The sequence below is a fragment of the Fundulus heteroclitus genome, chromosome 10, assembly GCF_011125445.2.
Source record: "Fundulus heteroclitus isolate FHET01 chromosome 10, MU-UCD_Fhet_4.1, whole genome shotgun sequence".
Classification (NCBI taxonomy): Eukaryota; Metazoa; Chordata; class Actinopteri; order Cyprinodontiformes; family Fundulidae; genus Fundulus; species Fundulus heteroclitus.
In genome coordinates, this window is record NC_046370.1 from 13820253 (window position 1) to 13946624 (window position 126372).

At 40.7% G+C, this 126372-nt stretch overlaps 10 protein-coding genes across 13 annotated transcripts in view; 3 read left to right on the forward strand and 7 right to left on the reverse strand.

The window, feature by feature from the left end:
• mapta (microtubule-associated protein tau a) overlaps positions 1-8164 on the reverse strand; it is a gene marked incomplete in the record, with an annotated part of 41909 nt that extends 33745 nt beyond the window's left edge. Inside the window, 1 exon segment of the mRNA XM_036142069.1 lies at positions 8057-8164.
• A 6915-nt stretch (positions 8165-15079) lies between these two features.
• lrrc59 (leucine rich repeat containing 59) lies at positions 15080-20419 on the forward strand. The gene is made up of 8 exons (XM_012862768.3): positions 15080-15254; positions 15417-15523; positions 16806-16865; positions 17736-17894; positions 18025-18129; positions 19215-19287; positions 19523-19714; positions 19818-20419. The coding sequence occupies exons 2-8, from the start codon at positions 15425-15427 to the stop codon at positions 20096-20098; spliced, it is 969 nt and encodes a 322-aa protein (XP_012718222.2). The 5' UTR covers positions 15080-15254; positions 15417-15424; the 3' UTR covers positions 20099-20419.
• A 4577-nt stretch (positions 20420-24996) lies between these two features.
• Positions 24997-29526, reverse strand: nat9 (N-acetyltransferase 9 (GCN5-related, putative)). Of its 2 annotated transcripts, none has more exons than XM_021316502.2 (6): positions 29375-29526; positions 27412-27521; positions 27177-27317; positions 26980-27060; positions 25580-25674; positions 24997-25474 (listed from the first exon to the last, which is right to left on the reverse strand). In XM_021316502.2, the coding sequence occupies exons 1-6, from the start codon at positions 29449-29451 to the stop codon at positions 25322-25324; spliced, it is 657 nt and encodes a 218-aa protein (XP_021172177.2). In that variant the 5' UTR covers positions 29452-29526; the 3' UTR covers positions 24997-25321. The 2 variants fall into 2 exon arrangements, with proteins under 2 accessions (XP_021172177.2, XP_012718170.2); XM_012862716.3 differs by having other exon boundaries at positions 26980-27039; positions 29375-29523.
• Positions 29527-30745: 1219 nt separating this feature from the next.
• Positions 30746-38366, reverse strand: syt15 (synaptotagmin XV). Its single transcript, XM_036141697.1, has 8 exons — positions 38217-38366; positions 37943-38135; positions 37644-37801; positions 35106-35398; positions 33356-33523; positions 33159-33267; positions 32875-33057; positions 30746-31257 (listed from the first exon to the last, which is right to left on the reverse strand). The coding sequence occupies exons 1-8, from the start codon at positions 38221-38223 to the stop codon at positions 31118-31120; spliced, it is 1251 nt and encodes a 416-aa protein (XP_035997590.1). The 5' UTR covers positions 38224-38366; the 3' UTR covers positions 30746-31117.
• A 5334-nt stretch (positions 38367-43700) lies between these two features.
• On the forward strand, positions 43701-49609 carry LOC105926413. The gene is made up of 2 exons (XM_012862723.3): positions 43701-44021; positions 46407-49609. The coding sequence occupies exon 2, from the start codon at positions 46426-46428 to the stop codon at positions 48391-48393; it is 1968 nt and encodes a 655-aa protein (XP_012718177.2). The 5' UTR covers positions 43701-44021; positions 46407-46425; the 3' UTR covers positions 48394-49609.
• A 2306-nt stretch (positions 49610-51915) lies between these two features.
• Positions 51916-59594, forward strand: zgc:112285 (serine protease). Its single transcript, XM_012862823.3, has 6 exons — positions 51916-52128; positions 52239-52348; positions 56129-56223; positions 56337-56617; positions 59006-59169; positions 59262-59594. Exons 1-6 carry the CDS (start codon positions 51990-51992, stop codon positions 59439-59441), a joined length of 969 nt encoding a protein of 322 aa, XP_012718277.2. The 5' UTR covers positions 51916-51989; the 3' UTR covers positions 59442-59594.
• An 11-nt stretch (positions 59595-59605) lies between these two features.
• On the reverse strand, positions 59606-65532 carry timm23a (translocase of inner mitochondrial membrane 23 homolog a (yeast)). The gene is made up of 7 exons (XM_012862824.3): positions 65080-65532; positions 64895-64953; positions 64706-64799; positions 63253-63337; positions 61781-61839; positions 61544-61654; positions 59606-60202 (listed from the first exon to the last, which is right to left on the reverse strand). Exons 1-7 carry the CDS (start codon positions 65183-65185, stop codon positions 60078-60080), a joined length of 639 nt encoding a protein of 212 aa, XP_012718278.1. The 5' UTR covers positions 65186-65532; the 3' UTR covers positions 59606-60077.
• A 5351-nt stretch (positions 65533-70883) lies between these two features.
• qki2 (QKI, KH domain containing, RNA binding 2) lies at positions 70884-97967 on the reverse strand. Of its 3 annotated transcripts, XM_012862779.3 has the most exons (9): positions 97379-97967; positions 91635-91783; positions 88526-88642; positions 84578-84721; positions 79915-80002; positions 79416-79700; positions 78411-78434; positions 77659-77736; positions 70884-74339 (listed from the first exon to the last, which is right to left on the reverse strand). In XM_012862779.3, the coding sequence occupies exons 1-9, from the start codon at positions 97518-97520 to the stop codon at positions 74317-74319; spliced, it is 1050 nt and encodes a 349-aa protein (XP_012718233.1). In that variant the 5' UTR covers positions 97521-97967; the 3' UTR covers positions 70884-74316. The 3 variants fall into 3 exon arrangements, with proteins under 3 accessions (XP_012718233.1, XP_012718234.1, XP_035997964.1); XM_012862780.3 differs by lacking the exon at positions 78411-78434 and having other exon boundaries at positions 97379-97966; XM_036142071.1 differs by lacking the exons at positions 70884-74339; positions 78411-78434 and having other exon boundaries at positions 76978-78410; positions 97379-97964.
• Positions 97968-106924: 8957 nt separating this feature from the next.
• Positions 106925-116045, reverse strand: prph2a (peripherin 2a (retinal degeneration, slow)). The gene is made up of 3 exons (XM_012862720.3): positions 115110-116045; positions 112432-112678; positions 106925-108362 (listed from the first exon to the last, which is right to left on the reverse strand). The coding sequence occupies exons 1-3, from the start codon at positions 115688-115690 to the stop codon at positions 108156-108158; spliced, it is 1035 nt and encodes a 344-aa protein (XP_012718174.2). The 5' UTR covers positions 115691-116045; the 3' UTR covers positions 106925-108155.
• A 6736-nt stretch (positions 116046-122781) lies between these two features.
• On the reverse strand, positions 122782-124086 carry tbcc (tubulin folding cofactor C). Its single transcript, XM_012862773.3, has one exon. The coding sequence runs from the start codon at positions 124034-124036 to the stop codon at positions 122996-122998; it is 1041 nt and encodes a 346-aa protein (XP_012718227.2). The 5' UTR covers positions 124037-124086; the 3' UTR covers positions 122782-122995.
• Positions 124087-126372: the final 2286 nt, after the last annotated feature.

Below are 126372 nucleotides of genomic sequence, written 5' to 3' on the forward strand. Positions count from 1 at the left end.
AGAATCCAATTCATCCATCCATCTATCTATCTATCTATCTATCTATCTATCTATCTATCTATCTATCTATCTATCTATCTATCTATCTATCTATCTATCTATCTATCTATCTATCTATCTATCTATCTATCTATCTATCTATCTATCCATCCATCCATCCATCCATCCATCCATCCATCCATCCATCCATCCATCCATCCATCCATCCATCCATCCATCATTCTTCAGGTCTCCAAAACATACATGGACTGGATAACCAAAGTGCCATGTAATGGGAAATGGTACTAATTGGGAAAACTCCTTTTTTTGAAGGTCCTATTAGATCAAAGTCATTGTCTAATGCAGAAGTGTACAAAGTTCGGCCTCGAACTTGATTTTTTTTGTCCCCCAACTGCGGTCCAACAATAAACAGGTAAACCAGTGGTTACTGCAGATGGAGACTTTTTATTTTTATGTAGTCAAAAACTATTACTGACTAATTAAATTCTTCTTACATTGCAAAATGTTAGGGACAAAACAAAGTATGTAATAACCATGCTTTTCTAAGTTCTCTTTAATTTTATAGGTATAATGACATTTGGAACACCCAAATCTTTTATTTTAATCAATTCATTAAACTTTGCTAAATACAGCAAGCGTATTGAAAGAAATATTGCCCAGAATCCTGTTCTTATTGATATAAATAAACCAGATTTCTTTCCATCTTTTTTAATCATGTCCAAAAGAATTTGCAGGCAAAACCCTTTTTAGATCCTTTTTTTTTTGACAAAGATATGAAACCTTTATTTGTTTAATTGATGAATTGCCTGCTTAGTTTATTGTTAAGCAGGTTAAAATTTTTCACAATATAATTTTATTTAGCAATTTCAATTTCTATGATTTTTCTTTTGTCGACAAGTAGTTATGACTTAACAATTTTAGCGACAGAGCGAAAGAGTTTTGACGCCACTGGGCTCACAGGTAAATTGAGTTATTATTTAATCTTTCTACTGAAATTTCACAATTAGTCAGAACACGCAAAGGCCTGGCGTTTTGTCAATCTGTGGTATGTCAACTATAATCTATAAAAGGAGAGCTTTAATGTTTTAGCTTGACGCGTAGCTGAAACCTGACAGGTGCTGTTATATAATTTCACTAATTGCTTCCCCGTGTAATTCCTTAGGGCTAGATCAGGTCAAACCTGAAAACAAAGGAGACTCTCTGATGCCTTGTGCTCGCCTGTCTCCTCACCAGTGCAGCTCGTGGCTCAGTCGAAAGACGATGGTGCTGCTCGGCTCTCATGCTTGATTGCTTCTGTATCTCTGACCTACTTTCCTCATCGTTTGCCTCTCAGCCGGCTCGCTCGGCCTCCCAGCCTCCCGCATCCGCAGGCTAGCCCTACCTTTCCAGTATGAGTGAAGCTTTTGCGATGGGGAGGCTGAAGGTGGCTCCATTTTCCAGCATTAATATCTTGCGAGATGCATTGTTTTCTGCTCATAAGTGATGAACACCCACACTCTCCAAAGCTGCGCTATTCTGCCCAGTGATGGCAACCACTAGCCTCGTGAGACCATCCTGATCTCGCGAGCTTTCAAGGTTTCACTCGCAGATCAGTCTGGATACTCTCCGTTGAAGAAAATTTGGAGCCGTTCACCAAACGAACGTCCAATCAGCGTTGGCTTTGAGGCGGGTTGAGGTGTGACGCAACGGGAAGCGCGTCAGTTCAGTCTTAACAGCATGGCGGCTTCAGCCGATGAAACTAGCGTTAGCGTGGCTATCGAGCAAGTTTTATCGGAATTACAGAGTATTTCTTTGCTGAGCTAACGAGCCTTTACCTGCAGCAGCAAGAGTAGCTTGGCTTGTGGTTGTGTTTTCGTCGTCGCTCGTAACAGAGCGACGACGAATCTGATTGGTTCATTTGGCCCGTCTATCACCAACATAGGCCAATCAGCTAACCAGTATTTTCGCCCCTTCCCAAAATTACTTCAATGGAAGGTTTCCAGATGGATATGCGGAGCAAATCTATCTGGCGGAGTCAGGTAAGGCAACCACGCCCTTGCTAAACAAGCCTCTTCTACCCCAAACGCGTAGCACCCATCTTCAGTAAAAACAAAAGCTGTGATTTCCAGCTTGCAGCCGGAGTTAAAGACGCCGCGTGGAACATTTTTTTTAAACCACAGTCTTTCAACGAGGAATTCAAAACACGAGGAACTGGAGTTTTAATTGTGCAAAGCATTTAGACGCTCAGCGTTCGCGCGACAAAAACACGTCCAAACACCCCGTTCTGCGAGTGCAATGAGCCAAAGTCTTCAATCAGCATGCTGCTAATTAACCGAGCAGAAGAGTGTAGTTTGAAACCCGCTGTGCCTCTCTGTCTTCTGTCTAACGAGGAGAAGCTTTTTACTGACAGACAGTGCAGCTCTGTCAGCTTTCGCTCTCCATGTTCTGCTTAGACTTAGGAGTCAATGCAAAAACATAGTAGGAAAAAAAACATTTTAACAGAAAATCTAATTGAGATCTAAACATTAAGAGTTATATAAAAAGTCTTGTGGGTTACAAGACAATTTGGTTATGGTAAATTAATTGGTTAAAGAGAAAAAAAGTGACCCAGCTGTGTAACACCACTTCCTAGGCATCAAATAAAACCGAAAGAGGCCGGAGGATGAAGCTAATCACTTTCTAAAAGCTGCTGGAACGTTCCGACTCTGAAGTGGACAGAAAAAAAAAATAAAAAATCAAAAACATAACAGATACGATGCCGAGAAGTCATTTCAAAGATGTTGTCGGTTTCACCAGCCTAAGCTCTCCATGGCAGGACGGGCCAAAGTGAGGCAGGCTGTTGGATGCGGTCACATTTGGACTCCAGCCTAAAAGGGCCTCTCAGTGTTTTGCTAAGTGAACTACTTCAGTGTGGATTCATGTCATAAAACTCAACAAACGAGCAAAGCCACTTGATTTCTAAAGATTAATCACGCAAGGCCAACGTTTTGTTTAGAACAAAATATGTTAGGCAGGTCGGACCTCAAAGGAACCCAGAAATCTCTTTTTGGCTTGATTACCGTAGAAGGTTCCCTTTGCTAATCTTCCTCCATCAAAAAATGTGAAGCCAAATGGTTAAAAATGTTTCTGCCAGAATGCAAAACACTAAGTCGTTTGACTGCAAGCTCCAATGTTAAGGTTTTATTATTACACCACAAAAAGTGTATTTATTTGCTTATATCAGAAAGTCTTTATCACTATTTTTGTGTCCAAATTGTTATTTGTAAGCGTTCATATATGTCTGTATTTGATTTGTTTCAGTTTAGATTATTTTTTTCTGTAATAGTGTATTATTGTAGTGCTCCAGAGAGGACAGAGACACACAGGACAGACAACCGTGCGTGCACACACTTATAGGGCTGGGTGATATGGACCAAAAATAATATCTTGATATTTTTAGGCTGAATGGTAATATTTGTCTTTAATTATAGATTTATCACAAAAAGGCGTCTTTGAATGAAAGTTTTATGCCAAGTGTCTCACAGGCATATTTTTCTAACAAACAGCTGTAGATAAATATGAGAAACAGCTGAAAAATAACCTACTGGAATACATAAAGTATAATTTAAAATGCAACGTAGACCAATACCAAATAAACAATATAGTCTCATCCTATATGTCTTTTTTTTATCTCGATATTTTTTAAACCTTGATATATTGCCAAGCCCTACACACCTAAAGGCAGTTTAGAGAGACCAATGAACCTAAATGTGATGTTTTTGGACAGTGGGACCCAGAAATAAACCACGCATGTACGAGGAGAATGTGCAAACTCCATGCAGAAAGACCCCAGGCTGGGATTTGAACCCACGACCTTCTTGCTGCAAGGCAATGCACCACTGTGCAGCCCAAAATACAATATGTATTACAATATATAGTGTTTACATGGTAATGCTGAAAATAATTTATCCACTGTGCACAGAGCGTACGTTTATTTTCTTTATTTAGTGATTTATGATAGATTTGTCAGTCACCTACCTTAAAAATCTGAGCCCAAAGAGTAAAAGCGCTCTGAATCCGAATAAAAAAAGTAAACTAGACCCTTATTTTATGAGGCTTTTTAACTGCCCACCCTGCTCCTTTAACGCTCTTAAATAAATAAACATGTTTGAAAGAATTACATAACAGCAAAGACTATCGTTGCATGACACACGTGCATGACGCATGACGCTCCTCCCAAAAGGATGAAGCGGGGAGCAAGAATGCGTTGGGTTATCAACGAGGAGGCGCATCTGGTAATGGCATCCTCATAATGTTCTTACTCCATAAGCAGCACACGGAGTGAAGCTGCAGAAGAAAAAAAAAAACTTTGCATGTGGCCAACAGATGTTTAACACGAGAGGGAATCAAAGAAAAGGCTTTATTAACTGTGGGCCAAACATGGAAATACCAGAAAATAATCTGTTAATGGGGAATATATTCCCTACGCTCTTGTGTTCTTTTCCTAACATTGATTACTCAAAATACTAAAATCCAGATGATGATGATAAATTTAGGGGTAACTCCTCCAGACCATAACTATACAAAATCTGTTTGGAGGGGTACCACATTACAATAAGACTGCCCTTATAAAACAGTTAGGAAGCACATTATTAATTTAGCTTTAAACAGTTAGTAAATCAATGACAAGCAGCTACGTTTCACACACTGATGCAGAATCAATATTTAGAAAGACACAGGTGGCTTTTAACTCCTCGTTCACGCTATTGCTAATGCTCTATATCTCCTTACTGGTTTAACAATGAATTATTATTCAATTTACAGCGGTGTTTTCTTGGGACACATCATGTGTTTGTTGGCACCATTGGTAAAAAATCAGAAACACCAAAATATTTCTAAAGTGAAAAAATACAACTAAGTCTAACATTTGTGATAAAACTTATCTTTTAACACACTTTTTACAGCCAACATTTTAATCCAAAACTAAATTTGTGTGGAAGTATTGCAAAATATGCGAATAGAATTATGAACTGAACTGTATTAAGATATAGTTCATGTGATCATGGAAGACAGTAAAACATGTAAATAAGGGAAAAGGACACATGCTAAATGAGACAAAACATACTCCTATATAATTAAAAAAAAAAAAAACTGGCAAAAGTTTCAAAGGTAGTCTCTAGTCTGTCGTATCAGTTAATGTTTCAGATCTGGTTAAAATTAAGGCTTTATTAAGATACACACCTTTCCTTTTTCTTATTTCCTATTCCTATTACAATTCATTTTTACTATATGTGTTCAAAATTTCTATTTGCTTATCTGTATGCTGTTTCTTCCTTTGTATAATATTGTAATCTATTGTTAACCACAAGTGGAGGCACTTGTTTTAATCATACTTGTATTTACATAAATAAAAAAATGGCAAAAGCATTAAAAACATGTTTATATTATGTTAAGATGAGCTTGGACTCTTGTCGTTCACAGTCAGTACAGGTAGCTCTTCGTATGACACAGTACCGATGAAGTAGCTCTCAGTTTCAAAAAGGTTGGTGACCCCTGCTATGGAGGCAACAGCTGTAAATAGAGGATAACTCATTTTATACTGTGAACTATTGTAAGGGCACGTATGGAAAATAAAATAATAATAAATTGGTATCTAAATAAATAATATTTACCTTCAAAACTTTCTCTATGCACCTTTTATCGTATGATTGCATTTAGGTAAATTACAGGGGAAGTAGCTCCGTAAACCCAGACACCACAGCCATTTAGGTAACAGCGACTGGACAGAAATAGACGGTTTGCTAAAACCTGATGGTAATTCTGGCACAAGGGAAAAAAGAAAAAGAAAAACCTAATCTGCTCTGGTGCTGGCTTCATAAAAAAAGCAGATCAGATATATTACTGAAGGGAAATTAATCTCTTCCGCTGAGGTCTGCCTGGTATTTATTTTGCAAAGATTTCTCAATTTAAATACATTGTCTTTAAAATATTGACACTTTTTACAACACAGAATCCAAACCTTATAATCGTGGGATTTTTCAACAGATTCTGCAGATGCGGACTTTAATAAATGACAGGTCATAAACGTTAGCTCCTTACAAAAGACATGATCCTACTCTGCGGTTTTGTTGTAGTTATGAATTATTCATGTAACTACACCTTATGATGAAGTCAACTTCATGTGATAAATGATGATGCTTCTTTTAATTTGAATCAATGCTTCTTAGCTTTCAAAAAATAATCAGTTTAACAGACGCTTCATTTAACTGTTACTTGTTGATTTAGAAACACCGTTTGATCTCGAGAGAGCAGCAGCAGCGAGCTGACACAAAATTTGTTGCAAGTTGCCCCTCTCTGCTGGACTTGGGGAGCATGTTTGTGTCTGCGTGTATTTAGTGCAATCTGCTTTGTGAATCTGATACAGAAATAAAGCACACAGAGGGTGCAGAGCAGAACGAAAATTAAGAATATTGAGCTTTGTGGCCAGAATATATAAGGACCAGTTTCTGACAAGAAGCCAAAACAAAGTGGAAGTCTCAGATTTTAAGAACAAATTCAGCTGATTTGTGTCTCTTTCACTAAAGTTTAGAGGGGAGGAGTCCCCTTTAGCCCTGCGTGTGAGCATTCCTGCGCGTCTCTCCAGTAACAGCCACAGCCAAAGTGTTGCAGATGCTTGCAGAAATGAAAGTCTATACCGGAGTTTTAACAAGATGGCTCCGAAGTGTCTCTTTCTTCTTTCAGCGGCTCACCTGGCAGGTTGGAGCGACTCCAAGCCGCGGTTACACTCTACAACATGTCCGCTCAATGCATACAAAAAAAAAAAAAAAAAAAAAAAAAAAAAAAAATCAATGAGCAAGTAAGAGACGGAGAGGATGGAGGAAAAGGTGTGTCCGAGCGAGGCCAAACCCGTGCGCTTCAATAAACCTGCAGGTGTCATTGCATTAAAAACAGCCAATTAAAGCGCACAAAGGGGTCATGTCTAATGGCTCTCTGGCTCGGATTGTGTCCACTGACCTCGGGTGGATTACCGTGGAGCCCATATGCGACAGATAAGCAAGCTGGCTCAGTGCGCCGTTGAGCAAATGAAAAATGGGCTTGGCACAGGCGCACGGGCTCCTGATTGCCCGCACTGTCTGCGCTTTTAAATGAATATAATAATAATATACAACGAGAAAACACACAAATAATCAATTGGGTCGAGCGTTTTGCATGTTGTGACTGAGATGCAGAATCTAATGCATGTTTATGGGGGAGCTAGAACAATGCGCGTTAGAACCAATTCGGGCCCTGAGATGCAAGAAAGAAGCGAAAGATCCAGAATATCAGAGAGCTGGGAGGCAAACGCGAACGACTTCGCTGCCTAAAAATCAAACTGACGCACTGAGCTCAAAGCAGACAGCGCAGACAGACAAAAGAACCGCGCGCACAGACCCCAAACTGGAGTAAATATCACCGGGAGAAGAAAAAAAAAAAACATGACATCATTGTCCTCCTGAGACCTCACAATAATAAGATTATAAATATTCCGGCGGATTAGTGTTGTTAGAGCGTTCAAGGACGGACAGCGAAGCAGGACCTGCGCTGACAAGGGTGGTGGAGACATTTTATATTATTTCTTCCCACCCCCTGCAGGGAATGAGGAGAAAACAAGCCAAATGGATATGAGGAGGCGGCTGCTGCTCCGGGGCTGGAGCGATGATGGCTGCAACAAGAACACGTTTCTGCCTTTATGGTGGGCAGGGACCGACGAGGATGGAGACCGCGCACTGTGCGTAAAAAAAAAAAAAAATACATAAAAACAAGTGAAAGCGTGCGGAGAGAGAAAAACAGCGGCTACAGGAGGAGATGCGCAGACAGATGGAGCGAGAAAAGCGTTTTTCAATCATGTTTCTGGACGTGGAAAATGCACGGAGGCCAAACCTCTCCCCCCCCACAGCTCGCGCAAAAAAAAAATATGAAGTAGAAAGAAAACGGATGCCGATGGAGAAAAGACGACGCTGCGTCCTGCTCGCGCGTGTCTTTCTGCCTTTGACTCCTAAGCGAAGACCCTCTGGTTTAATTCGGGCAAACGGAGGAAACGTTTCGGCGTTTTTCTTACCTGACAGCAGACAGCGGTGTTGTCTCTTCAGCGGCAGTCGCTCACCGGGCGCGCTCACACGCGCACGCACGCACACACAGCTCCTCCGCACGGTGCATAAGCCGACGGCCGGACGGGGGCGCTGCGGAGCGGATCGCTGTGCCGAAATGCAACCTGTCTGCTCACAGCAGCCATCTGCTGTCCTGTAAATAAACAGCAGCAAAGACACGACCTGTTTATAGAGTAAAATGAGCTATAACACATATTAAAAAAACGTCTTATCATAAAGTCTTATTATAGGATTGCGATGGTTTTTACCCACGTCTGCATATGTAAATTTATACAGGGGTTTTATGTGATAAAGCGACAAAAAGTAGCACATTAATGCGAACTGGAGGGGAATTTGTTGGCTTGTTTTAATTTTTTATGACTAAAAGCATGAAGAGTGGATTGTATTCATCCCCTTTTACTATCCTTACACTGCAAAAACAGATCTAAAAATAAGTAGAATGTTCTTAAAATGTGTGTTTTTGTCCTTGATTTGAGCAGGTAAATAATATTATCTGCCAATGGGATGAGTATTTTGACCCCTAAAATAAGATAATTAGACATCCTGCACTTGAAATAAGATGATGGAGATGAGTTGTTCCTATTTTAAATGTAAAAATATTATTCCATTGGCAGATCATCTTATCTACCTGCTCAGATCAAGGACAGATACACTTATTTTAAGAGAATATTGCTTATTTTAGTTCCGTTTTTGCAGTGTAAATAAAATTCTGTGCAACAACTTCCTTCAGATAACATATTTTGAAAATATTGTGTTCAGTAGTTGTGCAACACTAAGAAAGCCACTGCTGAAAGAATGCCAATTTCCTCATCATGCAGGGGACATGGTGAGCATGTTGAAATTTTTGGTCCACATGCACAAGGTTGTCCACTGTGGAAAACCAGCACTGCATATCAACTTTAGCACACCATGGCCACAGTGAAAGGCAGCAGTGGCAGCGTCGTGCTGAGGGACGCTTTTCTTGAGAAGGATCAGGGAAGCTGGTCGGAGTTTGATAAGGAGATGGGGGGAGCTGAAAAATAGGGCAATCATGAAAGACATTTTGTTAGAGGCCGCAGAAGACTTGAGACTGTGGTGCAGGTGCATCTTCCAATGACCTTAAAGCTTTAGCCAACTCTACACTGAAGTCATCAAAACATATTCATGTGTTAGGATGTCCCAGTCGAAGCCCAAAACTAAATCTGATTGAAATCTTTTGGGCAGGACATGAAAACTGATGTTCCCATGTATGAACTCAAGGCCCTGAACACAAATCTGCGCCACGGGTTTCAAATGTGTTTATTTCTCAAACATTTATAAAGCATTTGTCGTTTACATTTCACTTTGCAGCTGTGTTCCTTTGTGTTGCTCTATCACATACAACGCCAGTGAAATACATTAAAGTTTATGTTTGTAATTTGACAAAAACATTAAAAAGTTTGAGTTGTATGAATACTTTTGCAAGGCACTGTAAAGTCGCCCTTAAACTTTCCACAGGAAATGATGCATTTCAGCCCCAGACAGGTACTCCCAGCTGATCATGAGCGTAAATGAGCACCTCACAAAAGCAGCCGTTTTGTTACTTTGGGGGGTCTGGAGCACACAGGTGTGTAGTAGCACAATGCTAAGACAGACCGTCATCAGCAATGACCCTGAAGAGGCAACAGCTGCTGCACAGTAGGAGACTTGGTATCTAAATTAGAAACATAACAAATGGAAAGAAAAATGTCCTGCTCCTCTTTTTTTAGCAGTTTCAAAGAAATTCACCTTTTTGCATCAGACGATCGTATTTGTAACGTGTTTTTCTTGTATTATACGCACATCAGCATTTAGTTATTAAAAGTGACCGCATCACTCGAAACTACAAAAAGGGATTCCCGCATGGTCGTGAAAGTTCTTTTCAAAGTATGGAATTTGGTATTGTCCTTTTTCACATCTGGATAATTACGGTAAACAAAGTGTGTGATATAACAATAAATCATTTATTATATGTAGCGCATATGTAGCGCATACTCTACATAGTTACATTATGGGCTGGGTACCGTTACTCTGCTCTGTAGTCTTTGAAGCAGTGGAAACATTTGGATATTTACAGTTAATGTTTGTATTTTTAAGGTCGTAGCATATCCCCCAAAACCATATGACAAAATGTATTTGGGTCTGGAATACTGTGATATTTCTACACCAAAAATATCCAAGAAGCCTGTAAAACAATTCTAAGAAATATTTAACGAGAAACAGTTGAAAAAAATCTAAACCACATCCCGTATTTGTGGACACAACAGAGAGATGACGAGACATTAGAGGTGAACGAACCCTGCATGTGTTACAAATGAGCTTTTGCCATAAAGTCCTGTCCACCTTTCCGGTCTCTCAGTCAGCACGCTATTATTAACTGTATCAGGCACTGCTCTGTGAGATTTGGCAAGACAAAGATGGACGTTTCTGATTAACAACTGTTAAAGGCGGACGGTTTCTAAAACTTTCTGCCACCTCCGTTCTGTTGGAATATTGAATATGTAAGATTTTTGTTGTGCTAAATAAAATGGAGAACAGTAAGAGTCCGTCCAAACTGCTGTAGGTACAGACCGGCCTGGGTAAAGGTCATGGCACATAAAACAATGCGCCCCTGTGTCAGCCTTCTTTTACTGCGGTCTCACAGTCTCACAAAACTTTTACCACCGAGGCGAGAAGGCATGCAGCTCCTGGGAAACAGTGCTGGAATTACCGACAGTCACATCTATGATGTGTTGGCAGGATGCAACTCTTTGTGCCATCCTTCTCCTCCTCTTTTGGACATTTGCCTGGGGCAACAGCTGCCAGTGGCTGCGAGGCTGCAGATTACTCGGGTTTTATCCTACAGTAGGAGCTCACTGCGAGCCTGGCGCTGCAGTGGGATCCTTGGCTTGACTTTAAAACCCCTAGTTGGTCTGAAGCTGAACAGAGGAGCTGCTTCTTCTTCTTCTTCTTCACATCCTTCATGGAGTTTTATCGGGGTTAAAAAAAAAAAACCTTTTGCACAGAGTTTGGTTTCAAAAAAGTTTGCCTGCAGCTGTAACGTAACTGTGGAGCTGCAAGCTCTTTGATGTATTTATTTGAGTTTGCAATGTGCTTTCCACATGGAAAGCAGATGACAAATAACTGAAGTGAGGATTTTTACCCTGTGGTTCATGCTGTGTCATCTTTGGGCTTTTGGGGCAGCTCCAGACAACCTCTACCTCCACTCCTGTTCAGACATCCATAAAGTTGCTGCTGATTCATCTCCTAAACATCCATGATGCTAAAATGACAACAGTCAGCAGCAATACTCTGGCTTTTAAAAAATCAGAACTGGCACTATAGAAAAATCTAGAAAACCCTAGAAAATATCCTGAACAGCATTGTACAACCACCACTCCCCTGAACGGCTGATGCAAGAATGGCAGGATCCAAGTTTTCATGTTGTTAAAACCAAATCCTGACCCTGTATCTTAATATTGCAGTTATTGATTGGACTAGGCGACATTCTTTCAATATTTTAATGTCCAATTTCAGGGAATTGCAGCCTCTTTCCCAAAAGGAGTTGGACCCGCTGTGGTTTTCTGCAGCTGTAGCTCATCTTCTTCAAAGCTTAAGGTGATGTCAGTGTATATATTCTGCCTGCCTTTGTTTGAAAGAGTGGTTGCTATTGCCTTTATATCATTTAGAACCAGTCTGCTCACTCTGCTCTGATATGAAAATGGCATTTTCATCCACCCTCCAGCCACTCTGGACCGTTCTCTGTAAGGTGAGGAGATGGTTGTGAGTGAAAATCCCAGTAGCTCAGCATACTGTAAAATGCTCAGATCAGCCTGACTGGAGCCAACAACCATGACATGTTCAAAGACACTTAAATCCACTTTCTTCATTGTGACGGTCAGTTTGAATTGCAGCGTGTCGGCACATCTAGAGGCCTCAATGTGTTGAGCTAAAGCCATGGGGGGGCTGAGAATTTGCTGTTTTCATAACCTGTCAGACCAGGACATGTAAAACACTTTGGTTATATTAACAAAGAAGGCCAGGATGTGTCAAGTTTTAACCGTGAAAAATTCTTACTGTAATTCAACTTTCAGTTCTTTAATCTTCTTTAAATTACATTTTTCTGTTGACTTCATAACAGCCGGACTCATAAAGAAAAAGAATGTATTTCTTTTCATTCTTGTGGTTACTATCCAGAGATGTGGACTTTGACTTGATGACTTGACTCGAGTCACAAGTTTGATGACTTGAGATTTTTACTTAGAGTTGAGAAACTTAGAGTTGCTCAACTTTATAACTTGATGAAATGACTTGATGATCTCATTAAAGTAAAAAAATAAAATAAAAAATGTGCAAAGGAGCCCATCCTAGCTACCAAACATTTTTGGATGCTTTGTAACATTTAAACAAACCTTTTTTTAGTTTTATTTGTGTGTGTAGAGTGTTTTAGAAAAAGATCTTTATGACTTGATAATGACTTGAAATTCAAACCACAGGCCTTGGACTTGATTTGGGTCTTGTGTTAACCTTGACTTGTGACTCGACGTGGAAATTATTGACTTGGTTCCACTTCTGTAAAATATGTATTGAAAAAAATGAAAGTGGAAAATCTAACAGTTTTCTAAAGATTGCCAATCCACTGATGGCTACTGAACTGAACTGAACAAATTAAAACTCCTATAAATGATCAACTACAAAGCCAAAATGCAATTGCATTAGGACGTTTTTTTTTTAATATCTCCTCTCAACATTAAGAATGTCTTTTGACAGCTGCAGAAAACCTATGCCCCACTGCCAACGTTTCCTCCATAACAGTCGCGTTTGACTCTTATGAGATGTTGTTCTTAGAGGATAGAGACTTTGTATGCCTCTGTGAAAGAGTTGGTGATGTATTTAGTTTTCATTTCCATTTAAAAGAGTCAGGAATGTCTCCAGGCCAGTCTTGGACATTTGTAAAGTACGTATAAATTGACTGCGCATCTGCCCCTCTCAGTCTGAAGGAAGATGTTGCGCAACATCATTTATCTGGCTCACACAGATGACAAGTTGTGGTAAATCCTTTTGGATTACTTTGAAATAACTTTCAGTACCACAATCTGTTGGGTTTGGGTAAGCTAAAAACTTTACATTCTTGTTGATTACATTCTTTCTCTATCGCTTATCATTCATCAGCAGGTGCATCGGTTGTTCTGGATATTCACTGCTAGAGAAAATCCTAAAGCAAAAAACCTTCAACTCACTTTGACTTTATTTATTGGTTTCTGGGTTACAGAGTGTTTTGGAATTGTTTTGTTTGTCATGCATTTGCTGCCTTTCATTTCAGTGTATCTGATTAAATTAAGTTCTGGTTTTGTAGTAAGAAAGTTTTATGCAGTAACAAATTGTCTGTCTGTCTGTCTCTGTAGGTTTATTCATAGAAATCCTCCACTGATGTCAACATAGGGACTGCAAGCCAACAGTGCAGAACATATTTCATATTTAGCTTTAATCCAAATTAATTGAGGTTGTAGGCTGTTTTCCTCAAAATTTGGAAATCATTAAAATCCATTGAGCTAAGAAACTTTAGGGATTTTTTTTTAACCTCAGCCAGAGTCACAGCTGAATACGAAAAACATATCAGGATGTTTGGGTTGTTCAGTTTTAATCCCGAGACTGAAGCAAAGCCAGACTTGAAATGAACAGAAACAAGATAATTACTGCCAGAGGGCTTACGGAGCGAATAAATAAATCTACCCAAGAGGAGCTGTTGCAGCATCTTCATCTAAATCCAAGATGCTGTAGCTGTTCCTGGGCATATTTGACTCTTCTAAATGTCTGGCTCTCCAGGTGTAATGCCCCGGTCAAGCCATGTTTCTGAATGTTTACAGACCATCAACATTTTCATGACTTTCTATACGTGATATGCATTGATTACAACTGCTCAGTTCTTGTGTGAGACCTCAGCGTTCATATTAACAACCCTCAAGACAGAGATGCAAAAGAACGACGTGACACACTTCAGAAAAAACAGCGAGAAACTGTAGCTGGCAAATATGCTTTTACTGCACTGAAAGTAAAGACTGATTACTGATCGACTGACCAATTAATTGACAAGGTTTGTCCAACTAATCAATTTCTGAAATGAATATTGAAAAGATTAAGATTAATGGCATGTCTTCGGTAAAACTGTATCCAAAATAGTCCCACATATTTTTAAGACTGCATTCATGTAACCGATTTCCAGACTGAAATGTAAAATTTGTTTGATAAGACCTTGACAAATGGCGACACATTGCTATCACGTGGACATTATTTTTTTCTACAAAAGTAACCCAAACTTTTGTTTTAGTATACGAAAACGGGTTTAATTGTAAGTTATATAGCTATCCCGAAATATAAGTTAAGGAATGATGGCTGAAGAAGTGGGAAGAGGACAGAAATGGAAAGTGGCTTTACAATATTAAAAGAAACGTTGGTGCAATGAGGAGAACAGGAAGAAATAGATAAGAGGAAACCATCATATCCAGATTCTGTTTTACTCACACAGAGTTAAATAGTACTTTATTTAAAATGGGAAAAAATCCAACAGGAAATTGTGATTTTTGTTTTCAAGAAGAGACAGTAAAGCATGTTTTGTTATTATGTTCTGAATATTCTGTTGAGACAAGGGAATTAGTATGTAGATTACAAGAAAATAAATTACAGTTAAATATACAAGATTTTTTGGACAAAATTTCCACTTCTGAATATTTTTGTTATTTAATAAATTACCTTAAGAAAACGAAATTGATGTAAAGGATATAAGTTTTACTCATGTAATTATTATTATTATTATTATTATTTTTAGGGAGAATATACTGTATATATGTAGCATCCTGATCCACACTCCATTCCAGTAGATGGCGGTAATGCACATCAATAAGTTGCTTGCCAACCACCATAAAAAAAGAAGAAGAAGAAGACAATACTCTTTGGACGCTGTGTCCTCCGCTGCGGTAGAGGGCGCTGTCGCGGCGGCGTCGCCACGTTGCTGTTCAACCAATGACGTGGATTTTCATTGAGAGGGGCGGTCAGAGCTGCCAAATATACAACCTCAACACAGATTTCCCTGCAGCTGTCGTCAGATTTATGCCCCGAACCGCTTCATTTGGACCACCGTTGTTGAATTCAGCTGTGTCCCGGCTGCTGTAGCAGGTGAGCTGTCATGTAAAGCAGTGTTTCCGGTTGTCAGCTTATCAGAAGTATGTGCAGGGAAACAGCAAGTGTCGGACTTCGGTTGGGCTCGGTTCTGAATCGACTGAGCTGAACTCGGCTTTTCTATTATTGCTCTGTGTGTGTGTGTGTTTCCCCACTCAGACTCCAGGATGAGTAAACCCAAAGTGTTAAACCTGAAGGATAAAATCAGCGGGAACGAGGCGGACCTGAGTCTGTGCAACCTCAGCGAAGTGCCAGCCAGAGAGCTCGTAAGTCTCCCGGCAGCTTCTAACCATTTAACCAGCTGGAAAAATCTGACTTAATGCTTTACAAACTTCCGCCCAACACCTTCTTCCTGCAATCCCACGTTGTTATTTTCTCTCTCTCCGTGTATTCTTTATAACAAAATCATCAATCAGTGCAAAGTACGCACTATCAGGCACAACATTATGACCACCTGTCTGATCCTGTGATGCACATGGGTACTATTTGTGTTTGTGGAGCCCTCATCATGTTTTTTTTTTTTTTTTTTTTAATCACTATCGTTATGATTACCGCAGTTATTTACACAAAGTAACATTTTAAGTCCACTGAGCTCTGCAGACATCACGATTTGGGCCTCGGACATTTTTTTATTTTCTCCTTCCAATACGACACAAAGTTGACCTGCAGTTTTCCTTTGTTGCTTACATGGTGAAGCTCACAGGCAACGGGTAGAGTAGTCGCCTTGCAATCAGAAGGTTGTGGGTTCAATTCCAGAATCACATGTCGATTCTGTTCTGTGGATCTCAGGAGCCCCAAAACTTTAGGTGTGTTACCCCTTTAAGACCAGTAGGTGCCGGTGACTTTGTTTCTCATCCGTTTTTGAATTTCTTTAGATCTTTAGATTATGTTTTGCTCTCTGAGATCTGTCAGCCCACTTTGTTCTGATAGGCGCTTCTGTGTTGATTATAAAGGCTCATGAAGTTGACCCCCCCCCCCCCCCCCCCCCAGCACTGCACATCCCACCTACAAGCTGGCACAACGATAAAAATAACAACAACTTTGATGACTTCAAATATGAAATAGATGTGTTGGTGTCAAACAATCACAGCTCACAGGCCCTTAGTGGTCTATTACGGTTTCAAACACTGTGGACTTTTTTTTTTTAACTTTAATTGGCAATTTGCAATAACTGGGTCCTATAAGTCTGCAAGAGTAGTGTTGTAAGATTCAGACTTTATTTCTGTGATTGTGAATGGCGTCAACCTGCTGATGTGTCCCGTCATAAATGATGCTCGATTTACCGGTCATAATGTTTTGCCTGATTGATGTATAACCTTTAAACTTCATCTCTTTGTCAAGACCTTCACAAACGTCAAACTTGCTGTCGCATTTCCAGGAACTTTTAATCCTTATCTTGTATAATAATAATAATAATAATAATAAACTGATGAAGTCGGACTTTTAAATCATTTGACATTGTGGCGATATGTACACAGATAAATAGGTTAAAATGATTACGCATATAGTTGTTTTTATTAATCTAAATCTTTTTATTTTTCGCTACAGGCTTCATTCCCTAAAGCCACAGTTGTGGACCTGTCGTGTAACAACATCATCTCCCTTCCTGTGAGTATCAAACGCAGACGTTGCTAAATATTTAAACTGGGTCCTAAATGACCTTAATCACTGCAAATGGCCGACCCAGATGTTTCCACAGATGAAAAGTGGGACCTGCGTTGTTGGATAGCTGTAAATGTTCAATACAGTAAATTAATCCCAGCATAAATGCAGCCGTTCTGTGAAGGACTCCCAGGGTGCATTAGTGAACATGAAGGCCAAGGAACACAGCAGAGAGGTTCAGGGAGGTTTCGATGAAGTTTAAAGCGGGCTTTAGGTTAAAAGATGATATCACAGAGCGCTGTTCAAGAAGCCCCAAGTAACTCTGGAGGAGCTGCAGAGATTCACAGCTACAGTGAGAGATCTGTCAACAGGAAAACGACTGATCATCTAGATATGCCCTTTTATGGAAGGGTAAAAAGACGATCCATAGATGCTCTGACGAAGACTCTGGTCAGATGGAACGTAATGCAGAACGCTGTGGCTGGAGGAAGCCTAACGCCACCACACCGTTACTATGGTGAAACATGGTGGCATCATGCTGTGGGAAATACTTTTCTTGTCAGAGTTGAGGGAAAGATGCCCCCAAGGTTGACCTACTGGCAAGACAGAAGACCCTAAATAGACGATAAGAGCTGCAATACATACATATCCACGTATGAGGACGGTCCAGTCAAAGCCCCGACTCAAACCCAAAACATCAGAACACTCTCCATCCAGTCCGGCTGAGATACCCTGCAAATATTGTAGCCTCTAGAAGGTGCAGGCATTCACTGTAACACTTGCATCTGTCATCATAGAGAAGGGAAGTTCGTCTTTACACCCTGCGATGCTCATCTGTGTGATTTCTACCCGCTTTACTCCATTTCTCTTATGCAGCCAGAGTTCTGCAGCCTCATCCATTTGGTGAAGCTTGACCTGAGTAAAAACCAGCTGACCTGCTTGCCAGATGACCTGGGGAATCTGGTGAACCTTCAACACCTGGACCTTTACAACAACAAGCTGACGGTGCTGCCTGTCAGCTTCTCCCAGCTCAGGGTGGGTTATCGTGTTCTACTCGTGTAATAATTGGTCCTTCTGCATGTGTGATACTAGGAGTATTACTGTTTCCTGGCCAGACGCAGCTCAGGTTCTTTGTTTTCTCTCTCTCTCTCTCTCTTTTGCTTAGAGTCTAAAGTGGCTCGATCTGAAGGATAATCCTCTGGAGGCCAATTTGGCCAAAGCTGCAGGAGACTGTCTGGATGAGAAGCAGTGCAAACAGTGTGCCTCAAAGGTGGCTGCCACACATCCACACCATTACACCACCACCAGGTTTGGTGCTTAGTGTTACCGCAGACATAATGGGACGCACACCTTCCCCAAGGTGGATCTTTTCTCTCATCAGTTCCCAAAATAATGTGTTTTCAGCGTTTTTTGGGATCATCAATATGGTTTTTTTTGTTTTAGCAAATGTGGTATTCCTCTCTGTAGCCGCCTTTTGAAAAGCGTCACTTTTCACCTTGAGCTCTGCATGGATGTTGTTTTTTTTGCCTGGCCTTTTTTTGTTGTTCTTGTTGTTGCTCATGAAATCTGACCTTAACAGAGGCAGGTGAGGCCTGCGGAGCTTCAGATGTTGTCCTGCACTGCAAAAACGATTCTAAACATAAGTCAAATGTTCTTCAAGTTAGTGTATTTATCCTTGATTTGAGCAAGTAAATACGATTATCTGCCAATGGAATCAGTATTTTGACCCCTAAAATAAGATAATTAGATATCCTGCACTTGAAATAAGATGATGATGAATTGTTCCTATTTTAAGTGCAAAAATCTTATTTCATTGGCAAATCATCTTATTTACCTGCTCAAATCAAGGACAAATACTCAAATTTTAAGAACATTTTACTCATTTCTAGTTCTGTTTTTGCAGTGTGGGATCTTTTGTGACTACCTGGATGAGTTGGCTGTCTGCTTTTTGGGGTAATCTTTGCAAGTCAAGCCACTCCTGGGATGGTTCTCCACTTATTCTGTTTCCTCTGGTAGTGAATGACTGACTGGGGTCTTAGAAACTAATAGATGCCAGCCACTTGTTTTTCATCTGTTTTTGAGTTTCTTTACAAGTAAAATGTGTTGCTTTTTGAGATCTTTTGGCCTACTTGGTGTTATCAGACAGGCTCTATTGATCTCTTTGTACTGCAAAACAGACGGTAACCAAGCCTGGGCAAATCACGGTAAATTCCTGAGTTCATAATCCAACAAGGGGGGGATAATTTGTACTTTTTTCACAAAGGTTCAGATTGTTTTGGCTAGTCTCTTTTCATTTTTAATAAATGAAATAATCATTGGTTTTTACACTCTCTTGTATTTACGCTTGTGTTTCAGGTCCTGCAGCACATGAAAGCCATACAGGAGGAGTTCGATCGCGCCCGAGAGAAGCGTCTTCTGAAAGAAAAGGGTAGGTGATTGTAGGAGCTACTTAGAAATCCTTGGAGCTCCATGTTTAACATCAACTATTATGGGCCAAGAAAAATGCTTCAATCACAATTTGTCCCTTTATACATCAATCCCTCGTTTCTTTGCACTTGGTGGTGTTTGCTGGTTCCCTATTTAAGGCCTTAAACGGCAGAGTGATGCCACTATGGGGAGGGGGGGAAAAAAAGGAGATGAACTTCTGTTGTTTCTGCATTTAGAGCTGGAGAAGAAAAGGGAAGCGAAGCAGAAGGAGCGAGAGGCCCGAGAAAGGGAAGCTCGTAAACGGGAGAAGGCGGAGGAGAAGGAGAAGAGGAGGAAGGAGTACAACGCCCAGATGGCGGCTTTGGCCGTGCAGGAGCAACAGAAGAAGAAGAAGGAGGAGAAGAAGAAAAAGAACGGACAGGCAGCAGGTTTAAAGCTTTTATTCTGATTATTGGATCTTTCCACGAACATCTGTAGCTTCAGAAGAAGTTGCTCTAATATCTTTTTTTTTTTTTATTATTATCTTTGCAGATAAAAAGGTCGAGGGGAAACTAGCACCTAAACCACAACGTTCTCTCATTGGCCTGATCTTTAAGCTCCTCCTCCTGCTGCTGCTGGGATTGGCCGGCGTCGCCGCCGCCTGCCGGCTGACCGACTTACAGAGGGAAGACGTCTGCGCGCCGATCAACGCCGCCGTGGACGACTGTTTATCCTGGGCCAAAGTGCAGGAGGGCGTGGTCAGACAGCTCGTACACAACCTGTCGTCGGCTGCAAGGGACTTCCTCGAGTCCACGCAGACGTCCAAGAACTAGCTGCTCCGGTCAGGGATGAGCGGCGCGGGCTCCTCCACGCTCTCCTGGTGTCTCTGGGATGTCATCCTGTTTCTAATGCCAGGATGTTAGAAGACCCCCTCAGAGCCGTGCGTATAGGGAGAGATGTCTTATTCCTATGGAATTACTGTCACTCTAGCACCCTCTTAGTACGGCGGCCCATTTTCTTTCATCAGTTAAATATCTCCCTGCGCACAGCGTTCTGCATTTGGACCACCAGCAGGCGGCTGCATTGTCCGAAGAGCGGGCGGCTAAACGTGAAGCGGACCCGTCCGTGCTGCTCTGGGGGTGCGGGGGGGGGGGGGGGGTCCGAGGTGTGCAACCTGCCAAAGCTTGTCGTAGTCGGAGCATGTGCAGTGCCTTCTCCCTCCGTATCGTCGTTTTCTGTCGAATCTCACAGGTGAACGCTGCAAGTGCTGGCAGACGCGAGAGTCCAGCTGATGAGTCATTTTTACTACGTGACAAATGATGATTAAAAAATAAAAACGGGCACATTTTTGCCAAAGATGCAAATGGTGGATTTGTTTTCATGTCTTTTCTGAAGCTTTATCATTCTGACCACAGCTTAAGGTTCCTTGTCCTTATTTAACTGAGATTAAGATTAAATAGAGGTTTGAAACAAGTTTTCAGAAAGTTTGATTTTTTTTTTTTTTTTTTCCCCCTCAGGGAAGTTTATGCAGTCAATATGTTTTTAGAGCAAAATTATTAATTAAAACTCAAATATTTCTGACGTAGGGTTTCCTCTAGGTTTTGTTAAGTGCCATGCACTGCAAAAAGAGAACAAGAAGTACAATTTTCTTGAAATGAGTGTATTTGCCCTCAATTTGAGTAGGTAAATAATCTTATCTGCCAGTGAAATAAGTATTTTACCCCTAAATTAAGATAATTAGGTTGAAATAAGATGATAGAGATGAGTTGTTCCTATTATAAGTGTAAAAATCTTATTCCACTGGCAGATAACGTTATTTACCTGCTCAAATACAGGATTTATGCACTCATTTCACGAAAATTTTACTTGGTTTCCTTTTTGCAGTGTGGTGGTGGTTTTTTTTTTTCTTCTTCTTTGTGGGTGAGGGGTGATGAAGACGAAGCCATAATTTTATTGCCATTTTTATACTTTTGTGACCCTTGGCTTTTGGCAAAACAAAAAGTGATTAAAACAGTGATTAAATGTATTCAGATCTACAATTAACCATTATACAATGATTTATTCGTTTTTAATTTCATTTTAATATATTGTCTGAATCCACGTAAAACTACCAGAAAGACAGTTATCAGAGGCACACAAAGTGACCGAGGCGAATGAGTGATTAAAGCTGTGTGACTCAAACTCGGTAAATTATTTTAGTGCAACAGTTTCAGAGACAAAATAACTACATTAAAAACATTTACATCATATTTATTACCAGCTTCTTTGTGCATGCATGATTCATTTCAGGACGAAGCGGCAGGAGCTCTGGTGTGCCTGTGAGACGGCGGGATTTAAATTTGTACTATTTGCAGACCGCATTTTCTTTACTGGAGACAATTTAAATACGCTGTTGGACAATGTAGTGAAAGCAATGATCAAATACATTTTCTACTTTTAAAATAAATGATCCTTAAGCCACCCCGCCTCTCGCCCAGTGAACGCTGGAGATAGGCACCAGCACCCCCCGCGACCCCATGAGGGATAAAGCGGTTCGGAAAATGGATGGATGGATGGATCCTTAAGCCTAACTAAAGTTTAAGAAATCTAAAATTTAAATGTAAAAATTCCAATTTTACAAAAAAACAAAAGTAGGACTGGTACACTGTTTATAGTAAGAATAATGTGGACTGTGCTTCATTATATTTCCAAATATTTTTACTTCATTATGACAAAAACTGTCCGAGACGCCAAGTCAGTAAAAACGGCACTGCTGATAGATGTCTGTGGTTAACAAAGGGTTTACAAAATGCATTATTTTAAATTTCTTAGATTAAAGACTGAAGAATCTGAGCATAGATATAAACTTTATTAAAAAAATTAACTGACATAATTAGGACTATCAAGAAATGATATTATACCAACTTATTAAATCATAAAAATAATATTAAGAGTTTGGGGAATTCTTAATACCTAATTAAAAATAATGCTAAGAGTAACCCATATCCAGATTATTTTACTCATATGAACAATGACACCTATAATATAGTTAATGATTTTGATAATTTTCTTTGTAAATGTGGGATCTGCAAAAGTAATACTATATAAAAATGGAAACAAACATCTTCACATACAGACCGGTCTCTACAGTCTCTCTAAAGTCTGTTAATGATTTATAGATGGATGCCATATTTTCCTCATTCGAGCATCTTTTTTCAGGTTAGAGATTTAGTTAAATTATTTCCTCATTTTCTGAATCGTTCCAACAGAAACTAAACTAAACACACCCCGTAGCTAAAGGATGCATCTCAGGTTTGTATATTTCTATTTGGTCAGCATTCTCAACCTCTCTTACTGCAACTAGAAGTGTTTGGGAGGAAAGCCTAAAAGTTAAATTTACTGAACAACAATGGAATTATGCTTTGTCCCTTGTGCATGCGTCATCCATTTGTGGCCGACACAAACTTATTCAATGCAAGGTGTTTTTTAGGGCTCACTTTACTAATGGTAGACTGGCTGGAGTTTTCCACTCGGCTAGTCACACTTGAAGCAGATGTAATCTATCACCGGAAAATCATGCACAAATCTTCTGGTCAGGCTCCAAACTAGATCCTTTTTTTGGACTTTCATTTTCAAGAGGTACTACATAATCGCAAACAAAAAAAATTACGGTTCTCATTTTGTACCTCGATTAAGTTATTTCATGACACTTGGGATCCCTTATTGCAGCAAATTGATTCTTTGAACATTCAGTATGACCTGGAGGACGACTAGACCATACTAACTTTTTTCTTTTTAATTTTGACCATTAGGTTCAATGGTTTGTAACTAACTGTGCCATTAATAAAATACAGGACTGGGCCGTGTCGACTCTCGGCACTCTCCTATGACCGGCCTTGCTTGTTTCGTCCAGCTTTTGTCCGCTTTGGCGCTTCATAGAAGTGAAGCTGCTGGGCCCGAAACTTTTAGTTTCTTTAAGCTTATTCCCAGTTCCTGGTTCAAGTTTTTTTCAGTTTGTTAGTTCAAGCTCCAACTGTGAAACCGTTACCTCAGTAATGCTCAGGTTCAGTTCTATAAATCTGTTTTCAGACATGTGCAGGTTCTGTTTTTGAAAATAAAACTAGAAGAGAAAGTGAAACTGAGAAACCAACCAATATGCTGAAATGTCATTGCAGCAACTCAAAATGGTCCTCAGTAGTTTGCATGGCTCTCATGTGCTTGTGTGTATATCTGACAGCACCAGTGACCTGAAGGAGACCTTTCTGGCTCTGGCAGTACTCATCCTACTTGGACAAAGGAGCAGATACCTGTCCTGCTATATTGATGCGCCATACTGGTGGAGTTGGACTGCCACTGAAAAAGAGGTTAAAAATGTCTGTGGTAAGGCTGTGCATACAAATCGATACAAAGATTAATATTCATGTTTTTAAAAATATCGATTTAATATCGATATTCTGGCTTTCAATATTGATATACCTCCCAACCCCTAGGGGGCGTTATAACAACAAGCCATTACTGTTCACAGCGAGAAAGTGCAAGTGAGACTAATTTGCGGAATGGCCGGCGGGATTTTAGAAGCACATCGTCCCTAAAATCAGACATTTGGGCACATTTTTGGGTTCTGTGACACGTTAAATGCATTGAATCAAATGCACTTTATTTTCCTGTTAATATATCAGTGTTCAATAAATTGAACATAAATGCATGATTTGGCTGGTTTTGTTGATTGAATGACTTTGAGCATTAATTTGAAAGCAATAAATATCAACATTGGAGTCAAATCAAATCAAGCTGAGCTATACCGAGAATCGTATCGAATCGTGAGCTATGTATGGAATCGTATCGAATCGGCTCATCCTAGATGATACCCAGCCTTAGTCTGTGGCCTCCTCCTGCAAAACCAGTCTTGTTATCGGGGTCGTCTTATTGAGGCCCCTTTAGTGCCCTTGTTGTTAATTTCATTAACACCAGAACAGCCGATACTACTACTACTACTAATAATAATAATAATACATTTTATTTAAAAGACGCCTTTCTGGTCACTCAAGGTCACTATACAAAAAGATAAAAACACAATGTCAGAAACAAAGTCAAACACAGAATAAAAACATTTAAAAAATACAAACTGACAACTCCCATCAACCACTTAACGGACCAGGGGCCTCACTTATAAAGCTGTCGTACGCACAAAATGGGGCCTGAAACGTACATACGTCACTTTCCACGCAGAAGCTGGGATCTTTTTCTCTTTACTTGACAGTAAAATGTGCGGTCGCCAAGTCAAGTGTGACCTCTTATTTTCATTTAATTGACGCACGTACACTTTTACTATGGATTCTACGCAGTGTTTCATACATGAGACCCCAGATCAATAATCAGGAAGTTTAGCTGACTTGATATTATCCTCTACTTGAAGCGTGCTCCGTTTTTTTATGAGCAGTTTATAATCTCGATATGAATCCAGGTGTTCGGCGAAGGCTCCAAATGTTTGTTGGAGAGGAAACAGCATCATGGGGGCCAAGAAACAACAGCAGACAGATCAGGGATGACGTTGTGGAGAAGTTTAAGCAGAGTTAGACCTAAGAACATCTGAAGATCTAAAGGGTCACCTGCCAATGATGGAGAATATAAGTCCGAGGTCCAACGTCTATTCTTCATTCAACATCGTGGAGCTTTATCCGTCGGTCAGTCCACGCATTTGCTGCGCCATCTGCCTCTCCATCCACCGATCTACCTTAACCTTCTGGGGTTTTCCTGTGTTTAGCGGACTTAGAGAAGAGCTTGAGATTTCACCAGAGACGCTCTTTAAGAGCCATCGGGTCGTTGAAAACCCAAACCAAACCTCTGCCTCAACTGAAGGAGATAAGACTTTCTCAGTCCCTTGTTCACAAATGATGTCAAGATGATGGAGCGGTAGATGTGTCTGTTGCCTTTCCTGAAAAGGTTTAATTTTCTCAATGTCGGCAGTTTTCTTTCGCTCGTCCTATTTGCCGTGGGTGAGACAGCATGTTCACTTATCTGTCCACGTTTAGCTCGAGGCCAGCTTTCATCCTGGCGTCCCAGATTTCCTTCAAAGCTCAGTGCAGAACCAGTTGATGTCCTCTGCTGCTGCGTGTTTCTCTGTAGTCTCTTTCCGTCACGTTAGCCGCCTCGTCCAGCAGCTTGGTCCGGACGGACTCGTCAACCGTCAGCTCGAGGGTCACCTCTTTGAACACGTTACACACGGACACCTGCACACACACACACACACACACACACACACACACAGCGATTTCCCGACTTTCCTCTTTAAAGGTCTAAACGTCTTGTTCTGTGAGGTCACATCACCTTCTTACCTCCTGAAACCGCAGCTTCTTGAACATGGAGATGCTGACCTGGTTGTCCAGACCAATTTTTGCTTGAAACCTTCCGACTCCGAGTTTGGTGATGCCTGATGGAAAGCACAGCATTTGCAACTCAATGTGAATGTAACTTTTTAAAAATGGGTAATGTTGTTTCTTGGATGAAGCATTAAGAGCAACTTTTTCCTCATTTTGTCACATTACAAGTCCAGGCTTTGGTGTTTTTGTCGGGATTTTATGTGACAGTAACACAGAGTGGTACGGGAATAATTGTGAAACACTTTGCAGAATCACCTCTCACAGCATTTAGAGCAAAAAGCCACTTGGGGCGTTTCTCTACCAGGTATGCACATCTACACTGCAAAAACAGAACTAAAAATAAGTAAAATGTTCTTAAAGTTAGTGTATTTGTCCTTGATTTGAGCAGGTAAATAAGATGATTTGCCAATGGAATAAGATTTTTGCACTTAAAATAGGAACAATTCATCTCCATCATCTTATTTCAAGTGCAGGATATCTAATTATCTTATTTTAGGGGTCAAAATACTCATTCCATTGGCAGACAATCTTATTTACCTGTACAAATCAAGGTCAAATACACTAACTTTAAGAACATTTTACTTATTTTTAGATCGGTTTTTGCAGTGTACTGACTGACATTTTTCTTATTCTTTGACGGAGAGCATCTGTGAACGTCAGTTTTCACGTTTTCCCCAAACATTTTCCGTTGGATTTAGGTCTGGGCTTTGGTCCATCCTGAGACGTGAATATAATTTGTTTTAAATTAGCACCATATCAGCAGAGTATGTAACTGCTGAAAACTGCGAATATGATCAGCATCATCACTGTGAACCCTTTTCTTTCCTTCCATTAGAAAAAGTCCCCTCAACTCCATGAGAGTTTTAGCATCTCAGCCATTTTATCTGTGCGTGATTTCACGTTTTAATGCGAGCTTTCGGTCAGAAAGACCTTTATCCTTTACTAAGACATATCCAGGCTCAGTAGACCTGCTACAGCATCTGAGCCACTGAAAATACACATCAGACTTTGGAAATCCCTCCGTCAGATCAACTATGTTATTGATATGCAGAGAATGCACGCATAACACTTAAAATATTTATTTTTATTTTATTTGACAGGGACAGTGTACATTAATTAGCATTCCTGCAAATGCACCAGAATTAGCCAAAAGGCTATTTTTTCTATCTGTTGTCCCTGGACAGATCTTAAAATTGTCTACACACACACACGACAGTAAAAATTTTACAGTGAACTTAAAACATAATATCCTACAAAATATTGCATCCAAGTAGATGATCGTGATTCGATGTATTGTGCAGCTCAAGCTCAAATCTCAAAAATAAAATTCAATGAAGATGTGGTTGTAATCTCACCGTAGCCCATCATCATGCGAGTCACCTCCTTCCCGATGCCTCTCCCTCTGTAGCTCGGCTCTGTCCAAACGAGACATTTCATTACGTGAGGGAAGGTCAGAAACCGTCTATTTAAATAATTCTCAGAGTTTAGCATGAGATCAGCAGGCCGGCTGGGTGAGAAACCCGACGATAAACAAACAAACAATGTGCGTCACCTGCTATCATGACCTCCAGCTCTGCCAAGGACGGATCTAAGGGGTCGGTCAGGAAGATGTTGACATCTCCCACCATGCACTGCTCCTCCTCGACGCCGGGGTCCGCCCAGCGCTGCTTGTCCAAGATGATGAACGTGCATTCTGCAAAGTGGCAGCTTGAAAATTAAAAGACTGTTGAAATATCGCTCCGATGTCGGCTGACCTGTGGTTATATGATGCGTTTATGGTCCCGTACTGTCTTCGTCTTCCCTCCAGCTCTTCTGCATGTCATACTCCTGCTGCAGGCTCAGCGGCTCTGAAGCGGTCAGCTGCTGCAGCTCGGGAGACTTCATCCACTCGTGATATCTGGAGAAAGCAGGAGGATGTACCGGCACAACTTCAAGATGCTGTCCTTCGCACACTCTTTGTTTTTCACCCTCAAATGTTTAGTGACCATCAAACACAGCGGGGTAATGACTCGGTGATGAATTTCCACTACAGGATTTTACTCAACACAAAATCTTTAAACTTACTGACGAAAAAGAAACAGCTATAATTCTGATTTGGGCACATTTGAGTCGATGACACTGAAAGCGGCTCAAGAATCAATTTGATTGGCTGGCATTATCGATAACAATATGGCGGACAAGCGATGGAACAGGTCTGAAATGGATTTAAGTGGCATTTAACTTTCAAGGTCTGGCATTTGTAAACCACTGTTGAACTCTGATATAGTAACTGAAATGAACATCCACGCATTAGATGCACGCCGTTTCGTCCGGCTAAAGCACAGACTTGCTGCGGGTTGTGAATTCAAATCCTCATTCTGACGTCTGACTCAACACATGAGCATTTATCCATTTTAACCTGTTAAGAAGTTGTGAAAAATCTCTGAATTTATTGGAAACGCTAATAAGGAACGACAAAATGCAGGGCATTATTTTAGCAAAAAAAAAAAAAATTAATCAGGAGACCATGGTTGAAAACTGCAATAATGACACGGATTGAAATTAACAGTGTTGTTTCCAGTCAGTTTTTTTCTTCACCATTACATAAAGTCCCCACAAACTTCAAAATCACAGCCACTAAGGAAAAACACTTGGCGTTGGCATTAAGGCTAGTTAGACTCCCTTGAACTGCACATTTAAATCCATGACATGCAGGCTGTACTGTAGATGCTTGACGTTGGACAGCGACTACGTATGTTTTACCGATTATAGCATGCAAACAGTCCTAGTGATGGTGAAATGGTACACACTGATATTCTGTGGACGCTTGCTTTACAATATATTGTGTAGCTCTACTAACATTTTAAATATAAGTGCCAGCAAAACCAGATTGAGTAGCACTTGTTCAAGTCAAATTTGGGAATGATCTTTTTATTTTTAAACAGTTACTTTGTATTGACTTGGTTGACCAAACAAAAACACTAGTGGAGGGGACTAAAGTGTGGGGTAATAAAGATTCACTGGTAAGTTTTTTTTTTCAAAGCTAATACTCCAGTTTTCTTGCAGGGGTGAACATCTGATCTAGCGTTGACTAATGTTTGTTATTTATTTAAGGAGCCATCACATAAAAGTAAAAAAAAAATATATATATATAAGAAATGCCTTTATTGTACGGAAAATTCGGGCAAAACTATGTTGGTAGTAGCAACAAATAAGTCTTTCTCTATTCATAGAGGCTGCCAGTCACCCTAAACTTAGCCGTGTATTCTTTAACTTACAAAAACTGTATAAAAGTATAACTTACTGCTGGCCGGTGCGTTTACAAAGACCCAAAATTGTGGGAGATCTTAGTTTTGATGCAGTTAATGAATGGAAAATAAATTTTGACAGTCTTTGGCCGTTGGACTTGTACATCTCTTTAATCATTTAGGTGTACATTATTTAAATTATTACTTTTGTTGTTAAATTTCCTGACCTCTGAAAACCCTTACATTTTATTTTTGGACAGAAAAGCCAAATTAAAAAAACAGCTAAATTATTACAAGCAAACACTGAATCAAAGGAAGCGTTTTGATCTCAAAGCTGAATTAAAATAAGTTTGTTTTAACTTCATTTTTATGTTGTGTGCATCTTAGTCTCAGTGATCACCATCAGTGGCTGCGAACTGAACTTATATTTGATTCATTTTAGTTGAACGCATCGCTCCTACGGGGTAACCAGAGCAGTCTTGCACGGACCAAAACAACAGGCCGGACAGCCGCCATAACTGACCTGGGTACATGCTCTTCGTTGTAAGGAACCAGTAAGACTCTGGGCCCTTCCAGTATAGTGTTTTCATTTATCTTCATGACACACAAGCAGCCACAACGCGCACGTCTACTCGTTGCTGACTTCCGTATTCTCGCTCTGCTGCTCCTGCTGCGGCTGTGCCCAGTGCGCCAAACATGTGAGGCGCCACCTGCTGGACAGTCAGTGGTGCTGCAAGGGTCTCTTAGGGGAACCCAAGCAAAAATTCCAAGGGAACCTCAGACCAGATTATATCAACAAATGGAATCCAGCACTGATAAAAAATTTAACTTTTAATTTTAATTAACACAGTGCACATCAGAATTTTTAAAATTCTATAATTTAAAAGGTATAGTTGATGATTTTTCTGTAAATGTAGCTAAGAAACGACCAAGTCAATTGTCCCATGCGCAAGACCATCCTGCTCTTCTGCTCCTTAAGGGAGGTCAGGTGAAAGAATCTTTCAAATCTACTCTGGTCTCACTTCTGTCTTCTGAGGCCCTCCTCTTCTCCTCACAAACTTGTAAGACAGTTTGATTCTTTTCTAAGTATACGGCGAGAGCAGCAGAGCCACAATGAACAGCTAAAACAGAAGCTCACCCAAAGCATCAGAGGCCTCCCACTGCTTGGATTTTAACACAGATCATAAATCTAACATTTTTGTATTTGTTTATTGAGAATGGGAATACTAATACATTTATTTCCTCTGTTTCGGTAAATGAAAAGATTTAGAGTTGTTAAAACAATTTAATTGAACATTTAAAGGAAATGGCAAGTTAAACTTTCAAAAGCAGAAATAATACCTCCATTGTTTGATTGTTGTGTTAACGCCGTTACAATCTAAAGCTGTGAGTTTAATCTTTTCAAATATTAACAAATTATTCATGATTGCTTTTTCAGCTCATCCATTTAAACTTGGCCTGCTCTCCCAGATCACACCAAATCTGCGTTTAAGGCTGTTAGTGGTGGTCATGTTCTTAACGAGAAGAATCAAATTTGTGCTTCAGGGCCCATACAACCTCGGGCCAGCCCAGGTGATGACCATGGCCATAGTTTAGGGATTCCTAAGAAAGTGTTCAAATTTTGGGGGACCTTGTAATGGAAAAATGTCTATTAGTTTAAACAACAACATCAAAGTACATTACAACATTTTACATACAGATAAGTACTGAAAATAATAATTATGTGTGGGGTAACAACTACAAAGGGCTCGTTGGTTGTTTACTTTTATTGAATGAGAACAAAACTGTTACCAATATCCAAATGTGATGTAACAAAATGTTAGAAATAAATGAACCATGCTTAAATTTTACAATATTTGCTCCCATCTTCCTACAAAGCCTTCTCAAAGCCTTCAACGCGTTTGTCGGCAACTAATACTGTCAGTTGACTAAAAACGTGCATTTTGCTCAGGATAAAATGTCATTATGTCTTGCAAAAGCATGTGTGCTGCTTGAGATTTATCACAGTGTTTTAACTTCATAGCTGCAGACATTAATGTATTTTGCCGGAATGTCCAAACAGAAATTAGTGCATAATTGTGAAGTGGAAGAAAAATGTCAGGTCAGGTAGGGTGAGCATTAACCAGAGAAGCAGCCAAGAGACCCAAGAGGACCTGCAGAGATCTGGAGTCCAGGTGGAAAAGTTTGTCAACTGGACACTCCACAGTTCCGGTATTTCTGGAAGAGCAGCAGGAAGAACCGCGTCGTTGAAAGTGTATGTCGGGATTTAGATTGCCCTGCCGAGTCTGTGCCACATCCTGACCGGCTCTTGCGTGTTGTTGATCATGTCCATCCAGTGCTGCAGCTGAAGACCCCTGGCGTACATGAAGGGACCCAACACCAGCACTCCCAGCAGGGCTGGAGGTTCTGAAATCAACAAGAAGAACGATCGGATCGAGGGACAGCTCATCTTTGTCGAAAGGTTTTACTTTAAAGCAATAGTTCCAAATGGTTGATAGGAGGTTCAATTAGTTAATATAGTACCTGCGGTAGATTGGTTAAATATGTGAGTACATTATTTGGTCCTGGAAGCTAAAGCTAACAGCTTATCTGAGAGGGGCCAAGAACAAACTGCAGTCTTAAAAAAATGTCTGCTGTTTATGTGGATCCTATTTTAGGAACACACAAGCTTGTAAAGGTAAACATTAATTGAAACTTTGACATTATAAAACACACAATTAAATAAAACACTTTAATAATGAAGCATACAAATCAGAGCTGTTGGTTTTTCCTTTTTTTTATTCAAGGGGAACCAAACGTTTTATCCAAATAGTTTAGCAGTAATATGTTTTAAACATGGCATATTTTGATAATTTTTTTACACCATTTTATTTTATATCAGATGGTTCCTTTTGACCAGAAATGCTTTAACCTGTTATCTTTTCAGTGCGTGTTTCACACAGGAAGCTCATTGGTGGAACGCTGCTTCCTGCCTCCCTTTTCGATCTAAATTATAGTAAATGCACATCAATTCACACATTGGTTGTGTTCCTCTCTTTAACACAACTAAACATAACCTCAAATTAAAAAAAACATCTTTCAGTATCCCTTTAGTACACATTATCAATTTCACACATTCATATTAAGAGGTAGTTCCATCCCATTAAGGACAATATTCAGCAGGTTTCTAAAACATAAACCAATCCAGCAGCCTGTTAGCCTGCATCGTTTTCCTGAAACACAAACAGCTCACACCGTCGGGGTAAAAAGAAAGTGCACCCTCTTTCATTTTTGGATTTTATGTATTAGGCCATGATATATAATTATCCATCCATCCATTTTCTAACCCGTCTATCCCTTGTGGGGTCACAAGGGGTTGCTGGTGCCTATCTCCAGCTGTCAATGGGCGAGAAGCAGGGTACACCCTGGACAGGTCGCCAATCTATCACAGTAATAGATAATTATGAAGTCTAAAATTACTGGGATAATTTCTCTGCTTTATAAAAAAAACCCCACATAAACAGATTCCACATACCTGTTACTTGTTGAAGAAAAATGAAGCCCAGATGGAAAAGCTCTTTGTGGAAAAACCAAATACTCCCGATAATTCAACAGACTGTCAAACCACTTTTAGCAGAAATAAAGAAGGTCCTGGGTTCGAGTACACCCCTGGGTCTTTCTGCATGGAGTTTGCATGTTCTCCCTGTGCATGCGTGAGTTCTCTCCGGGTACTCCGGCTTCCTCCCACAGTCCAAAAACATGTTAGGTTAATTGGCTTCTCCAAATTGTCCTTAGGTGTGTGTGTGAATGGTTGTTTGTCCTGTCTGTCTCCATGTTGCCCTGTGACAGACTGGCGGCCTGCCCAGGGTCTACCCCGCCTCTCGCCCAGTGAATGTTGGAGATAGGCACCAGCAACCCCTGCGACCCCATGAGGGATTAAGCGGTTTGGAAAATGGATGTATATATATATATATATACACATATATATATATATATATATATATATATATATTGGACAGGCTTCCATGTTTGATAACGTTTCACCTGAGCGCCGGTCTTTTGGCTGCTGCAGCTCGAATCTTAAGCAGGCCTCGTCCAAGTGCTGCGGTCGCAGTTTAAAAGTCATCCTGTAGTTGAAGATGGGATCCTGTTCGCCTCTCACCACACAGCTACTCTTCATCTTCACCATCTGCGTGTGTATCTGCAAGCTCACCTGGACACACACACCTGGGGGAAATGGGGACACAATGCTCTTCTGCAGTGGGGTGCTTGATGGGTCGATCTTTTGCTGACTATAACCTTGAGGTTGACAATGAAACTACACAAACCTGCATCTGTGAGCAGCTGAAGGCCTCGAGCTCTTAGGACCACCACTGAGAGGCGCTGCAGAGGTGAGCTGTAGCTAAGGGACACCTGCACATCACCCAGCTCTGAGCACTGGGGGAGATCAGACCACAGAACCGCTCTGAGCGTGTTGATCACCTCTTTGCGGCGATGCTGAGTGTGTGGATGTGATGCTGGTCACCTGGGTCTCCTCCTCAGGGTCCAGGTCTCTCCAGAGCACTCGGCCAGCCTGACCAAGCTCTCCTTCCAGGGGGAACAACACTCGGCCCACGGCGTGTCGTTTACCGTCTTTCTGCACGCTCAGCACACACACACTCAGGGTGCTCCGCAGCACACACACCGCTGATACCTAGACAGATTTATTACACACAGGGAGACGTCGATCGACTTGTCAGATTTACTTTTGTCTGAGTTCTCTTTTTTTGGGTCTTGTATTTAGAGTCGTTTCTGCATTTTTCATGGTAACTTCTCTTTACTTGGTGTTCCATGTTTCTGTGCCGCCCTTAGTCTAATCTCAGTTACTTGGCTTTACTCTGCACTTAGCCGCCATTGATGATATTTGCCTGGTTTCCGTGACACAACCACATCTGCACGGTGTTTAAGCTCATTGTTTCGTCGTTCACAGGTGGATCCTGCTGTTGCTATCCCACCTGGTCCTGTGCGTTCGCCTTGAGAGACGTATATTTCCCGCTATTACATCCTTCGTTCCAAGCTCCATCATCGGTCTGCTAATGTCCTGCTGCTATTTGTGTTCTCAACTAATGGCTAAGATGGCTAACAAGTGTTTATTCCTAGTAAATCTTAGGATTGTGGTTTACACAGAATGAAAACAACAAACAACATGGCCAGGAGGTGATTAGCCGGTGGTTCTATTGAGGCACGTTGAGGTTGCTTTAAGACCTTCAACTCGTCAGCATTGTCGTCTAGTATGTCTCTCACCTTCCTCTTAACAATGCTCTGGATTTTCTTTGTGGTTTAAGTCAGGCCAGGTTTTCTGGCCGGTTAAGAATAGTGAAACCAACATCTCCATAAAGCTCATCAGCAGAGAGAAGCAGGAATGGATCTGAAACATCCTGGTGGATGGGCGCTCCGACTTTAGACTTGATAAAACCCAGCGCACCCACGCCGACAGGGTTCCTAATCGGTGTAAATTAGATTCTGCTCAAGCCTTTTAAACTTGATACTCCCTATCTATTACAGGAACCGAAGAAACCCTTTTAGATGGGAGGTGAAACGTCTTCAAGGAACAAGAGAAGTTCTGCTCAAGCACTTATGATTGTTACGTTCTGAATGACTCGGAAGTTACAACACGATCTTCGAATGTGTGGTTCTTCCTTTTGCCTCCAGGCTCTTGGACCTGAATTTCCTGATGAATTACAAAATTAACTTTTTGTGGAATAAAATACTTTTTACGGGGCAACAGTCTAGTCCTTTTTCTTCAGGTAATAAGACACCATTGCCTTTCTTTTTGGTACAGGAGTGGAGTTAACACTAGAGATACGACTGCTGCAGCCCATGTCCTGGAAATGCTGGTGTGCAGTGGCTTTTAAAGCATCGACTCCAGCTGCGGTCCACACTTTGTGTATTTTTCAACAAACTCCGGAATGGTATTTTGCTAAGCTGCAATCATGCATTCCTCCCAGTAAACTTTGCATTAATATATTGTAACTAGATGCCGAACAGTGAGCAGCCAGCTTCTTTGGAAATAAGCCTTTGTGGCTTGACGGCTGTGAAACTCAGCAGTCTTCATTATGAGGACTCTGAAATTTGGATTTATTAAGTCATTGTAAAGAAATTGATATAATGAGTATAAAACATATGCTTTAGCTTTTAAACACAATTACTGACATAAATGATCTCTTCAATAACATTAAATTATATTTGGATGCACCTGCAAACACAAACTTATAAACTCAATCACATGCCCTTGCCTGGAAAATCAGGCAGTCGTTGAACTCCGGGTCGGGCCCCGTTCCCCGGGCCTTGGCCTGGCGGGGCCTCCTGTCGTCGGGAAGAAGCCGGAGCTCCACCAGCGTCATGTTGCTGTGGAAACGGGGGAGGAGGTTGCCGAGGCGGAGCAAGGAGACCAGGAGCTGCTCGCTGCTGTGTCGGTACTCCACAGAGAAGCAGAGGCGAGTGGCCATGCCCAGAGGGGGGGCCACCACCTCGTTCAGAGGGGCCACGGAGTACAGACCTGCCAGCACCGACCCCACTGGGTACCAACCTAAAGAAAACACGGGATACATACAGACGACTAAATCAGAATATAAACAGTCTTTGTTGGATTCAGATCAAGCCTCGTTGGCCTGTGATATAAAGCCATCAAACTCTTGGCCTGTCTCTGATCTGATCTGCGACAACATCTCTCCATTGAGGTTTGTTAATAAGTTGCTTGCTGTAGGGGTTGAAATACCAAAGAACTTCAGAAACATTTATTAATAATTAAATAGCCAACATTTTGGCACCTACTCTTTTCTAACACAATACTCTCCACATCTCAGTCCCATTGAACTTTTAACTACCCCTAATTCAAGTTATTTTTCAAGACATCTGTTTGACTAAGAACAGCATGTGGGAACATATGTGAAGGCATCTTTAAGTAACTAGATTTAGAAAAGACTACCAGCAAGCCAACGTCTCTTCAAGTAGCCACATTTGACTTCTCATTTTGACCAGTTTAATGACTTGACTGTTGATTAGAATAAAACAGCTGTCATTATAGTAATGCATATTTGAAATATTTCCCCCCTTCAAAGACTACAACCATGTATAGTGACAGTCATTCCCACTGAGGCTACAGGTTGCTGTTTATAGTTTTCTTCTCTTATAATGTTGCTGCTACCACCATGTTTCAGCATGGGATGGTGTTATGAGCGATGCACATGTTGTTCTCTACCACATATAGCCTTTTGCATGTAGGACAAAAGGTTAAATTTCAACCCGTGTCTGAGCAGAGCACCGTGTTCCACATGTTGGACCCAGAGGCGGCTGGTTGGGAAGAGATTACTGTCGTTTCATTACACTCCCTCTCCCTCAGCTCATCACCTTCATGTCACTCACCTGTTGTTCATTTTGCTAATTATTTTCACCTTCATCTCTGGTGTTTCCTCCCGTATTTAAACTGTTGTTTTACTCTGCCTCTTTGTCGGCTCCGCTGTTATGCTACTCTTGTTACTAATGTTGTTAACTGTTACTAATTCCCTGCTAAAGCACTCTAATTGAAGAAACATATAAACTTCCTGTTAGAAGTTTTTTGATGGTGGCAAAACAGACATGGTGCATGGTTCTAGGAATAATTAGGAGGTCTTTAAAGGTTGCCTATAGCCAAATTTAATAAACAACACCTTTGGGACTTTTGAGTCACTAAAACTTAACCGATCCAATAACAAGTGCCGTTGTATGACAGTAGGAGCCGCCGTTAACTAAGGCGGTGGACAGGAAATAGGTAGCCTCAGGCTGCTAGGTTGCCTAACTTGTGTACTGAAAAAGGGTGTGGCCTTATGAAGGAGGTGGTTAATAATACGGTCGTATCCTGCTTATCTAGCTAAGAAGGTCTCATTGGAGCTCTAAGCAGGGAAATACTCGTTAGGTTCAGAGATCTTTAGAACCCTAGCTAGTTTGAGTTTTAACCCATAATAGGGAAAGGGGGAGGAGGGGTTTAGCTCAAGTCTAACAACAACAGGACCTACAGAGGAACGAAGAAGGGTCCGCCGGCAGCTTCAGTTTTTACAACTACAAACTAGTGATCGGGCCCAAAATCTGGGTGTAGTGATGGACTCCGACCTGAACCTTCAAGGTCACATAAAGACAGTTACAAAGTCAGCTTTCTATCACACGAGGAACATTTCCAGGATTAAAGGACTGATGTCCCAATGAGGTCTAGAGAGACTCATCCATGTGTTTATCTTTAGCCACATTGTTTACTATAACGGCGTCTTCACAGGTCAGCCCCAAAAATAAATCTGACAACTGCTGTTGGTCCAGAATGCTGCAGCTCATGTTCTCACTAAAACCAGGAAGATGGAGAACATCACCCCAGTTCAAAAGTTCTTCCACTGGCTCCCTGTAGCTAAGAGAATAGACTTTAAAATCCTTCTGTTAATGTAAAAATCACTGAATGGCTTAGCACCAAAATACATTAAAGACCTGTTGTTGCTATATCGACCCTCTAGACCACTCAGATCTTCTGGTTCTGGTCCACTCTGCATAACCAGAACCAAAACAAAACACGGAGAAGCAGCATTTAGCTCCACAAATCTGGAACAAACTTTCAGAAAACTGCTAATCAGCTGAAACCCCGAGTTCCTTTAAATCTCGACTGAAAACCCACCTGTTTAGAGTTGATGTTTTCATGATGTAAAGCACCTTGAACTGCTGAAATGCTATACAAATAAGCTTGACTTGACTTAAATTACCTTTTGCATTAAAAGCATTTTATTAGAGCAGTAACTTTAGCATTTATGACCTACTTCCTACTGAGAGGGACCCACGGTGAGCCAGAACATCCTGCCGGACGTCCGTCTGCATCCTTATTTTCTTTGCTTTCTCCTCACTCTCATCATCTCTCAGACACCCGGTATTTTGTGGAATGAAGCGAGGAGGTAAAGAGAAAGGGACTTCTTCAGGCCTTGTACACACAAACAAATTGTGTTAAGGTCTTCATTACAATAACTGGGCCGTCATTTCTCCGATTCAATGATTAGGATGTCGATAACCCTGGCTGGCGTTATCCTGATTAAATCCCAAAGCATTTGTTACTGGTACCTACCTGGCACAGACGCCTTGAGACACAGGGATCACCGGAGTAGAGTGCAGCGGTACTGATGGCGCCGTGCCGATCAGCTCCTGATACTGAGCCTGCTTGTTCTTCTTCATCCTCAGCCAGCACATTGTCAGAATCAGCAGCAGCACTAGCAGCAGCAGACCGACGGACAGACCAACAGCGAGTAGCAGCCCCTGGTCTGAACAAGCAGAAGTCTAAACTTATTCTTAATAGCACGCGCTTTGAGATAAAAGTGTCTTTAGTGTGTTTTTATTCTCACCAGTCATGATAAATGTTCTTCTTGTCAGCTTTAGCTGAGACAGAACGGCCGTCCATACATGAAGCAGCAACTCAGTATTCAACCATAACAAGAGCTGAGAGACTTTGATGCAGCTGGACGGTTCTCACCATATTACACTGCTATCTGCATGGCTGGCGTATCAACCTGGGAGGCCTCTGGGCAGAAACCACCCCACTTTGGGGCCTTTTGAAAAAAATACTCACCTTGTTTTTCTTCAAAAGTTACATGATTTCATTATTAATAAATAAACTGATTTGAAAAAAAAATATTGTAATTGTTGATTACCTTTTGTTTTAAAGTACAAGGTTATTTTTTAAATTTAATTAGGAGAATTGTTTGAATGATTCTTAAATATAAATTCTCAGCTCTTGGTCTAGGTCTATTTTAAACAATAATAAGGACACATTTAGCACTTTTTATTCATCCACAGCATCAAATAATAAGTCATCAAATTAAGTAAACAATCCTTTAGCAATGCAGTTCAACATGAAGCCAATGTGTGTATCTATCTGTCTGTCTGTCTGTCTGTCTATCTATATATCTATCTATATCTATATCTATATATCTATCTATATCTATATATCTATCTATCTATCTATCTATATATATATATATATATATATATATATATATATATATATATATATATATATATATATATATATATCTATCTATATCTATATCTATATCTATATATATATATATATATATATATATATATATATATATATATATATATGTTTGCAAAACACTTTTTTCCTTTATTTTGTATAAATTCAAAGTCAGTATGATTAAAACATACCTTAATAAATCCAAAGGGAATGAAGTTACTCAAACGACAAGTTTCTTCAAAGAGTAATTGTAAATGGTGATGGCTGTCAGCAGGAGGGATCTGCTGTAGCAGTCTGTGTTACAGCTGTTCCGAAGAAGCCTCTGACTGAAGCCAGTCATCTGTTTTATGACATGAAGAGGATGCTCAGGGTTGTCAATTATTCTATGATCCATCTCAAGAAGCTCTGAGGCAGTCAGTAGAATCTAGAACAAAGCTTTGTGTCCTGATGCAATAACCCAGGTAGAAAATAATAGGTTTATTAGGTCCTCTGGACGGGTTCTTCTTTGTTGAAACACTTCATCTGTTCTCCAAGAGACTTCTTTTGTCCAAGGAGTTACAGGTAAACTCAGCTTTGTAAGCGTCACAGTGAGCACTAACGATCGGTTGGTAGCCTGATGGTCCTCTTTTGCATGCACACAACCAGTTTTAATTGTTACAGTTAAACTTATTGATCCACTATGCAAAGGTACTGCTTTGTCTCATGGAGAAGAGGCTAAATGTTCCAACAAAGAAGAACCCATCCAGAGGACGTACTCAACTTTTTTTCATTTCAAAGATTTACAGCATTTAACCAAAGAGGTATAAATTCACAAAGCAGTAGAAATTTATTTTGCAAATTTGCTTTCTTGCAAATTTGCTTTCTTGCAAATGTTTGTTCCTACTGTTTGCTTTATTTCTGCATGGCAGTTTGCATTAAATATATGCAGGAGAATCCCACCCTTTGATTAGCAGATGGGAGAAATTTGCTAAATTTTTTATAAATTAAGGCATAGTTGTTCTCTCTTCAGCAACAATTACAATGAGTGCAGATTTTGATTCAATTTCAAAATGGTTTCTATTATTTATTCCTTTTGTTTAATCACTATTTAATCCATGTTTTATCGTTTTCCACCAGGTGACGGTGATTCTTTCCACGTCGTAAAGATATTTTCTCAGAAACCTCGAATCTACCAGTTTGCATATATGGGAAGAAATAAATTATATTTTTCTGGATTTTTTTTCTTCTATAAAAAGATTGTTTTAGCCCAAAGTTTCCAGGGAGAACATTTTATGGAGCACACCTGCCTTTGTACCCAGGTTCAAAATTGGAAGCAAGTGCAAACTCGTGTTCGCAAACATTCAGCTCCTGCAGGCAGCTTAATGCATCTACCCCAAAAGGTTTTACCCCTATAGCTTGAAGAGGTACTGTGTCACTATGTGGTTGAAATTATTAATTTGTTACATTTATTCTTACTATGGCAAAAAGAAGGATGTGTGTTTACATCACAGGATTAGAAATCAGTACTTTAAAGGGACTGCCTAAATAGAGAGGCAAAGCTGAGCTTTCTTGGACATGTGCAGAGGAGGGATGCTGGATAAAATGGACTAAAGATTATAATATTCACCTACCAGTGGAGAAGGAAATAAGATGGACAACAGAGTGGGTTCATTGGTGTAGCAAAGGAGGACAAGATGAGTGGATGTGATGGAGGTGGACTTTAGGGATAATATAAGGTAAAGGCTGATGATTGACAATTTTGACCTGCAAAGAGACCAGCAAAGACAATCACAAGCTTCCTATACGCAACCGCTTTCTTATAGCAAATACAGACGCAGACAGGAAAACTGGGTGAGAAAGAATTGCCAGGTGAGCTGGTTGTAGGCAGTGCTGTTATAAAGCAATCTGCCTGTGACCTAAACTTGGTGGGAAGCAGTAAGCTTTAGGCTGCACGCACATTCCAGAGAGGGTCAGAGTCAACCTGGGAGGGATTAGTCAATGGGGCCCGACATCATCTTTTTGTTCCCAAAGTCTCAAACAGGCTAATCTTGCCCCCTGGCCATTGCAATAAAGACAAAAACATACAGTGAGACCAATAACATTTGACTGAAACACCACTAGAGCGCATTTTCCTCTGCTCAGCAAGAGCGTGAGCGCATGAAATAGCTTTCTGTGTTAAACGATTTAAACATCTCGTTGTGTAAATAGAACAAGATTGTTTTTTGGTTTTTTTTTGTAAACTGGAGAACATGTAAAGAAAACCAAGTCAAGTATCACACATTTTGAGCCCGAAATTAGCAAAACATGCTATTGGTGGCGTAGCTGGTGCACTAGTATGCTACTTGTTTTCTGGGATTTTTTTTGTCTGTAATATATCCAGATCTAGGGTTAAAAAGATTAACTGTTGTTTAATGGAAGTAATATCTAAATGTATCTAACGTATACACTTACATTTATCAAAGAACATTTATTTGAACAGTTTCGATTTTTATCTATATGTAGGGCACAATTCATACACAAAGTAATTGAATTCAAAATTATGAATTCATATGGTGTCAATTCAGAAAGAAGCTGTCATGCTGAAGAAGCGGGCCTTTGAGTAAAGGGAGACATGGACCATCCTAAGCTGTGTATGTTTTGGGAGGGGACCTGCTGACCTGCACTGAGGACATCGTTGGGTGGTGGAAGGAGCACTTTCAGGATCTCCTCAGTCTGGTCACCATGTTCTCTCCAGAGGAGGCAGAACCTGAATAATCATGACAACACAATCCCATCACTGTGGCAATGGTTACTGAGGTAGTTAAAAAGCTTGCTGCCAGCAGGGCACCATGTGTGCATGAGATCTGGCCTGTTTTCTAAAGGCTCTGGACATTGTAGGGCCGTCGCTGTTGACACGGCTCTTTAACCTCACATGAAGGACTGGGGCAAGACCACTGGAGTGAAAGACTGAGGTGGCGGTCTCGGATTGAAAGGGGACCGGAGAGTGTGTTCCAGTTACTCAGGGACCACACTTTTCAGCCTCCCATGAAAAGCTTAGTCTGCGATGTTGGACAGGAGGTTCTGACCTGAAACCAGATCTTTAACATCGTGAAATTACTAATTGGGGCGTGGGAGTATGCTTCTCTGGTCCACATGTGTTTTGTGGATCTGGAGAAGGCTTTTGACTGTGTCCCGCAAAGTATGTTTTGGGGATTGCCACGGGAGTTTGGGTGGCTTTTAAGGGCCATGCCATGTGCCCAAAGCAATAGCCGTGTCCACATACTTGCCACAAAGTCAAGCCTGTTCCTAGCATACATTGGAGTCTGCCAAGGCTGTTCCTTGTCACTGATCCTCTGTTGTTTTCATGGACAGTATCTCACGGCGCAGTGAGTGGGGGACAGGAGGATGTCTGGTTTGGGAACCTCAGCATCTCATCTTCGTTTTTGGTGTATGATGTAAATGGTAAATGGCTTGTACTTGTACGACCCCAAAGTGCTTTAAAGTACAAGACTGAAAGAAGCAAGGCTATCATACATGCAATAACTAATGTGCAATTCTATTTATTACACTGTGCAATAATCCTGAAAGACGTGACTTCTGCTGCTACCACACCCGAATATATGTCAATACACACGCGTCTTAGCCACAGTCAATGTACAGAAGACATCCTCTGCCTTATTTCTTTTTGTATTTTTTTTCTCTTTCTTTTTGCTTTTTCTTACCTACTCCTTTTGATCCATGGTATAACGAGGACATACTGTGTATATACTTGATGCACCTCGTCCTATTTGACTCCTCTTTTCTATGACTACTGATTACTGAGCCGATGTGACATGTGAATTTCTCCAATGTGAGATCAATAAAGCCTATCTTATCTTATACGTCGGCCAGCGGGCAATTTGTGTGAAGTGTCTTGCAGTACACAACGACCGAGGCAGCCGGAGTGGGGGATCAAACTGGCAACCCGCCAATTGCAGGATGAACTCCCTAACTCCTGCGCCACTGTCGCAGAGGTTCTGTTAGCTTCTTTGGGTAATCACCTCCAGCGTGCAATGGAGTGGTTTGCTGCTAAAAGTTAGGAGGCCAGGATAACAGTCAGCACCTTTAAGTGTGAGGCCTTAACCGGAAAAAGGTGGATTGCTCCCAAATGGTCGGGGGTCAGTTTCTGCCTAAATTGGAGGAGTTTAAGTGTTTTGGTGCCTTGTTTATGAGTGATGGTAGGAGAGATGGACAGACGGATTTGGGTTTCATCTGTAGTAATGTGGGCACTGCGCCAGTCTGCTGTGTTGAAGAAAGAGCCGAGCCAAAAAGCAATGCTCTAAATTCACCGCCCTACGTTCTGACCCTTACCTGTGGTCATGAGGTATGGATCATGACCGGGAAGTACGAGATTCTGAATACAAGCTGCAAAAATAAGCTTTCTCCGGAGGTTGGCTGTGCTCTGGTTTGGAGGTAGGCTGAGGAAAACTGTCATCTGGGTGGAGCTTAAAGTGGAGCCGCTGCTTCTCTGCATTGAAAGTAGTTCTTAAATAAACATTTTCATCAACATCCACTCTTTTTTTTCCTCTTTTTATCTACAAATTTTAGGATTGTAACCTGCAAAATATACATGGTGACCGTTGTCAGATCATGACAGATGAAATGTGACAAGCAGTAAGCACAGTTCAGCATTCATTCATTCTCTTTTGTCATGTGATGCATTTCCTAATCATCTAGAAATGATGACAAATGACAGCCCTGACAGATGACCTTATCCTGTATTTGAATCAAAGTGCCTATAAGCCACCCGCTGCTCCCTTCCACACACAAAGACCGGATTGGACAGTAGCTAATAAGATGACTGGTAATCCCCAGGGCTAAAGGTATAGAGTAATAGTCCTTTCTTTGTCACTCACACACACACACACACAAACACACACAGAAATGCACTGAACAAAACACCTTTATAAAGAATAATAAAGCCAGTTGCACCGTCACTGACATCACATGTGATCCAGCAGGGGTAGAGCAAGAGGATCAAGCTGAAGGAGGGTCACAGTGAAGAAAACCGGGCCGCGAGGCTTTTTATTTGGCTGGGCTCGACCGAGGGAAGCCATTTAAGAAGGACGCGAGGAAGAGTGGAGGACATGAGGGGAGGAAGGAGAGGCACCAATTAGAGTTACCTGCTTTGTGGCAGGGCAGAGGGCAAAACAGGACACAAGTTGTGAACTTTCAGGTAAGATGCTGGATTTCATTATCTAACATTGCGTGTGTGTATCAAAAGTCATTTTGAATAAATTAGTGTTGACAGTGTATGCAAAATTAAGTGCAAACTCTGCTTGTCCGCAGCTGTGAAACATTTTTTAGGTGTGAATTTCTTTTGTGTGCTTTTTAATAAAACTTTATCGTAGAATCTTACATGTTTGTGCACATGAATTCAACAGCATTTCGTTTATGGTATTTATTTACTCCCTTGCCGCTAGTAAAACCTGCGATAACCTGATGATTAAAAAAGCAATTGTCCCAAAAATCTTCTTGATATATACCTCTCTTCGACATAATATGTCATTTTCTCTGTCTTCTGGTAGACAACCGCGGTTTTAAATCCGTCTGTAATAATCTTCATTTTGACTCAATAAACGAATAATCTGGGCCATGTAATCTCATTTGGCTAATCTGGATTTTGTGTGTGTTTGTGTATGCGTGTTTGAATGTTCTCATTCAAACCCCTGGGGAAATGTGTCATCCCAACAATGTTTAGAAATCACTTTGAAGGAGCGGGGCATGATTTAAATTTGAGAGCAGTGTGCATGCCGACAACACGAGACACGCCACTTCTTCGCAAGGAACCTGCAGAGGCTTAAGATCTGATCCTGCCGCTTCTATTGGCTTTACAGGGCTTTGAACTGGGTGACAAAGAGCGTTAGCAACAAGCTAATGAGCGCGGCAAAGGTTAGCTGTTAAGGAGATAGCCAAGATGACTAAGAGAAAACCAGTATATAACCACCCTGAGTTATAAACCTGGTTGGTTTGTCTTCCGTGTTTAATGAAATTAACATGTAAAAGATTCTCTAACCATTTAGTCTGAGCAAAAGTTACAGAAAATGCTGATAAAGTCATACAGGTGCGTCTCAATAAATTAAAATAACATAGAGAAGTTCATATATTTCAGTAACTCAATTCATTAAGTAGAACCCAATACAATCATTACACAGAGACTAGTGGTTTTAAGCCTTTATTTTTTATTAATTATGATTATTATAGAATATTACATCAAACCGATAAAAAGAAAACATTTTAATACAGAATGATGAAACTAATTTTAAGACAGACAAAATTATAATACTTTGATAAATTAAGGAAAAAAAAGACAACACAGAGCTAAGATTTCCTAAACGAAAAGCAATTGCTCCCATTGTTAAACACTGAAGAAAAGCAGCTACTAACCACATTTTAAGAAAGCTGAGTGCAGTTTAATTAGCCTGATTCCTGAGAGCTGTAGATTCAAGTAAACAATTAAATAGAACCTGCCAGGCAACATGAAGTAGACTATTAAATATCAAAAAGACCAATGAGAAAACAGACGAGAAATCAAGAAGCTGAGCTCTGTCATGTGGGTGGAAATATTTGCAAAGCCATTTCTGTACATTTTGGGCTTGAGCGGACCATGAGTAGAGCCATGATCCATGAATGAATAAAAAAATGCAATCTTCTCCCTCCAAGAGCACAATACACCTGCCTCAGTTAAAGTCAGTGTTAATGATTTAACAATAAGAAAGAAAGACTGGACAAAAACTGCAGCCAGTGGTTAAGGAAAAGGGGGAAACTACTGCTGAACAAGATAAATAGAGATCCATCTCACATGTGCCAAAAAAAAAATCTTGATATTCCTTCAAGATTTTTGTAAAAATATTCAGTGGGCAAATTACAGAAAAACTATAAAAAAACAGGGTAATTTTGGAAGTTTGGCGTCCCTTCACATCAGGTGTAAATATAACAATCATGACAGCAGTACATGATGGTGGTAGGGTGATGATCTGGGGCTACTTTCCTGCTTCCAGACCCCGAAAACTTGCTGCAGTTGATAGAACCAAGATAAATCCTAAAGAAACATGTCTGGAAATCAGTTTGTGGCCTTAAAACGAAGCAAAGCACACTGCCGAATCCGCCTCTGAACAGGAAACAAAATGTAGCTCATGGAGTGGCCTAGTCAAAGTCAGGACTTGATTCCAATTGAGATGCTGTGGCATGATCTTAACCGGGCTGTTTATGCTTGAAGACCTCTCAATGTGGCAGTTTTTCAAAGAAAAGCAGGTCAGAAATCCTCCACGATGAATTAATCAGTTTTTGCAAAGAATTCATGGACACTTTCCTTTCCTTTTTTTTTTTTTTTTTTTTTACATACAGCCAGGTTGGTTTAGACACCTTTTCCAATTATCCATTAACTCATCATTTGAAAACCTGGGTTGTTTTTGAGAAAAAACTGTAAAAATAGCATAAATCTGGAAGGAAGGAAATGCTTTTTTTTTCAAAGCACTGTCACTTATTCCTTCGATACACGTTTCTTGATTCCAGACTTTTTACAGGACTATTAAAATATTAAATGTGTCTGTCCTTACAGGTCTGCTGCTGCAGCTGTCATGGCGAGGTCTGGTCGCCCGGCTTCTGAGAGCTACCAGTCCACCTGCTGTTCAGTCGGCCAGTCGCTGTCCTCCTCCAGTGAAGTTGGCATTCTGGAGGACGTGGATGACCGGACTCCGATTTTTTCTCTTTCTAAAAGCTCCGTAGACGTCGTTACAGCAACGGGCCCGCCGCACAAACGGGACCTAGCCTGGACGCGACTGGACCTGAAGCGCAGCTCCAGCACCAACACGCACTCTGACCAGAATCAGGTGACGCTGCAGCAGCTCCACCATCACAAATGGCGCCACAACAGCCACCAGTTCTCCGTCACGACTCAAAACGAGGACTTGCACAGCCCTCCTCCTCTCAGCGAGCGCTGGATTTCCAACATGCATCGCTGGAGTGGGTGCAGCAGCAGCACGCACAGCCGCAGCAGCACCCCAGACACGGTTGTATTGAAGGACGGGTCCTCGCATCCCTGCTGTCTCAGCCAGGAAGCACCCGGCTGCTTCACCCCAGATTCTCCGATGTCCAAAATAACCTCTCCTCCGAGCACACCCTCGCCGCTGATTTCCCCTTTCCACACGCCTACTTTGCCGCCTCAAGAGAATATATCTTCTTCACCGCTAACACTAAGCACGTGCCCGCTATCTGAATGCTCACCTTCCCCTCAGCCAACGCGTCCAGACGACAGGAGCTCCCCTGAGAAACTTTTATTTCAGTTTCCTTCCCCGGTCCAGTCATATGCAAGCTTAGCAGACGCGGGGCTGTTCACAGATCCTGAAAACCTGGTTAATGCAGCGAGTAAAGAGCCACCCAGCCCTCGAGACACTCAAGTATTGGAAGAAGAAGGAAAAGAAAGTGGCTCACCGCCACTCCAAACTGTTTGCAAGCTGACGCCAAATCCTTCCGCAGAAAAACGAGACTTCGAAGCCGAACTCTCAGTTTGCCATCGTCTGCTGCCGTTGGAGTTCGAGCAAAGCTGCCCGGTGCGCAAAGGTTGGAGATCACCACTGGTTTCTTCCTGGAGTGACTCACGGTTGGGTGACTTCTCCAGGTGCAGATCGGCGCACGTGGAAGGAAACGCAAGTCACGCAAAGTCAGAGCTGTCCAGGGAGGAAGGAACAATGACCTCACGGCCGGAGATGACGGATGCTGCGGTGCAGACAGGCTCCCCTTTGGGTTCCTGCTGTGACCTCCAGAAGATTTCGAACTCCAACAGCGGCTCCCACTCCCTCTTGGGCTCGCCGCCTGGATCCAGACTGAACCTGAAGGCTTCGGTGGGCTCTCACTCCAACCTGGTTTCGGCGTCCTCGAGCATGTTCCCGGTGAGCGGCGGCGAGGAGGAAGAAAAGCAGCAGGACGCCCCAGAGTGGGACGTTACCTCCGCTTCTGCGCGGCATCTGGAGAGAAAGAGGTCGTGTCTGAAGGCCCAGTCTGACGAATGCGATGAGCTCGGTAGGAGGGGCAGCATGAAGCAGGTGCTGTGGGACGAGCACGGGCTGACGTGGGACATTCACGGAGCATCCGTGGACCCGGAGGAGCTCAGCACCGCTATACAGAAACACCTGCATCTCAAGAACAGCCCCCTCCCACAGAGGCGTACCTCTAAGAAAAAGAAAGCGCCGATGCCCCCGCTCATATCAAACATGGTAACAACAATGGCGCTTGACACGAGCCCGCCTGCAATGAGCATTAAGTGCATGGTGGAGGGGGAGAGCCAGGAAACCCTGGAGGAAGAAGCGAGGAGGGAGGCGCAGCAGGAGGCAGGAGGCAAAAGGCAGGAAAAGGAGGAGGCTACTCGTAGGCAAAGCAGTGAGGAGCAAGGCAAAGCACATGAAATAGAGGAAGAGGAAGGTGGAGAAAAGACAGCCAGCGTCTTAAAGTCACCAATACTCGGGGGTGGACACGGCAAGAAAAAGATAGTTATCAGATCCCTGATGAGACCTGGGTGGTGCGGAGGCTCCCGAAAGACCGATGACTGAGACGCCAGCGATCTTACTTAGCGTATTAAAAGTTAACGTTGAAGAGACACATTCAGTTTGGTTGTGCTCAAAGCTTTCCATCAGTACACATTCGGTCACTTTCTATAGATTTGGTAGTATTTGCCAGTATTTTGAAGCCATCCAAGTGCGAAATATTAAACCAGTTATCCCCCCAACCACCACCATCACCACCCACCCATCTGTCCTGTTTTTGATTCCTCATTAATGCGCATAAAAAGTGACTCACGGTTGAGTCTATGTTTAGAAAAACATATCTAAACATAGAATAGAAGAATTAAAGGACACGCCATAAATTTTATACTTTTCCCTTTCAACTGCGTTTAGCCTTTTAGCAAGCGATAGTTTTATACGTTTCACTGTCTGGAAATGACAAATATGTCAAAACAATAGTGTGAAAAAACACAGCAAGAGCATATGTTGTACAAGGAACTGCAACCAATTAAATCTAAATGTTGTGATTAAACATACATGAAGATGGTGCGGTAAGATCTTTTACTGATTGAACACAATATACAAATATACAGCAGACATTTTGTACTGAAAGAGGACACATAGAAAATGCTGAAAAGGAAAACAATGTTTTTACCTGAGAAAATCTACGCTCCCGAACAACAGCTGCAGTCGACTCGATGGTCTGGCTGTCGACTCCGCTTCAGCTATTTTTTCTAACTGTGGCATGAACTAGGCTGTTATCTTTGTTCCTTTTCTCCGGATTTGGGTATCTTCCTTTAAATCTAAGACTGTTGATTAATTTGGGGAAGGGGGAAACTTTTTTTTCCGACAGAGACAGTTTAACTCACTTTATCTTTTTGCTATGTTGGCAACGAGGATGCTTATACCCACTTAACTTATTCCTGTTACAAATGTTTTCAAGAAAACACTCTGTGTCCTATATACAATTTTAATACACCAAGCGCTATAAATCCAGATTACATCATCTATATATGGTACTCCCTTCCTCTTGTTAAGAAAGGCAAGGATGCAAAGGCTATTCGAAAAACAACACAAAGGCCGATTAGGATTTATTTATCATTCATACGTTCAATGTTTGTGTTTATTGGTTCTAAAATAGGATAGGATTTGCCTTTTTCACTTTCAACCAATGGAATTAATAAAAGTTTACTTGTTCTGTCATAGTAGAAGTTTGTGTGTAATTTTAGATAAGCATAACGTCATTTCATGTTATTCATATTAAAGCCTGGTCATCAATATTCATTTCAATTTGTTTCATCAAAAAAAAAATTAAGCCAGTAACAATACTGTGTATTTATTTATTTTTTGTTTGTGTGTTTTTGTTACTTTGAATAACAGGACAGAATAATAATTAAACAAAAAGTAATGTCTTACACAAACTTGGTTGTTTTCATTTTGTGACAAAGCCCAAGCAGGGTTTTATTCACAGCTGTGAATTCTACTGATGTTTGCCCAGTTTATCCTTCGTCATATCCAAGGTTTTGTAATGGCACGCTCTGTTTCTACACAGAAGTTTGAATTTCCAAGTTGCAGGTCAGAATATTTGAACAAGTTCTGACATTTAAATTCGACCAATTCAGAGAATCTGACATGGCTGCCGCATTCACAAACCCTAGAGGAAGCTGTTGTGATAAAGGATTTTATTTGCACCTATGGTTTAATGTAATTAAATCAAAGACACTTAGCTCTGTTTTGGGTTAAAATGCATAGAAATACATTTTATTGGGCTTGTATTAGTAACAGGAGATTTTACGATCAGTAAGCACTTGTGTTAAATCATGACAAGGGCTCCATCCGAATACCCTTATTGGGTAAGACCTCTTTAGCCAAAGTTGAAATGTTTCAGTGGTCGCCATGATAAGTGCTGTCCGAATAGTGCAGTCTTTAAAGAAGGAGGTAGGAACAGAAGCCTGTATGCTACCTCCCGCTTGTAATTTAGCATAGGAACCTTGCAATGTCCCTTACTGCCGCTAAGGGGCTGTTGGGAATCCCACAATCCTTTGGACGTGACGTACAAGCACAGCCAACCTCACAGAAATTAACAAAAATGGCCGGAGAGAAGAGAGCACACACTTTGTAGTTTATTGTCGGAAGGCTGTAGGCCCAGATTCGACTTGCATCATCCATGTGTGTTTCCGTCACGAAAGGACGTCAGAGTTGAAGGCTGTCCGAATTCGGCACAGCAGCCTGAAGCTCCTTTCCTACCCACTATAGAGTTCTTGCCGTTGATCCCATGAGAGGTCAAGACACAGGAGATATGAGTAGGAGCTAGGAGCTATTATTATGGGTATTCGGATGGAGCTAGAAACCTAAACTTAAAAACATGTGCCAACTTCATATAAATTGGATTTAACAAAATATTACTAGGGCTGTGTGAATATATCTAAGCCTGGTATTGGTATTGGTGAGAGTAAATCAGGAAATGGTGGGAAATTTTAGATCTCTGGAACTTTATTTCTAATTGCTACGTTCTCTTTCAATGGAAAATATGATACTTGTCTCTTGGCTCCAATGTTTAATTGCCCATATCCTTGTTTTTTTTCAGCCAGTGCCACACTTCACCTCATTCACCCGGCGAACACATGCACACAATGTACATCTGTGCGTAAACTTGATGAACCCCCCGGCGGCGAGATCTGACCATTCAAGCCCTGCCATTCAGATGAGCGGGCACATTCTCTTTTATTCACTGCAGCAAGAAAAGCTCCGCTCACCAGGGGCTTCTACTGCAGTTACTGTGGTCATATATGTTTTTTTTTTACAGAAGTCAGTTTGCGTTTAGATATTTTGTATTTTACTCACGGGAGGAAAAACAGCATTCTTAAACGATAGTGCTGTGACGATGCAGGAAAGAAGGTCAGAGTTGATGGGAAGACGCGAAAAACAGGCATTAATTTAGAAATCCAGTTCAACTCAATTAGCAGTACTTTCTATGGTTATAAAAAGTAGAGTTAAAGGCAACAAATGTAACTTCTGTTGAAAATGTAGAATAAAACTGGGCCATTTTGTGCCCATATGGGTTCAAGTCGCTCTGCATCAAACTTGCATGAATCAACAGCTGACAAGAGGCCGTCATTGCCCTCACACATTCCCATCGGAGGCCCATTCTCCTACCAACATGAGCAATTTTACTTTGAATGGCTCAATCTTCACATGAGATACAGATCTTCGGATTTGTGTTTACCCAGGATGGGCTGGGCTTCACATCAGACCTCATATAAATGTTACATTCAGGCCGGGGTGTCGCTCCGATCAGCCCATGTGACTTGCACACTTGTTTGTGTACAATACAGTGATGCCTTTGTCTTGCACACATGTGCGTGTGCTGTGAGCATACTATATGTATGTAAAAGTGCTGATGGGACTCCCCTGGGCGGAAAAAAAAAAAAAAAATCCCCTTTTTCTCAGCTCCAGTAATACTCAAAGCTACAAGAGAACTATCCAGCGCTCTGCTTTTGTTGTGACACTAACTCATTGTCCCTGGAGGTTAGCTGTTGTGCTCGTGTGTGCGTTTGCATGAACCGTACGCGTACCTGTTTGCGTACATCTGCTCGCTATAAATAGTGTCGGTTGTGGACTGGTTGGCGATTCTTTGAAAGACGATGGCTGCACCAGGACCGCCTCTGCTCCGGTTACTCCCCCTGTTGCCACTGCTGCTGCTGTTGAGCAAGGCATCCCTGCCTGCAGCTGCATACACGCTTATCCCTGGACAACAACCACAGCACAAAGTCCTCCACCTAGGTGAGGGCAAAGAAACTTCTCCAGCATGGGCAAAAGTAAAACATGACTCATGTGAATAGCTCTGTGATGCCTGTATGTATGTATTGAACGGGGTGGTTCTGTCCTCCTAGACTGGCCACAGGATTGTGGCATGGCCCACTTCAAGCCGAACATGGTTGAGAGGATTGTCTCTGGAAACGAGGCCCGACCTCACTCCTGGCCCTGGCAAGTCTCTTTGCAGGTAAATCACACCGACAGGATTCTCTGTTTTAAGGAACACAATGACTTTGATCAGTTGATTTTTTTTCCTGCTGATTTCGCTCTGGAAATTAATCCGTTCCAAGGTCATTTCCAAACAGACTAGTGTATCACAACTGGTTAGAGTTATTGTATTTTGGCAATAAAATTGGCCCATATGGCATAATAGCAACAAAAAAACCCAGATTTCTAATACAGAAGTGTAATGTTCATGGATAAGACCGCTGATTAACAGTTGTCCAGCAGACAATAACTGACACCCTGCCCAAGAAGAGTAATCTTCAAAATGCCTTTGTTGAAGAAACTCGCTGTTCACGCAGTGTAATGTCCAAGCATGTGATTGAAAAGTTAAGTGAAAGGAAAAAAATGTGGACAAGCAAAAGGTGTGACCGCAAACTCTAAAGGACCGCGGACTTCAGCTGGAGTCACTACACCAAAAACAGACATATCCAGGACTTGGACTATAACTATGTCATTTCTTGTGTTGAGCTACATTTATCCTAGAAGCAACACGAGAATTGACTTACCTGAGTTACTGAGAAAACTAGGAATGTTGTGCAGCGGTCCAAAATCACCTTTTCAGATTAAACTTAATGTGACATTTTGTTTCGGAATCTAAATCTTGAGTCGTAGTCTGGACAAAGAGGGGGGGAAGCCTGAAATCGGGACATAACGATTGTGTTTAAATAGAACTTCTTCTCATGTTCCTCAAGACGTTACACCTCTTATCTAAAAGGCTTATTCGATTCCTTACATAAGTTCAGAGTATCAAGATTAAAGGCCCTAAAGGTTGTAGTCAGAACAACCACTCTAATAGGGCTGTAAAGGTCACTAACAGTGACATCCAGTGGGAGGTTTCCACAATCGGAGAGGATTTGGGAAGCCATGCCATCCGCTGTTTTTTATCCGCTGTACTCTATATGGTCTAAAGTCATAGCAGTCGTTTAAAAGGCTGATTTCATGTTCCAGCAGGACTTGGTACCAACCCACACTGCCCAAAGTACCATTACCTTGGTGAACTGAATCCACTGGGATATTGTCGAAAGGGAGATGCGAGACAGAGACTCAACCATTTAGCTGGTCTGAAGGTCACTAATAAAGCAACCTGGGCCACAGGCTGATCACTATGGCAAGCCGATTAGGCCAATTATCGTCCGTACAATAACAGTTCCAACCCGTATTTTACGCGAGTGCGCATTTTTTACGTCACCGCGCATTCTGGCTGGAAAGGTGCAGTGTGACTTTTGTGTAATATCAGACTTTATTATTGAACTAAGCAGGATTTAGACAGGATCAGAAAGGAAGGTGCATCTTCTTTCTGCCTCGCGTAAAATACGGGTTGGAACTGCGCGTTATTGTACGGACGATAATTGGCCTAATCGGCTTGCCATAGAACACATCCTTGCTGCGCTGCACTGATGCTGTGTAACTTGTGCAAAAGCAGGCTGGCCAAGTATTTTTCCCCTGTCATTATTGGTTATCTATAAATAAATGGAAACGTTTGTTATGATAGAAACCCTGCAAGACTGAAGAGCAACTTCTAATTTGCTGAAATATGTCTGAAATTAGCTGATAAGTAGTCCGTCCAGGGGATTTGAAGCTCTCACTTTTTTGTAGCATACCTAGAAATTACAGGGGTTCCTTGAATTCCTTAGGTCATTAGTAACTGGAGATTTTCCTAAAACTCTAAAGTAGTTTCTAGACAGTTCAGATCACAAGCACATTTGCTCCAGTTGTATGAATTTTGCAGCCACTAACGGGTTTTCTTCCAGAACAGCCCTGCGTTTTAGCTCCATGCATTGTCCTATCAACTCTGACCAGGCTTGTGGCAAAGCTATGTCATCATAGGACGTGCATGAGAGTTTGTGGTGCAATGTGATCAAATGTAAAAAGGTTCACAGCACAAATACTTTTGCAAGGCACTGTAATTTTATAGAAAATTTACCAGAGCAACAATCCAAAATGGGACGCTATTACGATGTGAGAAGTTGTGGTTTAACCAACAAGTAGTAAACCCCCCTGTAAACTATGTCCTCTGCTGGATAAACTAAGCATCGCCATTCTGCATTATCGCCGACTCTTTTATTCAAATCAATGGCAGATAAGTGATTGTAACATGCTTCAGCTGCATATATGCTGCAGACCCCATGCTTCTGAACCATGAAGGCTACTAATGTGAAACAAACGTTGATGATAACAAAAATCCCCTGCAGAATTGGAACAATATTGTTAATTATTCTGGATTGACATGCCTCTGTGCATTTGTTTCAACTCTAAAATGAGTAAAGGCTTTATTCTAGCTAAATATAAGCTTATATTGAATCTATTGTTGATGAACAATAATTTGCCAGTTCATCAACAATAGATTCAATATAAGCTTTTGATAGATGGGCTTTCCCCTTTATTTTTCCTCTGGAATGATGACATAGGCATACATGCATGGCAGGGCAAAGTGTTGGGATTGGGCTCATTATAATTGCAGGTGATAAAGTAGTTTTGCAAGAAATATTGATTGGACCTGGAAATCATTAATTAATCATCAAGTGTCAATGGAGTTTGCAATTTGTCCATTCCAGTCTATCCTGCTTGATGTGTGTTTCTTAAAAAAGAAGAAAAAAACATTCAACATAATCTCACTAGCAGTGAAGAATACAAGTGACCACATTTGTTGAAGGAATTTGACGTAAAGATGCAAAAACTGTGAGTAAAAAAAAAAAAGGAGGGAAATAGAACGTAAACGTACTCAGAAGAGCTTCGGTTAGTTGCATTATGCCTTGTGTGATGTCACCAGAGGCACCATGGGTGTTGTTTTCTGATGAGCAGATTTTGTCTTGATTAAACAACAATGTAAAATAACTTAAAAGAGGAAACAAATGGCCATGACATCCTATTTTATGGGCAATAAATTATATCTAAAAAGATTTTGAATGAATTTACAGGAATGACAAACTAGTACTTTTAATTTAGTCTGTAAGTAAAATCAGCAATCAGATTATATTTATAGAGAAATTTTCATACAATTAAATGTAACAAACTGTTTAAAAAAATTATTAAAAATAAAGGAACATGCACACAGCTAGCAGCAATTATCGCTCAAAAATGCTGCCCTAGAGACAGATATGAACTAAGTAAAAATGCAAAATGCCTCTTATGTTAAAACAATAAAAGCTGTACTTACACCATAACACAAATAAACAGAAATTAAATATAAACTTAAACTTTTGGTCAAATTTAAAACAGTGGTGGAAAACAGATTTAAAAGGTACAAAATATTAAACACAAATCAAATTAGAAAGGTATAGGATAAACCTCTTTACATTTGGTAAAAAAATACAATATATATAATTGAAACAAATAAGATCAGAATAACACAGAATGACTGAAGGTAAATTAAAAGAAAAGCTAAAACATAAGTTTTTAATTTAAATTTTTTTCAGTAAAGGCATTCAAATCAAATAGAAAACACAATAAAATGGACTAATTAGAAATTTGATGAACAGAATAAAGTTAAATGAGAATGTTAAAATGAGCGATAACTGTTGAAGTTTAAGCGGAAGAAAAAAAACACTTAAAACCAAACGGCGATAAACTTACCGTATTTTTTAGACCATAAGTCTTTCCGGAGTATAAGTCGCAAGATCGGCCAAACTAAGTAAAATAGTGCGACGTATAGTCCGAAAAATATGGTACTCCAAATTTGATTGAGATAAAATAAAAAGGTCTGGCATTTTCTCTGATTAAGGACACTGCTTGCCTTTCACAGGTTCGACCCAGAGGAAGCAAACACTACATTCACGTCTGTGGAGGAACCCTCATCCATAAGAACTGGGTGCTCACTGCAGCTCACTGCTTCCAGAAGTAAGACGGCGCTCCACAAATCTCACATCTTAAAAGCAGCTGCACGGTTTGTGTGAATCAAACACAACATCAGATATGAAACAGTGCGTTTTCTTTTTGCTGAACGCTCTCAGGGGTAAAGCCGAGGACCCTGGGAGCTGGAGGATTGTCCTCGGGAAGCACCAGCTGAAGCGCTCCGAGTCTGCAGAGAGGATTTTCCCCATCAAGAGGATCTACCGGCACGAGAACTTCCGTTACCCGGCTCACAGCGAGCTGGACTACGACATCGCCCTGGTGAAGGCCGGCACAGACATCCTGCCTTCGAACTTCATCCGCTACGCCTGCCTGCCGCGCAAGCAGACCGCCCTCAATCCGGGGCACTACTGCTGGGTGACGGGCTGGGGAGACACCCGGGGTGAGTCGGGGACAGGAGACACAAACACGGCCACTGAGGGGGAAAAATATGGCCTAATCAGGCTCAACGCAATGACTAAAATATGGAAATTAGATATTATTGTTGAATATTATGATGAAATTAATTACAATGCAGATTTTCTGCAGCTTCCTCTCTTTTACATCATCACAGTGCCCCTAAAACAAAGGTCAGGTCACTATTATCTATATAGGGTGTTTGGGTACCAAGGGTGATGAGAGTCCATCAAGTTTGCAAACAATATTCTTGACACCCAGGGCAAGAACTTGTGGTATCTACATTTAAAAATCCTTTTAAATGTAGACAAGTGACAAGTGAGATTGAACGCTTTAAAAAAAAAGGGACCGAAAAGTATGTGAAATCTTCTTGAAATTAGTGCATTTGTCCTTGATATGAGCAGGTAAATAAGATTATCTGCCAACAGAATGAGTATTTTGACCCCTAAAATGAGATAATTAGATATACTGCACTTGAAATAAGATGGAGATGAATTGTTCCTAGTGAAAAAATCTTGTTCCACTGGCGGATAATTTTATTTACCTGCTCATGTCAAGGAGAAATACATTCATTTCAAGATTTTACTTACTTTTTGTTCCCCTTTTGCAGCGAATATGTTGCACGTCACTGGTCTGAATATAAATCGTTTTAAATGCCATCATTAGGGAACCAGGAAAAAGAACTCCCGCTGAATGTGTAATTCCACTGAAACGGTCATTCTTGTGATATTAACAATATCCAATAAATCTAAAAGTTAAAAAAAATCCTTTATACTCAATATAAACAGATTTTTACAGTTTCCAGTAAAACAGTCCCTTCTTTTTTTAGACCCAAATTTATTTTATTTGTTTATTTTTTTTGGATTATTTTATATTCTATATCAAAACATTAAACTAGTTGAGTTAAAATATCTCCACAAATCAGGAAAAGACATCAAACTGAAGTCGGCCTTTAACTTGACGTTATGGTAAAGGGCCGTCTAAGAGCTCTGCACCAACTTAGATCAGCTGCTTCAAAATCTACAACTATTAACAACATTTTGCCCATCACCATCACAACTCCACTGTATTTAATTGGGATTCTGTGTGCTAGCCTAACACACGTTAGTGCTTCAAGTGATCAGCGAAGATTTTTGTCTGCGGCTCATTTTGGATCATTTACTGCACCGGTGCAGCGTTGCGTGGAGGCCGTCGGCTGGTGGTTCTGCTGAGGTGTGAAGGAAACCCGGTTTGCTTTGATGGAGGCCTCCCGCTTGTCTGCTTGATCTCATCGTCCTCTTGACAAAACTCCTCAGATCCTACGTGACTTGGGTTGGGGCAGTTTGCTGCGCAGAGATGGGCACGGTTCATAAAGCAGGCACTGGTACTTTTCTGGCAGCGTGGGCTGCAGGAAAATCCAATCAGCATCTCCAGAAAGCTCGTCAGCAGAGGGAAACATGAGGCGCCCTCTGGGTGTGGACACAGACTAAGCCAGCAGATGACATGATCCCGCCTAAAACCATCACGGACTCTGGAAACCAACTGGACACATCTGGCAACTCGCTCCAGACTCTGGGACCTTAATGGTGTGCTGGATAATTGACAAGTCAGCAATCTGCCCATGATTATGCACACCATAACTTTTCATAACATTCCCTGAAGAAATGTTATGGTGTGCATCCTTTTTTTACTCTTGCAGCCATTTCTCCTACGCTGAATCTTACGTTTTTTTTTACTTGGCTATAAGCCATAATTGTCAGTTACCAGCAACAAAACTGTTTAGGAGTTTCCCTCTTATGTTAATTAGTGAACCCCCCCCCCCAATGTTTAAGTTTAGTGTAAGTGGGACATTAAGGTAGCCTCGTGAGACCATCCTGATCTCGCGAGCTTTCAAGGTTTCACTCGCAGATCAGTCTGGCTACTCTCCGTTAAAGAAAATTTGGAGCCGTTCACCAAACGAACGTCCAATCAGCGTTGGCTTTGAGGCGGGTTGAGGTGTGACGCAACGGGAAGTGCGACAGTTCAGTCTAAAGAACGTGGCGGCTTCAGCCGATGAAACTAGCGTTAGCGTAGCTATCGAGCAAGTTTTATCGGAATTACAGAGTATTTCTCTGCTGAGCTAATGAGCCTTTACCTGCAGCAGCAAGAGTAGCTTGGCTTGTGTTTTCGTCGTCGCTCACACGAAGCATGTTGACGATTACGTCATATGCTTCGTTGATCTGATTGGTTTATTTGGCCCGTCTATCACCAACATAGTCCAATCAGCTAACCAGTATTTTCGCCCCTTCCCAAAATTACTTCAACGGAAGGTTTTCAGATGGATATGTGAAGCAAATCCATCTGACGGAGTCAGGTTAACATTAAGGGTGGTGAAATGTCTACTGTCACGTTTCAGGTGGAAAGGAGAACGTCTCCCTGGCAGAAGCGCTGAATCAAGCCCGTCTGCCCATCATCGACTTCAAAACCTGTCGGCAGAAGAAGTTCTGGGGTGACCGCGTCCGGGACTCCATGATCTGCGCCGGGTTCAGGGACACCGAGGACCCCCCCGCCGCATGTCAGGTACGGGCCCGCCGGCCGTTTAGGGCAGCTTTTACGTCAGTCGGACCGAGTCTCCTCTTCCTCTTCGTCTCACGGCTCGTCTTTGGTCTCAGGGCGACTCCGGCGGTCCGCTGCTCTGCCAGCTGGGCCGCGACCGCTGGGAGGTGCACGGCGTGGTGAGCTTCGGCCCCATCGGCTGCACCGTGGAGAACAAGCCCAGCGTCTTCACCCGCACCTCCACCTACATCCCCTGGATCGAGGCGACCCGCATCAGGGACTTCTTCCTGCACTGAGGCGGCGCCGACAAACGCGACCTCCTCTTTATTAAACCTTCTTACTTAAGTCTCGTAGCTTCAGATTGTGCCTGTTCCTCAACATAAACCACACTTCACAATGTAAACACCGGCATTCAGAGGTTGCTTTCTGCAATAAAAGTGATGAGCAGATAGTTGTGAACTTTCAGTTTTTTTGCCGCTTTATTTCAGCTTATCAAACAGCGGATTTGATGGAGAAACACGAACAGTAAGCAGTTCCAGTACAGCTCCACGGTGATCGCCTCTCTCACGGAAGCCGAAACCACTGACAATATTTGTTTCAATAAATACAAGTTGGTAAAAGTCTCTCAGTCTGAAGACAACTTGTCTGGACCACACACCAGGTGTCGTCCTATGAACTGACACTTTCTCAACCTAGCATCACCGGAGGCAGACGACTCATCCGAAAGCAATAAAACTAAGCGCCAGGGTGTCACATCACACCCTCGCTGATGAACTTTTCTCTCATAATTCCCAGTATGCTTGTGGGTGAATGACAGGAGGCGGGAAAACGACACGGGATTTGACCAGAGTCTAACTAGTTGTGGTTAAAGGGGCGGGGTCCTCCAGATATTTGGACCTGGTGACGACGTAGCGTCTCCAGCGTGGCGGACGTCAGTAGAGCCGGGTGGAGGAGGACGAGGAAGAGCCGGTGAGATGCTCCCAGTTGTTGTAGAGAGCGTAGGCGCCGGATACGGCTAAGCCAACCAGACCTCCGCGGGCCGCGCTCCGTAATCCTCCTGAGAAAACGAACAGAGCCGTCAGCATCTCTGAAAACGATCGTTAGACATAATATTAGGTGTTTAGTAGAAAGGACTTAACCCCAGGATGGGAACTCTGAGTAATTTGCTCTGTTTGAGCTGTAGAGGCTTTCCAAAGACAACAAAATAATCTGCATAATTATTACCCAGTTATATGAATGTTACAACACGCCCAACAAGGCGTTTACACCGCATATATAACCATATTGTCTTATTGGTACCCTGCTCTGGCTTTCTATTGAAACGGTGAATAATAACTTAATCTTTTATTGAAGAAAAAGCAAAACAAAAACGAATCATAGTTTTTAATAACAGGAAAACCTTTGTTGTACAATTATCAGCACCCTGACAAGCCCTTTAAAATGCATGTAAATGAAATATTTTTATAAATTGAAGTTTTTTTAAAAAAAAATTTTTTTTTTCACAGAGAAGAAATGTGACCTAACAAAGCTAGTTTCTCTTCAAAATGAGAAAGACAAGAGAACATGCTGTTCAAAAGCAAATGCACTAAATGAAAAAAAGCATCAACTCTGTTATTTAAATATTGGCACTGGGTAAACATTGGCTGTGTAAAACTCAAAAAAATGCCTTTATCATAATCTGAAAATCTTAATTTGTATAATTCTGGATAAATAAATAATTGCCTGACAAGAATTGTATATTAGGAACGTTTTGCACACGTTTATGAAAACTTTCATTTGGCTTTGAATTTAATCAAGAAAAACTACATAATAGGGCTCTTTATATATATAAAAAAAGCATATTGATAAAATAGAAATCATACTGATCGATATCGATCATTATCAACAAATTTAAAACATATTTAAGTGCAGCCCTGGACATTTTATGCTGTTGCCTAGCAACATATAAACACTGAATTCAAACTCAACCCTTTGTTCAACAAACTTTTTACCAAAACTGCAAGTATTTAAAAAAAATAAAAAGAACGCGTGCTCTCTGAACTCTATGAAGGGGGCGGAGCTTGGTGACGGAGCATTCCTGGGTCTGCGTTTGTGATTGGTTGGGAGGATGAAACATAAACCTACATGATAGGCTAGAATGTAAAAGGAAGGAAAACTGTTCTGTTGAACTTTTTATTGACCCTTTTTATTCTATCATCGATATACATGTATCGATCAATATATTGCTATTGAGTTATCGTTCAAGAACCGCTGTTATATCTTTGTTCTAGTTTAGACCGACCGAGGAAAATAGGTACAAACAAAATATAAAATGCTAAATGTTTAGCATTTTGTTTGTACCTTTTTTCCTCGGTCGGTTTAAAGAGTGATCCTTGGTGGCCTAGAAGAGAAACCCTACCGCTGGATTTGAAGAGCATCCCTGTTAACGTGCCGGCAGCCACCGTGTTGATGTCGTCTTCTGCCCCTCTGGCCTTCTCTATTGCCACCCCAAAGGCACTATACAGCAGGGCTGCAGAGATATTGGAAAACACCAGAGTTTTAAAGACAAGCCTTTACATGAGCGATTCTTTTTAATTATTTTTAAATCTTAAACTTCTTCAGCTTGGCGCGGTTAAAGGTTTCGTTCTGATCTTACCGACAGAGCCCAGAGAGTTGGCCCATGAAGCCCCCTGCCGGGTCACCATGTTCAGAATCCTGGTGAAGAGAAAGCAAAAATACATTTAGAGGGAAAATGACTCAAGAGGAAAAAGAAAACATAATTCTTTGCAACAGTATTCACACCCGTGAAACTTTTCAGCATGTTATCATGTCAGGGCGTTTTCACACCAATAGTTTGTTTATTTTGGTCCGAATCACTGGATTATCTGAGAAACACGCCGAATGATTTAAGAAGATGTGTCGTAAGTTGTACGGAGCTTTTTAGGTTTGCAATGCATTCTGCATCCCAGAATGCATTGCAAACCCTGCTACAGCAATGCGTTTGGCTCAAGCTTACAGCGTCAACCTGCTAGCTGTGCTGGATCACATTCACACCACAAACTGACCGGGTACGGGATGTGGACTTAATATTTGGTGGTATTAACTGTTTTTTATGGCCATTTTCACCATTATAAAGTATTTACCGCTTATTTTTTGCATTTTCTTAGCACTGTATGGCTGTGACTGCATATCGCCGCAGTGAAAGCCCCACAAACACAGCTCTTAAAAAACACATCCTTTTGAAATTAGGCTATTTTAGGACATTGGTTACATGAAGAAGTAGTATTTTAATCATTAAGCTGCACACCGTTACACGGCATTTAATCATAATCCACTTTACTGATGGTAATATCAGTAAAGTGGTAATAGTGATAATATCAATTTTAGGGTTTTTCCTGCTATTATTAATTATTATTTATCATAAATCGAGAATTCTTATCACAATAAACTGTGTAAGCACGGTTGTTTTAGTCCACACCCTAGTGTGATTGCTATGTTAACATCTAAACCAACCAGAGTTAGTTTTAAACAGGATAAACCGCTCTGGTGTGAAAACACCCTGACAACCACAAACTACTTTGCATTAAATTAAGATTTTATGTGATGAACTGACAAAAACAATTAAATGGAAGGGAAAGGACAGATTGATATTCATTTCTTTCACAAAACATAAAATCTGAAAAGTGTGGCGTGCATGTGCATTCCACCCTAACGCAGCGAATGACCTTCAGAAGTCACATTATACGTTTCATAAGAGATTCGCCTTTAGGGTGGGAGAATCTGCCCATGACACAACTATTAGTTCTGACCTCCACAAATCTCGCTTTTATGGTAAAGTAGAAGAAACTGATCATCAAAACAAAGCCAGTTAGAAGTCTTGTCTGCAGTTTGTCACCAGCGAGGACTAGTCTAAACAGAGCTAAAAATATGACCAATTGAAAAGCATGTGTCATTTTCCTTCCACTTCACCATTATCCACCACTTTGTGCTGGACTAGCTTATCAAATCATTGTACAATCCAAGGGAGTTTTGGTTGAAATGTTAAAAAAATAAATAAAAATCATTCAGAGGGTGTGAATACTTTAGTAAGGCACTGTATTTGATCAAATTTACAACATCCATGCTTACTGTACGTTGCGAGGTTTGGACCACGCCATGTCCCTCGTCTCCTTCAAGCCCATCCTCAGACCGTTTAAAGCTCCCAGTGTAGCGCCTGTGTCAGAGGCAAGACATTAGCCAAGGAAAGGAAGAGCACGATGACCCAAGCAGCAATTCTGAGCATAATATTCCCAAGTATTACTTCTGCTAATCCTGCAAAAGGAATTTACAGACTTGAGCCGGAATTCGTTCCCACTTAACCCGAGAAGTTTAACGGTGTGTGGCAACACATCTCAACAAGTCTGGTTCTCAGGTTTTATTTCTGTAGCTTTTTTGCTGCGTAAGGAACACGTAATAGGATCAGAGGAAGACTGCTTAATATTCTGTGCTATGGCCAGTTTTAAAGCAACGATAATTAAGGTAACAACAATTAAAAGATACACTGTGACAACTGTAACAGTCACCATTGCACGATAAACAACAGAGTTTCAAATCTTTAAAAGTCACTTGTGTATTTTATTCCGTGGCTGTGAGTTGGCTTCACAGATATTAGGATTTTTTTTTTTTTTATGGTACATGCCAAACACGCTCCGTTTTGGTGACGAAATACTTGAATTTTAGACTCATCTATCCAAATAACATCATTCTACAAGTCTTTGTCTTCTGTCAACCTGCCAATCTTCAGTCTGGTGTTCAAGTTTTTCTGAGGGGGCAAAAGGTTTCCTTCGCTGTCAGTTCCACTTGAGCATTCTCTTTCTGATTGAACATACGTACGCCTCGGCATCAATAGTAGCAAAAATCTGCTGCAGGTCCCATGAGCAGATGACATTTTAGTGTCTTTTGGAGATTTAATTTAACATCTTGGTAAATTAAATCTCATTTAATGAGATCCTAAATGAAAAAAAAAACAAAAACAAAAAAAACAGACCTGGGCACGTTGGCTTTTGTTTTAAATTTCCTCCGCATGTGGATCGTTTTCTGTAAAGCGAAACAGCTTTTTCCCTCTCCATTTATTTTTTACATCTCTGAGAATCCCTTACCAGACCCATCAAAGCTGCTTCCTGCTTTCTGAAAAAGCCTCTGACCTTACTTCAGTTGGCGTTAACTCTCACTTCAACCGTTAGGAGGAACAAGAAAGTAACTTTCAGAGGTTTAAACAGGGCAATCCTCCATCAAAACGCAGAGCAATGATGTTCATCCAATGTACTTTTTAAGCACGGAAGCGCCCTAAATTATTCCTTGGCAGAAAAGTCTATCTTAATTTGAGGATTTTAGTATCATTTTATCAGAAGAATAACGTAATGTAAAAAAAATGTAATATATGAATTCGAATTTATTTGTAATTTTAAGGGGATCTTAAAAAAAACAACTTTTTTTTTTTTTGGCCTACGCATTTGATCTTCAGTTAAAAGTGCTTTGAATGCTCTTAAGGATGAAATGCCAAGACCCTCCTCAAAAAGCTGACAACCCCGGTGTTCCTCACCAGTCATGCATGAGCCCCCAATGGTGAAGAAAGCCAGTTCAAATCTGCCTCTTATCTTGTTGGCCCCTGTTGGTAAAATGAACTCATCTGTGTCCTGCAACACAACCATTTCAGATTAGCACAGACAGGTGGGAAGAAAAAGACCACAAACATACTTTCATTTTGTTTAGTAAGTGAGATCAGGTCTACCTGAACCAGGTAACGGGGATCGACGTTGAGGTAAGGAGAGAGAGGACTCATTCCTGTCACTGGAATACAGAAACCACATGTTGCGAGTGTTTTTTAGAGGGGTTTAAAGGCCATCTGCAACAGCCAGCATGTGAGCTGTGTGACAGCAGCTAGCATTGCAACAACTAGCATCACAGCATACTTACGGGGGACACCGGCGAGCTCTGTGTTGGAGTATTCGGGGGCACCCCCGCCGAAAAGACCCCCGAGGCCCCCTTTGAATCCCCCCGAACCCTGCGAGTTGTTGTCCATGGCCGCAGACCCCTCCTGGAAAAATCAGACTGGAGCCTGGAGACTAGAAGAAGCTAGCCGAGCCGAGCTAACCTTAGCGAGCGATGTCGTAACAACTCAACGTAAACGGCGAACTTCGTAAAAACGTTCCGCTGGATTTCACCAACAGCAGCAAGTAATTCCCAAACCGGGAGTAATATGTACTCCGATTTAATATTAACCGCAAAATCGCCTTTTTTTTTAAACAGGATACACTACTGAGCTTCCTTAGTGAACAAGTATCTCTGACCTCCAGCAGCACGCTCTGCCGTAAAGCGATCACCGGTAAACGAACTGTTACGTCAGCAACTAATAATGTCTTCAAACTTAACATTTAAGCTCCTATTCCTAGAAAAAAGAGTATTTAAATAGTTTACGTATTTGTTGAATATTAAAGATTGTGGTATATTTATTAAAAAAATATATATAACATCACTAACGCCACAAACAGTTTTACGACAGCTCTCACATTTTTGTTGAGTTTCGTTGTAGAAATGATACGATGGGGCGTCCGCCATATTGTGAGTGGCAAGTTTATCTTGACTATGCTTTGAACCGGGCAACAAGCACTAAAATAAACAATACCTTCAAATTAAAACGAGAAAGAATAATCAGTATAAAATTGCATCCTTAAAACAGCCATACGATTTATTTGATTTACCTAAAAAATAACAATTAACTATGTTTAATAAAATTCCGAATAAACAGTACATTTAATCTATTGTTTTGACAAAAAATATTTTTCTAAATGGTTGTTGGGAAATCCTTATTATTGTTACTATTAACATTATTGTTGTTGTTGTAATCCAAAATAATTGATTAGTTGTGAACCCTTATTTATGATTTGACATGTATTAACCTTGCCTGCAACCTGAATTCTCGTGGTATTTATGCATTCACAAACACACAATAATGTGCATAAATAAACTAAGAGTGCTACACATTATCAGTCTGGTTTGCCAGGCTAGACATGTATGGCAATTTCTAATAGTAAGATATTGTGTCATAATGAAAAAAAAAAAAAAATACACGGTCTTATACTTACTTGATTAGGATATACCGGTGACAGCCAATAACGACAATGATGATAATTAAGAATAATCATCCTCATTTGTCATTGCAACTTTGCACATTATCTGCCCTCTGCATTTAACCAATCCCCACTGTGCAGCGCCTGGGAAGCATTCTCTGGCTAAAGGTCTTGCTCAGGGACCAAGAGTAGAAGTCTGTGGGATTCAAACTGGGAAACTAGTAGCCTTTCCAGGGTGCAGGCGCCCTGCTCTAAAAATCAGATCACCACTCCAAGTCATGATTATACAGTATTTAATAATTATGAATTAGATTTATGAGATGGAATCTTATTTAAAAAAAAAAAAAAAAAAAAAAAAGGAGACAGAATCCAGTAAACATTAAATAGTCTTGCCATTTCAAAATGAGACAGAATTTGATAGTTAGGAGATAGTCTTCATTTGGAGAAATGTTTGAGATGCTGCACTTGGGTTTTCATCCTAGATATTATTATTAATATATGTGTTATATGCGTTATGATTATCATTGCTGCTATTTGTTATTATTTCAATACAGTTACAGAAACAGTTACAAAAATGATAAAAACACCTAGGAACTTAAAAGATGCATGTTTCTAAAAAAAATAAAATAAAATACAAATTTCAATCAAATTTCAATCAATGCAACAACAAAAAAAAAAAGCATAGTCAAATTGGATCTTATCATTTTTTTTATTATTATTATTATTTTAAATGCGCCTTTGTGGAAATTAAACCATTCAAAAGTCTTAGGAGACATTTCCCACGGGGTGTTATACTCTCATTTATTTGTGGACTTATCCTCACCTGTCACAGCTTGTATACGCATCTTGAAAGCAGCTGTAGTTCTTCACATGCTACACAGGGAAGCAGCAGAGAGCCAGAAGCCCAGATGAGATCAGAAACATTCTGAAAGAAATTGTTTATCCTGGTCCTCCTCTGCCTTCTTTCTAATTAGGCCTGATTTGATTAACTGTTCAGTGTGGTCCAGGACATGCAGATACAAGTAAAAACAGCGTGACATTGCCAGTAATTGAGGTAGAGAGGCTGAATTGGCTTGAAGACAACTTCCGTCTGATCTATCCATCTCAGGCCTTGACCAGCTTGTTACCTTCTGCACCTTTCTAGTGCAACCCCGGGTCAGAACCTCCTTCTTGCATGAACCCGCAGCTCTGCCCCAGCAGCCATCTGCTGCCGGTCAAAGGGACAGAAACTCTGAAGGAATGTAGTGTGTTGAATTTCACAAATAACAGAGCGTCTTATTTGGATGCTGCCATTGTGTGTGTGTGTGTGTGTGTGTGTGTGTATATAGAAGGGGCCAAGCGAAGCGATGAAGTTTGCCATTGTCGCCCAGTGTGGGTGTTTTCAGACTCTCAGGCATGATGTGTGAGTTAGTGTTCTGTGTTACTGCCCAGTGTGCCCACTGTCTTTCCCACAATGCCCCATTCAGCTGTGGGCCTCTCTCTCTCTCTGCTCTCAGACTGAGCTGCCACACATTTTCGTGCTTCTGGCTAATCATCATCGTTGGGATACAAACCACTTTTTTTTTTACTTGTTGGATGAAATAGCTGTGATGTCATCTTTGTTATCTTTTTAAGGAACTTTTCATCCTCTCCTTCCTTGCTTCCTATTTTGTCTCTCTCTCTCTCACTCCCTTGCGCTCCCTCTCTCTCTCTCTCTTTCATTCTGTCTCTCTGAGCTCCCCAACACAAAAGACAGAGAGGCCACGACAGGACCCCAGTGTAAGCTGGTTGACAAGGAGACAGTGTTGGGTCTTTAAAGTGCCTCCGAGGGGTGTGTGGTGTTAGGGGGAGTTGGCCTTATTTACATGGGAAAAGGACAAGGGAGAGAAAGGAGAGAAAGACGGGTTTGAAATACAACTTTTGAGCAGCTTACAGGACTAAAATCACTCCTCCTCCGCAAAAGTCATCAAATATTTACCAGCCAGAAGAAATCTGGAGCTGTTCGTTATGTAAATGCATACAGAGCTGAGAAAATGTTGCTGTCCGCTTACAGGTTTCTTATGTTGTTGTTTTTTTTGCATTTTTTTTTTTTTTTTGGTCATGCTTAAATCTTTTAGAACATCTAGCAACTTTATATACCACCAAAGATAGCCAGAGCAGGTAGCTGTGATAAACCAAAATGTATTGGTAAGGTGAGTTTAGTTTCAGTGGCCACACCCAAGCCTGATAAATGTCTGATCTGTAGAACCAAGAAATCGCCTAAATGACTGATACAAAGCTTTTTTTTTCTAAGGCTTTGGGGCTGCAGTGAACCACGGTTAGAGCGGTTCTCCATGAACGGAGATGACATGCAACAGCCGTGAACCTTCCCAGGAGTGAACACGTTGACAATACTGCCCAAGAAGCCCAGAGACAACTCATCCATGAGTCAGGTTGCTTACAGGAAGAGGAGCACAGAGGTCGGTCTCACATTTGCCAGGCTTTTCACGATCCCAAAAGCTCATGAAAATATTCTGTAGTTAAAAAAGTTAAGCTTTTTGCATTTGATGGGGGGAAGAAACATCATGAGGACGGTCAAACATGGCATTGGTCCGAAACTGCTGTGCTTCGTTTGGACCTTGATGGCGCACTTTAATTGATGGAACTGTGAATTCTGCTCTTTACAAGAAAATCCCATAGGAGAATGTTTGTGACCTTAAGCTGAACCATACTGTGTTTTATGCAGCCGGACAAGGATCTGAAGCAAACCGGCATGTCCAAAGGTTGGACAAGTGGCCTAATCAAAGGCTGGAGTGAAATCCAATTGAGATGCCATGGCATGTTCTTAAACAAACCATGCATGGTATAAATTCCTGCCTTCAGTGTAACTGGAATAAAACAAATCTGCACAGACTCATTGGCGGTTATCACAATCACTTGATGGCAGTTGCTGCCACCATGGGTGGTACAACCGGGCCAATCGGTTTTTCACATTGAGCCCAGTTGGTTTGGGTAGCCTTTCCTCCTTTATAAACTGGATTGTTGTAAATACTTTTGGTTTTGTATTTCTTCTGATTGGAGCATGATGTGATGCTTTTTACGTTTTTTTTTTCCAGTCTACTCCATGTTTTTCAGACAGGCTAAGTTTTGGCCATTTCCCACTTCTACAGGTGTGCCAGGTGTAGTTGGTGAAACTGAAATCAGCTTTCCAGAGAAATCGTTAATCACAGGTAAATTATGAATAAAAAAAAGCGTAATGATTAATAATCCGGCATGGGGTTGATTTAGATTTCCCCTAAATAATAATTATTAAAAAAAGAATCCTAATTTAAAAAAAAAATGCTTCTTGTATTTACTACAGTTGTCGTCTGATATTGAAATTAGGTTTTTACACATGTGTGACAAACAAGCCAAAACATAAGAAATCTGTGTGTTTGTCACACACACAGACAACGCACACAATCGCACTCTAATTGTGAGCTGTGAGAGCTGTGAGAGCTGTGGGAGCTGTGGGAGCTGTGGGAGCGCTGGGCCCCCGGTGCTGGCCGTGGTGAGAGCTGACTGCAGAATACATTACCAGCTGCTTTAAGAGGGTCTCGTTCCAGGAGAACAGGGGGATGAAAAACAGCACAAAACTGGAGAGAAAACAGGAAAAGCAAAGACAAGAGTACACACACACACACACACACACACATCCCAACACTCATGCAGCCCCCACCCATTTTAATCCACACACACACACTTTTATACCCCCACCCCTCTTCTCCCCTCTCCCCTATCTCCACTCGTGCTTCTTCCTGTCCAGGGGATTGTCAGCAGTGGTCACATTATGTCCTTTCACTGTCCGTGATCAGGGGGTTGGGGTTGCAGCCGCAGAGCAGGCTCAACTCCAAACATGAAGTTCAATATCAAACCCACCCTCCCACCCCTTCCCCTCTCCTACTCCCCAACTTTACAATGAAAGCAGGAAGGGCAGGGAGAGGACGAATGAGCCACCCACCGCTGCATTCACCACTGAAAACCCCCCACGTGATTCTCCCTTTTTTTTTTTTTTGTGCGTGTGAAACTTTTACATAAGGCTTTTAAAAGGGAGTTTTCGCTTTCAAACTCAAAAGCCTAAGGGTTTAATTGCGCAAAACAAATGCGTTAAAAGACGAGCTAAAGCAAATGTAAGCCACCGAGACACGAGTAGAGTGTTGGAGCTCAGCTTTTTTTTTTCTCCCCGAGACTTTAGGGACAGGCTGCGATCCTGTCTAATATTTACTTTTGCAGATGTTCGAGGGCGAGCTTGCACAATCAATTTTCCTTCAATTCCCCGGTCAGCTCGGCCTTCAAACCTGCAGCCCCCCCCCCCTCCTCTTTTTTTCCCCTTCTCTTAAACATGTGCATGCCTGCGAGAAACCATGGTGAGCTGGGTGTTTTCTTCTCTCTTATTACCCACTTGGATGTGTGTGTGTGATGTCCACTTGAATTAAACAGGAAGAAAAAAAAAACACACACACAGAAAAGGAGAAGTGGGAAAAAAGACAGTTTTGGCCTTTTCCCTGCATTTTGGCTAAAGCGTCCACTTGGTTTTTAATTACTTGTTTTTTTTTTAATCCTGTGTATCTAAGGAGAGTTTTGGCGATTAGTATGCAGAAAGGAAGCTGTTTTGCATAATTAAGTGCTACAGAGAAGAAGCAACAAAGTTTGTTAGTTTTACATCTAGGAGTTTAATAGTGAACAAAGAGTTATTCCTCAGATAAAAGTTAAAAGATCATCATTCAGCACGTTTTTTTTTTCTCCATCTTCTTAGACACACTTTTTATTCTTTTAAAAGGAGGCAGAGACAGATACCATTAAAGTGGTTAATAATCACAGAAGTGGCAACAGTTAGTAACCTACACTTGGCACCAAAGAGTAGATTAATGTTGTACTACACTGTTAATTGTCACACTTGTCGTCGTATATACAAAAAAAAGGCACAAAAGGCAAGCAATGCTGATCTCGAAGGCTCGAAAAAGTTAAAACAGAGAACTCCAGTTTATCAGGACATGAAGGCTACTGATAACACGTGAAGGGTAGTTGACCTAAAACCGATTCTTTCTCCATAATAAGGCATAATGTCTCTTATCTGAAAATGTCATTTAATTTGTTTTTTTTTTGTGGCGTACAAAATAGAATATAAAAATACAATATAAACTTGTTACAGAAGTTATGACTGCATGGTTTTCTTTCATATGAAGGCATCACTTGGTTTGTATGTATGAAAGCTAAACCGTGCTTTTTGACACAAGGCAGATACACATGCAATACAACAAGAAGAAGAAACAACCAACACAATAAAACAAAGATAAAATATAACACTGTTCTTGTTTTAAAGATGCTTTTTAGTTGCTGCATCGTCCCTCCAACTCATACTTAAAAACGCAGACAAAAGTACTGGCACCCCTATTTATTCGTATGTAAAAAAGTCTTTAAATAAAGTCATCTTTTATTGTAGCAGCATGATTTCTGACTGAAACGTTTAGAAAACCCCACCCTTTACTTTTAGTATATTTATTCAGTGGGAAAAAACTCTAAAAATGCTATAAGTGTTTCCCCCACCTAATTATTCCTCCTAAACAAATGTAACCAAAGCATTATTTTTTCTGCACGTGTACTATAATTTCTAAATTGAAATAATCCAGAATTTTATGTTTTCTTAGGGTACAAATCCGATGCGACTCAAACTAATTCCTCTTCAAAATGGGAGAGAAATGAGAAAATAGCTTTCAAATGATGAGCAATTTTGGGGTTTACCAAGTCTCCATAAAAATATTGCATCTACGTGCAAACTGGTTGTTTGGGAGACATTGCCGAAAAATGGCTCTTCTGTCCAACCATTACAAAACATAAATGAGGGAGACATTAAGTCGAAATGTGTGCCGTGATCAGATGACCCTAAGAACAAACCTGGAGCAGCAAACATGTTAGGTGGGTTTAGTGTCATACAAGGACGTGGGAAAGTACCGCATGCCCACTAATACATACGGCGGAGGATCTGAGATGCTCTGTAAAGTGTCTTATAATGTGCTTTGAGACGACATTATACTAATTAACTGAACTGGAGTAAACTGAGTACAAGGCATAATCAACAATTTAAAAGTTCAGGGCATTTTAAATAATCCTGCCAGAAAACTGAGAGTGGGTCATCACTTGGTCTTGCAGCAGTATAACGATCTAAAACATGTGGCCAGATCAACACACTGACCCACGGAAGAAGAAGTGCACCAGAAGAAGAAGTATTTGTGGCACCACTAAGTCTGTCATAAAAATCTGTGATTACATTTTTTCCCCCTGAATAAACGTATTCTAAATAAATGATGGGATGTTCAAAAATATTCACTGTTATTATGATGCTGCAATAAAAGTCGCTGTATTTAAGGTGTATTTCCATTTTGCTACAAGGGGTGCAAACAAACTTGTACGCATCCATAATTTGGCACAAATAAGGGGCACTAAAAAAATGCTAATTCAGTCAGAGACACCATTCCCTGCTGCCCTAACTCATCAAAAGGAACCCCCAGTGATACAATTTGTGGCTGGGCACAGAGGTAGTATGGGGGGCCAAAAGTGGCTAAATCAGATTATTATATAGATTGCTAAAGAACTGTGATCATTTCAATAGAATTGGAAATAATTGCATTAGGTAAATTTATAGAGTAAATATATAAATGATTTTGTAACAAAGCAAATATGTCAATAATTTAACACAAAATCAAATCACATTAGTAATTAAAATGAACATTCTTAATGGGATAATCAAATATAATAAGTTTTCTCTATTTAAGTAATTTATTTTTCTTGTATTACATGTCATCACAATTGTGGATTGTGAAGTAGCCGCTAAAATCTGATTGGCTAATCTTCACAGCAGCACAACCCACTGCCTTTATAAGTGAGGCTGTCAGATAACATAACACCTGGATGTGCTGCAGCACATGGCTATGAATTATTTAGGTTAAAATTGTGAATTTACTACACGTGATTATAACGTAACAAATTAAAATTTCAAGAAATGATTTCCAATTCTATAGTATTCATGATTATTTTTTCATTTATTTGATTTAGAATGTTATTAAAATGATCACATGTATAATTGGACTCAAATAATTTATTCGTTTTTAACTTATTGCTTTATAAGATTCATGGCGTTTTTGGCCCTCTATATAGTGTCCTGACGTTTGAATTGAAGACAAAAAAATTCATTTACGGGTAACATTGTTCCTTCGCTTGCAATAAAGGCACTGTTGTTCAAGCTCATACAATACTGTAGTGTGAAAAAGGGCCAAGGCATCATTGTGAAAGGGAAAAAAGGAAAGCAATTTTCCTTTGAGTGTGTGTGTGTGTGTCTGCAACACAGGATCTGGCATTTAGGATTCCAGTTAATACTTTTTTTTTACTCAGGCACCTGTCACTTTATGGTGTAAAAGGTTCTGTGCTGGCATTTTTCTTTCTTGAATGATGGCTTTTTTAGTGTCAAGATGAAGCTGGGTATTTTTGTTGTTGTTAATATATGCATGTTTTAACACCATTTACAAATGTTACATTGCATGTAAATGCACTCACTGATGGGAAAAAAAAAATCTATAAAATCTTAACATATGTTCCACAGTCTAGTGTTTATGGAGGGTTCTTTTGCGCTGATGAGTAACACCAGTATCAGTATAGTTACCATGTTATTAATAGTCATTATTGCATGGCATGGCAGCTCAGAGAGACCGGAATAAGTTTAGAAAGCCTGTCTCCAGTTTGGTGCCCACTCCCTTTGCAAAGTCAAACAGCTGTCACAGATTGTAATTTTGGATATTCAGAGAAGATTTTATGACTGGCTTTGGGATTTTAGAGAGGAAGGCACGTTTGGTAAAACGATGGGCGTTGTGAAGGGGGTTTGGGGTGGGGTCCTGAAGTTTATTCCCGGGATCGCTGTCATCTGGTTGGCCGGTTTAGACAGAGGCAGCAGCAGCAGCCGGCTTGTTCCCAATGTTCTGGTCTCTTGTTGGCTGAGCCGCGGGCCAATGAGCGCGCCAGCAGGCAGAGATGGGTGGGTCATCAGTGGGCGGAAAGGTCAGAAGGTCAAGGGGTGGGGCAAAAGGGGGCGGGGTCATGGGTTAGTTGCCGTGGCAGCTAGAGTTAGACGGACAGAGACGGACAGACGAGGAAAGGAAACAAAAAAGGGCACATAAAAGGGGGGGACATAAAAAGAAAAAAAGATAGAAGAGAGATTAGTGTCAGCTAGTGGCGTCGGGATGACAACAAGGCAGATCTAGTGCAGTCCGCTCAGCATGAGGGTCATTACAAAACGCCTTCATGAGCACCACAGAACCATTCACAAAGACTCGCATCAACCCCGGTGTGTTGACACAAGGAATGGCTGCTTAGAGATGCTCTCGTGTCCTCATGGAGGCAATCCGCAGGGTTTCCTCTCCTGCTGCGAGACTGCTGCTCTAGTGATACTACTCATGCTAGCTGGGCTACGACTAGCACAGACAGACAGTGAAACCATGGACGAGAGAGGGAGGCAGCATGGTTTCATGTGGGTGAGAGAGTGACCTTTATGTCCACAGAGATGTTCGCCAGGCCTTTCACTCACTGACAAGTAGAGTTATTGTTTAGAGCAGCAGGAGTAAGATCTGGATGATTAAGAGTTGTGATTAACTGATTATTGGTTTACAGGTCTATCTCAATAAACTAGAATATCAGTGAAAGAGCAGTTTATTTCAGTTATTTAGTTCAAAAAGTGAAACTCAAATATGGAATAGATTTAACACACACACAGAGTGATATATTTCAACCATTCAGTTAATTTTGATGATTATGGCTTAAGTAAAAAACTCAGAAAGTTATTATATTATGTTATGGCCTACACAATAATGGAGATGACTGCTGACTTAACAGTTGTCAAGCAGACAGTCACTGAGGGTCACATGATTGACTGCTGTATCCAAGTGTATTAATAGAAAGTTTAGTGGAAGGAAAAAAGTATAGGGAATAAAGGCACAAAAGTAATAGGGATAGCCTTGAGGAGATTGTGAACTGCAGCTGGAGTCTGCATGTCAACAGCCAGGACATTGGCCACAACTGCCGCATTCCTGTTGTTAAGCTACACCTGAATCAAATAAAATTTTTTTTTGATGAAAGTCGATTTTGCGTTTCATTTGGAAATCCAGGTCCCAGAGTCTGGATGAACAGTAGAGATGAACCGAATCCAAGATGTTTAAGATCCAATGAGAAGTTCCTGCAAGTCAGTGATTATTTGGCATGTCATCTACTGCTGTTGGTCGACTGTGTTTTACCAAATCCAGAGTCAGTGCAACGGTGACCTGGAAATGTTACTGCGCGTTATGCTTCTCTCTGCTGACAAGACTTATGGAGATGCCAAATCTTTCCAGCAAGATTTGGCACCTGCACGTTCAGCCAAAACAATTATTTGATTTGCCAGCAACCTTGACTGATTCAAACCCTGAGGAGAATCAATGCAGTATTGTCAAGAGGAAGTATTGTTTGTTGGTCTCCCCCAGGGCAGCTGTGGCTACTAACATAGCTCACCACCGTCAAGGTGTGAATGTGTGTCTGAGTGGGTGAATGACTGTAGTGTAGAGCACTTTGGGATCGTCGGACTCGATAAAGTGCTATACAAATACAAGCCATTTACCATTTACCAAGATGAGACTGCTGAGCCGACAATTGAGGTGAATTTAAGGCCGCTATAAAAGCAACCTGGGATTCCTCAGCACCTCAGCAGAACCATAGGCTCATGGCCTCCATGTCACGCTGCACTTATGCACTATTTATGCAAAAGGGAGCCCTCACCATATTCCCACATCCTGTACATTATATGGACTTTTCAGAAGGCTAAAATTTATCTATTTAATTTTTTTTTAATTGGCATTATGCAACATTTCCTTTTTTTTCAGAGGCATAACCACGCCGTCACCTGAAATATATCACTCTGTATGTAATGAATGTATAAAATGTACGAGTTTCAGTTTTTGAACTGAATTACTGAAATAAATGAAATTGTCAGGGAGACTCTAATGTATTGAGATGCACCTCTATGAAGTATTAGAGCAGCACCTACTGCAGTGAAGACAGTGATGAGAGGTTAAGAGATGGCCTTAGAAGGACTTGATGAACAATTTAACAATAAAACAGACTAAACTACAAGAATTGTCAGGCTTTGGTTTGCTTTAGAGATTTGTTTCAATACTCATCTTTATTGCCTTTTAGTGTTTTTTTGTCCATCGTATACAACAAGAGCACAACTGCTCGCACACACACAGAAATTATATATATATATATATATATATATATATATATATATATATATATATATATATATATATATATATATATATATATCATATATATATATATATATATATATATATATATCATATATATATATATATATATATATATATATATATATATATCATATATATATATATATATATATATATATATATAGTAGCTAGCTAATCCATTTCTCCATTTCTATTGCATATAACAGTCTGGAGGCCTGCGAAATCGAGAAGGTCACCTCATCTTAAATACACAGAGAAAAACACTGCCTTCATTGTCACCTTTACGGTGACTAAAACAGTAGTAGCTACACATTTTGAATACAGTTTATATGGAGACACTTTTTCTATAAAAAGCATATCATAAAACAAAACCAAAAAAAAAATTTACAAACTAAAAAAACACTACAGGTATTTCCAAGCGGTCTTATTCCATAAGCTTCATATAAGCACTTAAATCCTTAAAATCCCTATATACACATTTATTTTGCAGCTAAATACATGGTAACAGCACCACTCTGGCTAGGAAATAAATGAAAGATGTAAACAGTCCCAATGATAAAGTCCAGTGGGCGACTGATAAGACCACAAACAACAGTATTTCATACAAAAGAGCTCGTAACACAGACTTCAGTAGTTATCACACGCTGTGTTTTCTCATATTTTACTTTAACCGTCATGTAAGAACTGGGAATTACACAGGATTTAATCCATTATATATATATATCTATATAGAGAGAGATAGATATATATACAAACAAAAACTGTGGAAATCTAGTGGAATGAAGTTTGAGCATAAATAAAAGTTTCCACAGTGTTTTACGTGATCATAAGTAGTACTGAGGAGGAAAAATGTAAAGTTTCCAAAAAAAACAACTCAGAGGAGTCACGAGGGCCAAGTCACATGTTTGGGCCCCGGCCCTGCGAGCCGTCCGGTTTGAGCAAACAGGCGAGCAGCTGTCACCTCCACAATCCCATCACTTATTTCACTTTAGCACTTTCGCCTGGTGCTGTCTCATCTTTTCTTTCTTTTAAGGCATGCCGTATTAAAGACTCATGTAAACTGAAATTGGTCCATCGGTCTGCATGCACACACACTAACACACACATATACACACAGAGTGGCTGGTGAGCTAACTAACCTCTGTCTGTGGTCACTACCCTTTGGTAAGGATGGATTCTCTTGTCGTGGCGTCGTACCTTAGTGGTCATGGCACCTGCTAACAGCCATTGATATTTCCCCCAAAAACAAAACACAGAAGGGTTACTCATCAGAAAGACAACAGGCAGTCCCACCCATGGCACCAATGTCAGTGACACCAGGAATTTACCAAGTGCTCAAGGCTGAGGGTGAAAATAAGTGGAAAACCCCCCCAAAAAACATCTTGCGTCTAAGAGATACAATCTTTTGTTATTTTGTGGTCTTCTGCTCCCTAAAGAAATTAATAATCCAAACTGCTAGTTTTCAACTAAGCCTCGCTAGTAGATTCAAAATCAGCTTTAAGCAAAAGACACGTTGATAGCTCTGCGATCAAAATAAGCTTTTATCATATGTTAAATCGCAAATAGGAGCTCTAAAACATCTACAGGTTCACTAAAAATGTGTTAAAAATTACAAGCAGAAGCTGAATTATTATAAAAAGGTAAGTAGTTGTCACACCAAAATGCTAGTCTGCTAATACAAAAGAGGGAAATTAACAGGAATCTGTCATCCTAAAGTGGATACAAACTGACGTTTTGCTCGGCGGGATAACTATACGCGTTTATGTGGGGTGAATGGTGGTGAAGGGTGTGTGCGTGAGGAAGGAGGAGGGTGGGGGGTCTCTGCAAGCCAGTCCAGGTGTGTGCTAGGAAGGGGTTGCTATCACTTAGCCTTTGGTTGGGAATGCCATACCTGCAAAAACACAGGAAGAAGGGACTGTTAGCCCAGCAATGAGCCTCAGCAGGTTTCTATGTGGAATGTGGATGTATTACAAGAACTGGACATGGCAGCCAATCAGGTGCATGAGGCACACAGGTCAAAAACGTTCAGTTCCCAGTTCGGCAAAGAAACCAGGACCATGACAGAAACGAACACGACAAGGATTTCAGCTTCTAAAGTCGCTACTCTTCGGCGCCCACCACACACTTATCGGCGCCCACAGCAAAGATGTCCAAAAGTTTTAAATTAATTCCTGAAAATTTGAAGAAGAAAAAAATCCCGACCTTTGCTGTGGCAGAATATCTACACAAAGACTCCAGACTGTTGCTTTACAGAAATGCTCGCTTAGTTTGCCAACTTTAATTTCAAAACATTATTACCTTAGTAAGAGTACTGAGCGGGGCTCCTTTAGTTTTCTCGCCATCGCTGCCCGTGTTTCAACAGCAAATAATGCTAAACAATCTGCACTTCTTAATGTAACTGGTGCACTGAAGTAGCCTGATTGATAATGGTTGAATTCATTTTTAGGAACAATAATCGTCTTTATATGGGTATGAATGTATGCGGCGACATCCATCCATACAATCTATTGCAAAAAAAAGATTGCAATGAATTTTCAATGCTTTTTTTTTTTAATCATCGCATCTATCATTATTGCCTGACATACCACAAAATATTGCGTACCTCATAGGTTCCGTTAATTGCGCGGTTCATTTAAGTAATGCCCTACTTGAGTGATTCGTTATATGGAAAATGAGAGGCAAAAGGGAACAGAAGCAACAGAAAGCTTTCATAAAATTTTGTATTAAGTGGAGAGTTCAGCACGAAGCTCAAAAAACCTCAAACGGTACAATTGTGCATAGTTGGAGCAAAGATTATCTATTAAGATGACCTGCTTTAATTGGAGTCCAGTATCCAGTTCTCATAATACATCCATTGACCAGGTATGTGAGTGATAGACTGTTGCTTGGTATGTACCTAATACTCCAGTTGAGTCAATCGGGTATTCCAATATGGAGGGCGTGAGTGTGTAGGGATACTCGTAAGGCGTGTAGATGATTCCAGACTCGGGTCCTTGCTGCACCAGCGCCGGATGTGGATTGCCTCCGGGCATAAGGGCCGAGCTCTGGATCTGACGGATCAGAGGCATGATGGTGGGCGTGGTCACAGGGGCGGGGTTTCGCAGGGTAGGGGGCAGGACGGGCGCTGGGCCCGTGATGATCCGGGGCGCCTGAGGGGTCGCTAGAGGGAAGGCAGCATTGGCTGCACGGCAAAGCGAACGTACAATAATGCGAGTGTGCGCACACCCACACCGAGAGCACATACAATAGACAGGGAGGAAGAAGAGAACACAAACAGTCTATTTAACAAGACGAACAGAGGCATTGTTCATATATACAGTGGAGTCCTGTACTGAGACTCCTCCTTTGTCACCCACACACCCTCCTTCACATGTTAATTATGAAGTCATGCTTACGTGTCTTGACATTGGCGTCTCTGTAGGTCCCATTGAGAATGGCCAGCTCCATCAGCTGCATTTTCTTCAGGTTGTCCTCCCCCTCAGCCTGCGGCGGCAAGAACCAGAAAAGCACAATCAGATCAGACAACTGCCCCTCAAAGGCAAATGAAAAAAATTTTGTTAGTTGAGTCCGATCGCAAAAGTCTGGAAGTTATGCAGCATGCTACACTTGGGTTGGTTACCGCTATCAAGGGAGACCAAAGTTTCAAAAAGCTCGGGGTTCAAAAGGGCTAAGTTGTTCTTTTTTCATAAGTCCATAAGATGCCAGAGAAAGTCCTGGATAGAGAAACGTTCAGCCGGTCAGCTGGCTGAAAGAAGGCAGCAACATATTTCCCTTGCTTACAAGAAAGACAAAGTTGCCTAATGGTAAATCATAGAGTGAAATCTAAGGGAGCACCACCCATCACTCTTCTTAAGGCCACCCGGGTCAGAAGTAGTTAACCAGGTAGGATTATCTTGATAAGAAACCCAGAAAAGAATGGATAGTATCCGCAATTAGGAAATATACCTCAAAACAGGGTGTTTAGTCCATAAAGGTGGGTCTAAATAAAGTAGAATATCATTCAAAAGTCAATTTATGGGCTGGACAGCTGGTATTACTGTTGCTTTGCAACAAGAAAGTCCTCGGTTTGAATCTCACTTTGGGCTTTTATAGACAAGGGACCAATGGAAGGAGCTTTATTTGCGTTATTCAATTCAAAAAGTTGAACTCATACATTATAGAGATGTATTCGCAAAGACTGATATATTTCAAGTATTAGATTATCGTTCAAGTGTATTAGATTTTTAATAGAATTTCAATATAAGACCAATAAAAAGGGATTTTTGAGACAGAAATATACTGTTATGGCCTACACAATCATGGAAAATACTGCTGAGCTGACAGATGCCTAGCAGACAGTCACAGAAATCCTCCAAAAGGAGCGGAAGACACAAACGTCATTGCTAAACAAGCTGGCTGTTCACAGGGTGCTATTTCCAAAAAGTTGAGTGGAAGGAAAAAGTGTCCTAGAAAAAGGTGAACAAGTTACAAGGATACCCCTGAGAGGATTATGAAGCAAAGCTCATTCAAGAGATTGAAGAAGATTCACATGGAATGGACTACAATGCTGAGAGACACAACAAAGAGATGTATCCAAGAGATGGGCTGCGACTGACTTGTGTTAAGCCACTCCTGAACCACAAACAATGTCAGAAGCATCTTACCTGAATGTACAGAAAAGTGGACTGTTGCTCAGTGGTAAAAAGTCCTGATTTCAGATGAAATTAGCTGTATGATCTGATTTTCAAGTCAAGGTTCCTGGAGTCTGGAGGAAGAGTGAAGAGGTACAGAATCCACGACGCTTGAAGCAAAGTCAGAGATTATTTTGGGAGCCATGTCATCTGATGGTCTAGATCCTCTGTGTTTTATCAAGTCCAAAATCAGTGATGCAGGCTTACTTTAGCTGAAAACCTTTATTACGGACGCTGATTTCATTTTCCAGCGGGACTTGGCATCTTGGCAAGAAGAAGACGAGAGGCAGCACTCCCAACAATGCAGACTAGCTGAAGGCCGATATAATAGCAACCTGAGCTTCCATTAAAGCTCAGCAGAGCCACAGGCGTGCAGTAATTAGTGCAACAAGGAGTCCCAACAATTACCAAGTCTGTAATCAACAGTAAATCGTTACACCTTTAGTAGGCCAACATTTCTGTTTTGCAAATCTGTTGTTTTATTGATTGAATGTAATATTCTAACCTTCTGAGATTTTAAACTCTGGGTTTTATTAAGTATATTTAGTAATTAATCATCAAAATGAACACTTGGAATATATGACTGTGTGTAATGAATCTATATGGATTTCCCCTTTAAAGTGATTTACTGAAAAACAGTTTTTTTTTGAGAAAATTACTATTTCCAGAGAACCAGGTGTATATCCAATCAATCTGTATAAAAACAACCCCAGGATAAGTCTTGAAAGTCAGGAGGCTACAACTCAAACATGCTTAATAAAATTGGACAATAACACATTGAGGAATAGTTGCCTGGTCTAGTGAGTTTCCATTTTAGCTGCGATATCAGATGATTGAGTGAGAATTTGGTGTAAAACAATTAAACATAGGTGGATGGGTCCAACATGCTTTGTGTCAATAGCTCAGGCTGATGATGGTGGTGGTGGTATAATGGTATGGGGGTATTTTCTTGGCACACTCTGAGCCCTTAGTAAGAATTGAGTATGGTTTATATGGCAAAGTCATGCATCAGTACTGTTGCTGACCATGTCTGTCCCTGCTTTACCACAGTGTATCCTTCTCCTGAAGGCTACTTCCAGCAGGATAACACCCCACATGTCACAAAGCTCAAACAATCTTAAACTGGTTCCTTGAACATCGCAAAGACTCTACTCTACTCCAAAGTCCTCCACAGCCAACCAATAAAGAACCTTTTGGACGTGGTGGAAGTGGCGATTGGCATTATGTGCAGCTAAGAAGTTCAGACTTTAGACTTTTATTGACGAGGGGGGAAAGTTGGTTCAGACAGTGCTGTTTAAGGATAAAGACACCCACAATATTACATGACACCTGATGAGGTCCATTTATCAGGTTGATTAGGCAAAATGATTTAGTAAAGCTTATGAGTAAGGGAGTCGGCTGAATGACTGAATGCTTTCAATGGACTGAGAACAAAGGGAAACCCAAATTAACTGTACTTTGCTCTAAGTAGCATGTCCCTCCGATTAGATGGGATGATGACTACTGGCTGTTACTGTATTATCTGTCATTTATTATTGTTTACCTATTATTATTACTATTATCTAAATTAAATGCTCCAAGTCCACTTAACAAGCCCACTCTCTGCAATTCCATTTTCTTCCAAGTCAAAGCTAAGATGGATGGATGTTTAAGTACTTACACATCCATCCATCATCTTCTGTTTGCCCAACACTGGGTTGCAGTGTAGCAGGCCCAAGAAAGAGAACTCCCACACAGATCTCCCTCCCCAGCAACACTCTTCATCTGATTCTGGAAGAAGAGCTATATTCCCTCCGTCAAGTTCTGCATGTGCCCGACCCTTACTCCCAGTGGGACAGGCCCAAATAACTTCCAAAGGGAATTGCCCAGGAGGCATCCTGATCCTGTCCGAACCACCTTAGCTGATTCCTTTCAACGTCGAGGAGCAAGGGCTCTGACTGAGGGCAGGTAAATGGAAGTGTTTTTCAACTCTTTCTCCCATGAACCAGACAGAAGGAGTGCCCACATTACTAGAGATGACTTCCCAGTCCCTTTATCTATCTCCCCTCTATGATGCCATCGCAAGACACGTGGATACTTGAATTATACCACTTGAGGCAGGCAGTGACCCCCAACCTGTAGGGAGCAATCCACCTTTTTCTGCTGGATAACTATGGCCTCAGACTTAGAAGAGTAGACTTCCATGTCATGTTACGCACAAAAATCTCTGAGGAACACTTCTGGGACGTTGTTGAATCTGTGCCAAGAAGGATTAAAGCCGTTCCTAAAGTAAAAAAAAAAAAAAGGGGGTCCGGGCATGTGTAGCAAGCAAAGTAGTCATGCTTGTAGATTACAAATATTAAGGCGTTGTGTAAATAATCTTGATTCTGTGAAACTGAGAATCTCCTCCTAGCACCTAAGGCAAGTCACAAAACAATTCTCGGATCGCCTGAAGCAGAGTTGCCCGGAGCTCGACTCCAGCCACTCCAACCACACAGGGCATATTTAGTGTCAAACAAGCTCGCTTCTTAGCTCCAGTTACAGCCCGGTGAAAAGCTTGACTGATTTACATTCTGAGAGAAAGGTTAGCTGGGTTAAACTAACACATATCATTGACTTTGCTCGCTGCTCATACAGACGCACACATGCGCAAACATGGATTAACAGGTGCTCAGCTCCTGATGGCCTATAGACGCCGAGGGTTGGCTATCCCACGAGGGAACTGGAAGTGACAGCTAATTGTTGCAACAGAAACCCGCCCCGCTGGTCCTTTCAGCCTCTCTGTATTGTCGTGAATAATGAGGAGACGAAAAAGGGAAGGAGTCTTGTGATTACGAAAGATCTGCTTTTCTTCTTGTGAGTTAAACAGGGGGGGATAATGAAGAGTGTGTGTCCCTGTTCTCTGATTTGTCTCCACATCGGCGAATGTGCATGTATGTATGCATGTCGGTAGAGAGGCGTTAGGTGGGCCGGAGAATGTGAGAAATGTTGAGGAGTGCCATCAAAATGTTCTCTGGTGAGGACTCAAGAAAAAAAAAAAAAAAAAAAAGAAAAACCCAAGGAGCAGAAGGAATACTGTAGCCGGTAGTTGGGAACGGAGTGAGTTGTGAACGAGTGAAAGGAGTGATGGAGTGGGGAGAAGGAGTGAACAGACTCTCCATTCATTCCCTCAGCCTTTCAAACAACTCGGGGCTGCCATGGCAACCCCTTTATGCTCGTTCCCTAATTACCCTAACCCCTTACACATACCCTCATACACACAAGGACACACACACTCTTCTTAGACTGACAATCCCCTTCCCCCTTCCATGCATACCAACACAGCAAGCTCTCATCCAGTCATTCAGTGTTTTCCTGCGAAGTTGCGAGTGAAAGTTTGTGCTCCGTGATTTCGGGGACTGGTACTCACAGCGGGCACGAGGAGTTTCTTGACCTCGTTGATGGCTCGCTGGAGCTTGATCTTGGCGCGGTTGTGCGTGTCCTCCACGGTGATCAGGACGTGGAGGTCCTCGCTGAGGTGCTCCCAGTTGGGCTTCCCTCGGTTCATCTCCTCCTTGAAAAGCACACAAACGTTTAAAAAAAAAAAAGCTTGATTTGAATGCGCCACATGAAATCTCGGAACAGGATTTCACTTCTCTTCTTCTTCTTGCTTGGCTCGGTTTTTGGATCGCGCACAAACGGACACACAAAACACCCGAGGTTGTCTAAGGAGGCTTTGGGGAGAGGGTTAGGATTGTACTGATTTCATGAGATGGCCATGTTGTTCCTAAGTAGTTGCACAGGATTGATGTTAGTGGAGGTTCAGAACTCTAATTATTTGTGTATTGCCTCCCAAAACCTTCAATCTACGTAGCATGACAATTCAGTTTATCTTTCACTTGTTCTCTTGGTCAGGATACCAAAAACACAGCAGAAATTAACATTATCCATTTTTGTTTGGATTTGGTGATCTTTTGCACCATTATACTGCTGAAAGTCCCATTGCCAACCCATTTTCTGTTTACTGGTAGATTCAAATGGATTTTTTTTATATATCTGTCCAAGTACATCAAAGAGAACCTTTCCCTCAACTTTAATCAGCAGTGGACATGAAGTGGTCTTCTGCATATTCAAGGTACACCTTGATTGTTTGTTGCCAAAAATGCTGTGTGCTATTCTAATTTGGTAAATGAATGGCTGTATGGATGGATGGATGCTGTATGTTCATCATCCCAATTTATCCAGGCCTACTCCAATGAAATGCCACACTTTTCAGACTTTTAAAGGGCGTGGGAACCCTCCAAACTTTATCTGCTGAGGTGGCACGCTCACTGCCTGTGAAAAACAACAGATGATTTGGCAGATATGTGCCAGAATTAATGATAACTTTTAGTTGAGGCTGTTGGCCAACTGTCCCAGGAAAAGGTCAAGTCACTTTAACTTAATCAAACGCTTAGTATATGAATTTTCATATACTTTGTGGGACTTGTACCCACAGTTTGGAAGCGGCCCACATGATAACTGCAGAAACAGGTTGATTCTGGTTGTTCGCGGACCCAGGTTCGTTTTTTGCTCTTTGGGAAAGGAAGTATATTTACATTCAAAGCAGGGAGGCGAGGATTGGATCACAAATGGTGACTCAAGACAGATGTTGAGACACATTCCAGCGCCAGGTGTGAACCTATGTACTCATAGCTGTCCACTTGTGATTGGATCACTGGAGATGATCAAATCCGCCTCCCTTAACCTCTGAAGATCACTTAATAACACATCACAGCTTGTTCGCGTCATTACCCTACTACCACGCTTGACTTGACACAATGAGTTGCCGCCCCCAACTTCTATGAGATTTATCATCAACTGGAAGATAGTACAGAACGTAAGTGGGTCACAGCAGTCAAATGGAGCCACAGGAACGGCAGAAATTATCAATCTTGTATCTCTGCACGGCCTTCTCGCAAACGGTTTTCACTGTGGCTGTTTTGCCAAGTGAGATGTATCATTCTAAGGAACACTAAAAGTCAACATCTTTTTCTCTTCTGCCCCAGTTGCCTCCCACTGTGTCTCTGTTTTCCTTCCTCTCCGTCTCTGCGTGTTTCTCTGTGTGTCTCCCTCTGAGGGGCGTGCAGGGTAGGGAATGTTCTGGAGAGCAGGAGAGAGAGAGAGAGAGAGAGAGAGAGAGAGAGAGAGAGAGACAGAGACAGAGAAAGAGAGAGAGGGGAGGGAGTGGAGGTGGAGGAGGAGGAGGAGGAATGCTGGACTTGCTCCACCTGCCGTTTGGAAAAGCTTGAGCCGACTCCGTCCAACAGCAGACAGCAGGGGAGAGGAAGGGAGGACAGATGGACCGAACACCAGGACAGGAAAGCAAAACTCAGCCCAGAAAGATAGACACAGGGTCTTGCAAACGTATCCACGTCCCTCTTACATTTTTGCCATGTTACAACCACAAACCTAGCGCCGTTTTATGTGAAAGACCAACTTATGCCACTCCATAATTTTCAGAGTGGAAAGAAAAAATTTTCCGAATAGAAATCTGAAAACCATGATGTGCGTTTGCGTTCATCCCCTCTGAGTCAATAAATACTTTGGAGAAACACTTTTGCTGCATTTACAGCTTTTGGGGGGTATTTCTCTTCCAGCTTTACACTTTATTTGCAAAATAGTTCAAACTCTTACAGATTGGATTGAGACCATCTATGAAGATACATTTTTAAGTGTTACAACAGATCCCCAATGGACATGAGGTGTAAACTTTGATTAGACCAATCTAACATATGGAAATGCTTTGCTCTAACCCCACAAATGCTTGAAACTTGCCTAAAAGGTGACCCTTAAAGTCTAAAGACTTGACTTCAACTTATGATCAAAGACTCGATGCTTCTCTTGAACTTGCGCCTCAAAGAATTAAGAGCTGAATTGGACTTGAGCTAAAAAAGTTTAACTCCTCAAATAAAGTCTTCAATATTGACCCGAACCTCTCAAAGACTAGACTTCACCTGGGCTTGATGCAAAGCACCTGAGACTTGATTTTGACTTGTCCCTCATAAACATGTGACCTTACTTTGACTCAAAGCAAAACACTTGAGATCCGAATTTGACCACATTAGAGACTTGAAACTTGTAAAGGCCTTTCCAATTAAAGACTAAAGACTTTGACTTGGAGGTCCCACTTTAAGACTTGAAGCATGACTTTAGCTTGTCCCTAAAAAAACTTGAAACATCTCCTGGACTTGCTTCTCATAGAGTCATAGCTTGACACCAACTTGCCTCTTACGACTTGAAACGCGACATGGATTGGTCCTTTAAAGACTTTAAACCTGACTTGGATTTGCCTTTCACAGATTAAGACCTAGCTTGAACTTTCCCTTTAAACAACAGACTTGACTTGGACTTGTCAGCTGTGGAGTGTGACCTAGACTTGGGTAAAAAAACTGGGATTTGACTTAGAGTCCAACAAAGACTTGAATTGCCCCTTTTCAATTAGAGGCTTGACTTGGGATAAAAGATAAACGACTGGACTTAAAACGGGATAAAGGATTGTGACTAGAGTTGAAAGATGACTTGGACGTGCCCTTTAAAGATTTGAGACTTGGCTTTCAATGACTGAAATCTTCTTTCTGGGAAGTAATAGATGTAACATTGTTTAAAATCAACAAGTAAGGCCCTGTCCACGTTGTAGCGGACATTACGTAAAATGTAAAAAGATTTTAATCTGTATTTGCACCTCCCATCCAAATAAAAAAATAATATTTTCTGGATAAACTACTGGGACGACCCGGATAACTGAGAATTTGCACGGGCATCTTAGAAACAATTTAGAAAGTGGGATTTTTTATTATTATTTTTGTTATTATTTGGTGTATGCAATTCTTCGGGGGAAATTATTAGCCTAGCACTGCCTTTGGCAATTCTCAGGATCTTCTTCGTTGCAATTATCACGTCGGTAATACAAACAATTTTTCCACCTGCTGATGAGGCATATGTATTATAACGTTCTAGATTAAGATTTTTGGTCTAAACTGAAGTGAACATTATCCAGAGTAGAGTAGGTGTAGCCAGAATGTAATATACACAAAGAAAATGTGCTGAGTGTTCCTTAGTAGAGGTGTTAGTTTTGAATCCAGCAGAATATGAATTTTGAGATTATCCCCATTTAGTATCAGTGCACGTGCATGCCCCTAAACTTGATGTGATTTTAGCAAAAAATATTTCAAGGAACATGCTATCAGATGTGATGAATTTAATAAGCAAGAAAGAAATTCAGATTTTCAAGTGTTCAAAATACTCATCGGTCAGAATCAAGGGAAAACTGGCCAACTGGAGCATCGGTCAGTTTAAAAGTGTGCATTTTTTTTTTTGTCTTATTCAACATGTTTACCTTCTTCTTGTCTCTCATGGAGCCTTTTCCTCGCACCATGATCTTGCAGCCGGTCTCTGCCTCCAGTTGTTTGGCTGTCAGGCCACGTGGGCCCAGGATCCTTCCTACAAAATTGAACTACACAAAAAAAAGAGCAAAAAAATAAAATAAATTACAACGTGAACATCACTGCATTAAAAAAAGGCGAGCAACGTTACACACGAGTTGTCTTCTCTCAAATGTGTGCATTAGTACGAGGATGCCTCCGGGGTTTGTGGAGCTGTAAAGTGTTTGTGTTACTAAGAGCGCCGAAAATAGCTCATTATATGTGTGCTGGCTGGTGTTGGTGACATGACAGGACACCGCCGTTCTCTTAACCTTATCTGTCACTATGGCTGAGTGATTAACTGGACAGCTGCCCCTCCGTGTGTGTATGTGTGTGTTATTTCTTTGCCAATATCCATATGTCTCTACCTGCTTTTTTTGTTTCATTACAATTGGTCAGGCTTGTCCCCTTTGTTCCCAATATGTGTTCTGCTGTTTACTTCGATAACCGTCCCGACCCCCTCGGCTCACCGCAATAAACGGATCCAGACAAGAGGAACTGCTCTCTAAATTTAACCTTTATGTCAACGGTTTTCCAGTGGACTCCTGTGTGCGTCCTGTTAGCCGGCCGTCATGTGAGCCAGGACAGCCCGGCATTGTAGCGGGTGATTGGCGAGCTGATGCGTGGAAAAAATCATGTGAGCCACGCAATGTGGATCAACCAGCTCACGCTGAAATGTTTACGGCGCTGTGAAAAAGTGTTTGGCCCGATTGGGGAGTTCTTCTGATTTTGCTTTTTGAAAGTCGCGTTTTAATGTTTCTGATCGTCAAATTTTTATGTCAGAGAAGGAAAACAACAACAACAACTACAATAAGGAAAGAAAACTTTCCAAACCAGTAATTGCCCCCCCCCCCCCAACTGATTGTGCCAGCCTTAAAACTGGCAATGAGTCTTTATATATAGACGATATAGTAAAAAAAGCCTATGGATAAAATAGAAATCATATTGATCGATATTGATAATTATCAACAAATTTCAAAATATATATTTTAAGTGCAGCCCTGACCATTTTATCCTTTTGCTTAGCGACTTATTTTTAGATACAGAACACACAAACACTGAATCCAAACTCAACCTTTTATTCAACCAACTTTATACCTAACCTGGAAGTTTTTTTAAAAAAAGATACGTCTATTGATCGATATATATTGTTATTGAATTATCGTCCAGCCCTAAGTCTTTGTCTACGTTCATAAAGCAGACAAATATGACCCAAATCCAACATTTTTTATGGCAGCGTAAACGACCCGATTACGATCTTTTCACAATTTAAAAAAAAAATAAAATCCAATTTGTACAATTTCCATATGTGGTACTAATCCAGACACGTATCGGATATTTTTCAAGGCGTCCGCAGTCTAACAGTCGCATTTCATCCGCAGTTTACGTCCCTGTCCTGGCTCTCACTACACATCCACACACAGTAGTAGCAGTTAGCGCTCCATAAAAAAGACCATTTTTAATTGCTGAGCTGTTTTGTTTTTTTTTTAGTTTTTTTACATTTCTTCTTCTTGTTATGATGTGGCCTTAATATTGTCGGCTCCCATTGCTCAACAACTTCATAATAACAGAGAAGCGGTATTCGCGTTTTTATTTTTTATTTTTAACAAAGCTTTATCGGACACTTGTAGTAACAATTACATCCGTCATTACGTCCGTAAACAGTGCGCTCCTGTGTGACGTCTTCTGTTATCTGCGCATGCGGGTTGCTTTGAGATCTTGAGATGTCCAGACAGAAGTCTGGTGGAGGTCACATTTAATTAGTACTATGAACGACCACGTAAATAAAAATCCGATTTCAGCAAAAAAAATCTGAATTGAGCTTTAAAACCTGCACTATGTAGTGCCTTTTACATCCCTTTGGGGGAATTTTGGCCCACTCATCTTTGCATTATTATTTTAATTCAGCTCCAGTGTAAAATATTTGATTAATCCAAAATGTGGATCACACCTGGGCTTTGACTAGGCCACCCCAAAACCTTACTTTTGCTTTCATTTGAGCCATATTCCAAGTACAGTTAACGGTTCCATCAAATACGACAAGCGGTCCAGGAGCAGCAAAATTGAAAGTGTAATGATGATCACGCTATCATCATCATCATGTTTGACTGTTGGTATGTCCTTTACTTTTTTTCTGAAAAGCTGATCGAGCTCTTCCTGCGTACTTTGTGTCAAACTGCTTCTATTTACGTCATTTTTCAGTTCTACAGGTCTAGGCGTAATCGGGCCTGCATGTGGTTGGTTCATAACACACATTCATGATGTATCAAGGAGATGACTACTTTTTCCCAAATGCCAAGGCTGATTTGAATTGCCACCCTCCTACGTCAATAGAGTAATTTAAAACCTTTCTTAAATTTAATTAGGTTGTCTTTTATATTAATAATCTAAAATATTTTAATTCAATTCAATTTTATTTGTTATAGTGCCAATTCAGGACAAACTCAAATTCAATCAGATTATTCAGATTGGGTCAGATTATACAGATCGGTCCAAAATTTCCTATATAAGCGAACCCAGTTGATTGCATCAAAGTCCCGACAAGCAGCATTCACTCCTGTTTAAGTTTGATAATCAAAACTGTAAAGAGGCAAATACTTTTGTAAAGCACTGTACCTTTACATATTATCAGGACTATATAAATTTAAACAAACACAATTCAAACATCTTTTTTTTTTTCATTAAATCACCGATTATTAACCTTAATGTTACAAATAATTTTATTTTAATCAGTCTAATCCCAGTGGAGTCCCTGGTCCCGGTGCATTATTGACCCGTTTAACACAAGATTACATCACAGGGTGTGAGCACAGATGATCTCAGAATGAAATCAGCTTTTAGATCAAACTTAAAGTAAAACGTCCCCATGATTAACAGCCGCACTGACTCTCTGGCACCCTTTCTGTGGCTTAGAAAAGATAAAGAGACAACAGAGCAAGATAAACAGAAACTCTTCTAAAGAAAAAAACAAAACAAACAAAAAAAAAAAAGAGGTCTAAAGGTCTCAGATTTTTGTCCACTCACGTCGGGGTACTCTTTGACAGGCACGTAGAGCTTCTCCTGCAGCTGGGCAACGGGGCCGATGGCCTCGGGCAGCTCCTCCATGTCCCGCCCGTTGAACATGCCGCCGTTTAGCGTGTCGTTGTACATGTCTTTGCGCACCCTGCCGATCTCTTCGAGACATGGGAAGATCAGAAAAAAAAAAAGAGAGGGGTTACTGGAGAGGTTTCGCATTTCTTTTCGTCAGACTGTCCGCTGCTGAGGACGATGACTCACTGTGACCAGAATTAAAGGAAGCTGTGAGTCTGACAACAGAAAGACATGCAGGAAGACAATCGGGAGTATTCTGCACCACCGTGTAGAATCTAACTGCCTTATGCTTCACAATCAGGCCTGTGACATTACTGCTAATCCCCTCGCTCTGTTTTTTTTTTTTTTTTACTCCCCAACACACAGGTCATTAACCCCCCTCCCTTTGTAAATAATACCAGAAAACTGTGAATTTTGCTATCTTCGGTCTTCGCCAGCAACTTCCCATTGACGTCTAGATGTTATTTTCTTGCAACATTTCGCAATATTTATTTCAGTGACAATAAAAAGTATTAAAGAAATTCGTTGCTGCCGTTTTGGCAGCTAATCCGTCTCTGCAAGAACAGATTTAGCTCTAAAAATACAACTTACTCACTATCAGAAAGCCTACTGCTCTACCACAGCTACGCCGATTAGTGCAACTGATCTTATTTTGAAATGTAAACACCAGTGTTGTAGTACTCGAGTCCGAGACTCGAACTTGAGTCCGAGTCATTAGCTAAATTTAGAGACTCGTGACTTGACTTGGACTTAAGCACTGATGACTCGAACTTGGACTCGGACTCCTACATTCAGATCAATCTGACTCGGAAATTGAGAAAAAGACTCGATTTCCTTTTCTATATCATTAGGCTATAATTTTAATATGTCATTAGAATATTATTTGGTGTATGATTTTAATATCTAAATTATTAGTGCAATGTGGTGGAGTGTGGATTTTTTTTTTGTTTAAAAACATGTAGGCTATGCTTACTTTAGTGCGGAACTTGGACTCTACTTGATCAATAAGGACTCGACTCGGACTTGACTCGGATGAGTAGTGGACTTGACTCGGACTCGACTCAAATTTTTTTTAATCACTTGGACTTGACTCGGAACTTGAACACTGGAGACTCGAACCTGGACTCGGACTCGAGGCATAGTGACTTGACTACAACACTGGTAAACGCAACATCTGCTGATGGAGATGAACCGATCAGGCTCATTCTGGCCAATACCGATTTCTGGTTTTCCTCGCAGCCTGACCCGCTTTTTCCGACTTTTGATTGATTCTGACATGTTTCTCTTAAGACTGTAAGAGATTAAAGGAACTATACCTGATCCTGTAGAAATTCAACCTGTGAGTGAGGAGGGGGAGAACAGTTTAGTTTGAACCGTAAGCTCCGCCCCCAACAGTTCTCACCTGTCTCTGTCGACATGCACGAGACTAAACACGCGCCTCGAGCTCGTGCACAATCCTCTGGAGGAAACGTGGCTTCATCGAAGGACTTTTCTTCGTTTTCTTTTACATAAATGGCTGCGCCTCGGATGAATGACATTTCCTTATGTGAATGGTCAACACTTACATGCACGCCAGAGGTTGTGCTCATTTCACTGCTTATTCCTACTAAAAACAAACGTGGGCTCGTTCCATCACTCAATAGATGAATCAATTATAATCAATTTATATATTTTACCTCATCGTACATTGCATGAAAAGCATTTGTCTTAACCAGACAAAAATAAATTCAGGTATAGTTCCTTTAAAAAAAAGAAACTACAAGGTCTTTGATTTTGGTGGTAGTCTGAAATCCTTCAGAACATTAAGGAATTACCCTTTTCTTTTAAAATCATGTATCGAGGTACGCTAAGGATACCAAATGTTGTGGTTTTAAACCATTTAATTATTAAATGGTTTCTTAAATTTAAGTCATTTTAATGAAATGCCACAGAAAGGAAGCGGGAGGTTGTGTTTTTTGTCAGTATGGAATGCAAATCGTATAGCCTATATTTTATGTTTTGTTTATATATCAAAATTAAAATGAAAAACGAAAACACTATAGGTAACATCTCTTATACCTACATGTTAGTTTAGCAGCAGTAAGGGCAATTGTGATATTTCTGCTGTAAACAAAGAGATCTGTGGTATTCTCCTTTCATTTATACCACTGGACTCTCATACCATCCCATGCCTACGGTTTGTTGACTTGTTTATAGACTAAAATGGTGAAAGTTTTCTTTGTTTTTTAGCTTTGTGGCAACAGAAAACAATATCTATTACCAATTGATCACCAGACTGAGTGGTCTGAGGGTAAATTGGCCAGTTCTGACCTTGTGTTTCAGCTTTGAAGATCTCATAGAGTGGAGAATGAAGAAGCAGCTCAAACAGTGATCCAGATCATTCTAACAGGTTTATTTCTCCGCAAACATCAAGAATTAGAGTTAATTGTGACTGTTTTGACAAAACGAGCCGCCTGATAAATAATGCTAAACGGTATGAACATTGCCCTTCCTTGACGCATGTCTTTTATTTTTTTGTACAGCGTCACAAATATGTATGATTAGCTTGAGGAAAACCACCAAGGTGAAAACTTGAAAACAATTTATTTAAAACAAAATAAGTTGCTAGTATTCCTACATGCAGCTAAAATAACAAAACATTGATTATTACAGGTAAAAAATAATGTTATCCATACAGAATAGTAGATCTTTTTTTTGCCATTCTGCTCTTCTTAGATTAACCCGGGGAATATTTCATCCATCATATAAGCCGGTTAAGACTGTACGCTGTGCCTGACTTTACCTTTACTTGTACGTAAGTGAGAGAAAAGCGTTGTAGACTTCTTTTAACCAGCTGATTAGCAGTTCAGCAACATGTGGGGGAGGAGAAGCATTACTCTAAGCTCCAAACAGCTGGAAACAAATCCAGTCGCTTCCAGTATGCTACTTTCTCTAATATGTTCTTAAATAGATCGTAGACCCTGAGAACGTTATAATGGAAAATTTGACCTCTCAACTTGAAAAAATTGCAACTTTGAATCAAAAAAAAAAAAATCTATTCTTTCCTGATGTCTAACACAAACTGAATTTGCTCTAAATTTCCAATTAAACCCTATCTTAACATAAAGTAAGCCTTATAAGTGATCGAGTTGGTGGCTCAAGTGTGCCACAGTAGCACCAGCCTAAACGAGACTTATTTTTGTCCGTCTGTGCGTTTGTTTATGGTCGTCTCGATGACCGATGCTTGCCTCTGATACCTTTGTAATGACACTGCAGCGCAATAATAACCGACTACAGCACCACACAAACACACGCAGCAGAATAGCTGCCTTGGGTCGCAAATATCATCTGACCTAAGCGGGCTGACACCAGGCATGTCTCCCGCCTCTCTGAGTGATAAGTCTGACCATAATAACTATGGTATGACACTATAATTAAAGCCACAGCCGCAGTCACAACGATGATCCTCTAATAACCTATCCAGACCTGTCCCTGCTGGAAAAAAAAAAAAAAAAAGCAAAAAATAAATAAATAAATAAATAAAACAGCTATTAAAAAACCAACCTCAGACCTAGAAATCTGCACAGGAAAGCAGGGCCTGATGTCACACTTGAGTTAAAAGTAGCTGCAGGAAAAGAAGAAGTGAAAGAAGAACAAGAGAGTCGGTCGAAAGAGAGAAAGATAAAGGGAGAGGGGAGGGGGGGGGGGCAACAGCGACAAGCCTTATCTTACCACTTAACCTGTCATGGGATCGCGTGTAGAAGGGGAAAGGGCACCATTAGAACCAAAAAAAAAAAAAAAAAACAACAATACCTTTCCTCTACAAACTTTCCTCTTTTGCTGGAAGATCTCGCCCCTGAAGACAAAGCCCTTCATATGCTGACCGCGGGTGTCACATTATCACGTGCCATGGGGTGAAATGCTCAGCTGTCGGGCCTCAGAGACACCGAGCCGACCTATTTGTTGGGCCGCGGAGGTCGTCTGGCTGTGGGGGCGACTCCGCGGTGTCATAAGACTCGTTTACGGCGCAAGAAGTCAGGACCACCGCCACGATCGCGATGCGCACCAGCAGCAGTTCAAAAAGGGAAGACACGATCAAAACTTAGATAGATAGATAGATAGATAGATAGATAGATAGATAGATAGATAGATAGATAGATAGATAGATAGATAGATAGATAGATAGATAGATAGATAGATAGATAGATAGATAGATAGATAGATAGATAGATAGATAGATAGATAGATGTGAATATCGCAGTCGTTGTGTGTGCAGCTGTGTCTCTGGTGAGAGACGTTTGGATGCCAACAAGTGGACTGTGCCGAAAAAGTCGTGCACGCAACACAACTCGAGGCCTTGTAAGAAGCTACAAATCAAATATTTTACACATGCACATGCTCTCGTTCCTGCACAGGGATGGGCTGCAGCATTCACATAAGCCTGCTCATTAGGTCACTGGGAAAGACTAACAACTGTCTGTTTGTTCCCATCACAAACTACCCCTGTGTGTATGTGTGTGTGTGTGTGTGTGTATGTGTGTGTGTGTCAGAGAGAGAGAGAGAGAGAGAGCTCTGCTGATCCCCTCAGTTTATCAGAAATCTTGTGTAAGACATAGGTTTGTAAAAAACTATATGAATGTTTTGAATGAAAACAGGAGACCACTGATAACCTATCGCTGGGATCAGTTTTCTGGGACGACTCCTGCTGCAGTTTCCAAGGATTCCAGGCAGGAATCCTGCAGACAGAGACCCGGCTTATACTTTTAGAATACAATATAACTGAATACAAACGCTTTCTTGACGCCACCCTGTGAAGCATAATGAACAGGGGGGGGGGAAAGAAAATGTGACTAATAGCAATAAACTGAATTTGTCATTTGTATGAAGGTCAAACATTCTGCTTAGTCTCGCAGTGATCAGGCTTCTCTTGGTTGGTTCTGATGTTTCCACAGTTTTAAAGTCAGGCATAGAGTGGCGCAGCGTTCCCCCTCCCCCACATGTTGCTGGGCACTGCTGGTCAGCTGGTGGAATGGATTGAACACCTTTTTCCCTGCTTATAATGTAGGTGTTTGGCTGTTTATTTTTCTATACTATTAAAAAATCAAAACAACCTATAACACCATTATGCCTTTAATAACCATAATGTTTAAGATTTTAGCAGCAGTAGGAAGAACTATTTAATTCAAAGATGGTTTTCTAACCCCAAAGGTAAGCGATAGATGCAACAAACGGGTTTTTTCTATTAAGTTTTGGTCTTTGAAGCCGGATTTGCTGATTGCAATTTTGACAGATGCTGTTTTGTTTCTCCCTCCCCAAGGGCTGCAAAACATTAAAGAGTAAAAAAAAACAAAAAACTTTGTGTGGGTTCTTTGATAGAAGTTTAGTTTAAAATAAATAGAAAACAAAGATCTTCCTCATTTACACATCAAAACACGTGTCCCTAAACTTTGTCTTTAATAAAATAAAAATGTATAAACTATGATTTGATGCCTTTTTATAGATGGTTTTTCTTCATTTCATTTACAGGAAATAAAATCTATTTTTTTTTTGTTTTTTTTTTGTTTTAACCTGTCAATCACAGATCAGAGGAGATCAAGGGGAACCCGGCCATTCTCCTCCCCGGCCGAGGAGCTGGTGCAGCTCCCGTAGGACCATCGGAGGGATGGGGTCTCTCACTTTGAGCTTGGAACAGGGGTTACCTTCGTCCAGCAGCCGCTCCAGATGCGTGAAGATGCCGCTGAAGTTGGGCAGGGAGCTCATCACCTTCCGGTCGTTCATCAGCTGCATCAGATAGTCCGGGTTGGACTTGGGTCTCTCCTTCACCTCTGTCTCCCCGACCATGGCTTTTGATCCGGGCGGCTTGGCTTGCAGGGAAAGCGGATCAACTTTTCTCGCAGATAAAAAGCGACGATCCCAGGGACGGGTTCCACCAGCCACGACCCGCACACCGCCCGACCAGCCTCAACTCTCAGATCCCGGGTGCAGCGGACTGTCCTTCGGTTCGTCAGTCCCGTCCTCTTCAGCGGTTCTCCCCCCCCACCAACCCCCTCGGCTCGCCTCTCTCCAGAGTTTTGAAAAAGTTAAGGGGGAGTTTGGCACTCGCTTGACACTTCGGCCGCCTCCGTCTGTGCTCCTTCTGCTACAGAGTTACCATCAACTGGTGTCCTCCGCCCTGGCTCCTTCGCTCGTGTCCGCCCCGGTGTGTCGGTATTCGGCAGCGGAGGACCGACTCCCTGTCATATGATTACAGTACAGCGCGAGAGGACTGCCGCGAGCGCGCCGCGCGTCGCCGATATCAGAGGCAGAGGGAAGGGGGGTTGAGGGGGCTCGCGCCCCTCGGCTTGCCTCCGCCCAGCGCCTCGTTTTCTGGCGCGCGCGCACGCACGCACACGCACGCGGACACCCCACACTGTGTGTAAAAAAGCCCATAACAATATAACAGCCCTGTGAAGGTATGTCCACCTGTTCTGCAGCAGGCACTGTCCGTCACTGTTTGTTATAAACCTGGGGGACGTTCAGGTACCCTCAGAAACGGCAACTTTAGAGATGATTTAGCCCCACAAGCGGCAATAGAAATGCAAATCTGTTTGGTTTTTTTTTACTCGTTGCATTCTTACATCATCGCTGCAATGTCTGATAAAAATAATTCATCTCAATTGAACTTCACTGCAAAAAGAGAACTAGAAATAAGTAAAAATTTCTTGAAATGAATGTATTTACCCTTGATTTGAGCAGGTAAATAAGATTTTTTTGCCAATGGAATGAGTATTATTACCCCTTCAATAAGATAATTAGATATACTGCACTTGAAATAAGATGATGGAGATGAATTGTTCCTATTTTAAGTGCTACGCTCTTATTCCATTGGCAAACAGTCTTATTTACCTGCTCAAATCAAGGGCAAATACATTCATTTTAAGAAAATTGTACTTGTTTTTAGTTCTATTTTTGCAGTGTTTTTGACGTTTTGCAACGTGACGACCCCAAACAAATGAAATCTGAAAAGTGTGGCGTTAGCGAAAATCAATTTTCAAGAATCAAGGTCTGAACTTTGACTGGGCCATTCAAACGCATGAAAGGGCTTTGATATCTCAGCAGCCATTTCCATGGCAGCTTTATGCTGTGCATCTAGGTTTGTTGTCCTGGTAGAAGGTGTCACAGGTCTCCAGCTCCCAGCAGGTTTTCTTCCAGGGTTGCCCAGTATTTAGCTTCCTTCATCTTCCCGCAGTATGACGCTACCACCACCATGTTCCCTCTGGGGGTGTTGTGTTATTGGGGGAGGTGAAGTTTAGTTTTCAGGTAGTTTTTTTTTTCTTCATTTAGGTCAAAAAAAGTTCAGTTTTCACCAGAGCCGCATGCTGTTTGATTCTATTTACTAATTCAATTTCTTCTGAGGGCAATCTGTTGCAGTGAACTTCATTTAGTATTATTGGCATTACAAGTCCTGACAGCAAACTACATACTTTTCAGATTTTAATTTGTCAAAACACAATAACAACAACAACAACAAACATATAATAAAATAAAACAAACTATCATGCTTCCATTTCCTACCACATTCAACATTTGCACTACTTATTGTTGGTCGACCAACCTAAACAGAAATTAATAAAAGTCTATGGTTGTAATGTGACAAAAGTAAAAAAGATTTTGAAACAATTTATAGGCTAAACCTTATCTTACTGTATAAAATAATAATTATACATACATACATAAATACATACATACATCGCACCTAAAATTATACATTTTCGGATTATTATTTCTGATCTATCAGTGTTAAATCAAAATTTGCTTTTAGTCGAGTGTTTTGGTCACAGAGCACAACATTATAAATGTTTACTTCTCATGTTTTAGTTTCAATTATTCCATTTAACTTTTTTTGCTGTGAATGGCAAACAAATTTGTGAGTTTAAAAGTTTTTGAGGAAATATTTAAAGTGTCTGTGATGATCACAAGTCTGGGCAGAGCATGATTTGCTCCTCTAGGCAAGGATTTGATTGATAACTCATTAAAGTTCAATAAATCGCTGAAGATTGGCCCAAAAATCACATCAATATTTCACAGGACTACACTTAACAGCTGGGGCTCACATGTTTATTAATGATTAACACAATTCTGCTTTAGCATCTTTCTTTTTTTTTCAGCCTGACAACTTTCTTTGGAAGAAAAACTGAAACCTGAGGTGTTTGCTCGTTGTCTGTCATGACTTAAGTAAAGGTGGATCTAGGAGCAGAGTGTGATGGGAGTAACAAATTCATGAAAGTAAAGAAAACTCTGTGAACACAAAGAACTGGGCCACAAACCGTAAAAGAGAAGACGCAGTGAAATACAGGCAGAGGAACAGAGAAGTCAGCGGAGAAACCAGCGGGCGTCAAAGAGAAACAGAAAACATATCCAATGAGGAGAAAGCAGGCAGAAGAAGAATCAATCAAGAGGGATGAGGTACAGCAGGCACTGGGTGAAATGAAAGCAATCAGGTGAATGAGCAACAGAACCAAGGAGCTCAGGTGAGGAGTGAAACTAGCTGAACTGAAGGAAACACAGCATGGATCTGACAGGAGATGTACCAAAAATGCTCGTATAATGAGCCAAGAACAAATCCACCGACTGATCCACAAAGAATTACCTGAAACAACAGCATTAGAGAATATAAACAAACAATTAAGGATAATTAAATGGAGAGAGCATGATCCAGGATCCACTCAAAATACACACACACACACACAAAGAGAAAATCAGAAACACAGAGATATATCGGCTCGGTCAGATTCACAGATTAAAAAAAAAAAAAAAAAAGAGTCAATTAATAGTTTCATCTAGGTTTAGTAATTGGTTGTTAATAGCTTCTTTCCGCTGCGTTTAAAAAAAAAACGATCAGTCAGAGGTTTAACCGTGATGTTTTATGTCAATGCAGAGCAGAAAGCAATGACTGTAAAACTAACAAGTAATGAGATGACACTTAGACTTGTCTTTTAATCTTTACTGCCCCCCCTTCCCCTCCCCTCAGTGGGAAATTCAAACATGGTATTGTTCACAGAAATGTTACTGGTTACTATCCCTAGTCGGCTGAAGAAAACCCCTGCTTCTCGTCCGCATCCTCCGTCCTGAGAACATTTGTCGAGGATCCTGAAATAATAAGACGGTGTGAGGGGTTGTTTGTGTTCTCTGGGTGGCTCCTGCAGCTCAGTAGCTGCAAATATGTTGCTGCTGGAGGGGCCAATAGGTGTGAGGGTCTAAACTTAACTTGCTGTAAATCTCTTACACACACACACACAGACACACACACACACACACACACACACACACACACACACACACAGAGTGGAACAAGTGCAGTGTTGAAACAATATGACTGCCAATGCATGCCTTTGCTTAAGCCTTTTTATCAGGCACTGCTACCCTCCCACCCTGTCTCTCTCCCTTGTCCACTGTTATACTCTGAGTATTTCAGCCTTGCAAGACTAAACTTATCCTGGAGGACATCTGTGTGTGTGTGTGTGTGTGTGTGTGTGTGTGTGTGTGTGTGTGTGTGTGTGTGTATGTCAGAGCAGTGGGAACAGTGATAGGACAGCAGTGCTGGTAATGGCTGGTCAGCTGGTATGGCGAGTATTCAGGGCGGGGGCAGTGCATTGTCCTCTCATAGCTCCAACAATGCCCCATCTGAGCGGGACGCACATCTACCAGTCACGGGCCTCTCTTTTCCCTCTCTGCCCCTGCTTTTCTTTCTGTCTGCCACGGTCACTGTAAAGTGAGGCGTGCGTTCCCCAACCTCCGCTTGAGACCTCAAAGCATCTGAGATAGAGCGGATCATACCCTGGATCTTCATAAGTGCTCCGAGTTATTAATAATAATAATTAAAAAAAACAACAACAACTCAGATGTTGTATATTCATCAGTGCTACCATTTTATTTTATAATTTTTTTTGCAGAACTTACATACAACGCCTTGCGGAAGTATTCATTCCACTAGAGGTTTTTCAGACACAGATGTCAAAGGATTTAATTAGGATTTTATGCAGAAACACCAACGTAAAGTTATGGTTTTCAATATCTTTTCTAAAGTATAATGTGGAATATGCTTGTATTTAGGCAACCTGAATCGACAGTTTGCAGAACCACCTTTTAATGCAATTAATGCTGCGGGTCTTTGGAAAACAGCTCAAGCTCAGTCAGGTTTGAAGGACAGCATCTGTGAACTTTCAAGTCCTGCACAGATTTTATTTGCATGCTGTGAGCTACACCACTCTATTGTAGCTCTGGCTAAATGTTTAGGCTTGTCCCTTTAGGGCCTAAGCAGGGGAAGATTCAGCATCTTAAAATTTAGGAGAACCTCAACATCACACTTAAGCCTTTGTTAGTCTCTATAACAGGTTTCCTTCCAGAACTGTCCTGTATTTAGCTCCACCCATCTTCCTATCAACTCCTGCCAGCTAAACACCACAGCAAAAATGCTGCATCCAACATGTTTGATTGCAGGAAAATGATTACTTTAAGTTTCGCCGTGTTTTTTTTAATGCTGGTCAAGATGTTCAGTTTTGGTCTCTTCTAACTTGAGGACCTCGACTGACTTTTGGCTAACTTTAAACACAAGATCTTAGAAAATTCTTTCAACAGCGGTTTTCTTCCTGCCACTCTCCCAGATTCTGTTGCGCATGATTAGCTGTTTTCCTTCTGGGACATTCTCCCACCTGAGCTGTGAATCTCTGCAGCTCCTCCAGAGTTGCCATGGACCTCCTGACCGTTTGTCTAATCAGTGCTCTTCTGGCCCGCCCTGTCAGTTTAGCTGCAGGGTGGCAATAGCTTCACAACTGTGCCTTACTTTGTCCCCTTTTTAGACGATACATGGATCAGTTCAAAGCTCGGCATAACCCAATGAAACTTCTCCAGGACATTATTCCTGACCTGTCTCCTAAGTTCCTTGGTCTTTATGATGCAGTTTCTTCTTGATGTTCTCTCACAAACCTATGAGGCCTTCACAGAACAGCTGGATTCATACTGAGATTAAACTACACACAGGTGGACTCTACCTAGTCAAAGGTGACTTCTAAAGGTAATTTATTTGACTAGATTTTACTCAGACAGAGTAAGAGGGCCTAAAAAAACCACTATGTGTTTTTCAGGTTGTTGTTGTTGTTTTTAAAGGAATTCAAAGGCATGCATCATTTTGCTTTCATTTCACAACTCTGCTCTACTTTGGGGTGGTCTACACAATAAAATCCCAATAAAATGCATTTTTTTTTTAAGTTTTGATGATCAGTTTATATAAGGCATGGAGCTAAAAATGTAAGTTTGATGTTAATTTGTTATTTAAACTCTGAAAATAGCACTAATTTTCACATCTTTGACCATATTTATTTAAAAACCTTATAATTCATTTGGATTTGGATCATTTATGTCCTTATAGATATAATAAGATTTACTCATTCTTTTTCAGCTTGTTCTTACTGTGCATTTACCTTTTAAATGCACCTTATAATAAAATTGACATTGATATTGAACAAATAACCTGATCATTAGAAAGAGTTATTAGAAATATTATTTATAATGCAAGTTTGGGCTCATTTTAATCATTAAGATTGTCAACCTTTTTCTTTTTTACTCCCAAATAACTCATTTCATAAACTATATCTGTCATATCATATGTTTTATTTCTTCAAAGGTTTGGATGTGTATGCCAGTCTGGTCACATCATGAAGAAAACCCGCCCTCTTGTGGCTTCTTGTGTGACTGAATCAGTTCCTTGATCCAAATACTCAACAACAGCTCCCAACATTTTCCACGGAGATCTATGTGAGTTTCGGAGTTCAAAAAATAAATAAAGAAATAATCTGATCCACAAAGACATGATAATAAAATAATTTGAATGGAAAGAACACAGGGTAGACACATAATGGAAAATGATTCAACTAATAAACTGCTTGGAGTGCAGCTCAAAGGTTTACATACACCAATAAGTGTAATTTAATTTAGGCTTTTATTGATGTGTTTGACCTTTCACTTTGGCTAATTCACCAGATATAGGGATTAAGATGTAAGTCCTCTGTGGATCCACTTTAACAAGCTGAATAAATATATAAAACATGAAAAGGTCCTGACTTTTGTACATTACTGTCAAATAAATGATGAATTTCTAAACAGATGTCAAATGATCAGCATTGGTCAAGTATTTGTTTGCTGAGTGTTGACTTCCTCCTTGAATACATTCTCTTAAAACGTTGCCTCTTCTTTAACGTTTTAAAAACAAAACTGCATGCTGGTTTGTCAGATTCTCACTCACTGATTTATTAGAAATAAATATATTACTTCTTGGATTTCTTCCAGTCTTGTCCTGTTTGTCACATGTTTGTTTATCTTTCACTGTCAAAGGGAGAGGGTAATGGTGCCTAATTTCTGCTGTTAAGTAGATTGGAGGATGTGACCTCATTCTCCTCCAAAGGCCATAGGAACCATGTTAGAATAAATAGTTTAATTTACTCTTTGAAATACCAAGGTAGTGTCAATGAAAATCTGGAGAATTCTGCCAGAAAATTTAAAATCAATCACATTTGGGACTTTCCACAGGATAATGATCGAAAGCATATGGTCAAATCACAAAAAAGATAATCTAAATAAATACAAAATATTTCAAATGGGAAGTTCGTATGTTAAGGGGGAAAAAAGCTATTCACACCAATTTGGGCCTTTGTGGGGAAAGAAACAACAACAACAACAACAAGAAGCCTGTGAGTGTAAATAACATTTTTTTGCAAATCTGAATTTAATTTCTAAATCCATCCAAGCCTGCATACTGCTTGACATGTTGAATCAAGAAATTAGAATCAGAAGACCATAAAAAGCAACACGGCGGGCCCCTAACAAAGCCTTTTCTATGGCTTTTAGACTTCAGTGAGCCACAGTGAGAACCATTATCCACAAATAGAGAAAACGGGGGACGTTGATAAATCTTTTTCCAGTAATTTATGGAACCATGAATTCTGCTCTCCACAAAAAATAAAATAAAGATAAAGTAAAATTCCTGGATGTCCGGTCATTAGTTGTTATGTAGCAGGACAAAGATGTAAAGCACAGCAGCAAATCTATGACTGAAAAACAACACGCCAATGTTGAGGTTTGGGATTGGCCTAGTTAAAGTTTAGACCTTACACAGGATGCTCATGCTTCAAAATCCTCCAACAAAGGCAAATTAAACAATTCTGAATGCCGTTTGCTAATATTCCTCCACAGTGATGTAAAAGACTCATTGTCATTAACAGCAAATGCTTTATTGTTGTTGTTAATTACTTTTCTACATAGGGCAAGGTTGTTTTGAGTTTTTTTCCCCCCTTAATAGAGGAAATCACCATTTAAGAACTACTTTTTTTTAAAATACTAACTCTGGTTATCTTTGTCTGAGAGTATAAATTGTTTGATAATCTGAAACATTTTAAGTGTGATAAAAAAAAAAAAGGCAAAAAAGAATCTGATGGAATCTGTAAGGGGTTAAATACTTTTTAACTGCGCTTCCATGGAACAGAAAATTACTGTTTGTACATTCTTCAGCCCGTTGTGTGCTGTTTTTTCCTTTCGTCTTGCCGTGATCTTCACTTTCGCTCCTTTTGTCTTGCAGCGTCTCCTACTCCTTGTTGCCGGGAGGACCTTGCCTGTTCACCTGGCCGAGGGGCTCAGGCTAATCACAAGCCGATTAGGCTTCTTATCTGCTCAGCTCTGGTTATGTGCTTTGGTCCAACAAAAATACTGTGCAGAGTTGGCTTCCTTACCGTTCCTGCTGACTCTTCGCGCCCCTCCCCGTGTGCTCGCAGTAAGCCACGCCGGCTTTGATATCAGGGCCCCTCATTCCTCGTGGTGGGAGTTTGCACCAAATGTGGATCTCTGCTCAGATGCACATGTTATTAGTGGATTGTGTGTGAAGACGGCGGATAAACAGGTCCATGCTGGTGATTATTTACCAATATGGGGGCTGAAAGGATCGTGGGTTTGTTATATTCATGCTGTGAAGTCAAACCTCACGCTGCAGCAGATCTAAGGCACCATAAGCTTGAAAAATCAAGAAAGACGGCAGCTCCATTGTGCATTTTGCACACTAAATTGACCGGCGGAGGTATGTTTACGCGGCAGGACGCGCTCATGCTCTGACACAGGACATGTGAAAAGTCATCCCATGTCCATGTGAAAGCTGTAATACCATAATTACCCTCATCCTATTGCCTTAATCAGGATCCCTGCGGTACTCGCAGCATGGCCTCCGCGCTGATCTCAGGTCTCAGCGCTTTCAAGGTCGGGACGAAACACCAAGCTGTTTGTTCACCGCCAGATCATATCTCTAAAATCCTTTATTCATGTACACATTTTCTGGTTTATCTACATGAACACACAAACCCAAAAAAAGCAAATTTAACATGGAATTCAATATTTAACTTAATTACAATATGTATTATTATTTTTTTTTAAAAAAAGTAGAATCATTTCTACACTATTTACAAAGACGCAGTTGATACAATATACATATGCATACATACATACTGTATGTGTCAATAACGAGATACAGGACAGGGGTCAGGAGGCCAAATTTTAGCTGCCAATTCACTCTAAAATGCATCACCTCAGGGCACACCTCCTGATTCCCATCCATTAATGCCCCAACATACACAATAGCCACTTAATTCTGATTTTTGCTCCAAGTGGGGAGCTTATCTAGGCTTCCAAATGTGAACCAAAATATGAGAAAAGCTGATCTTTGGAAGGGGGTAGGCTATGAGTCTTTGTAGATATGTTTTTTTTTTTGCCATCATAACATCATAGAAAGGTCAAAAAATGCAACCCTGTGTATCCAGATTGAGAATATACCAACAACCCTAACTATAAAATGCATTTAGATACAAACAGTAAGCAAAGTTGGATGCTGAGTTTTGAGCGAATAAAATCCCTGTGGGGTTTTGCTATCATTTACTCCCTATATGTACAGACGTATCATTTCAAGAAGACCTTTTATAATCAATCCATTCGTAAGAAAGTTATCATACACAGATGCGGACATATTTGGCATCCCTGGTAAATTATGTGAAGTGCTTTTAAATATAGAAATGTTTGATAGTAATAGTGCAATATCTCTTTGAAAAAAAAAATAGAAAAATCCATCCTTTAATTTCAGTAAAGTTATTTAGCAGGGTAAAATAAAATTCCACATTAAGAAATAATTGTTTTGTTTTTTTTCCAAATCCCACAGTTTTGGAAAATAAATAAACCATCCGTTTGAAAATAAAGTGAAGTGAATCATTTTTTATGTATACTTTACTTTTTTAAATCAACCCATGGTCTTAGGAATGTATAATTAGTAATATATGATCTTCTGCTTCCCTGGAATTACTGTATTACACAACTCGCTGACCCATTTCTCTTAGGCACTCTTCAATTGGGGAAAGACAGGAGAACATGCCGTTCAAGTAAAGCAGGTGTGCGTCGATGCCCGTTACCAGGATGCTACAGATATTCAACTAAACTTACCCATACCTACAGTGTAAATTTAAAAAACCCTTAAGCTCACTATCAGAGAGCAGCAGAGCTCTCTACGGTCCTATTACCATAAAACGATGGAGTATGCTAACCGCCCCTGGAACTTAAAATGTGTCACAGATGTGACCAAAAGTGAGGTTTCTTGCAACAGATCTAGTTTCAATCGACAAAAAATAAATAAATAAATATATGAATCAGCACCTGACTCCCTCAGTTAAGATTCAGTGGAGAATGTGTGACGCTGTTGGCTTCTTTCTCTCTCAAAAGCCCTTGGAACATTGTTGAAGTAAAGATTGGTTGACTTCTGACAGAAAACTGAAAATGAGTTCTCGCTGGGTCTTTTAGCAGGATAATGATCCATAATATATGGCCAAATCAACACAGAAATGGTTCAACACATACAAAGTCAAATTTCTTCCACGGTCATCTCAGTACCCAGAGCTACATCCTCCACAAAAGCTTTGGGATGAGCTGAAAAAAAGAGAGAGCACAGGAGAGAACCCAGGACTCTCGAGCATCTAGTCCTATATTATATTATTTGATTATTTCTGTCAGAATAATCAGGAAGTGTTGTACGCCGCATGACTGAACTTGAAACTCTAAGTACTCTCCTGATGGCAAAAGTAAGGGATTGTACAACATATTAACATAATAGCTGTGCCATCAGTTGTTAAAAACAATTATTTCTTAATTTCCCCTTAATTTCTTCATTGAAATCAGAAACGTGCCGTCTTGTAAAATCTTCTCTGCAAATTTATGCTGCAGCAATAATAATAATAATAATTAAAAAAATGAATTTAATAGGCTATAAACTGCACGTGTATCAGGGCTGCCAACACATTTTGGCCATGTCTGTACGTGAGTTGGTCGAGCTGGGAAATAAAGTCTGGTAGAAAATGTGCCCTTTTTCTCGCCACATCAGGTGGACGTTTTCACAGTTTTCTGCAGGCGGGCGGGGTTTGCTCAGCTGACAGTGGCGACGCCCTCCTCACCCCCTTCCTCCACCTTTGTGCCTTTGCCCATGGCTTTCATTTTGGCCATGATGTCGGTGAACGTCTCCTTCACGGTCTTCTCCAGGAGGAAGCCCTCGCTCTCGCTCTCTATGTCCTCCGGGTTGGCCAGGGTGGACAGGGAGCTGTCGACGTACTGCAGGCCGATGGTCACAGCGACCTGCAGAGGGTTGAGAGTACAACTTGAGTTGACGTTAGTGACGATATACAGTATTTCACAATAGGGAGTCCACCCCTCTCCATCACTGTATCTTATTATGAGACAACATTCATAATATGACCCTTTGATGCAATATAAAATAGTCAGTGTACAGCTTATATAAATGTAAATTCGCAAGCCCCTCAACATAACTCAACCAGGGGCGGTTCTAGACAGGGGTCAACAGGGGCCTGTGCCCCTGTAGAACTGGTCCTGGCCCCTGTAATGGCCCCTGTACTAAAAACATGATATTACATTTCTTAGGATGATAAATGCTGACAAAGATACAGTGACTGACTGGTCATTTGGATCGTTGTATTTTTTTTGTTTATGTTTTTACCCAATAAATAAAATAAAAAAATAATAAGAATTGAACTTATTAATCTCACAATGGAGAAATTCACTTCTGCATCTTAACCCATCCCCTTGGGGAGCAGTGGGCTGCCACTGTGCGGCACCTGGGGAGCAGTCTGGGGTTAACCCTAACCCTAACCCAATAACAAAATAGTTAAAAAATAAATATAAAAAAAAAATTATAAAAAATTAAGCTGTTTCACGTTAAGCTCCCGCTGTATTGAGAAAAGATCAGGGGTCTGCAACCTGCAGTTCCAGAGCCACAATTGGCTCTTTGGTTTACTTAATATATTAAACGATGAAATGTTGACCTGTTAAGTCCCCCCCCTCCATCTTTTGTTCTGTGCCCCTGTGAAAAAACACTGGCCCCACCCTGGCCTCCCTGCTAAATTTGGTCTGGAACCCCCACTGAACTCAACTCAATGTGAAAATATCCAAATTGTGCCCAATTAGCCGTTTTTCCATGTGATTCATCAGAACTACAGGGTCTCCGGTGTGACTGAGGAGCTGGTGCGTTGAATTTGGTGTTACTGCTCTCACACGCTCTCATTCTAGTTCCTGGAAGTTCAACACGACACCTCAAGGTAAAGACCTCTCTCTGGATCTGAAAAAAAATTTATTGTGGCTTTACGTAAGGATGGACTAGGCCAAGGGTCACCAACCTTTTAGAAACTGAGAGCTGCATCATTGGCAGTGTGTCATACGAAGGGCTACCAGTACTGACGTTTGAACTAGAAGAGTTAGAGTTCACCTTAACTTTATGTAAAGTAAAGACATTTTTCATGGGTTGTTATAAATCTAAATAAATGCAAGTGTGAATAAACAGGAAGAGTAACGGAATAAAAATAATGTCTTAGATGCAGCTCACTGGTGGATTGGGCTTGTGGGCGCCACATGTGGTCGTCGCGGGCACCATGTTGGTGATCCCTGGACCAGGCTATGAGAAGATTGCAAACAGACCATACATTGGCTTACAAGGACAGGTTCCACCTGATCGACCAAATAAGTGGAATGCACATGTCCGACGTCACATCTAGACGTTGTCTTTTGAAAATAGACACATGAGGGCTGCCAGCATTGCTGCAGAAGTTGTAGGGTTGGTGGTGTCAGCCTATCGGTGCTCAGACCTTAAGAGAGTGAGGGTAAAGGTGCTGCACTGGCCAAGCAAGTCTACAGACATAAACCCCCGATGAATGTCTGTGGGTCATCTTCAAATGAAAGGCAGAAGAGCAAAAGGTCTCTAACATCCATCAGCTCTGTGATGTTGTCATGGGGGAGTAGAAGAGGATTACAGTGACAATCTCTGAAGCTCTAATTAACTCATTGCCAAGAGAGTTGAGGCAGTGCTGAAAAAAAAAAATAGTGGCCAAAAAACTACTGTCGCTTTGGAGTTTGGACAAAATTTGGACATTTTCACTTGGGGTATTGTCCTCAGTTTTGTTGCCAGCAGTTTAGAGAATTTAAAAAGATTAGATTTACAAAAATGTAAAAGAAATACACACACATACAGTTATGTTCATTAAACTAGAACATGCATCTCTCAGAAGGCTTGTTGGACAGATTAAAACTACCCTTTGAAAAAATAAAAAAACGAAACTAGTAATATACACACTATTCATTAAGCCTGCATGAAAAATCTAGCCTTGTTATTGGTCTGATGTAATATTCTAATCTTAAATGCCTTGTTGTTGTTAGCCGTAGGTGGAAAAAAATCATAAATTATAGTCTGCTAATCAACATAATGTGTTTACTGTAGGGAATTGAGCTACTGAAAATAATGTAATAATGTAAATCATACTATATATATATATATATATATATATATATATATAGATAGATAGATAGATAGATAGATAGATAGATAGATAGATAGATAGAAAGAAAGAAAGAAAGAAAGAAAGAAAGAAAGAAAGAAAGAAAGAAAGAAAGAAAGAAAGAAAGAAAGAAAGAAAGAAAGAAAACTAATTGTAAAGATCAGTTTGAAGTTTCAGGAATTTGAAACTCAATCTCTGCCTTTGTCACCTCCAGCAGATTAACCTATTACTCCATCCCTGAACCTTACTATCTGTGTCAGCGCAGAGACGGTTGCATAAGTTAAATCTGGAATTTTTCCGACCGTGCCACCAATGAGCTTCTGTGTGTTGCCTAAATCTGTGTTTGTAGGCCAGGAGATCTCCTGCAGGATTTAAAACAGCGAGATGTTATCTAAATGGCTCTATTTACTGTCTCCTTTTGCTGATGATTCATACCCTTCATACAGTTTTTAACAGACTTTAAGGATTTATGTCTATCAGTTAATTCTAAAAGAGTAAGATAACTTTCTCCATTGCACAGTGGCAGCAAACCCAGAGGAGGGACCTAAAACAAGGTTAGATGCCCAATGGCCACTATAGATTGCAACTTTAGTTTACAGAATATTTTAAGGGAGGATAGCAGAAACCATTTCAAGGTAAATTGGATAAAGATGTTTTTAAAGGAGTGGAGGATCCTTGTTGGAACAGGAACAAAGAAACCGATGCTAAAAAAAAAAGTTCAGTGGATCAAGGTTTTGAGTGTGTAAATGGTTAAACTCTTTTTGCCCTCTCTCTCTTTAGGGGCTCTTTGCCTGACAGGGCCATTATGTTTTGATTGGTCAGTTGAACATGTCAGAAGCCTCCAATGAGGTTTTTTTTTTAGCTACCACTTGTTCTCTGTCTTTCTAAATCAGGCAGGGCTGGGATTACCCACAGCTACAATACATTTATACACAGACGACAGTGTCATTTTTATTGTAGCACAAATCAGGCTGCGGGGCTTTTACAGGGCCATTCTGATTCTGAACTGACCGGTCAGGTAACTTAGTGAGAAGTTTAAAAGCACATTTCAGCTCCACTTATAATACAGTCATTTTCAGTAAATTACAATATGTATTCCCATCTAGAATAGATATTCTAATCAGCATCACTGGGACTTCTGGTGAGACTCATTTGTGAGATAAAAAGTACCTTTTGGAAATAGCTAACTTTAAACAGGTATTAAACATACTTTTTATTAAGCCCACATTTCGGTATTTAAATAATTGTTTTATCGGTCTGATGTCAAATTCTATTGTATATTGTTTAGTCATTGGCTGTCAGCGGATAATCGTTTATTAACAGTGTGTAATTAATCTAAAGACATTCTTAGTGAATTGAATTACTGAAATGAAGGAACCTATTAGAAATAACATGATTTATTGAATGGGTCTGTATCCAGATGGGTTCCACAAGGATCTATTTTAGTCCCTATATTATTCTCTATCTTATATAAATGAGCTATACATGAGATGGGGACAAACTAGTCAAAATCCAAATTGTTGAAACAATAATTTTTAACATTAGCTTCCTCCAAAAAATCTGACAGTGGAGCTTTTACGGGCCCATTTTACTCTGGTTGGGCAGCTGATACAGTGGGAAACCCAGAATTCATACAGTCTACCTAAATTTGGCTGTGATGCTTTTACAGGAAGCTCTTTAGTCCATGCAGCAATTCTTGTTGAAGCAGTTGGTTCTAAACTCAAAGAAAGGCTAAATTTATGATTTTCACTGTTTACATGTTGAGGAAGTGATACTCACGAACTTACAAAATTATCAAATTATTTGAAGTGACTTCATAGGTGACAGACTTGTCTGAATGTGTGGAGCTCTGCAGTGCTAACCTCCAGCATTGTGACCAGAAACACCAGGGCTCCGATTGTATTCATTATGCCTCCGTAGTAGGACAGCAAGGCGTCCCGGCAGCCACGTCTCCACACATTGAGCTCCTCGGTGTAGTGGTCGTAGCTGTAGTGAGCTGAGTTGTTGGTCATCTGGTACTGGATGCAGGGTCTGGGGGAACTGGGGTTGCAGCAGCTGAACGGCACTCCATCCATCAAATATTGGCCATCCACGTTGCTCCCGATGCGACTAAAAGGGCAAAAGCAAGGTAAAACTACAGACAGCAACATTTACAAATATATATTACACTTCCTCAATTAAAAAAACTATATTAATTAGGACTCTGGACCAATTTGCCAATTCCGTACTCTAATTATGTGTATGTGCCTTGTCAGGTTGTCCTTTCCTACTACTAATTCATATCACTGAACAAACCATTTTGTGTCAACATAAATAAAACAATCATATTAAGTAGTCAAGATACCTGCTCAAATCACAAGAATAGTTTGCATGTATATAATGTTCTGAAGACTTTTATCAAACCCTATTTTTGTTGATTTTGGTTCTGATCTCCATATAGGTCAGCTGATTCTTTAGAAATGACAAGCTCGTAAATTATTTATTGTAATCATGCAACCGGCTTTGGTGAATCTGCCCTTTCATCAAGTCATACTAATGCATTCCCATTTCTTCCCTTCCTCCTTTCATGTTGTACCCGCAAACAAACCATATCATAACCATGTACTTAGACAATTGGCTATCAGTTTGTCTTAGATCGTAGTTGAGTATATTTCACATGTTATGAAAGCAAACAGTCATACAAATATTTAAATCTTGTATGTTGTCTGAAAACTCTTATTCTTATTTATTTTGGTTCTGATTGCTGCTTTAACTTGTTGACTTCTGTAAACCGTCCTAGATTATAGCCACTGATCGATCCAAAATTACTTACCTTCTGCTGATGAATATTATTAATTTGAGTCAAAAAAAACACATTTTCATATAGCAGAACATTAGGTAACATTACTTTAAGTTCTTAGCTGTCAAGTAGGGTACAAACGTCTCTCTGATCAGCATATATTAAAAGGTTGGACGCTACGTGGTTTCTTAGTAGACAGCACCATTTGGTACCCAAAAAAAAAACAGGTATGAAACAGCCAAAACCATGTCAAAGGGGCAAAAATGACCTGCACCCACAAAAAAACTGATTACATTTCTTTGAGTACATTAAGAGGAAATTCTTGGTTTACAGGTATGAAATGAAAGAAGGAAGAGATGAGATGTCAATACATATGCAGAAAATGGGTGCACCAATTGGTAAAGGAAATAAATGATTTGGCCCTTTTCTTTTGATTATTAACCTTGTTCGACCTGTTTGACTCCTATGATATATGAAGATCATGACCCTGTATTAAACGGTTTTGTATATGACATTTTTGGGTATGAGCGACCAAAACTACAAAGGTATGAAAAGGCAAAAGGGAGAGATGGCCAGCATTAGTGCTTTTCTAGAAGAATACAATGTTTTGAGCTCATTGAAAGTGTTGACGGTTGGAGGGCTACATGCAGCTGAACAACAACAAAAACAGCACAGAGAAAGCAATACTCGTCACAAAAATAACTGAAATTTCTTTGCGTGTAATAGTAATTCTTCATTTTGATTTGTACAATCTCTCATTGCATTTACCACCTGCATAGTTTGAAGAAATTGCATCATAAGAAAAGATCAAACTTGTGGAAAATACTCCATCTGCTCATAAAGTCTCTCAGATAGCATGTATGTAGAGGCTCTAAGGGGGGGGGGGGGGGGCAACTGCAATGAGCTGGAAAGTAGTCAGCTAAACGTATCAGTGAATCTGGGTCAAAGATCATTCTCAGAGGCTGATCTAAGCTGTGACTGATGGTAGTAGGTCAATGGAAAGCCAAGTGTGATTGGATCACAAAGCATCAATCATTTCCAGAAACTTCCACGTTCTAATTGCACGCAAACAATCATGCCCCAGATTGTATGTTGATAGAAGCACCTGTGAACTAAAGGAAGTCTACCATGCAAAAGAAAGTTTCAGATCAAGCTGTTTATTACTAAAAAAAATGCTATTAAGGATTAAAGGTAAGAAATGGTCTGAAATGGCATCATAATATGTTTAACCCTTCATTTCCTAACTCTGTAGGAAATGAAGTAAATATGTCTGAAAGGCTAGTAAGTCTGAAGTTGTTGAGCAGTACTATTCTTGGACGGCTGTCAGGTCGTTACAGATTGGGGAGGACACTGATTCTTGAAGGACATGTAATCCTGTAGATTAAACACGAATTACGCCGAGGTTTCAAAAACTCTCTCCTTCTCATTTGTTTAAGCAAAGTTTAGCAACTGAGACAAACGGGCCCTCAATTGCAAAATCTAGGAAGTCATCGTTTTAAAATGTGTATTTTTGAGAACCGTCATCAAAACTACCATACATACTCCAGACAGCCAGCTCTCCACTGTCTACCTGTACCCCTGTACCCCCCACCACTGTCAAGACGCTGATGCAAATCCACTTAACTCTCCAAAAACAACCCCAAACATTAACGACCCTGCAGAATACGAGCTTCTACACAAAGACGGAGAGCTAATTTCACTCACAAATCTCCATCAATAGATCACTAGATTGTTACGAGGGATTTCTCTCTCGTCACTCACTCTTTGACTTCCTTTGCGCTGAAGTCCAGGTACCGGTTGCTGACCCACTGAATCTCAAACCAATCCCTGTAGTGATCGTTCCCGCAGCAGCGGAACTCCATCTGCATCAGGTCCAGGGTCCTCTTCATGTAGCAGCGTCCCGGCGTGTCCGTGTCCTTGTAGTACTTCATGCCGTTCTTCAGACCCTCAGCCAGGGTAAACTGCAGAGGGATCCTCATCACAAAGCACAGCAGGGCGGTGACAACAAGCAGGGCGTTGAACCCCAGGCAGAACACCAAAAAGGGCTTTAACATCGGCTTCCACTTTGCAAACTTAATAGGGTCCAGGGAGTCGTAGCAGACTTTGCCTCCAAAGGCATTCATGCCACACGCTATAAGACCCATAGCTATGAGCAAGTTGGGCAAGAAGTGGCTCTCGTTGTTGTCCATAAGTTCTGAGCGCTTTCTCAGCTCAATCTTGAAGAACAGGCCCAGGCTCAGCACAAGGATGCCGGCCAGCACGGCAAACCAGTACATGAACCAGACCGTCTGAGCAAGCTTCACTCGCTTTTTCAAGTCAAACTTGACCACCATCAAAGCCATTGTTCAAAGTGCTTAGTGTCCTTGCCTCCGAGGAAGAGAGTCAGCCGGCGTGCGGTTGCTTCAAGGTTTCCAGACTCTAAGTTACAGACGTGCTCCTCAATGTGCCGACCCGAAGTTCTTGTCACCTTGATGCTGTGTTCCTCAAGATAGTTTACAGGACATGAGAATCAGCTCGATGTAAAATCCATCCCACAGCAAAGAAGCAGAGCTAAGATAATTCAGGCGGACCCCACACTGGCAGAGGAGTCTTATTTCTTCAAAACCATCTCCTGTCCCATTGTGCCGTAAAAGAAATCTACCCGCATAACGCCCAACCTCACCAAAATATTTTTTTTCCCTTTCTTAACACACAGGTGAGGCTAATCTTGATGCGCCGTTCTCTTAGAGATGGGAAGGATTGCTGGGGAGGCTCATGATTAAACTCAAAGTTGCAGTACGTCATGCTAAGCCCCTGTAAGCAGCCTGATCCAATTTACAGAACAGAAATACCCCACACACACAAGATGAGCCTGATCATAAGCCGTTGCCGGGGGCCATAATTGGTTTGAGTGTTCACATGGTCGTGTCCACCTCGATGGAAGCGCACCGGGAGCCGGGAGGCTCGCAAAGATCACAAACATGGCAGCAGAGGTTCGGGTGGAGCATATCCATCAACACGTACGGGGTTCCATGCCTTCAGTGCTCTTTTCAGTGAACCTTATCAACAAAAACAAAAAAAACTCTTTAGCTTCATGCATCAATTGCTCCAGTATAAGAGTCTCTGAAAATCACTGTGAAAAGTGATTCATCTCATGACCAATCACCCTGTTTTCCAGGAACGTCAAGGAGTGTCTTGAAACAAATTAACAATAAAATCAGGATAACACTTGCAGGGTCTTCAACTGGGCCTTTAAGTTCAAAGCTTGTTTTAAAATCCTAAACATATTTCTGATCCCACCGATCGTCTAATCTTCAACTGGCAGGTTAATCATTGTTAGATCTCGAAATACCAAGGGTGTCCCTACCTTTCGACTCATGGGCCGCAATCTTCAAGTCAAAAGCACTCGAGGGCCCCGTAATGAATAAAAATAAACAACCAAAACTTTGTTGTGATTTTTTTCTAATCTGTTCTACAACTTATGATAATTTTAAATAAAGAAATTAGACTATCTGTATTAAGCCAATTTCAATAACTGAATTCCAGAATTCAGATTTTAATGCACCAAAGTTCGCATTTGAGTAAAAGTCATGGTCGTGTCATGGTCGTGTTTACTATGACCATGTTTACTATGAAATTAAAGCGAATGAAAAAAGTGTGGTTAAGACAAATCTTTTGTGTTGTACCTCAAATTCAATTCAACATTCGATTGTAAGATTTTAACTTGTCTGCAGTAATTTTGCCCAAAAACTAAGAAATTTCCATCTGCTCCAGCCACCAGTGCTGATCAGCCAAATCTTTCTTGAAATGCAGATGGGGGGGCACACAAAATCAGTACAGGGGCAGCAAATGGCCCTCAGGCCACACTTTGGACACACCTAGGACACACCTAGACTAAATGATTATTTGCTACTAATCATGGTACCAATCGTTAAAGTAATGCATTTCTAAGACTAAACATTGTGAAACAGCAGCATTACGCTAAGGGGATGCTTTTCTTCAGCAGGGACAGGGAAGCTGGTGAGAGTTGAAACCAGGTGTGAACTGAATACAGGGCAATCCTGGAAGAAAACCTGTTACACTGCAAAAACGGATCTAAAAATAAGTAAAATGTTCTTAAAATTTGTGTTTTTGTCCTAGATTTGAGCAGGTAAATAATATTATCTGCCAATGGAATGAGTATTTTGACCCCTAAAATAAGATAATTAGACACCCTGCACTTGAAATAAGATGATGGAGATGAGTTGTTGCTATTTTAAGAGCAAAAGTCTTATTCCATTGGCAGGTCATCTTATTAATCTGCACAAATCTAGGACAGATACACTCATTTAAAGAAAATATTACTAATTTTTAGTTCCGTTTTTGCAGTGTAGTGGCGGCTCAAGGCATGGGACTGGACTAAAGGTTTACCTTCCCACAGGACAAGGACCCTAAACACCTCATCAAAGCCACAATGGAGGAGTTTAGATCCAAGCATAATAATGCCTGAGAATGGCCCAGTCAAAGTCCAGACCTAAATCCAGTTGCAAGTCTGCTGCAAGAAAGATGTTTTCAATCTAATCGTGCTGAGATTTAGCTTCTTCAAAAAGAAACATAATATATTGGACATAATGCTCTGAAAGACATTTTAAAAAAATTTAATTGCAGCGAAAGACGGTTCTAAAAACGGCGGCCAACACTTTTCAGATTCTTATGTATAAAAAATGCTGAAGACCATGTTTTCCTTTCTTTCCACTACAGAGTTAAGGCTTGAAATTTTTAACTTTAATATTTCAAATGCATCAATACTTCTGCAAGACACAGTAAGCTAATTAAGTTGTGCTTAACCAGGGAGAAGATGTAAACTAGACACTAAACGATCTCGGCTTTAATTAATGTAAACGCGGTAACCACTGGATTCAACGTGTTGCTGTAGTTCATATGTTTAATACAGCATTGAATTTTTGTTCAGTTCAATATTTCAGTTTTCAGTTTCAGTTTCAATATCTTACACATTACTGTTTCCAGTATGAAAATACACAAGACCAAAAATACATTAATCACAAACTGTAGCAATGGGATCAAAATGTAAAAGCTAAACACAAGTGAAATTAGTGGAAAAGCTATTACTTTGAATTCGGTTGGACTGTACAGGTAAAAATAAAAAAGTAGCCATTTAGATGGGTGGTTATAAAATATGACCCCCTCACCTTACATTTACAGAAATAACTGAGACACATCTAGCTGCCCCTCTGCCAGAACGGCGCATGCAGCGTCATATGCAGCACACACTAACCTCAGCCGTTTCCTGATACATTGATATTTTTACTTCTTGCATTTTGACAAAAGCTGCAGTGCTGATATTCTTGTGTTAAGTGTAGTCAGGTTAATGAATGCAAACATTACTTACGTCCTGAAATTAAATAATGCTACATATTACACCCTACACCAGGATGCTTTGGAAGGAAACCGTTTTGTCTGTTCTAATTCCACTGTTATTTGTAATATCATGATCTACAATGTCACACTTATAGTGTTATTTTACACCTATTTGTCATTGCGGTTCTAAGACATTTTAAGACTAGACTGCTGGGTGTAATAGTTGACTCCAGATTATCATGGAAAAAACATATTATTGCAAAAATGGGAAGAGGTATATCCATTATGAGAAGACATGCAAATTTCTTAACTTCAAACATTAGGAATTATGCAATGAAAGCACTAATATTGACATACCTCTACTATTGCCCAGCAGTTTGGTCAAATGCCCCTGGGGAATATATGAATAAATTACAATTTATACAGAATAGAGCTGCTCGTGTAGCACTCAGGTGCAGCTACAGGAGAAATATAATATTAATGCACAAAGATCTTAATTGGTTGTTGGTCAAAGATAGATTGTTGTATTCATTGTTAATTTTCATAAGAAATATTTCTAATTCTAAATTTCCTTCAGTTTTGTTCAAGCATCTTTCTTTCAGTGTAGAAAATCACCAGTACAGTACTAGACATGCAACTAAAGGAAATTTCACTTTACCCATAGTGAGAACAAATGCCATAAAAAATACTGTTGTGTTTAGAGGCATGAAAGAATGGAATAATATGCCAAAACAAATCCTGCTTTCTAATAAATTTAAAGTATATGTAAAACAGTTTTTATCAAAATAATATAACTGTTTATATTTATTCATATATGTGTGCGAATATGTATGTATATGTGTAGGTATGTGTTTTATATTTGTCATATTTCATGCCCGCATGAGGGTACATATATACGTTAATATGTGTATATGTTGTATATGTATTTGTGTATGTGTTTGTGTATTTTCTTTTTCTTTCAATTGTTTGTTGTATTCTTTGTTTTGTTTTTAATGTATATATTTTTTCAGGACCCCAGGAACAATAGCTGCAGCATAGCTGTAGCTAATGGGGATCCTTTCAATAAAACTAAAAAAAACTAACAGTAAGTAGAATTAATAGTATGCATCGCACAGTAAAATGATATATACTCTTTCATTTCCGATTGTGACTGTATAAGCATTTTTGCACCGAATCAAAATAAATGGAATAGATTATATTTGCTATTTTAAAGCCTTTTACAACCACACCTGTAGGGCATGGATGTGATTTTAATTTGGGGCTTTAAAATAAGACTTGGTTCCACAAGTCTCATATGTGATTTATATGTGGTCCATACAATGCACTTATTGGCTCGAATATATACATTACCACTACCATCAGCAGCAAATTCCAACTCAAACACACAGTTTTTGTACCCATTAGGAACTTCTGGTATCCTTCTGGCATGTTTAATTTATTTAGTTTGCATCCTACTGCACACCCCGGCGGCTGCTAGGCAACAGAGCCCATACATTTTCAATGCGGATGATGTCGGAGCCATTCCAGAGACCTAATGTTGGTGCAATGTCTGTCCATTTCAAAAGAAGTTTTGATTATTGTTAATGATCATTGTTCTTGTAATTGTAGCCCAAGTTGCAGCACTTAAAATGAAGGTGAAACTAAAGATTTTGGAGGTTCTACTTTTTTCTTGTTCTATCCACTTGGTACAATGAACCAGTGCAACTGGAAGCATGACAGAGACTGAGCACCATCATGGTTGACACTTGGTACCCAAACTTCTCCCTACGATGGAAGCAAATTGAAAAGGATGGTTAACAACAACATAGAAATCACCAAGTTTCAGGCCTGCCATGAACTGGAAACTGCTGGAACACCAGGGCCACCGTCCACAGTTTCACTTAACCATGGACTGAGATGGTGCCATCCAAGAACCAAAAGCCCCTGCTCCAAAAATATTCAATGTGAAGTTGTCCATATGGACACTTTTTTTTTTTTTTTACGGTCAAATGAGACAATACGGAGCTTTTTGGTAACAATGACAAGAAGCACATTTGGATGAGTCATGGTGAGGTGTTAAAACCCAAGAACACCTAGCCAGCTGTCAAGTTAATGTCAAGCATGATGGTGGTAGCATCATGCTGAGGGTCTGTTTAGGCACCTGTACACAAATTGTATGAAATAAGAAAAGGAGAATCAAATTCTTCAACTTCAACGTAAACAGATAAATGGCTGAAACTTCATTACATCTGGGTTCTCCAACAACACAACAATTGGAAACTGACATAAAAGCAGTTTTTTTGGAACGTTAACCCTCTGAAAATGATCCTAACTTAACTGTACTGAAAGCAGACTCGCGAAGGCAGGAAGCAAAGTCATTTAAATCAGCTCTGCTCCGACTATTTTAGTCTTAAAATAACTTTTTTTAAACTCAAGTCTGTGTTTAGTTAAAATCAGAGAAAAACTGCTGAACAAAAAAACTGACCATGTAACAATGCAAAAACTCTCCCTGATGATGATGCTGACATTTTTAAGCATGTTAAACCAAGTTAAAACCTAAAGCTTTGACTAAATTTTTTAAACACAGTTTTAGATTCTACAAATGTAAAAAAGAATAATTTTGCATCTGACTACTATCGACAACACCAGTAACAAAAAATTAATAGATAAATAAATCACACATTAAAATTTTTGATTTATAAAAAAAAAAAAATTTTTAAAAAGTACGTTTAAAAACAACTCCGTTCCGATTTTTAACAGATCAGCGTTGTTGATAGGATTATCGGATCACTGGGTGCTCGGGTAATTAGGTTAGTGTTCCTGGACACCCCACACAAACACTGCACGCTAACAAATTTTAAGCCTTGTCGCTTTTGAACACAAAATGTTGACATTGGAGCTGATTGTCTTTAAAAATATTACAGAAAGCGAAAAGATGCAGTAACACACACAGTGGGATTTCTGTACGCCACCTGAGTGTAATCAGATAAGAACCAAATTAGTTTTAAAAGAGGAAGTTCTCAAATTAACAAGATAAAATTATATTCTTTCAAACATGTCTGTCTCTGACCTGAAAATAAGAAAGAAAGAAAAAAAAACTGTAAGAGCGACTCGTGACCCAGACACCACTTAACAAACAAGCCTGGAGAGTAATTTAAGGGAAAGCACAGTTCCATCCAATATTGTCAGTGCGTCTAATAAATTAGAATTATTCAAAAAGTGAAACTTATCTTATATAGATTCATTACACACTAAGTAATACATTTATTATTGTATATTTTGAAGTTCATGGCTTACAAGTAATGAAGACCCAAAATTATATCTTTCAGAAATTACTAATAAAAAGGGATAAATAAAAATGTTGACCTGATGAAAGATATGTCCATGTATTGAATTGAATATATATGAATGAATATATATGAATATAAACTCAGTACTCGGTTGGACTCCTTTTTGCATGAAACACTGCATTAAGACAGCATGGAGTGGAGGTGGTCTGCCTGCGGCTCTTCTGAGATGTTAAGGAAGCTAAAGTTGCTTTAATTGCACAAAAATATGAATATAAAAATATCAGTGCGTGTAATGAATCTGTATAGAATAGAAATATCCTTCATCGTCCCACAGTGGGGAAATTCTGTTGTACCAACAGCAAATGGAAGCCTGCAGATATAAACATAAAACCAAAAATAAGAGCCTGTACAGTAAGCACAAATCTACACAATGAGAAATACAACAGTCTCATCAGTGGGAACTGGCGCCAGAATCAATGTTTACATTTCAAACCAACTACTGAAATTAACTTTTTTGTGATACTTAAATGTTTAAAGATCCACCTCCACACTTAATAATCAAGGAGAATAAACTCCAGTCACTCCCACAATTTCTCTGCCATTATATTAAAACAACTTTAAAGGATGGAATGAAGGAAGTTGTTTGGCCTGTGTCCAAAATTTAAGCTTTCCTATAGCAGAAATCAACACGACCTGACGGCAGGAACTGTCCAGTGCTGAAGGCGAAAGCACGTATAGCTTTGAAATTTTGATGACATTTTGCAAACCGGGAGGCAAAAGTTGACATGGGTTAATAAATAATTAGTACAAAGACGCAGCTGCAAACGTTTTGGTTTTCTTTTCTTTTATTAATAAATAAGCACAGAAGGTTCCTCTTACGGTACATCAACTCATTCTTGGGTGAGGCACTTTTACCTAAATGTTATCTGAGCCAATAGATCAGGTGAGTTTTATTAGAAGAGCTTCAACTCAGCGGATATTACAGAGAATTTTAAATCTTTGATAACATGAGAACAGGAGAACATCCTTAAACATTAGGTTTTAAGGGTCCCAGGAGGTTTTTCTGTCTGCTTCGGGAATGACAGTCCAGTTGGGGGATGGCGTCCCAGCGGCCAGCCAGTTGAAGTCGTCCACCTGGGTCCAGTTGTTTCTGTCCCGGTCCAGGCCAGACGCAGAGAAGTCCTGACCCAGGGTGGGGTAAGTCCAGCAGAACGGGGCGAAGCTCACCCCCCGGCAGTCCTCGATGATGGCCCGGCTGGTGACGTGCAGGTACACCTGGGTGTCGGTGGTGTGGTGGGTCCTCAGCTGCTGGCAGGGGAAGGCCAGCACGCTGTTGCTGCAGTGATCCACGAACACGGAGGTGGCTACGGGCCCGCAGAGGATCTCGCAGGCGTGGATGTGTTTCAGGTGCAGGGTGCTGGGAGAGCCATACAGGCGAACCTTGCAGTTGGTCAGGTGAGTCAGCAGCACGTCTCGGTTTTGGATCTCCTCTGACGTCTTTGTTAGAGACTGGTTGCTGATGTTGGAGAGGTCAGCCCGCTCGGAGCCTGCTGCTCCATCCACCTCGGTGACACCTGAACGCGCAGCCTCAGACGACGGAGGAGGAGGAGGAGGAGGAGGATCTGACACCTTCTCCGCAGCTTTACTCCTCGATCTGAAGGTGAACTTCTTCTTGGGCAGCGTCTCCTCCCTGATCTCGCTCAGAGACGCCTGGAGCTTCTGCAGAGCACTCTGGGCCACTCTTATGTCGTACTGGCTCAGAAACATCATGCTGTCGTTCAGAAACTTCTGCAGCTGCGTCATCCTGGCCGTGGCCTCCTCCAGCTTCTGGGTCGCAGCGGGCCGGTCAGCACCCGAGCAGCCGGCGAGAAGCTCCTGGATGCCCGCCCGCTCCGCGTTAAAGGCGCTCACGAAATACCCGGCCTTCTCCTCGCCCACCGACTGGCTCTGTTTGGCCTCCTTCCGGCGCTCGGCGTCTTCCGCCAACGCCTGCTGACGCGTCTCGATCCGCTCGCGTATCTTGGCGGCTCCGTTTTTATCGTAAAACCCGCTTTCTGCACTTACTTCCACGGCTGCGTCCATGTTGATACAATGGCGGAAGTGACGTCAGGCGTTGTAACCCGAGCGAGATTGAACAGCGACCCCTGCTGGTTCGGAGGGGCTACAGCTACACGTCAAAAGCCACACACAAAAAAAGGAGCAATCCCAGGGAATCTGAAAATCTTTGTATAGATACTTAATTGTACGTAAATCACTTCATAAAATTAAAACTCATATATGATATAGATACATTGCACACACAATTATATATTTTAAGAGTTTGCTTTGATTTGTATGGCTTACAGCTGGCAAAAACCCAACATTCATACACACACTGCAAAAAGAGAACTAAACGTAATTAAACTTTTCTTGAAATGAGTACTTTTCCTTGTTTGGAGCAGTTAAATACGACTATTCGGCAATAAAATAAGAATTTGCACTTAAAATAGGAACAATTTATCTCCATCGTCTTATTTCAAGTGCAGGCTATCTAATAATCTTATTTTATATGTAAAAATACAAATTCCATTGGCAAATAGTCTGCTTTTACTGCTCAAATCAAGATACACTAATTTCAACAAGATTTTGCTTACTTTTAGCTCCCTTTTTGTAGTATTAGGGCCATCCACTCATTGGGAAGACCACTGATATGACAGACGTTGAGCAGACAGACATTAACACCCTCTACAAGGAGGTTAAGTCACAAAAGGCAAAGGTGTTAAAGGAACTGACTATTCACTAAGTGTTGCATCCAAGCATGTTAAAGGAAAGTTGAGAGGAAGAAAGAATAATCAGCTTCATTGGTAATAACTGTGGGCACTGCCTGGAATTTGACATAGACTACATCGCTGACAGAGCACAGACATAGGTAGAAGAGAAACATATAAGCAGCAGTGTGTATATGTGTCTATTTTTTCTTTATAATGTAAAGAAAAATGAGAGGTCATCATAGTGAGAAGGTGTTTATTTTGTTTCACAGCAGTGTAGCTGACTGCCCAGACTGTTATGTCTATGCTGACGGCTGAAGTGTTTATTGTGTTCAGGACTCTGTAGCACCGAGATGAAGGTACAACAGTTTGCGTTCAGGGTGTGCGAGGTTGGTAGAGATGTTAGCTTCCCTTTTCTTGACCCTAGACCTGTACAAAATGTGAATTAAGGTAAGGTCAGCCCCGAAGATCCTCTCTGCAGACCTAATTGTTGGCTGCAGTTTAGACCCATCCTGTTTTGTTAAAGAGCCAAATGTCACAGTGATGAATGAACACAGGATAGACTAAATGGTGGCAGTATAGAAAATAACCTCCTGCAGCTCCTGTGGAAGATCATTCTTCTTCGGTTGCCGCAGGAAGTAGTCTCTGATGGACCTTCTTCTGTACAATGTCCCTGTGTGAGGACCACCTCGGGTCCCAGTGGACCAGCCGATCCACTTCCTTTCTGTGTCTAGACACGTCATTATCCTGGATAAGACCAGTGACATTGGTGTCATCAGGGAACTTCAGTTTTTTTTTTTTTACAGAGGTCCAGTCACTTCTGTACAGGGAGAAGAGGAGTGGGGCGAGAGCACACCCCTGGGGGGGTGCCGGTGTGGATAGTTCTTGAGTGGGAGAGGATGCTCCCCAGTCTCCCCTGCTTTTGCTAGTCACTCAGGAAAGCTGTGGATCCACTGATAGGTGGAGGCTACTACTGTGAGCGGAATTAGCTCTTTAGCGATATAATTTATCTAAAACTCTTTAACTGCTGTCCCAAATCACCTGAAACATGCCATCCCAATTTGCCACGTCACACCTGGTAAAATGCACAAATTAAAAGAATCCAAACATCATTTCTAAAACAATAATTTGTTTCACTATTAAATCACAAATGTTTTATATCGTTAATACATACATTTGTCAAATAAATTATATAACCTTACATAAAAAGCAGCCTAAGCTCAACCCCATATTTGATGCTGACCACACCCGACGTCCCTAGAATTGTCATGTGACATTTGTAAAACGTATCAAAGCTACAAGGAGACACTAATTGTTATCTAAGCATTAGTTGCTGAACATATTGCCTCTCATTTTCATACATACAAGTTCATGATTGACTCCATAACTCCAAGGTGCTCAGGTCCAATGGTTGAAAAAAAGTAGACTTCGTCACCCCTACTGACCAGACCGTGCAAACAGGATATCCGTTTGCATGTATATGCTGACATGATGGTACTGTGCCTTGTGGCCATATACCTCTAATTTAGTCTTATCTGGCAAAAGGGCATGGTTACAGGACTCTTCTGGTTAATTAAAATCAAGCTTTGCAAGCCTTGTAAGGTTGCTATATTCTTTATAGAGAGCAGAATCTTTCTCCAGACATTGCTTCCCAAAACAGTGCATGTGCAG

Coding starts and splice junctions, on each gene's coding strand:
- nat9 (XM_021316502.2), bottom strand. CDS start 29,451: ATGAAGATAAATGAAAACACTATACTGGAAGGGCCCAGAGTCTTACTG. Junction 27,061..27,176: donor GCTGGAGGTCATGATAGCAG/GTGACGCACATT, acceptor TCCCTCACGTAA/TGAAATGTCTCGTTTGGACA. Junction 25,675..26,979: donor TCGCATGATGATGGGCTACG/GTGAGATTACAA, acceptor GCTTTCCATCAG/GCATCACCAAACTCGGAGTC.
- zgc:112285 (XM_012862823.3), top strand. CDS start 51,990: ATGGCTGCACCAGGACCGCCTCTGCTCCGGTTACTCCCCCTGTTGCCA. Junction 52,349..56,128: donor CCTGGCAAGTCTCTTTGCAG/GTAAATCACACC, acceptor TGCCTTTCACAG/GTTCGACCCAGAGGAAGCAA. Junction 59,170..59,261: donor ACCCCCCCGCCGCATGTCAG/GTACGGGCCCGC, acceptor CTTTGGTCTCAG/GGCGACTCCGGCGGTCCGCT.
- prph2a (XM_012862720.3), bottom strand. CDS start 115,690: ATGGCTTTGATGGTGGTCAAGTTTGACTTGAAAAAGCGAGTGAAGCTT. Junction 112,679..115,109: donor AGCGCAAAGGAAGTCAAAGA/GTGAGTGACGAG, acceptor TTGCCCTTTTAG/TCGCATCGGGAGCAACGTGG. Junction 108,363..112,431: donor TTCTGGTCACAATGCTGGAG/GTTAGCACTGCA, acceptor AACCCTCTGCAG/GTCGCTGTGACCATCGGCCT.
- LOC105926413 (XM_012862723.3), top strand. CDS start 46,426: ATGGCGAGGTCTGGTCGCCCGGCTTCTGAGAGCTACCAGTCCACCTGC.
- lrrc59 (XM_012862768.3), top strand. CDS start 15,425: ATGAGTAAACCCAAAGTGTTAAACCTGAAGGATAAAATCAGCGGGAAC. Junction 16,866..17,735: donor ACAACATCATCTCCCTTCCT/GTGAGTATCAAA, acceptor TCTCTTATGCAG/CCAGAGTTCTGCAGCCTCAT. Junction 18,130..19,214: donor GCAAACAGTGTGCCTCAAAG/GTGGCTGCCACA, acceptor CTTGTGTTTCAG/GTCCTGCAGCACATGAAAGC.
- timm23a (XM_012862824.3), bottom strand. CDS start 65,185: ATGGACAACAACTCGCAGGGTTCGGGGGGATTCAAAGGGGGCCTCGGG. Junction 64,954..65,079: donor AGAGCTCGCCGGTGTCCCCC/GTAAGTATGCTG, acceptor TCTGTATTCCAG/TGACAGGAATGAGTCCTCTC. Junction 63,338..64,705: donor TGGGGGCTCATGCATGACTG/GTGAGGAACACC, acceptor CCTCTGACACAG/GCGCTACACTGGGAGCTTTA.
- syt15 (XM_036141697.1), bottom strand. Junction 37,802..37,942: donor TCTCAAGGCGTCTGTGCCAG/GTAGGTACCAGT, acceptor TGTGTGTACAAG/GCCTGAAGAAGTCCCTTTCT. Junction 33,268..33,355: donor ACCCTGAGGAGGAGACCCAG/GTGACCAGCATC, acceptor GATCTCCCCCAG/TGCTCAGAGCTGGGTGATGT.
- tbcc (XM_012862773.3), bottom strand. CDS start 124,036: ATGGACGCAGCCGTGGAAGTAAGTGCAGAAAGCGGGTTTTACGATAAA.
- qki2 (XM_012862779.3), bottom strand. CDS start 97,520: ATGGTCGGGGAGACAGAGGTGAAGGAGAGACCCAAGTCCAACCCGGAC. Junction 88,643..91,634: donor CTGTCAAAGAGTACCCCGAC/GTGAGTGGACAA, acceptor TTTTTTGTGTAG/TTCAATTTTGTAGGAAGGAT. Junction 74,340..77,658: donor GGTAGTGACCACAGACAGAG/GTTAGTTAGCTC, acceptor GTCTAACTCTAG/CTGCCACGGCAACTAACCCA.